The 144,179-nt window shown below is 41.9% G+C and overlaps 1 protein-coding gene across 1 annotated transcript; it reads right to left on the reverse strand.

Annotated features, from left to right (window-relative positions):
- Positions 1–19,813: 19,813 nt before the first annotated feature.
- LOC126483904 (aspartate aminotransferase, mitochondrial) lies at positions 19,814–114,483 on the reverse strand. Its single transcript, XM_050107172.1, has 10 exons — positions 114,303–114,483; positions 62,474–62,630; positions 62,183–62,311; positions 56,105–56,326; positions 55,736–55,892; positions 46,727–46,825; positions 45,910–46,075; positions 32,782–32,932; positions 20,572–20,727; positions 19,814–20,455 (listed from the first exon to the last, which is right to left on the reverse strand). Exons 1-9 carry the CDS (start codon positions 114,389–114,391, stop codon positions 20,605–20,607), a joined length of 1,293 nt encoding a protein of 430 aa, XP_049963129.1. The 5' UTR covers positions 114,392–114,483; the 3' UTR covers positions 19,814–20,455; positions 20,572–20,604.
- Positions 114,484–144,179: the final 29,696 nt, after the last annotated feature.

The following is a 144,179-nucleotide window of genomic DNA, read 5'->3' on the forward strand; positions in this document are numbered from 1 at the left end:
AAAGAACCTGAAGCAGAAGTACACTAATCAGCCAGAACATTATGACCACTGACCTACTATCAATATAAAACTTGTGCAGCCGACATCATCATCACCTGGCGAGGAATGGCAGTCAGACACATGCACAATGAAATTAGTATCAGTGAGCATGCTCTCTGCGTGTAGAATGGGGAAGGTGCACAACCTGTCTGAGTTTGACTGAGTACAGATTGTGATGGTCTGTGATGGCCTCGGCACAAGCACTTTGGAAACTACGCAATGTATTGGGTGATCAAGGAGTCCTGTGGTGCATGTCTTCAACATGTGGTGAAACCATGTCTAGATGTCATGGGTTGGGCACCCACCCTTCATTACAGATGTCCAATGTCGTAGGCTCAACAGACTGGTAAAACAGGGCAGAGCTAACATCAGACTTTAATGCTGAACAGAGTACAAGAATGTGTGAACACACAGTGCACCAGACACTCCTAGCGATGGGCCTCCGCAGCAGATGACCCAGGCACATGCCAATGTTAACATCAAGACTTTGGCAACTACAGCTGAAATGGGCCTGTGACTATCAGCACTGGTTATTGGTGCAGTAGCAGAGCATTGCATCACCTGGTGAATCCCAATACCTTCTTCTTCATGGCATTAGGAGGGTGCAAATCCGTCGTCATCCAGGGGAGCAGCTCCTTGACAGCTATACTGCGGGATGGAGACAAACTCTGGGGAATATTCACATGTGCATCCACGCATCCATGCATCCAGTGGAGCTTGTGCAAGGCACCATGATGGCCAAGAACAACAATTGTTACAGATCACCTACACCCTTTCATGAGAATCATGTTTCCCAATGCTACGGCAATTTTCAAGAAAAGTGAGGTGGAGTGGTTCAAGGAACACAGTGGCGAGTTCCAATTGAAGAGCTGGCCCCCGAACTCACCAGATCTGAAACCAAATGAACATATCTAGGATGTGACAGTATGTGGCATCAGACATTGACACCCCCCCTCCTCTGTGTGTGTGTGTGGGGGGGGGGCAGAGGGGGCGGGGGGGGGGGGATGATGGCTCACATGTTGATGTGGTGAAAACTACCTCCAGTGACGTACCAAGGCTTCACTGCTTCCATGCCATGACACGTCACTGCTGTTACCTGTGCCAAAGGTGGACAAACCAGCTATCAGGTAGGTGGTGGTCATGTTCTAGCTGATCTGTGTAGAAGTCATGGCCACAGGATGAAGTCAGTAATATTTTTGATGGGCCTCAGTGCAAGGATAAATCATCAAGGGCCTTATACTCGTTGATCTCCTTTTCTTTCATATAAGCTGGACAGTCTTGGGAGTGTGGAGCGCAATTGTCGTGACAACTAACCCACATGGGTGATGGAACACAGGGGCTCCCCTCATGGAGTGAGTGTCCACATTCAACATATAGTGTCTCCTCCATACATCAGGAAGGTGTGCCCAAATGCAAACACTGAAAGCACTTCATGGGTAGCAGGACATATGGCTTCATGTCATACCATTAATGCATAACCTTGACCTTCTCCAGGAGGTTATCTCCCTTAAAAGCCAAATAAAGGAGTCAGTATCATTGCAATTGTCCTTATGACCTGTCTGCACACACTAAAGAAAATGAATGTCTCATCATTCCAGGTTGGCTGGGAGTTTCTAGTTTCTTGTAAGTTTGAAGGATGAGGTCCCTAAGGAAAATGACTCACTGAACTATATTCAAAGGCTGGTGAGGTGTAACGGACACTGTGACATGACCAAGATGAGCACAAGTCTGAAGGGCTGCAGACTGGATGGTAGAAGTAGTTTTGATCAACAAGGAACCCAACTGCACCTTACTGAGAGATGTCACTTTGCCAAATTTGTCTTTGATATGTCCACAAAAAAATAACGGCTTTGTGGCAGTGAATGTGTCCCCATCTGTCCTGTAGATCAGGTATTGAGGAAAGTGTTTCAGCACAAGCCAGCAAACCTGGCCTTCCTCCCACAGTGTAGCCAGGGAAGGAAAGGCCATATAGTCATAAGAAGCAGCATTCAATTATCCATTACCAACCAAAGAGATGGCCGTAGAAGAACAGCCAGATTTTTGCAGCTTGATACATTTCATACACAAAGCATCCGCCCTCATACCACCCGATCTGATCAAGGGTTCTCCCCATGGGCACCATCCGTCCATAGCTAGGGCTGTCTGGCACGGTCACCTTTCCTGGTAGTTCCGATGCTCCACAGTGACAAGCAACCACTCCTAGGCATACATGGGGAGGCAACAGCTCAGTTATTGGAAGAGTGATCCCTTTGTCGTCAGGGAGCTCAGCTAGATGGGTACACAACAGCCCCACCACATTGACTGGCTACACATGCTCGTGACCTAGTGGAGTGGAGGAGGGCTAAGGTGGGGAAGTAAAAGGGGAGGAAAGGGGGAGGGGAATCCATGCCATAGATGCTAGGGTGGGAATTCTTTCACAAATGGCACACACTAGAGAGAGAAGGTTTAGATGTGGAGGTCAAATCCCTAAGGGGAACCAAAAATACCAAAAAGTAGGATGGAAAAGGCAAGGCAAGGCAAGGCAAGGCAAGGCAAGGCAAGGCAAGGCAAGGCAAGGCAAGGCGAACAAAACTGCAAGGAATACAGGAAAACATGTGGATAGCAAGGTCGGCTCAAGTATGAACAATTAGACAGGGGAAAGAGATGACAGTGAAGAAGGAACAAGGACAGGGATAAAATCTACACCAGTTGAAAATGTTAAAATTTTTACATGCATTACTTCAAGATCTAACAAAATTGGTAATTTTTTTTATATACAAGGCTGTGAATTGCTGTGTTATAAAGGTCAAGTCCAGAAGAGTGTGGGCACCAGGTTGAGAAAGTTGAAACAAAGTTTGAGAGACAAGAAACTTTCTGATGGTAAAACCATAAGAGGCAGGCTGACAGACAAAATGATTGATGACCTACAGCAGTATTATTGGAAGGCCATTAGAAATAATACTGAGGATTTGTTGAAACTGAAGCAGGCAATATGGGCTACCTTCTTCCACAGACAAAACCAGTACACCACCTTTGTCCTCCTGGACCTGATTCACGCTGCAATTACTGCAAAGCTGAGTACTCAAACAGTTCATATAGACATAAACATTCCATCCCAGCAGCAGTCATGGATATCAGAAAACTTATTTACAGAGACCTGGCAAATCGTGAATTACTGAAGAAGTGTCTGCATGGTCAGGTTCAAAATCCCAGTGAGTCATTCAATAATCATATACGGACTCGCTTACCAAAAAATGGGGTTTTGTTGGAATGAAGACACTAAAGTGAGTGTCAGTGCGCTATTATTGCTTTTGAATGATGGCAATATTGGTAGGGTGAAAGTGCTACAGCATATGGGAATTAATCCTGGAGCAAACTGCATCAGAGAACTTGAACAGATGGACAAGGTTCGCATTGACAAAGCAGAATATGCAGCACAGTTGGCCACTAAGGAATCCAGAAAGAAGAAAATAAGAAAAAACTTGGAAAAAGATCAAGAGGATGACATACAATATGGTGCAGAGTGCTTCTGAGTGACTAAGAATAAAAAATTAAGCATATATTAAATGAGTTAGAGCCTTTCTGAAACTTTAGAAGCCATTCCTGAAAATTTTCATTTTCTGTTGCATTTTTCCCTAAATCTCAGAAACACTTTGAGTAGAGTATTCAGATTTTCAGGGAGTAATATCAGACGTAACCTAAGTCTACTGAACTAAAAGAACAACATAATGTTATGTATAATTAAAAAATTGTATTTCCACAAGCAGTGGCTGAAATGCAATTATTGTAGTTCAGTAGACTCAGAACATACATTTTAATGTCCTGTAAAAGTTTCATGTCAATGGCTGCAGTGGTTCCTGAAATACAGGGAAGCCAAGTACCTAAATTTAACAGTCAGGATAGGGCATTCCAAATCCCCTTAAGGACACCATTATGTGGCATGTCATATGAAATCACAGTTGTCATGGCTACCGGTTCCATATACCCTAAGTCTTCATATTCCCACATAAATTCTGTGTAGCTTTCCTTAAGAGTTTGTTGTCTCGCTTGTTTCTGTTCTGAAAGAAGCATTTTGCTGCAGTGCAGTTAGAACTGCCTACTGACTCAGCTCTTTGCGAAATGGAAGACAGACAACAAATCTGCCTGTGGAATCTTTAGTCTTGTGTTCTACAGTGTACTTTTCATTTTTCATTGCTTATCTTCTTTCGTCATTACAGCATGGTTTCATTTTTCTGTATCCCAGAATTTCTTCAAGAATGTTTGAACATCAGTGTCAATTTTTATAAAGCATGAAACAATCGGCTGCCTTGATGACATGTTCTGCTCTACCGTTTGATTCTGCCTTGACATGACCCAACCTAGTAATGCACAGGGTGGTCAGTTCCTATAGAGATAGTCCTTGTTTTCTGAATGTATGGAAAAACTTCTACTCCCAGCATCATGTCGACCTTACCCGGTAACCAAAATTCTGGATCAGTGAGTTGTACACTCAGCAAGTCCCACACACTGGAATCAATTGTTTGTTTGTGCAAGATGTCAGTTATCTTTGGCAAAGCTAAACATTCAGCAGATAACATGAAGTTGTTTATATTGGAGCTGACTCAAACAGAGACACTGTGTTCAATTTCTCTGAGAGGGTTATGAGTATTCTTGGAATCGGCACTCTGCTGTGCCATAGTTGAAGTCTGAGGCATTGAGTGCATGCTTCCAATATAAAGCAAGACTGTGACCCGGACTCTAAGACAGCACAACAAGTCTGCGATTTGCCACTGCTATCTTGCAGTCTTATTCTCGCTGTTGCAAGCAGCACTCACTTGCCAGGGCTGACTTTCAATGCGCAATAACTACGTGTACATGATAGGTGTATTTCATTGTTCTTGTTTTGCTTGTCACTTGGACAATCCTTCCTTTCTCCATCTTGTGTGTGGTGTATTTCTGCGGGTAGCAACAGATTTGCAATTAGAAGGCCTATGACCACCCTTCAGACAACTGTAACACAAACTGTTGAGCATCACAATAGCTTTGTATTTGCTACATGTGGCATGACTGAATTTGCTGCACTTGTGTAATGTGTGAGGCAGGTTGCACATTACAAAGCAGCACTAGTGGCAATGTAGATTTGCCTTGAATGGCCATACTGCTTGGCATTGGAGTCATTCTGCTGCTTGTTCCCAAATGTGCTGTGCCAGGGTGGTACTGTTGCCTTGAGGATTTCCAACGATTTGTATTCACTTTTGAGAAAAGCACACGTATCTTTGAATGTCAGAAAGCTATTGCACTCAGATTGACTTCAAATTCTGTTCTTGTAGACTGGTCAACCTTTTCTGTAAGGAGCTGTGACTTTATGCCTTGCAGGGATATGTCTAGTTGTAATGCCATATGCACATGCACATTACTTGCACCCTTGTTAAGTAGTGCACAAAGTTCGTTTGCACATGTCCTTGTCATTGATGCAGCATTAAGATTTTTTGCAGGTGCGCTGACGCAGTCAAGGGTTATTGCATATGATGCAAACCATATCAAAAGCTACCATAAAATTATTGATAGTTACCGGACGATGATCAATTATATTTTGAGCTTCACCTGTTAATGAACTAAGCAAATGGTGATAATTAGTAATGTCCTCTAGTTCCTCATTATGTACTATGAGAAACTCAAATGTGTCACAAGAATGCTTGAATTGTGTTACATCACCGGTGGGCAACTTGATGCTACGTTTTGATGCACTCGAGGCAGGCCCACATCTGAATACACCTTGTCAGCTGCGTTGGCATGATTTACATGCACTGCTCTCAGTTTTCTCAAAACCTCAAACACCACATTTTTAAAGGTTTCCCTGTCATCAGCATGTATGTCTACATCTTCAAACAATCCAAGCTGTGACTGTGCCTCTGCATACTTCTCCAAGATCTTTGGTGACTGTTCTAGCCTGACAGCAATATCGACAGTGTCCAATTTCCCTGTTATGTCAAATTTGTTTGCAAACTTTAACAGCCATGTGAGGCATGCTTTCAGCACTGAGCATGTGGTAACAAGTTTCTTTCTTAACACTTCATCCATCATGTAAGATGAAAGATTAGCACTAGCATGCAAGTGCAGAAGTGGCAGTTCGGATGAGTGGGTATTTACAGGAAGCAGGATAACCAGACCAAACTAACAGATGTGCTGTGTTGATAACACTGGTTGCATCCCCCTGCTTCTCAATTGAAGCTTGCTGCTGGTGCTGCTGCTGCACACTACCTCATCGAATCCATCACATTCCAGCCCAGAGGACCAAAATGTGAACATTCACAGATGGGAATTTGAATTGTCAATTTTATTGGAAGACCAGGAATTCAAATTACTGTAGAATAGTTCGGATACATTCGGATTGCGAAGATTGACAACATATGTAGAGAAGCACTTATTATTGAAAACAACCACATACAAAAAACATACATATTCGTCCCTTAGCATATGAGGTGTGCCACCTGACCGTGTGTCCATTTACAATTGCTCTCCCTTTCATCGTGGCATGCTCCGTTGGCCACCCTTGGAAGGATTGCGTCCTGGACATTGCTCCTCAGGTACAAATAACCCGAGAGAGGGCAGCACTCTCCAGTGACTCATGCAAGTGTAAAGAACGAACACTTGCTCTACTCTGCCTCCACTGCTGTCACTGCTCTATTGAGCTCAAACACAGGAATATGTTGGAAATGTTCCAATTTCTCCACCTGTAACTGCATTTTCTAGTGTCCACAGCTTCACTCACTATCCCCAAAAGACAAAATGATAAGATGTAAACTCAAATAGCAACAGTGAACTACAAATAAAACATGACCATCAATTAACAAACCCATAGCAACCAGAATATAAACATTCAAAACAATAACGCCCATTCCATTTCTTTACAAAATTAGACTTCATAGAGGAGACAAACTTACGGACAAATCAGCTTTCAAATGTGGCTGCTGTTTCTTACAAGCACAAAAAGAAGACAGCAGCGTCTCTTAAAACATAAATCATACGGAACACTTACATGAAACTGAGGAATAAAGGCAAGTAGAATTTCAAACACAGGTATTTGTCGTAATGCACTGTTGAGCAAGGAAACTGAATTGCCTGTTTCATACAGTATTCACAGCATTGTAACACAACTGTCAGGTCAACAATGTTGTCTGTACTATTTCCACCAGCAAGTTGCACTACTTCAAGGGTGGGGAGGAAAAAAAAAGTTGACTAAGCATGGACACCTTACAGTATAATCATCTGCCAATCCCCCCCACCCACTTAGTTCTGCTTTTATTGCACAACTGATGATTTTGAATATCATAGCTGATTTCTCACAAACCTTTCCCATCTACTTGTTAGGATTGCAAATATTTCCTTGTACACAGTCACTTGCAGGTTTTTCATTTTGTCTTTATCTGTCCATTTGTGTTTCTTCTTCAATCCTAATCACCACTTTTCAAGTTCTACAGTTTCCTCCGCTTTAAATTTTTGAAGTTTACACTCCACTGTTACACAAAACTATACATTAGACCACGCAAGGGCTACCTTTGGTGACCTGCAGGCCTGATTCACAGATTAAGCTTGCAGGCTATCTCGTCATGTGGTGTGACATGACAGCAGCATTCATAGCACATCAACTCAGTACTATAGCATCCATGACAAATGTTTTTGTGGTGACAACAATTTGAATGGCTCTTCTTTCCCAACACAGCACACCACCAAATTATGCCTCAAAACGCAAATTTTTGATACTACATTCATTTGATGTTCCTCTGATCTTCAGATGTTTACATTTATTGATTTATCAAGAACACTGTTTCTATACTTACCTACAATTGTTTACAGCAGCTCTCTTAGAAACTTCCTTTGCAAACTTCTGCAATGTCTTAAATGAAGAAACAATTTTTCACGAGACAAACAAATGTAAATAGCTGAGGACGGGATGCCAGGCATCGTGAAATGTCTTCATGGAAAAATAAAAACCTATAAAAGCAATTGATTGCAGCAAATTCATTATAAATTACCTTCAATTTCATCTATTGCAGTGTTCTAATGTGTGCATTAGACAGTCCCACAAACTACTTCTCCAGTCTACAGCCAGAACCTCTCTTACTGATGAAAGATTTGTTCATGTGCAGTTTATTTCTGAAGTTCTCCTCACATTAAATACCTTATGTGATCTTGCTCAATTTTTTCTCCTGTTATCTTCTGCATATTTTTTGTATTGGGTATTGATATTTCGATTAGTTGTGTTAATTTCTTCTTCTTATTGGTGAGTATGATGTCAGGTTTGTTACGTGGTGGTGTTTTATCTGAAGTGGATATAGGCCTAAAGGCAGAAACAACAAGGCAACATATGTTTACTAGGCCAAAAAGGGTTGGTCGTGTGAAACTCAGTGACTGTAGAATTACTGTGGTAACAAAAAACCGTTTTCATGCACTAGATTCAGATATAAATGTGGAATCCACGGAAAACTGTGACGACAACAACACGCCGAATCTATATAGTGACAAGCACATGAGCAGAAACTTCCGCAATAAACGTGAAGACAAACTCAAAGTGAAAATATTCTCTGATAGCCATGGACGTGAGATCGCAAAAATACTACATTACAGTCATTGTATACAAGCAACTAGTATTGTCAAACCAGGTGCACCCATCCAAGAACTCGTTAGAAACATAGAAACTGAAAATGATCGTCATATTGTCGTCATAGCAGGAGCCAATAATGTATATAAAAACGACCTCCACAGTGCAACACGAAACCTGAAAGCAATACTAAATTCAACAGGAAAGAAATCAGTTTTTGTAGTCGGAATTCCACATAGGCATGACCTTTCGGAATGGTCATGTGTGAACGTGGAAATCATATAAGCAAACAGGCAATACTCAAAGATTTGCAGGGCCTACCAAAATGCATATTTTATAAGTATGGACTCCTTGCAAAGAGACTGTTACACGAGACATGGCATGCACCTTAATAACAGAGGCAAGAAGATTCTGTGCTAAAACATCAGCATGATACTGAAAGCATCTGACAACCAAGAAGTAATTGCTGCTCTTCCAGTTCCTTGCTTGACGCAAGCAGAACCTGAAGAAATGGTTACTTCTATTGCAGCAGTAGAAGTAGAGGTGGAAGCAGCAATTGTACCTACACACACAACAAATGCTGCAGCAGCAATACCTACCACACTTCATCAACAGGATTCAACAGCAGCAGAAGATGAAGCAACATCCAAATCTCCACTGTCACCAGTTGCCACAACAATGCCTACAGCAGCAGCAGCAGCAGCAGCAGTACCTATCACACTTCACCAGCAAGATTCAACAGCAGCAGAAGAAGAAGCAACCACCTTATCTCCTCAGTCACCAGATGCCACAACAATGCCTCCAGACACCATAACAGCAGTTACATCAATTCCTCTAGTAGCAGCTTCATCTACAATATCATCACAAGGAGGGAAGAGTAGGTATACAACAGTAGATGTGCTACCACTCCAAGTGAACAATTTTTTAGTAAAAGGCAACAAGAGGCAGAAATCCAAAAGATAAGCCCTGAAAAACGTTTGAAAACCAATCACCATAGTGTTCAGTGTGTTAGCAATAAGAGCATGGATCTTAAAATATGTTACCTTAACGTTCAAGGACTGAAAGATAAAGAACTTATCATAAATGAGTTTGGAATTGATAACCAGTTTGATATTTTTTGTCTGAGTGAACACTGGGCTAATGAGAATGAACTTGCAGTTGCCAAATTTGACAATTTTAGTATAGTAAATAGCTACTGTAGGAAAAAGCACATTAGAGGTGGTGTGGCAATTTATTCCAACCAGTCACTCAATTGTACAATAACCAAACTAGACCTAAATTTCTTGTGTGATGAACAGCACTTTGAAGTTACGGGTATAATCATTAATAGTCATAAGCTAATAGTAGTATCCATGTACAGATCACCAAAGGGAAGCATTAACATATTTTTAGAAAAAATGGACATGCTATTGAGTGAATTAAGTAATATTAAATGGCTACATTATGATATTGCAATAGGAGGTGATTTGAATGCTGATTTTGATGTTACTAAATGTAAGGGTAGTGTTGCAGATCTGGAAAACTTGCTAAGACAATACAATTTACATCATGTTAATAACAGGCCCACAAGAAACAAAGCATGTTTAGATAACATCTTTGTAAACCTCAAGACCACTGAAAACACATGCGAAGTTGTAGTGTTACCATTCTCTGACCATGACTCCGTATCTCTAAATTATGCAAGTAAAATTCCCCTCAATAGGAGCAATGCAAACAGACCTGTCCCAACAGTTGTGATTACCAGACCCATAACTGAGGATAAAATTAACACATTTCGTAATTCCCTTGCTGACAGAGACTGGTTTGGCCATTGTAGTGTCGATGGACATTACACATCAAGTAATGATCTGCCAGCCAAAATAATATTTGATAGATTTTTTAATGCATTCTTGACCCTATTTAACCATAGTATTCCCATAAAGAAAATCAAAATAATGGACAGCAGCCACAAATCCAGATCTCAAAACAGACAAAATATATGGTACACTAAACAGCTGACAGATCTAAAGAAACAAGTTTTGTTACTGTACAACATATACAGTAGTATGAAGTCTGACTGTGCCAAATCAGCCTATGTGGAATGCAGGAATGAATACAAAAAAGCCATCCTGCAAGGCAAAAAAACCTACAATGCCAACAGCGTACATAATTCCACCAATAAATGCAAAACTGCTTGGAAAGTAATTAACAGTGCTGCCAGAGATACTAAAAAAGACAAAATTAATATCCCACCACAAACACTCAATGAGTTTTTTTATTAATTCAGTGAAAGATATAGGAGACGCAATTATCAAACCAGACATTAGTCCATCAGAGTTACTCTCCCAAAATTGGGGTAGACAGTCACTAAATACAAGCATGGTAACCTTCTCCGAAGTATCGCCTAGATATGTACAAGGGGTCATAAAACAACTGAAATCATCTGATAGCTTAGATATATATGGCATATCATCCAACCTGCTAAAAAAAGTGTGTGACTGCATTCTCTACCCCTTAACCCATTGCATAAACAAGTGCTTACGTGAGGGATATTTTCCTGATGAGTTAAAACTGTCTAGGATCGTCCCAGTATACAAAAAGGGAGATAAAGACTCTCCACCTAGCTACAGGCCTATTTCAATAGTACCCATATTCTCCAAGGTAATAGAATGCATCATGTACCAACAATTATCATCTCACTTTGAGAATCTAAGAATAATTAATGCTACACAATACGGGTTTAGGAAGAATCTGTCGACCATTGATGCAATCAACACGGTAGTCAGTTACATCCTCAAAGTTTTTGAGAACAAAGGCTTTGCTCAGGTCTCATTCTGTGACCTAAGCAAGGCCTTCGACTGTGTTGAGCACATGCCACTACTAGAGAAACTAGAATTCTACGGCATCAAAGAAAACAGTCTCAGACTATTAAAAGCTTATCTCAACAACCGTAAACAGGTAGTTTGTGTTGGTAAGGAAATGTCAAACATAGAAAATGTTAAAGTAGGTGTGCCTCAGGGATCTGTACTGGGGCCCTTCCTGTTTCTGATAATGATCAATGACCTCCCCTTGTTTATCAGATCCACCACTGTATTGTATGCAGATGATACGACTTTTCTCCATAGCAGTAACAGTCTTAATGATCTTAAAACCTGTGCTGAAAATACACTCACTCATGCAGCATATTGGTTCAGAGCAAATAGTTTCCTGCTAAATGAAAATAAAACTCAGCAGATAATCTTCACTCTAAGAGACAAGCCACTATCTGATGACCCTAGTTCTGTTAAATTCCTGGGAGTTTATTTAGACGAAAAGTTATCCTGGGGCCAACATGTAAACTATATTAGTAGTAAACTATCTAGAGTAATTTATTTATTAAGACAACTCAGAAATTGTGTACCTGAAACATACATCAGATCATCTTATTTTGCATTTTTCCAGAGTATAATATCCTATGGCATTATCTTGTGGGGTAACTGTAGTCATATACATGACATCCTATTATTGCAGAAGAAAGCCATTAGGATAATTACAAATTCTTCACATAAGGCTCACTGCAAACCCTTATTTACTAAACAAAAAATTATGACTGTAATAAACCTCTATATATACAATGTCTTAATCTTTACGAAGATGAACCTACAAGATGTGAAACGTAGAGAAAATGTACATTGTTACAACACAAGAAGCATCAAACACATATACACGCCTTACCACAGACTATCAAAATCAATAAATAGCTATGAAGTCACAGGGCACAAGCTATTTAATAAGCTGCCACATGCCATACAGGATCTTCCTGAACATACATTCAAAGAAAGACTGCATGAATGGTTTATTGCCCACCCGTTCTATGATATCAATGAATTCTTCAACTGTAAAATGTAGTAATCCAACAGATGACCCACTGTACATTTATTGTAATATAAGCTAAAATATTTCAGTAGTCAATACCTTATCACACTGTATTATAAATTGTAACTTCATTTGACGTTGTCAATTGCTGTAATGGCCTAAAGACAATAAAATCTTTATTATTATTATTATTATTATTATTATTATTATAATGGTTCTGTTCCAGTATAATTTGTATTCATCATTCTCCAGTACATTTTGTGGTGCATACTTGTATGTGGGAACATATTGTTTTATTAGTTTATGTTGTATGGCAAGTTGTTAATGTATTATTTTTGCTACATTGTCATGTCTTCTGGTGTATTCTGTATTTGCTAGTATTGTACATCCACTTGTGATGTGATCTACTGTTTCTATTTGTTGTTTGCAAAGTCTGCATTTATCTGTTGTGGTATTGGGATCTTCAATAATATGCTTGCTGTGATATCTGGTGTTTATTGTTTGATCCTGTATTGCAATCATGAATCCTTCCGTCTCACTGTATATATTGCCTTTTCTTAACCATGTGTTGGATGTGTCTTGATCAATATGTGGCTGTGTTAGATGATACAGGTGCTTGCCATGTAGTGTTTTCTTTTTCCAATTTACTTTCTTCGTATCTGTTGATGTTATGTGATCTAAAGGGTTGTAGAAGTGGTTATGAAATTGCAGTGGTGTAGCCAATGAATTTATATGAGTGATTGCTTTGTGTATTTTGCTAGTTTCTGCTCGTTCTAGAAAGAATTTTCTATAATTGTCTACCTGTCCATAATGTAGGTTTTTTATGTCGATAAATCCCCTCCCTCCTTCCTTTCTGCTTAATGTGAATCTTTCTGTTGCTGAATGTATGTGACGTATTCTATATTTGTGGCATTGTGGTTGTGTAAGTGTATTGAGTGCTTCTAGGTCTGTGTTACTCCATTTCACTACTCCAAATGAATAGGTCAATATTGGTATAGCGTAAGTATTTATAGCTTTTGTCTTTTTTCTTGCTGTCAATTCTGTTTTCAGTATTTTTGTTAGTCTTTGTCTATATATTTTTTGTAGTTCTTTAATATTTGTATTATCTAATCCTATTTTTTGTCTGTATCCTAGATATTTATAGGAATCTGTTTTTCCATCACTTCTATGCAGTCGCTGTGGTTATCCAATATGTAATAATTTTGTTTAGTGTGTTTTCCCTGGACTATGCTATTTTTCTTACATTTGTCTGTTCCAAAAACCATATTTATATCATTGCTGAATACTTCTGTTATCTTTAGTAATTTGTTGAGTTGTTGATTGGTTGCTGCCAGTAGTTTTTGATCATCCATGTATAGCAAATGTGTTATTTTGTGTTGGTATGTTCCAGTAATATTGTATTTATAATTTGTATTATGTAGCATGTTGGATAGTGGGTTCAGAGCAAGGCAGAACCAGAAAGGACTTAATGAGTCTCCTTGGTATATTCCTCACATAATCTGTATTGGCTGTGATGCGATATTATTTGAATATGCTTGGATATTAAGTGTGGTTTTACAATTTTTCATTACTATGTTTAGGAACTGTATCCATTTAGGCTCTACTTTGTATATTTCCAATATTTGTAGTAACCATGAGTGGGGTACACAATCAAAAGCTTTTCGGTAATCAATGTATGCATAGTGTAGTGACCTTTGTTTAGTTTTAGCTTGATATGTCACCTCTGCATCTATTATCAGTTGCTCTTTACATCCTCATGCTCCTTTGTAACAGCCCTTTTGTTCTGTGTTGTATGCGTCATTAATTTCTGTTTTGTATATTGTTGGTAGGCATGTTATGGGGCGATATTTAACTGGGTTTGCTGTGTCTGATTGATCTTTAGGTTTCAGATAAGTTATTCCATGTGTAAGTGTATCAGGGAATGTGTATGGGTCTGCAATGTAACTGTTAAATAATTTAGTTACATGTGAATGTGTTGAGGTGAACTTCTTTAGCCAGACATTTGCTATTTTATTTTTTCCAGAGGCTTTCCAATTGTGAGTAGAATTAATTGCTTGGGTGACTTCATGTGGCAAAATTATCACTTCAGGCATTTGTGGTATCATCTTGTATGTATCTGTTTCTGCTTGTATCCACCATGCATACCTGTTATGTTGTACCGGGTTTGACCATATGTTGCTCCAGAAGTGTTCCATGTCTTATGTTTGGTGGATTGTCTATTTTAATGTGTGTGTTATCTATTGTCTGGTAAAACTTATTTTGGTTTGTGTTGAATGTTTGGTTTTGTTTCCTTCTATTTTTCACTTTTTTTGTACCTTCTAAGTCGTTTGGCCAATGCTTGTAATTTATGCTTCTTTTCATCTAATTGCTCTATTGCTTCTTGTTGTGAGATTTTACCTAACCTTTTCGTTTTTTGTCTGACATTTCATTTCTTATAAATTGTGTTAGCTGTCTGATGTCCTTTCTCAGTTTTTCTATTCTGATCTGTAGCCTGCGTTGCCATGCTGGTTTTGTGGGTTTCTTCTGTGTGTTGGTTGGTTCTGATCTCTGCCTAGTGTGTATATTTAATGTAGTGATGCTCCTATATAAACCAGTAGTTGTAGCTCTTCCAAAGTTGTGTTTTCATTTATTTTGTTGGGTATGATTGTGTTGATAGTTTTTATTGTTGTTTCGACTTGTGGGTTATTTGGCGGTCTATGCAAGACTAGTCTAATGTCTGTATTTGTGTCTTTGTATTCTATATATGTCAGCTGAAATTTCTCTTCTATATCTAACATGTGTGTCACTTCATGTTCTATTTGTGATTGTTCTGGTGGCTGTCTTAAGATTTCGTTTTCCTCTAATTGTTTAATTGATGCGTGTTGGTTTTTGTTTGTTTGCTCTGGGATGTTTGAGTCCATTACTGTATTTTCTTCTTCTGATTGCACATTATTTTGTTCCAGTATTTGTTGTACCTGTTTGATGTTTTCTAATTCTGACAGGAGTATCCTGTTATTTTTTATTATTACACGGATCTGATCAGCTAGCCGTCGTTCTGTTAAAAATTTTAATTCTGGGTATCTGATAATAAATGTTGTGTATACTTGTGATATGTATCCAGTTGTGTTGGTTCCTAGGTTTGTTGCTTGATAATAACAGAACATGAGGTGTCGATTAACTTCATCTGACCATCTCATCCTCTGTCTGTTTTCCTTCTAGGGTGGTTGCAGGAAGCATATCCTGCAAAACACCTCTATTCGGATTTAAATCATTTTCCAGTTGGCTAGCAGTGTCGTTACCATTGTGGGCAGGCATAGGGTTCAAACGTCGTCCCCGACCATGACAGCGCTTGTCCGAGGCTTCTTTAGTTCTGTCCTGAACCAAGTAATCACACTAAAAGGGGGGTTAGCCCTATTAGTGGTTTGTTCTTTTCGTCGCCTTTTACGACTAGCAGAACATGCCGGAGGCCTATTCTTTTCCCGGGCCTCCACGGGGGTTATTATTATTATTATTATTATTATTATTATTATTATTATTATTATTAGTGTATTAATTTTCAGTTGTTCCACTGCAGTTTTCTTCATCCTCAACATCTATGCTGGGTTAAAACATGTTATCAGCTCCATCCAACCACCCCCCTCTGACTTCACAGTTTCTTGTCTTAAGAATCAAGTTGTGTGTGCCTTATTATTGGTTTCTCATCTCCTCCTCACTTTTCTATTTTCGTTTGCTATTTCATTTTTTGTTTTGATATACAGATTAAACAACAGTGGTGGTAAAAAATAACACTAACATGTTTTCACTTATTACTAGGTTTATGTACATATTTTGAATTAATAATCTCTAATTTGCCCCATTCTTTTAGGACTCCGTATACCAAGTCCATGTTATGCAGTCTTTGTCTTTATCAAACTTGTCAAATTCTCTTGTTTGTATTATCTTCCCTCAAACAGACACGACTTCTGCTCCTACTGTGTAAAGTTTTCTTTCCATTCTTCTTCATGTTACCCCAGTCAACAGATTCAGCATGCTAGATATCAAGCTGATTGTGCAATAAATCACATATTTATCCATTTCTTTTGCGGTAGTATGCCAATTTGATTACAATTGGAGACGTGTTGGACCTATAATTGTTGCTATATATCTACGACCTCATTAATTCATCTTGATATTAAGTATCACTCAGCCTAGCCTGCTCCGTCAGATGGAAAACCTACTGACACTACCATTCTAGTCATCTGCTCTTTACACTGAGTCCCAAGCCTGAGAACAGCTCATACAGTTGGCGCTCTGCAAGCTTTCCGTACCCTGGTTTGAGCAGACTCCCTGCATTCCCATTGTTTTAATTGTGCTCAAGGTTCCCTTTAGGTTGGACATGCTGGGGGCTGACCTCCACATGGTGTTGCCGTAGTGTGGATGTTTCTGGTGTTATTTCAGCATTTCAAGGATAACCCTCACTCGTCCAAAACCACTGCATTTATGCATGGTACTGTAGTTTTCATGGGTTTCTTGTACTAGGAACCCATTATCCAATAAATAGGTCAGACTTTTTGATGAATATTGAAATCATGAAGCATTTAAATGAGCCATTTAAAGTTTGTTCCAAAGTGGATTTTCTTGAAAGTCTATAAATTGTTTTGCTTCTGAATTAAACGCAGAAACAATGACAATCCACTATTACTGTTCCATAGTTCTACATTATTTTGCTTGTGAAATCTGCTAAGTTACATTTCCATTTTGTTCTCAGATGAATTTTCACCTCCAACAGTGCACATTACACTTCCTGACAATGAAGGTGGTACTTCACATGTAGTGCTGCCTTCAGAGCTCCATGAAAGAGATGATGTATTTGTGTTGAAAAACCTTCAGATGCAGAATTTGGATGAATTACATTAGATGAGCAGCTATAACTGTCTGAATTCAAAGAAGGAAGTGAATGTGTGGCAGAAGTGGATGACAGCGGCAGTCCTGATTTTTCCCAAGCCCCCCCCCCCCCAAAAAAAAAAAATCAACAATACAGTAGTACATCAAGGCAGAAACTAAAAAGTATGAAAAATCCACTGGAGATAAAATGAGACTAACAAATAACATGGATCCCACAAGCATATGGAGTACATGAAATGGGGCAAAAGACATGAAATGTATTTGCTCTTCACTGTTACAACCCATATGTATCCAGTACAGAAAAACAGACTGCTTGATTACTGATCTACAAATAACATTGCTTCCACACTGTTTCCAAGCTCAGTTCTGACTAGAAATGGGTTCTTTGCTAGTCTTTCTGCATGTGAATGACAATACATTAAAAAAAAAAATAGCCTGGTCATGATCCTATGCATTAAAATAAAAATTAGACCTTTCCTAACTTACCTGCTTTCACAGTTTCCAGCATTGTTTTCATCTGATGAAAACTGTACCTTTGATGAAGGTGCATGTCGATTCGGTTGAAGAGTTATCTTTTATGTCCACAAAAAAACTAAAAAAATAAAAAATTAAAAACCTGACAAAGTGGTATCAAACTGTTTACCTAATGTGATTCAAAGACGGAGCATGTTTCACACACTTAAGTTTCAACAGAAAGCGTACAAGGACAATTCAGTTGCTGCCATTTTTCATAGACTTTATTTAGCTACCTCAACGAGTGACAAGCCATTTAATAGACAGATCTTACAGTTCACAGCTGTTTTCCATTTTCTATAGGAGAGCAAGAACAAGGATGTCGGAACATGTGTATTTGATCTTCGCAAACTTCCTAAACAAAAGTGTAAAGAAACGTGATGCTATTTATGAGGAAGAAACATTTGTTGTGTCTGAAGTGGAAAGACACTAAGGATGTTCTGTGTGTGTCAAGTCTTCATAAGACGACAGAAACAGAAGTAGATGTTTGTAGGAAAACTGGGATCATAAAGAATATAAAACCTGAAGACATTCTGGACCACAATCTCAACAAGAGAGGTGCCAACAGGAATGATCAACTCATCTTACTACCATTTCAAGAGACAGCATACGGAATGGTGGAGGAAACTATTTCTTTCTTCTGGAATTAGGTGAGGAATTTGTTAAGAAAGGGGCTATACTTCGTAGTACTGATACTCCCAAAACGTGTAGGAACATTCTTCTAGGAAGGCATTTTGCCAATTGAATTTCTTCCATGAAAAAGATGCATCCTACAAGAGTGTGTGGAGTTTGCACAGAAAAATCAAAACTGTCCAGTGGAAAGTCTTCAAGAAAGGATGGTACCCAAATGGAAAGTTAAACTGTACATGCCAGAGTGTTTCAAATTATACCATATAAGGGTAAATTATTGTTAATTGCAGTAATAAAATACACACAGAACTTTTTTACACTAAACATGTATTGAAATTTTAAAAGATCATGAGCTGAATTTGTAGTAAATATGCCATAGTTTGTAACTAGATTAAACTGAACCTTTCTACCCAAAAAAATATTCATATTTGTACATAAGATCATATGTACAAAATGGTAGGCACTTGAAGAGATGCCAAAAATGCCCAGGATTCTATGACATGCATGCTGCAAAGGGCCTGGGACTGAAAGCGTTAACAGATGTTTCACATCATCTCTCTAGATAAATTATCTTCAACTTCCTTTATGCAGTGTCACCTTTTTCTTTCTGGTGATCTCTTATCCATTCCAATTATGCTTCACCACACTTCCTGCTTCATGCCCAGGCACACCTATGCTGCAGGATTCACAGTTCACTGTTTTGCACAATTTTATTTTCTTCATTCTTGATTATTCAAATTAGGTGCTGTAACTCTGGTTTCACTATGCTTGTAGTCCATCTTTATTAGTGTATTACAATCTTCCCCTCAAACAATCTACCCTCTTGTGCATGCTAATGGGTCTACTCTGTAGTCTTTTCAAGTCCTTCATTTTGTCATGGCACGATGTCCAATAGATACTTTCCTATGCCTTTGTCTTCATTAAGTATCCCTTCTATCGTGGTTAATGAATGTGTGTGCACTATAATAAGTTGAAACCCGTCCTGGAACTCTAGGAGCTTTTCTCCCCTTATTTCTTTGAAGCATTAATATTCCCCAGTAATTCTTCATTCTTTCAACTCCTCCCTATTATTCCCCCATTCACTAGGACAAGAAGACTGATGGCTATTGGTAGAATGAAGGTGACTGCCAGAAGTGTTCAGCTACCAAAACTTGTTATTTTTCATAATTTGTCAGTGACTGGGATTTGGCCTTGTACTTTTAGGTCAATAATGAAATAAATCACAAAATACATTAAATGTGCAAATGAAAAATATCAGGAGAGCAAAACTTTGGAGGAAGTACTTAAAGTTAAAGGCATTTATGCAGCTGCATGTATCACTCAGAATTTGGGAGACAGAATTTGATACCGCAACAGGAAGCAATAAAACACTGCTTTAATTTGTAACTTAAAAATTTCTATTTCATATAACAACAATAATTACATCTCTGAGCTTCTGATCACATTTTTTGAGGGACTTACATTTATATACATTATACATGTGCAAGATCTGCCAGCGTAACTAATAAACTAATACAAATATAATAAAATGCTCTAATAAATGCAAAAGCTTACTAATGTTAATGCAACATAGTTAATGCAACATAGTTCACTGACTGTTTGGAAAAAATAATCATTTTTCTTCTTAAAAAATCAATGCCTGAAGACACACCTGTAACTGTGGCACTTAATTATTTGAAGCACGTTAACACTAGAAAAAGTCCATAAATAATCAATGCCTAAAGACACGTCTATAACTGTGGCACTTGAAACAATTATTTGAAGCATGTTAACACTAGAACAAGTTCATAAAATGCGGTGTAGCAGTCTTGCACATATCTCCTATAATTGCAAATGACTTCTGCTGTAAAAAGTTACTCAAGACAATTATAATATCAAACCCACAAGGAAACACTTTCACAACAAAGTACTAACAAAAATTGCTTGACACCTCCAGTTTGTCATTGAAGAGGTTAAAGATAACACGAATACACATCACAATCTCACTGGTTGTCTAAAATATCGGTCTGCACGGACCTGTAATTATAAAGACAGCTCATATTATATCTGACGACAAAAACGCAAAGCAAAAAATACATCATTAACAAACATTGTAATGATACTAACTGATATGTGAATTGAAGCACTGTTACCTGAATTCATCAGCATGTGCAGCATACACCATTTTATTTTGTTACTTGATGTATTCCATGGGCAAGATATTCAACATTTTTCGTTGTCACACCAGCCATTGAAATTCTGCCATCTTTCGTGAGGTAGATACTGAATTCCTTTGTCAGACGTTCTGACTGAAAGATATAAAAAATTGTGAATTATTTGTTTAACAGGCAACCTTCTATAAATTACTGAAGGTGAAACTCTAAATTGTAGCTGCCTCAAGCCAACTCTTCAATAATTCCTTTAGTACCTCATTAAAAGGTACAGTGTACTATAATTTATCAAACAGCTGTCAGTGTAAAAAATTATTCCTCCAAGTCCATTTAAATGAAGTAAAATATTTACTTCGGCTGCAAATAAACCAACAGCATTTATGGCAATTAATGTTTTTCGAATTCTATATTTATTGCAACAGCAGAACTTCATGTTATGTCCTCAGAACTACTTCAAAATCCGGGAATCTGCAAATTTTGGCCATCCACCAGTCTTTTCTCTGATTTCCACAGTTCATTGTTCATATCTGCACTCTTACTGTAACCAACTGTATGTGTAAATGATTTTCTTTCACTGTATTTCACCTTATTTTATTTGTTCTTTTCCAGTTTGTATTGTTTTGACAGGAAATGTTTCTTGTCGAGTCCAAAGTACACAAGCCACGACTGACTTAAATCAGTTCTTTGGAACAATTGAGGCATGAGGGGCAGCATCAGGTGTACAATTTTTCAAGCAAACTAAGATTTTTCTGCAGTTGCACTGTCGTTTTTTACATTTTAGAACATCTATGTCAGGAGATTTTGAAAGGAGCTGTATTAGGCCACTGTCTTACGCGGATTTTTTGTTTGTGTGTTTCAGAGTATCTGTCAAGTTTAACCATGGCCTTATCAGTATGAAGAAGTAAAATTTCCACACAAGGTCTAATGAGCATGAGATAATAAAGTAGAAATAAGAAGTCAAGTAGACAATGAAATATCCCACATTAATCATTTCGCCACTTTTCTGGCATTCTGCACAAAGTCCCTAGGCAAAACATACCCCACTTACAATACCAGTGACATTTAAATTGGCACAAAACCTGAAATTCAAGGGCTGATGCTGTTCTGCACAGTTATGTCAATCACAAAAGTGAAAACTAGACCGGGTAGCATCTACTAGGCCTTTAGAATGACTCCGTTCACAAAATCCACAGGAAGGGGCTCTTATGAAATTTATAAAGTATCTGAAAATAGGAGTGTTCCAAAAGAATCCACACTGGATATTACTGAAATGTTTCAGGGTTTTTACGGAAACTAAAGCACCAGAAATAAATGAAGCAGAGGAATGAAGAAAATTAAGGTGGTAAGGCAAGGGAATACATGAGTGAGAAAAAGAAGACAAAGTTATAACTGATAACTGCAAATCCTGGAAGTCCAAGAATTATGCAGGATGGTAGAACACAAAAAAAAACAGGAAGAATTAGAGGTCTATGGGAAAACAGAAGCTGAGCATAGATTAGAGACCAAAGAAACACTAGATATAACACTGTTTAACATGTAGAGGAAATCCATTATCAAGTCAAGAGGATGACTGAAATCAACTGGAAAAGCACAGAAAATTGGAAAAACATGTTGAAGGCATCGAGAATAAAAGACAAGAAACTAAAGTTAATCAGTAGCAACTGTTCTACTTTGCAGCAGGTCAAAGCACGGTACATCATTTCTCCGTCTTCTGGTTTTCTCTGTAGTTCCATATTGTTATCGCTTTCCTCCCTGATAACATCCATTACATGTTGTATTTTCCCCTCCTCTGTTTCCCTTTATCATCTTCAATTCCTTGTTGGAGTAAGCACAGTTCTCTGAAGATATGGCCTAGCCAATTCTTCTAATTTTTTATTATTAATGCGTCTAACATGTTCCTGTTCTTTCCAACTCCTCTTAACTCCACGTCATTTCTCACCCAGTCTTCCCAAGCTACACCCTGCAGTTTCCTCCACACATCCAGTTCCAGTGCTTCCAACCTTCTTTAATTATCTTTTCAGAACGTCCATGTCTTCGCTCTGTTTAAAGCTATGTTGCATATACTGTATTTGGCCTCTCTCTCCCTCTGATTTTTATTCAGTGGCCCACATAACTTTCTTTTCGTTTTTCTTTTTTTTTTGTTTTGGTTTTAAGGCGCAAAACTGCTATGGTCATTAGCGCCCGGTCTGTGACTTAGGAAACAGTAATCAACTGAAAATGGAAACCAGCAGCAATGGGAACGAAACTCAAAAAATTGGAGAAACTAAAAGCAGAAGGAAGGCTTAAAAATCCACTACAGAAAGGGGTTGGTTGTCCCCAAAAAAAGCTTCAAATGACTGACGTCATTTCACTGGCACTAATAAGCTCTAGAACGCGATCGGCCGAGCATGTGTCATCTGCTAAAATTGACGATATATCAGGCGACAGCTGTAGACGGGCGTTTAACGGAGTAAAATAGGGGCACTCAATTAAAAGGTGTCTTACTGTCCACAGCTGAGAGCAGTGGGGACAGAGTGGGGGAGGATCACCGCTTAAAAAGATGTCGATGGCTAAAAAGACAGTGCCCTATCCGGAGTCTAGTTAAAATTACCTCCTCCTGACAACGCGTTCGGGAGGAAGAGGTCCAAGCACAAGGAAGAGCTTTCACGTCCCGCAATTTATTATGGGGAAGTGTCGACCGATGTGCGTGCCAGAAGAGAACAACACAACGACATAAAACGCTCCGTAGATCGACGAAGGGAATCGATTGAATAGCTGGCCGAAGAAGAGAGACTGCAGCCTTGGCCGCTATATCGGCCGCCTCATTTACACAGATACCAACGTGTCCCGGGAGCCAGAGGAATGCCACCGAGACGCCCCCCAGGTGGAGCAAGCGCGGACAGTCCTGAATCTGGTGGACCGGAGGGTGGACAGGGTAAAGAGCTTGGAGACTGAGGAGAGAGCTGAGAGAATCTGAACAGATAACATACTGTATCCGCTGATGGCAGCGGATGTAGTGGACAGCCTGGAGAACAGCGTAAAGCTATGCAGTATAAACCGAACACTGGTCGGGAAGCCGAAATTGATTTGGGGTGTCGCCAACAATCTAGGCACTCCCTACACCAAATGATGTTTTTGAGCCATCAGTGTAAATAAATGTGGCTTCCTTCATTTGTGCACATAGAGCAGAAAATGCCCAACGATAAACAAGTGAAGGGGTACCATCCTTGGGAAACTGACGAAGGTCACGGAGCAGGCAGATCCGGGGACGGAGCCAAGGCGGTGCTGTACCCCAAGTTCTCAAGAAGGTTTTAGGAAAGTGGAAGGAAAGAGAATGGAGCAGTTGACGGAAGCGGACTCCCGGTGGTAGTAGGGAGGAGGGGCGGCCTGCATACCCTACATCAAAGGAGGTGTCGAAAAAAATGTCATGGGCTGGATTAGCAGGCATGGAAGACAGATGGCTTGCATAACGACTCAGAAGGACTGCTCGCCGATTGTACAGCGGAGGTTCAGCAGTCTCAGCATAAAGGCTTTCCACAAGGCTGGTGTAAAAAGCTCCAGACACTAAACGTAATCCACGGTGGTGGATAGAGTCGAGACGCCGAAGAATAGACGCCCGAGCAGAGGAGTAGACTATGCTTCCATAGTCCAATTTCGAGCGCACTAAGGCGCGATAGAGGCGGAGAAGGACCACTCGGTCTGCTCCCCAGGAGGTACCATTCAAGACACGGAGGGTGTTGAGGGATAGGAAGATAGGAAACGTGGGAGGACCAGCACAGTTTTCTGTCAAACATAAGACCCAAGAACTTAGCGACGTCCGAAAATGGAAGGTTGACAGGTCCTAGATGTAAGAAGGATGGAAGAAACTCCTTACGTCACCAAAAATTAACACAAACGGTCTTATTGGGAGAAAAACGGAAGCCGGTTTCGATGCTCCAAGAGTGGAGGCGATCGAGACATCCTTGAAAACATCGTTCAAGAAGGCTGATCCGTTGAGAGCTGCAGTAGAGCGCAAAATCGTCCGCAAAGAGTGAGCTCGAGACATCAGGAAGGAGACAATCCATAACTGGATTTATGGCAAGGGCAAACAGTACAACACTCAGCATGGAGCCCTGGGGTACCCCGTTTTCTTGGGAGAAAGTACGGGAGAGAGTAGTGTTCACCCGCACTCTAAATCTGCGCTCTGCCATAAATTCGCGAAGAAAAAGGGGCAGCTGACCTCGAAAGCCCCAAGAGAACAGTGTGCGGAGGATGCATGTCCTCCAACAGGTATCGTATGCTCTCTCCAGATCAAAAAATATTGCTACTGTTTGGTGTTTCCGGAGAAAATTGTTCATGATATAAGTGGAGAGAGCAACAAGATGGTCAACTGCAGAACAATGCTTTCGGAATCCTCATTGGGCAGGTGTTAAAAGACTGCGGGACTCCAGCCACCAAGCTAAACAGCAATTCACCATACGCTCCAAAACCTTACATACACTACTCGTGAGAGAAATGGGTCAATAGCTAGAGGGGAGATGTATGTCCTTTCCAGGTTTAGGAACAGGAACGACGATAGCTTCCCGCCATCGTCTGGGAAAAGTACTGTAGGTCCAAATTCGATTATAAAGTCGAAGGAGGTAACGCAGACTATGGGTTGATAAATGCAGCAACATTTGGACGTGGATACCATCCGGTCCTAGGGCGGAGGAGCGAGAAGAAGAGAGTGCATGTTGGAGTTCCCACATGGAGAAAACAGTATTGTAGCTTTCGCGATTTTGAGAGGAGAAAGCAAGAGGTCGCACTTCCGCTGCACGTTTCTTCGGGAGAAACGCTGGCGGGTAATTTGAAGAGCTCAAAATCTCAGCAAAGTGCTGACCCAATGAGTTAGAAATTGCAATTGGGGTCCACTAATGTATCATGCATGACAGTGAGCCCAGAGATCAGGGAGAAACTATGCGCACCTGAGAACCGTCGAAGCCGACTCCAAACTTCCGAAGAGGGAGTGAAGGTGTTAAATGAGCTAATAAAGAATGTCCAGCTTGCCTTCTTGCTATCGCGGATGACGCGACGGCATCGCGCACGGAACTGCTTATAGCGGATACAGTTGGCCAAAGTAGGATGGTGTCGGAAAACGTGAAGAGCACGTTGCCGCTCACGTATTGCGTCACGGCACGCCTCGTTCCACCAAGGAACTGGGGGGCGCCGGGGCAATTCGGAGGTGCGTGGTATTGAACATTCCGCAGCTGTAAGAATAACGTTGGTAATATGTGTGACCTCATCATCAACGCTGGGAAAGTGACGGTCATCAAATGTCGCTAGAGACGAAAAAAAGTGTCCAATCGGCTTGGGCAAACTTCCAGCGTCGCGGGCGCATATATGGCAGTTGAGGCTGCAGTCTAAGGACACATGGAAACTGGTCACTCGAGTGTGTATCATCAAGGGCGAACCATTCGAAGTGCCGAGCTAGCGGAACAGTACTGACCGAAAGGTCCAAATGAGATAAATTTGTCGTGGAGGCAGACAAAAATGTAGGGACCCCAGTGTTGAGGCAAACTAGATCCGCTTGGTGGAGGACGTCTAGCAATAGTGAGCCATGTGGACAAGGATGTGGAGATCCCCGAAGCGGGTGGTGGGCATTGAAGTCCCCAACCAGCAAATAGGGGGGTGGAAGCTGACCAAGAAGATGAAGGAGATCAGCTCGTGCCATTGGTGTGGACGATGGAATGTATACAGTACAAAGAGAAAAGGTATATCCAGAAAGGGAAAGACTGAGAGCGACAGCTTGGAAAAAAGTGTTTAAGTGGATTGGGTGATAACGTAGAGTATCATGGAGAAGAATCATGAGTCCTCCATGGGCTACAGTGCCTTCAACAGAGGGGAGATCAAATCGGACGGACTGAAAATGGGGGAGAACAAAGCGGTCATGGGGACGCAGCTTTGTTTCCTGAAGATAGAAGATGACTGGCGAGTAGGATTGTAAGAGGATCGACAATTCATCCCGATTGGCTCGAATGCCGCGGATATTACAGTGGATAATGGACATAGGATGAACAGAAAATGGAGGAATGTGACCAAGGTTGCCGTCAACTCAACGACTGCTCAGAGCTTGCGACCGACAGCATGGAATGGCATTCAGCCGAAGGCAGAAGATCCTGATCCATACGTTGTTCAGGAGCAGCTCCTGCCACCAGCGATTGGCCGGTTGATCAGCCGCCAGCAGTGCGCCTCGGCGACACAGAAGACGGCCGAGGGCGATTTCCGACAGGTGGTGCTGTAGATGGGACACGCCTTGGCGGAGAAGGAGATGAACTGGGTTTCTTAGTAGCCTTCTTGGAAATATGATGTTTAGATGGAGGAGGAACCGAAGGTTGTGAAGTTGGGGTACGTAAAAAATCTTCACGAGTATTCTCTTTTTTCGAAGTCTTTGTGTCTGATTTTTGGGCTCAAGATTTAGCAGAACCCGATGAAGGGTGAGCCATAGAGTGGGCACGCGAAAGTGGTGAGGTTGAAGGGGCGATCTTTGCACTGGCCGATCTGACGACTGTGGCACTAAAGGTGAGGTCGCAAGTCTGCGTGGCCGCCTCCTTTGTTGGTCGAGGAGAAGCAAGGACAGTGCTGTATTTTCCTGTCTGAGGCACGGTGGGCTGTCAACTGGCGAATAATTTTCGAGCAGCAAAGGTCGACACCTTTTCCTTCACTCTGATTTCTTGGATGAGCTTTTCGTCTTTAAAAACGGGGCAATCTTGAGAGGAAGCAGCGTGGTCACCCATACAGTTGATGCAGCGAGGGGATGGAGGTGGACAAGCACCCTCATGGGCATCCTTGCCGCATGTAACACATTTGGCCGGATTGGAACAGGACTGGCTGGTGTGACAGAACCGCTGTCACCGATAGCAACGCGTAGGGTTTGGGATGTAAGGGCGAACGCAAATTATCTCATAGCCTGCATGTTCGTGTCAACCCTTTTCATAACTCTATGAACAGCCGTTACGCTCTGGTCAGACAGGTAGTGCTGAATTTCTTCGTCAGACAATCCATCGAGGGAGCGTGTATAAACGACTCCACGCGAGGAATTTAAAGTGCGGTGCGCTTCAACCCAGACAGGGAAGGTGTGGAGCAGTGAAGTACGTAGCAATTTTTGTGCCTGGAGGGCACTGACTGTTTCTAACAACAAGGTGCCATTCCGTAATCTGGAACAAGACTTTACAGACCTGCAATTGCGTCGACACCTTTCTGAATAATGAAAGGGTTGACCGTGGAGAAGTCGTGACCTTCGTCAGACCGAGAAACAACAAGGAACTGTGGCAACGACGGAAGAACTGTCTGTGGCTGAGACTCAGTGACTTACGCTTGTGAGCAGACATAGTGGAAGGTGAGGAAACCATTGCGGAAGAATCCCCATGATTACCGGCGTCTCAGATGGCGCGCTCCTCCCTTGTGGGTGCCCTCTCCGAGGGCACTCCCGCCTTAGGTGATTGTTCACGCCTCAGGTCACACCTCCCGACAAACGGACGGAGGGACCAATCGGCACTTTTGGAAGGTATCAGCTCGGGTAATCACCCCTCCCTGGGCCTGACCGTTACCAGGGGTATGTACGTGTCCTACCTGTCTACCCGGGGTGGGGAATTACGCGTTACCCCGTCACCGGCTACGCACAAAAATGCGTGGGTCGGCCTTCAGACACGCACAGGAAGGAGGAAGCAGAAAGGGAAAAAGAAAGAAAGGGAAAGGAAAGAAGAGAGGTCTCAAACGCCACAGCGGAGAAAAGGGTAAAGAGAAGAGGTAAGGAAAAGAGAAGGGCAAAGGAAGGATGAAGACATACAAGCAGAGAAGGCGAAGAATGTGCGACATTTACGAGCATCCTTCTCCGGACGTAGGCACAAACCATACTCCCAGAGGGGGAGAAAGGGAAAGAAAGAGCCAGAGGTGAGGGGAGTGGGGGCGAAGATGGGGGGGGATAGGGAAGGATGCGGAAAAGGAAGGTAAGCAGCCCGGAAAGGAAGGAGGGCCACATTTGCTCGGGGTCCCGTGCTCGCTACACACGTATCCACAAAAGAGTTGTGGACCCCCTGGGGGGAACTTTCTTTTCATTGACAGCCTCTAATGCTTCCTTATTAGTCTCTGCCTTATGTTTGCATCACATGTTAGGTCTTCTACGAGGGCGAATCAAATATGAATGGGATTTTATTTTTTATTTAAATTCATTTATTGAAAAAACTCAAGGCAATTACAAATTATTTTTCCACAGTCTCCAGCTCTGGAAATGCACTCATCCCAGGACATGGGCAGCTTTTTGATGCCCTCTCATAAAAAAAACTAGGTCATGTCACCAGACAGTTGTGCACAAAGTCTTCCACATTCTCGTCATCTTCAATCATCGCCCTCCTAGAGCTTCTTTAAGCGGTCCGAATACATTGAAATCGCAGGGCGATAACTCCAGGCTGTAAGGAGGATGATCAAGTGTAGTCCAGTGCATTTCCTGTAGCTTGGAGACAGAGCTGCAGTATGGGGTCGCACATTGTTGTGGAGGAGGATGACCTGTCGAATCGATTGATAACGTCCTTTGCAGCAATATGCAACTTTCACCTTGTTCCCAGTAGTCAGCAGCAATGATTGTGCATCGCTCATGCAGAAAATCAACCAGCAAAATGCCTCGCTGATTTAAAAAAAAAAAATGGTTGAAAGAACCTTGCCAGCTGACAGTAGAGTCTTGGATTTCACTGGTGCTGCCTGGCCTTTCCTCCGCCACTCCTTACTGGCTTGTTTGGATTTTGGAGTGTAGTGGTGAACCCACGTTTCATCACAGGTGATGATCCAACTCAAAAATGCATCACCTTCTTCTGCAAACCTAGCTGTAAGCCTCTGACAGACCTCCAAACATCTCAACTTCTGATTTTTGGTCGAAAGTTTAGGGACCCCACCTGGAGCTGTAGGTCATTTGTGACTGCTCGACAGCTCCTGTGACTGATTCCGACTTTGTGTAATTTCTGATACTATCGCCTGTCAATCGTTGTCAATAATGTTTTTAAGCGCACAATTTTTTTTCTCTGTAATATTGGTCCGAGGACAGCGATCGCGTTGCTGATTTTCCACACATTCTTGTCCTTCCTTGAACTTTTTATGCCAGGCAAACTTGCGCATCCTTGATAATGTTTTATTACCAAACTGTACAGTCAATCTTTGGCAAATTTCCACTGCTGTAACTCCTTCACAAGCAAGAAATTTGATAATTATGCATTGCACAATAGAGGGGGTGCACCTGTTGCTCATAAATCTTGAGCGTTACTGATGAAATGGTGGGAAATATCTAAAAGCACGCTCTCCTCACTTCTAACAGTCCCGCCCAAACATAGCAGAAGAGCGGGGCCAGTTCTACCAATTACTGATGTTCAGAAACAAAAATCCCTTTCATATTTGATCCCCCTCATACCATACTTCCCTTGTATTTGGATTTTGCAACCAGCTCTAGTAATTATCCATTTATCATGATGTTGGCATTCTCTCCTTTTCCTTGCAGTATAATGCTTTAGGTCAACATAAGTTGAAACACAAAATATCAAAATATGAGGACTAGCATAGCCAGATTCGAAAGGGGCGGGGGGGGGGGGGGGGGGAGGAGCAGGGAGAGGGGGAGAGAGAGAGAGAGAGAGAGAGAGAGAGAGAGAGAGAGAGAGAGAGAGTCATAACCAGTCCAAAAGTGGGAGCAGCCTTGCCTCAAACATGCATAAGAATCATTTTAACAAAAAGGTACCTGCATCCCATTGATTCATAAGGGCTTGCAAAGGTGTACTAACTAGAAAGAGCAGGAAAAAATTCATTTTGTGTAACTATTCAGATGGTGAAACCATAAGCTGGAGTACTGACATTTCTGTGGAAATGAATAGTTATCAGCTATTCAAGCACAAGTTACTACAGTGCAGTGCTGCTCAAAACAAAAATTTAAATACAAATATCATTACTCAGTGTACCTAGCTACTAGAAGACTAATGGATGATTAAATCAATCTGTAGGGAAGCAAAATTCCACAATCATATTTAGAATCCCTGATCAATATTTTAGTTCAAACACCTGTACAGGAGAAATTTTTAAGCTGAACAATCAATAACTAAAAACGTTTTCAACAGGTTTGAATCAGATAGGGGGAAATAATGGACAGCGATGGGTGAGGTGATCAAGAGGGGTGGCAGAAGCAGGGCCAGTTTAAGGATCTAGTGATGCAAATGGCTGCTTAAAGTGCCAGAGGAATCTGCACTCAAAAATTTGTTGACAAGATGTACCATATTTGTTGTGAAAACCACCTATTCCCACACTAATTACATATAAATTTATTTTTAAATATATTGCCAAAACCCAAGGAAAAGCATGTAATGTTTTAGGGAGGGGGGAAATGGGGAGGGCATGAAAAGATGTATTGCTTAGGTGGAAGTGACTGTAAACTGCAGAAGAGATAATCTGGAAGGAAATCTCAGATCTGAAAGAGGACACTTCGACTACAGAAGAGAATGGCCTGGATTTCAAGGTGAGTGATTAGGCACATTTATCCGGAAAATGGACAGCAGAACAACAGATGATATAAAAGTAAAGAACTATGGGAACCAAAAGAACCATGCTGTTGGAATGAAGGAAATAAGGTTGGAAGGGACAACAAGGTCATTAGAGACAGTACAAATTTAGGATTAGGGAAGACTGGGTAAGGAAATCAGTCATGCTCTTTCAAAGGAACCAACCAAGCATTTGTCTTAAGCGAATTAGGAAAATTCATGTTACATCTAAATCTGGTTGGTCAGATGGGGATTTAAACCATCTTGCTCCTGAATGCAAGACCAGTGTGTTGTTACATCAGAACGAAGAAGTGCTTCCATGCAGAAGATAGAACGAAGAGAAGGAATCAGAGAACTAGAAAAAACCGTAGATTCAGCCTGCTCTGGAATAGTAGTAACAAATATTAATAATCAGGAAGGAAGAACTAAGCCTATAACAACATGAACTAGTGGCCAAACTAACCGCAATGAAAAAAGAACACAGAGTACTAGTCAGATTAACAATAAATAGATTGAAAATTTGAATGCTGCTAATTGTTTACAATAATCAAGTGTACATTTCAATGAAGCTATATGATAACCACCTTGAGGCAAGAGATTAGCAACCCAGTTTTACAACTTGGCCTATTCTCATGGGTTTTCTATTATTTAGTCACAGATTTTTGTATCAAGCTCTGATGCACGAGCTATCCAAGTCAGCTGTTCAAGATCGGCCCAGGAACTTTCATGCCCTAAAATTTGTGGCATGAACAGGTGAATGAATTTTTGAATTGCAGCTACACGTTTGCTTTCCAGTTCAAATTTCTGCACAGGGAGTGGCAACTGACCCTTGACATAGACAAATGTAATGTGTTGCGAATACATAGAAAGAAGGATCCTTTATTGTATGATAGCGGAACAAACACTGGTAGCAGTTACTTCTGTAAAATATCTGGGAGTACGCATGTGGAACAATTTGAAGTGGAATGATCATATAAAATTAATTGTTGGTAAAGCGGGTGCCAGGTTGAGATTCATTGGGAGAGTCCTTAGAAGAGCGGCGCATTTCGTTACAGGGTGATTTGGTAAGCGTGATAGCGTTATGGAGATGTTTAGCAAACTCAAGTGGCTGACTCTGCAAGAGGGGCGCTCTGTATCGCAGTGTAGCTAGCTGTCCAGGTTTCGAGAGGGTGCGTTTCTGGATGAGGTACCTAATATATTGCTTCCCCCTACTTATACCTCCCGAGGAGATCACAAATGCAAAATTAGAGAGATTCGAGCGCGCACAGAGGCTTTCTGGCAGTCGTTCTTCCCACGAACCACACGCGACTGGAACAGGTAAGGGAGGTAATGACAGTGGCACGAAAGTGCCTTCCGCCACACACCGTTGGGTGGCTTGTGGAGTATAAATGTAGATGTAGATGTAATTATAGAAACATTTTCTTTGGCCATTTGCAACAAACTTCTAAGGAATATTGCGTAGAGATTTAACTTGTCCGCCTAAAGGTACTTTCATTCAGCTGCTACAAGTATTTACTTACGTGCTGATACTATGTAACATTTCTTCAGCAGAAACCACAACCCTTCAAAACCCCCATAGTTCAACCAAAGAATGTATAGATTCTAAAGAAAAAGTTATGTACACAGTAAATGTAAAATAGTTAGCATCATCTTAAATTTTGCATGTCTGGAAATGCTAAAATCTTCTCACCTGTTGTGGGTTCATGCCTGTGAAGCAAAACATGCCAATCTGGTCAGTTATGTGTGACCAGTCCCTGGTGGAGCCTTCCTTCTTCAAGTTGTCCCGCAACTGTGCGCGCACAGAAATGATTCTGTCTGCCATTCCTTTCACGTCCTTCAGCCTTTAAAAATGCCAAAATATTATTGTAAAATGATACACATTTGGTTCTGTATGAAAAAATAATTACATTGAAATGGTACACAAGTCTCTCTTTTCTCTGTTCTGTATTGTTCATCTGTGGGTGGAACAAGATGCTTACGGTTCATAAACTTATTTCAGTATGGTGCAACAGCTTCACAGCAGCCTACATAAACTGCTAAATTACTTAACATTTATTTTGTTTATACAACTCAAACATTCATTACAGGAGGCCAATTATAATAAATATACAAAAAATCAACACAGGACAATGTTGTTAAAATCAACAACAACAAAGAACAAGAAGTGGAAGAGCTAGGGATATCTCATCTTACATGAAACATAAAACTGCAGAAGACACATGAGGAGCACATTTCCCAGCCACAATCTATGAAGGAAACAAGAGAGAGAGAGAGAGAGAGAGAGAGAGAGAGAGAGAGAGAGAGAGAAGGGGAGAAAGGGAGTGGCATATGATATTTTGCTTTTTTGATACCAGGACTCTATACTAGCAATTTCTTTCACCCTTCTACTTTGGCTGCTGTTCACTCACATACAAGCTTACCGTAAAACCAAGCCTTCAAATTTCACACAAACAGAAACTATTGAGCCTGCATATGTGTCATCTCTGTGCAATTTTAATCACTTTTGTGGAGCATCATTCTACACATCTGTAAAGTTTGGATTATCTCAGCAGTTTAAGCAGAGTGTTGGAACTTTTAGAACTAATAATGTAAATTCACAAATATTAAAGTGTTTAACAACAGCACTGACACAAACCGGGAGGCAACTGCTTCATCGCAAGATCTCAGATTTCCAGGTTGAAACTCCAAATTTTATTCAATCCTTTTTTTCCTTGCAATGTTTGCAGGAAAGCTTCTGTAAAGTTTGGAAAGTAGGAGACAAGGTACTGGCAGAAGTGAAGCTGTGAGGACGGGGTGTGAGTCATGCTTGGGTAGCTCAGTTGGTAGAGCACTTGCCCGTGAAAGGCAAAGGTCCCGAGTTCAAGTCTCGGTCCGGCACACAGTTTTAATCTGCCAGGAAGTTTTGTTTCCTAAGCCATTCGCTCCCACTGCGACAGTGTCAGTTGGTCGCCAGATGTTCCATCTTCCATCTGCACCCGCTTCTGCTGTTTTCCCCAGTGGCAGCTGTTTCATAGCGTACCCTAGTAAGTCCTCGCCCGCCAGGTACGCTCCTAGCACCATCGACAGACTGCGTTTGCTGTTAGTGACCATTCTGACTTTCTCCGGCACCCCTGTCATTCTCCTGGTCTTGTGTTTTCTACCGTTGTTTTTGTAATAGGTCCAAAGCCGGCTTCCACACCGTGCTGAGTTGGTATCCAGCTCGCCGGTTTATCAAGTTCTCTCATCTTGATTTCAATAGATTCAGTTATGACGCTATCCCAAAATTTGGGGGTCTGAGATAAGACCCTGGTTTTATCATAATTCATGGTGTGCTCAAGTTCCAAGCAATGTTCTGCTATTGCTGATTTAGTGGCTTGTCGTAGCCTGATACGCCTTTGATGCTCTTTACATCTTTTGTCAATGGTCCTGATGGTCTGGCGAAAGTAAGACATACCACATTCACGTGGTATATGGTAAGTACTAGGTTTTCTCAATACCAGATCATCCTTAAGTATTCCAAGAAGCGCCCTGATCTTGTTTGGTGGGCAGAACACACAAGATATTTTGCTTTTTCAGTATTCTGCTAATCTTAGCAGATATTGGTGCTGCATACAGTAGAAAGGCTATCCTCCTGGTCTCCTCTTCTGGTTCTTCTCCCTCAGTATCAGGTCGTCTGGAGGGATGTAACGCCTCTCAGATGTCCCTTGTTGAGTATCTGTTGTCTGCAAACATTTGCTGTAGGTGTTCTAACTCTGCTGCCAAGCTGTCTTAGTCTGACAGTGTATTGGCCTGGTGACCAAGTGTTCCAGCACCCCATTCTTCTGTGCTGGATGACGGCAGCTGTCCGCCTGTAGGTATAAGTCAGTGTGTGAAGGTATTCTATACACACTATGACCTAATGTGCAGTCAGTCTTCCTTTTCACCAGGATATCCAGGAAAGGAAGTTGACCATTATTTTCTAGTTCCATTGTGAACTTAATGCTGGGGTATCTCAAGTTCAGATGGTCAAGAAACTCTGCAGTTTTCCCGACCCTGTGGCCACATGACAAACGTCATCAAGGTACCTAAAGAAATAGGTCGGCTTGTAGGCATCGGTCGTAAGTGCCTCATCCTCAAATCAAAGGTTGGGAAAAACTGCACAGAGTTTGTTGACCATCTGAACTCGAGATACCCCAGCATTAAGTTCACAATTGAACTAGAAAATAATGGTCAACTTCCTTTCCTGGATGTCCTGGTGGAACGAAAGACAGACTGCACATAGAATACCTTCACAAACCGACTTATACCTACAGGCTGACAGCTGCCATCATCCGGCACAGAAGACTGGGGTGCTGAAAACACTTTTTCACCAAGCCAAAACATTGTCAGACTAAGACAGCTTGACAGTAGAGTTAGAACAACTACAGCAAGTGTTCGCAGACAACGGATACTCAACAAGGGATATCTGCAAGATGCTACATCTCTCCAGGCAACCTGATACTGAGGAAGAAGAACAAGATGAAGAGACCAGGAGGTAGCCTTTCTACTGTATGCAGGACCAATACCTCCCAAGATCAGCAGAATACTCAAAAAGCACAATATCAAGAGTGCATTCTGCCCACCAAACATGATCAGGGCGCTTCTTGGAATGGTTAAGGATGATCTGGTATCGAGAAAACCTAGTACCTACCATATACCATGTGAATGTGGTATGTCTTACATTCGCCAGACCATCAGGGCCATTGACAAAAGATGTAAAGAGCATCAAAGGCGTATCAGGCTACGACAAGCCACTAAATCAGCAATAGCAGAACATTGCTTGGAACTTGAGCACACCATGAATTATGATAAAACCAGGGTCTTATCTCAGACCCCCAAATTTTGGGATAACGTCATAACTGAATCTATCAAAATCAAGATGAGAGAACTTGATAAACCGGGAAGCTGGATACCAACTCAGCACAGTGTGGAACCCGGCTTTGGACCTATTACAAACACAACTGAAGAAAACACAAGACCAGGAGAATGACAGAGGCACTGGAGAAAGTCTGAACGGTCACCAACAGCAAACACAGTCTGTCGACAGTGTTAGGAATGCATCTTGTCGGCGCAGACCTAGTAAGGTACCCCATGAAACAGCCACTACCTTTAAAAACAGCAGAAGTGGGTGTAGACGGAAGATGGAACATCTTGCAACCAACCGACACGGTCACAACAGGAACAGACAGCTTAGGGAACGTCAGACATCTTTCAGACAAAAATACGGGTCATGGTCAGTCCGTCGTTCAGTCACAGGAAGCACCTGACGAAGACGCCAAGGTACGATCTCGAAATATTGTGTTAGAAAAATGCAGACCACCAGCCGTACACTTGATTCAACGAGATGTCATTTATATTATGTCTAAATGGTCATGATCATTGGCTTTTGAGCCAAGGGTGAAAGCATTTCCAAAACACATAAGTCTGTAAAATTTGTGTGTCACCATGATTAAAGTGTACCATGCATGGCAAAATGGCACTATCCTAAACTAGTGCCAAAGCAACTGTGGTGCACCATGAGCAATAGATGATGTGTGAACCACAGCCGCAGAGATGTTTATGGGCGAATAGACATACAACTGTTGAGGAGCTGACTACCCAGACTAAAGCAAAGGACTAACAAATGTCTCCCCTCACTGACCATTCAGCAAAAGTTGTTGGATATGGGTCTTTGCAGCAGGCACCTAGTTCATGCACCCAAGCCAACTGCTGTTCATCGGCGATGAAGGCTGGAATTTGCATGCTTTACTGCAACAAGACATCAACTGAGTGGCGACAGATGGCCTTTTCAGATGAACCACATTTCATGTTCCATCAGAAAGATGGGCATTTGTGTATACAGTGTGAAACATCTGAAAGCAAAGGGTCCAGGCCAGAGGAGGAAGTGTTATGGTTTGGGTAATGTTTTCACAGCATTTCAGAGTGATATTTTGGAATGCACAATGGATCAGCACAAGTATGCATCTGTCCTTGGGGACCATGTCCACACCTACATGAAGTTTGTTTTTTCCTCAAAATGATGGCATCTACCACACAGCTCACAGTGTATGTATGGTCCAAAGAGCACCAAAATGTGTTTACTATACTTCTCTGGTCACTAAGCTGCCCGTATTTAAACCTAATCAAGAACCTGTGGGACCACCTCATTCAGCCTGTTCACGCCATGGATCCTCAAACGAGAAACATGGTGCAGTTGCTCAAAGGCACTGGAGTTGGCATGGCTACACATCCCTGCCAGTACTTCCCAGAATGTCACAGACTCGCAGTAGTTCATGCAGAAAAATGTGGTGTTTCACACTTCTTACAGGGGCTCACAATTTGACTGCAGAAAATGTCACCACTTGTGTCTCTATGCTGTTCATTTTTGGAACACAACCTACGACCAGCTTTGAGACAGAAGTGATTACACTTTCTGCAGAACCTGACCATTTTGCAGGACAATACTCAAGCACGTACAATGTTGTTGTTGTTGTTGTGGTCTTCAGTCCTGAGACTGGTTTGATGCAGCTCTCCATGCTACTCTATCCTGTGCAAGCTTTTTCATCTCCCAGTACCTACTGCAACCTACATCCTTCTGAATCTGCTTAGTGTATTCATCTCTTGGTCTCCCTCTACGATTTTTACCCTCCACGCTGCCCTCCAATACTAAATTGGTGATCCCTTGATGCCTCAGAACATGTCCTACCAACCGATCCCTACTTCTGGTCAAGTTGTGCCACAAACTTCTCTTCTCCCCAATCCTATTCAATACTTCCTCATTAGTTATGTGATCTACCCATCTAATCTTCAGCATTCTTCTGTAGCACCACATTTCGAAAGCTTCTATTCTTTTCTTGTCCAAACTATTTATCGTCCATGTTTCACTTCCATACATGGCTACACTCCATACGAATACTTTCAGAAATGACTTCCTGACACTTAAATCAATACTGGATGTTAACAAATTTCTCTTCTTCAGAAACGCTTTCCTTGCCATTGCCAGCCTACATTTTATATCCTCTCTACTTCGACCATCATCAGTTATTTTGCTCCCCAAATAGCAAAACTCCTTTACTACTTTAAGTGCCTCATTTCCTAATCTAATTCCCTCAGCATCACCCGACTTAATTTGACTACATTCCATTATCCTTGTTTTGCTTTTGTTGATGTTCATCTTATATCCTCCTTTCAAGACACTGTCCATTCCATTCAACTGCTCTTCCAAGTCCTTTGCTGTCTCTGATAGAATTACAATGTCATCGGCGAACCTCAAAGTTTTTATTTCTTCTCCATGAATTTTAATACCTACCCCGAATTTTTCTTTTGTTTCCTTTACTGCTTGCTCAATATACAGATTGAACAACATCGGGGAGAGGCTACAACCCTGTCTTACTCCCTTCCCAACCACTGCTTCCCTTTCATGTCCCTCGACTCTTATAACTGCCATCTGGTTTCTGTACAAATTGTAAATAGCCTTTCGCTCCCTGTATTTTACCCCTGCCACCTTTAGAATTTGAAAGAGAGTATTCCAGTCAACATTGTCAAAAGCTTTCTCTAAGTCTACAAATGCTAGAAACGTAGGTTTGCCATTCCTTAATCTTTCTTCTAAGATAAGTCGTAAGGTCAGTATTGCCTCACGTGTTCCAGTGTTTCTACGGAATCCAAACTGATCTTCCCCGAGGTCGGCTTCTACTAGTTTTTCCATTCATCTGTAAAGAATTCGTGTTAGTATTTTGCAGCTGTGACTTATTAAGCTGATAGTTCGGTAATTTTCACATCTGTCAACACCTGCTTTCTTCGGGATTGGAATTATTATATTCTTCTTGAAGTCTGAGGGTATTTCGCCTGTTTCATACATCTTGCTCACCAGATGGTAGAGTTTTGTCAGGACTGGCTCTCCCACGGCCGTCAGTAGTTCCAATGGAATATTGTCTACTCCGGGGGTCTTGTTTCGACTCAGGTCTTTCAGTGCTCTGTCAAACTCTTCACGCAGTATCTTATCTCCCATTTCATCTTCATCTACATCCTCTTCCATTTCCATAATATTGTCCTCAAGTACATCGCCCTTGTATAGACCCTCTATATACTCCTTCCACCTTTCTGCTTTCCCTTCTTTGCTTAGAACTGGGTTTCCATCTGAGCTCTTGATATTCATACAAGTCGTTCTCTGATCTCCAAAGGTCTCTTTAATTTTCCTGTAGGCGGTATCTATTTTACCCCTAGTGAGATAGGCCTCTACATCCTTACATTTGTCCTCTAGCCATCCCTGCTTAGCCATTTTGCACTTCCTGGCGATTTCATTTTTGAGACGTTTGTATTCCTTTTTGCCTGTTTCACTTACTGCATTTTTATATTTTCTCCTTTCATCAATTAAATTCAATATTTCTTCTGTTACCCAAGGATTTCTACTAGCCCTCGTCTTTTTACCTACTTGATCCTCTGCTGCCTTCACTACTTCATCCCTCAAAGCTACCCATTCTTCTTCTACTGTATTTATTTCCCCCATTCCTGTCAATTGCTCCCTTATGCTCTCCCTGAATCTCTGTACAACCTCTGGTTCTTTCAGTTTATCCAGGTCCCATCTCCTTAAATTCCCACCTTTTTGCAGTTTCTTCAGTTTTAATCTACAGGTCATAACCAATAGATTGTGGTCAGAGTCCACATCTGCCCCTGGAAATGTCTTACAATTTAAAACCTGGTTCCTAAATGTCTGTCTTACCATTATATAATCTATCTGATACCTTTTAGTATCTCCAGGGTTCTTCCATGTATACAACCTTCTTTCATGATTCTTAAACCAAGTGTTAGTTATGATTAAGTTATGCGCTGTGCAAAATTCTACCAGGCGGCTTCCTCTTTCATTTCTGTCCCCCAATCCATATTCACCTACTATGTTTCCTTCTCTCCCTTTTCCTACACTCGAATTCCAGTCACCCATGACTATTAAATTTTCGTCTCCCTTCACAATCTGAATAATTTCTTTTATTTCGTCATACATTCCTTCAATTTCTTCGTCATCTGCAGAGCTAGTTGGCATATAAACTTGTACTACTGTAGTAGGTGTGGGCTTCGTATCTGTCTTGGCCACAATAATGCGTTCACTATGCTGTTTGTAGTAGCTTACCCGCATTCCTATTTTCCCATTCATTATTAAACCTACTCCTGCATTACCCCTATTTGATTTTGTGTTTATAACCCTGTAGTCACCTGACCAGAAGTCTTGTTCCTCCTGCCACCGAACTTCACTAATTCCCACTATATCTAACTTCAACCTATCCATTTCCCTTTTTAAATTTTCTAACCTACCTGCCCGATTAAGGGATCTGACATTCCACGCTCCGATCCGTAGAACGCCAGTTTTCTTTCTCCTGATAACGACATCCTCTTGAGTAGTCCCCGCCCGGAGATCCGAATGGGGGACTATTTTACCTCCGGAATATTTTACCCAAGAGGACGCCATCATCATGTAATCATACAGTAAAGCTGCATGCCCTCGGGAAAAATTACGGCTGTAGTTTCCCCTTGCTTTCAGCCGTTCGCAGTACCAGCACAGCAAGGCCGTTTTGGTTATTGTTACAAGGCCAGATCAGTCAATCATCCAGACTGTTGCCCTTGCAACTACTGAAAAGGCTGCTGCCCCTCTTCAGGAACCACACGTTTGTCTGGCCTCTCAACAGATACCCCTCCAATGTGGTTGCACCTACGGTACGGCTATCTGTATCGCTGAGGCACGCAAGCCTCCCCACCAACGGCAAGGTCCATGGTTCATGGGGGGCACGTACAATACAAGCTGTTATTGATTTGTTTGACTGATGGGGCTGCTAAGTGCTCTAACACCTGCTGCACTCCCCTGACCTAACACCTTGCGAGTTCAACTTTATTTCTAAACTGAAAGAAACACTTCACAGCATTTGCTTCAGAACTGCTACAAATTCGTCGGGCAATAGCCGCGCCACTCAAACTATCAACACAACTGGCACTGCCAAAAATATCCTACGACTTCGACATTGCTGGCAGCGGGTTATACACAATGCTGGTGACTACTTTGAAGGTCAGTAAAACTGAAACACGTATGTATTTTGCACAAGCTGTAAATAAATAGTTGCCACTATTAAAGTTCCAACCCTCGTATCTTTAATACAACTGAAAAGCCACCTTTGGTTTTGAGTGAATAATTCACAAACTGAATGAATTGTCACCATATGGCACAGTTTACACTGATTTGAAACATCCCGGCACATTAAAACTGTGTCGGACCGGGACCCTAATTGGGGACCTTTGCCTTTCATGGGCAAGTGCTCTACCGACAGAGCTATCTTAAGCAACACTCACAATCTGCCCTCGCAGCTTTACTTCCACCAGTACTTTATGTACCTTCCAAACTTCACTAGTTTTCCCACGTACTTTGCTGGACTAGCACTGCTGGAAGAAAGGATACTGTGGAACCATGGCTTAGCCGCAGCCTCGGTAATTATGCCCAGATGACAATGAATTCAAAGCTACAGGACAAAATTTCGTGTGAATATTAAGTGTGCCCTTGTAAACTGTGCAAAGGGAAATAGGGAGCCAAAATAAAGATTCCCAAGCTTGGCAAACATGCAGGAGGTAGATGCAACTGAGCAACCAACAGTAAACCAGTTCAATGTCTTTCGACATCTTTCCTTACACAAGTTCATAACTGTGTTTCCAAGGGCAGAATTTCAGAGTGATTTGTAACAAAATATCTCTGATCATTTCTTTTCTTCAATGGCTAGTTCAATTGTCTCTCAAGTCTATCAGAGTTCCACAAACTTGAGAAGTAAATTCAATTTCCTTGAGAACTCTTAATTCTACAAGTTTTTCAGACAAATTGTTACACTAAAATGTATATAAAATTGAAATAATGGCCTTTACAAATGTCTGCTTGTGTCTGTGTATGTACGGATGGATATATATATAGTTATATATTTCCTACGTGGAATGTTTCCCTCTATTATATCTAAAAACAAAGATGATTTGACTTACCAAATGAAAGTGCTGGCAGGTCGACAGACACACAAACATACACACAAAATTCAAGCTTTCGCAACAAACTGTTGCCTCATCAGGAAAGAGGGAAGGAGAGGGAAAGACGAAAGGATGTGGGTTTTAAGGGAGAGGGTAAGGAGTCATTCCAATCCCGGGAGCGGAAAGACTTACCTTAGGGGGAAAAAAAGGACGGGTATACACTCGCACACACACATATCCATCCACACATATACAGACACAAGCAGACATATTTAAATATGTCTGCTTGTGTCTGTATATGTGTGGATGGATATGTGTGTGTGCGAGTGTATACCCGTCCTTTTTTTCCCCCTAAGGTAAGTCTTTCCGCTCCCGGGATTAAATATTAATTATATTAATTATATTTATTATATATTATATTATTATATAATAATATATATAATAATATATACTACTACTAGTAGTAGTAGTAATATAATAATATATATAATAATATATAATATATATTATATTATTAATTATATTTATATTAATTATATTTAAATATGTCTGCTTGTGTCTGTATATGTGTGGATGGATATGTGTGTGTGTGTGTGTGTGTGTGTGTGTGTGTGTGTGTGTGTGTGCGCGCGCGCGAGTGTATACCCGTCCTTTTTTCCCCCTAAGGTAAGTCCTTCCGCTCCCAGGACTGGAATGACTCCTTACCCTCTCCCTTAAAACACACATCCTTTCGTCTTTCCCTCTCCTTCCCTCTTTCCTGATGAAGCAAGAAGCAACCGTTAGTTGCGAAAGCTTGAATTTTGTGTGTATGTTTGTGTGTCTATCAACCTGCCAGCACTTTCGTTTGGTAAGTCACATCATCTTTGTTTTTTGAAATAATACTTATCAATACATAGTGAAAAATTATGAAGCAGTACAATTATTTTAACTTTTTTCCATTCTCCATGAGTTTTTATGAATGGATCCTTTCAAATATGATGTGGGAATTCCCCCATGCTTGAAATAGTAGTAGTAGTAGTAGTAGTAGTAGTAGTAGTAGTAATGTATGGCTCTATGCTACTGGTGCCTAACTCACATAAACAGATTTCTGTATCATCTAACAAACCCATATTATTTCTGAAAGGAACTATACCTGGGCCGCTGAAACATTCCACTTGATGTATGCGTATGAAGTTGGCAGCGTAACAGAGTAACAAGTGAAGAACGATAGGCACTAGGCGTTCAGCGTGGGGCGCCAGCCAATCACAGCGCAGTGAGCACTGCTGTTACTCACGTGCTGTGACGTCAAAGTTCCTGCGTCGCCGGCTTTGTTTAGTGAATGTGTATACAACGTGAATTGTATGTTGTTTACCGCATGTTTTCGTTGTACTGTGTGCTATATCGTTGTGACTTTTGTTACGTTGTGAGTGTACATACTTGGAAAATGCCACTGAAAAGACTTCATTCACCTAGTGACAATCCTTTGTGTCGAGGGGTGCCGCTAAACAGCCAGGCACTGGAGTTACTACGCAGAACTCTTGAGTTTTACGAGCAGGAGAAAAACTACGTAAGCATTCATGGACAGCCATCAATTCCTGCCGACAAAGTGGTGGAACGTACCTCGAAAACTCTTCGTATTAGTGCAAGAACCGTAGTAAGTAAGGGAGTATTACGACAAAACTTGGAAGATACTGAAGTGAGCCGTAATGATTCCGAGCTGTCTGGATCAAATAATACATTTTTATCAACCCCGGGAAAAAAGATAAAGTGGCCTAGTCCTATCACAGATTCAGATTCTTTCCAGACTGATGCAATTCGTAGGCATGTTTATGCTTACTACAGCATAAAAGAGTATCCGACTGTAGCTAAGTTATTAATCTCTTTAAAAGAAAGTGAACTCTTCAGGGGTGGTAAAACATCACTAAGAATTGTGCTAAAAAACATGGGTTTCCATTACAGAACACTAGACGGACGCAAAGTACTGTTAGAGAGGGCACATATTGTTACCGCTCGAAGCATTTTCTTGCACAAAATTGTGGGCAGAGACATTCATTCCATAATTTGGCTAGACGAAACGTGGGTTAATGCCGGGGAAGCTGTCAGTAAATGTTGGATGGATAACACACCCAGCAGTAGCGGCCATCAGCCAACGGGAAGAGGAGCTAGATTAATTGTGGTCCATGCAGGCTCCTCCAGTGGTTTTCTCCCTGACGCACTTTTAGTTTTTAGATCAAAAAAGACTGGTGATTACCATGAAGATATGGATCAAACACAATTTGTTGAATGGTTCAGGAACCTTCTAAAACAATTTCCTGTCCCTAAGACAATTGTAATGGACAATGCTCCATATCATTCGGTGATACAGAACAAAGTCCCAACCACAAATGATGGGAAATAAGTTATGGTGCAGTGGTTACAGGCTCGAAATATTGCAGCGGATATGAGTATGACGAAGGTTCTGTTATATTCTCTTGTTAAAGAAAATAAGCTTACGACACCTACATATGTAGTAGACGAAATTGCCAAGGAGCATGGTCATACTATAATAAGGCTGCCACCATATCACTGCCATTTCAACCCTATTGAGTTAATATGGAGTGATGTAAAAATGTATGTAAGGAACAACAACAAGTCCTTTACAATAACAGAGGTGGAAAAGCTGTTGCGTGAAGCTCTTGTGACTGTGGATGCAGCCTCATGGAGAAAAAAAGTAGAGCACATTGAGAAGCTTATACGAGCAGCACAGACAATAGAAGGCATTATCAGTGGGCATGAACAATTAATGATTTGTCTTGCTGATGACGACGATGAAGATGGTTTAGGCGATGAATCGGACAACAGTGACGATGGCGAGCTGGATGGAATTGCGCCATTACCGCTGTAAATTGGTGAGTGAAAAATTACTAATATTGGTTATTTATTGCAATCTCGGTTATTATTTATTTCGTAAACTATGTACATTATTGATTTTAAAGTACCAGTCGTCAGATGCTTGTTTTTTGTATTTCTTTGCTCCGTTACCGAAAGGGTGCGCATTGTTATGCTTTTACATGCATTATTATACGGTTGTTTACGTCCTGTCATTGTAGTACAACTAAAAACGAGTTTTTATATACACTGTAATTGCTCAATCGTTTGCATTTACGAGACGGGACGGAAAACTGTATCGTCTGCTGTGTGTATAGAGGCTGCTGTTGCAACATCGCTATTACAGTATAGCCAACCTAACTGGACAAAAAGCGAACTGTCAAGTGCAATGTTTCGCCGGCAGGGGTATAGGGGCACCAACACCTAATAGTATAAAAGCAATGTGAGATGCTATATTTCTGTAGCACTAACTTTGGAGATAATGTCTCCTTTCTACATAAGAATGAATTACTTCAAAATAGCTTAAAATCATGCAACTTTCAATCTAGGATAACTACCATCCTCTGAAGATTTCATTGAATTGGACCAGCAGCCACTTAAAAGTTAACAGCCATGGCATGTACAATATTCTTATAAGCTGCAGAAGGGTATAGTTTGAATTTTAAGATTTAATTCTAGGGAATAGTAACATTTGTTTAGCTACACAATCAAGATCTAAATTAAAATTCAATGTTCAATTACAATTTAACATTAATTTAATAGATGTATCTAGCTAATGGGTTACAAGCTATCTGAAATCTGTTACATTTTATTATGTTTTGGAGATGGAAATACTTCACCATAACCTTCACAAATTTTATACTTTTAAGTGGTGTTTCTCACATTCAGGGTAAATAAGACAGAATTTAACAGAATGAAACCAATTGATGTTACAGTAATTTATTTCCCTCCAAAAGCATTACAAAGTGGAACTGTCATTCCAATCTTAAATCCATCAAAGTGATCTTACCACTTAGCTTTGAGAGTTGGGTCGGACAGAATTTCTGTAACTATGCGAGCACCATTAATGGGTGGATTGGAGTACATTGGCCTTACTAAGATCTTCAGCTGAGACATCGTTGTATCGGCCTCTTGCTTGCTCCCAGCAATAAGTGAAAACGCACCAGCTCTTTCACCTATCAAAACAAAAGTGAATTTTTAATAAAAGGAACCTTGACAATGTTTTCTTTTGTATTATTGCAGTGTCAACTACTAAGAGGCAAAGGTACCTCTAACATAATCATATTGTAGGTTCCATGCAGCAAAGGGAGACCAATCATCGAAATAATATAGGACTATGACTCAAAACTGAGGATTCCAACTGCTTCTACATTATGAGGACATAATTCTCATTTTTGTGAAGTATTTTTAAATACACCTCATTCTTCATTAAAGTGTGTCTGGCTGCAGTGTTCCTTTATATATGCACAACTGATATATTTGGCTCATTAATAAAAAAGCTGGAAAAATTATTTACTTCAGGAAGGTACATTAACAAACAACATATTGTTATTTGTTGGACAGTAGCCATGTGTAAGTGGGGTGAGCTTTGTTTGCTTTTTGTGTGCGTGTGCGCGCGTGGGGGGGGGGAGAGGGGTTCCTATTTTGGAGGGGACTTTTTATGCTAAAGTTTAAATGTTTAATAATCTTTCTCATTGTGCCTGTCTCTACACCAATTTAATTGTTCGTTATTGGATATCTGTTGACAGTAGGAATATTATTACAAAAAGTCAAATGAGATCTTTGAAGTGCAGATGTTACATGCTTTTATTATGCATTATATTTACCATATAATCCCATGTTCTTGGCATATGACTGGGTCAAAATTATTTGATGACCTTCTTGGACAAAGTACCTTACTGCAAAAGCATCACGAGTTACATCACCTGCCAAAAGTAAGTTAGAAATTAGTGAGAATTTGCAGTTGCAACTAAATATTACTTATGTGTAGTTGAAAAACTGCTGTATTTACATCATCTGCTCCACCTGTGGTCAAATTTTAAGGCTAGTAAATATATCTCATTCATAACTTTCAATAGACAACATACATCAATAACATTCACAGATTTAAAAAAATGACAAACTGAGAAACCACCAATATGTACAAAGTGCAAACAGAGAGAGCTTTCCTTGAACACTAATAACTGAATAAAAAGCTGTGCAGGGGACACAAGATAGTTGATAAACAACACGTGGTTTCACAAGCTGCTCTGCCTTTGATACTGTAAGACTTATTAGTGAAGGGGCTTCTTCTTTTATCTTAATTCTCCCCCCAACATATTCTCATTCTCTCTCTCTCTCTCTCTCTCTCTCTCTCTCTCTCTCTCTCTCTCTCTCTCGCACGGGAGGGGGGGGAAGGGGAAATATTTCAACTGGCCTGAGAATGTCCAGCAACTCTGAGGTAAACCTACTCCTTGCCATGAAAGTCAATAGGACAGAGTGAGTTGCAACAGATTGCTGCAAGAGAGATGGCTTTTTGATCAGTGCACGCGATGAAGATTTGAAACCAGAGGAAACAGTCTAAAATTGAGCATAGGGATGAGCCATTTCTCACATGTCAAGGCCCATATCTGAAGACCTGGTACAGACTGACCATGTAGTGGCAACTGAGAACACACAGATGACATGCCAGCATATGCAAGGACAGAAAATGGCAGTTATGATGCAGGCAAACGTATCTTTTGATGTGGAAGAAATGCCTTATCCAAAGCAGCAAAGAACTTTAAATGCACTACAGTCCATATATTTTTTCAAGCTTCAATAAATACAGATCAGTCATTTTTTAAAGATATACAAACTTTAAAAATGATAAAAATATCAAACAGACAAACAAAGATAACTGTACATTTCTTTACAAAAGTATCACTGTACATAATTTTCCTGTGGCTACCCTGTTGCCAAGCACACTACAAAACAGCAGCAGTGACCAAGTAATGTTTTATGCACTTTTTCTCTTCATTTTTTTTTAACTCTACTCTCACCATTTCTCATTCTCCTCTGTTCATCCCTTACTAACTGCCCACATCTCTCTCTCATTGCTTTTTTCCTTTTTCTTTTCTTTACTCTATTGGCGAGGCAGCCAACATGCACATCAAACACACTCCATTACTCATGACCTTGGCTGTTGCTCTTGAGTGTGGCAGTGAGTATGTCGTGACTCAAGCACATGCAATCACTAGCAAGGTGATTGTCAAAATCTTAGTGGAGGAGATATCAACTAAATGTGATAAATAGCCTGCAAGGAAAATTGCATGCATGACAAGTAAATGTTTAATGAATACATTATTTCATCATTATAATATTTCCATTTTTGTATGTTTCCTTCTCTCTTGCTCAGAAACATCATAGTATCAGAAAATTAGTTACACAATTCACTTGTTCCACATGTGCCTAAAAGAGGAACTTGTGTCTGCTATAATCATATTCAAGTTATGAAGTCATTTCATGAGAGTTCAATGAAGAAACAATACTCTCTATGACATGTAAATGGAAAGATAAAAGTGGCAAGATAAATGAGACATAAAATAGAATCAGTTATGTTAACACAGTAGAAGTTAAAGAAACCCCAATAGTACATGACAGCTGTGTGTCTAGAACAGAAAAAAAAGATTACTTTGAACAATAATTTCAGGATATCAAACTGTATACTACACGAATATTACACAAGTAGACACTATTTACACAGATTCTTTGTGGTTCATTTCTTAAGATACTATTGTCTTCATAAAATAATATACTTGTCCTCCTTATTCTTGGGAATTACCTTTCATTGACATGATCTGGACCAATACCACAGCACTTCTTTGATATAACTAAGCCTGCTCTGCTAAAGTTCTTTCACTTGCAGTGTTATGAGTGGAAATGCATAGGGCTTCCTTTGCCACTTTGGGAGTTTTGGGAAGCCACAAACATTAGCTTTCAACCGAGACAAAACAATCTTCAAGTCATCACCTGCAACATTTAGGTTCGAATATCTCTCTACTTCATCTTTACATCTTTAAGTTGATGAATGCTTGTTCTACCACTTCTTTACAGGAGAGAAGATGGGACACACTCCTTCTTCCACAACTATGCTAACCTTTGATGAACAGTATGATTTTTGTCCCCTCCTTTTCTTTACTAAGGACCACCAGTCCTTTGAAACAAACGAAACAATGAAGCCATCTAATGAGAATCAGGTAGCTCATTAATAACCTCCTCTTTATGCAGGTTGTATTGCAATGTCAACTTCATTTGAGCATGAATCTAGTAAACAATGCCCATAGCACAACAAAAGGAGGGTTGGTGCAGCATCATCCTCTAGGTCATTTGTGGCTTTCTTAAAAGATGGAATTTAATTATGTCATCCAAAGATATCATTTCCTCCTTGTTTTTCTCCAACAGCAAATTCTCAAAGTAATTTCATTGCAGATGAAATTAATTCACCATCACACAGATGTCACTCCATCTACCTTCAACATCACCATGCCTCTGAACCTGAACATTTATTTCCTACAGTTCTACACACTATCTGGACAGATTTTTAAATGAAAGGCAATTCTTCACTAACGAACTTTCGATCCAATGTGTGCCTTAATGCTGCGTTTATGTAGTACACTGGCAGACATATGTGGTGTTTAAGAATGTTCTTTATCTATCTTTATCTCAGACATTTTATCATATAACTCTGTAGGTATATTTTCACTTTTTTAAATATCTGGAAACATCATTGCAAGAAACAAATTTTCTTTGTTCACACCTGTCCTCAGAGTCCACAATAACACTGTATGTTGCATTATCATAATATAATCTGTAATAATTGTCAGACCATAGATTGTACATCGTAGCACTACTGTCCTTGTGAATGGCTTCCTATACTTCGTGCAACATCTCACTTCATTGGCTATATCTTGTGCTTGACAGACAATGTTCTTGGAGTATTCATACAAATCTTGTAAAGTGTTCTAAAAAGTTATATTAACACAGAAATAACAATAACTCATGCTTCACATGAAGCTCAAATCGTCTCCTTGCTCTCGGCTGAGTTGACAATATTTATTCCATAGTTGGGCAAGAAATGGTATGGTATGCTGGCGAATGTGAAACAGAGATGATCTTATACACCTGATGCACCATGAAGAACTATCACTGCATCAAAGAGACTGATTACAAGTCCTGTCCACTCCCAAGACTTGACTAAGGCACTTTGAGATACTGAGTGCTTTCAGGATCCTTGTCTTCAGGGCATTTAGGTGTGGCAACCAGGATAGTTCTAAATCAAATATGAGACCACAAACATCACTACTAAGTGTTTAAATTTTAAAATGATGGCCTTCATTTATAATAGCAGTAAATTAAAATTATGGTGAGGACAATCACAAAAAAACAACACACACACACACACACACACACACACACACACACACACACACAAAAACTAAGAAGAAGAAAGATTAAAACCTGTCTTTGCAAGCCACTCTTCCATACTCTTAACTCCAAGTTGTGACCAGTAAGATGCTGTTTAAAACCAATTGAATGCTGCCATTCCACCTTATGCCTCTTAGCACTTTTGTGCCTTGCCATTAAACCGATGTTTCAGAGTCCAGTGGCATTACTCTAATAATGTACTCAACCACCATGAAATCTTTCCTCCTAGTTTTATATAAAATTTGCATGTCCACTTAAGACAAGCTGCTGTTTGTTGCAAATGGATGTTCTTGTTGTTGTTGTCTTCAGACCTGAGACTGGTTTGATGCAGCTCTCCATGCTACTCTATCCTGTGCAAGCTGCTTCATCTCCCATTACCTACTGCAACCTACATCCTTCTGAATCTGTTTAGAGTATTCATCTCTTGGTCTCCCTCTACGGTTTTTACCCTCCACGCTGCCCTCCAATACTAAATTGGTGATCCCTTCATGCCTCAGAACATGTCCTACCAACCGATCCCTTCTTCTAGTTAAGTCGTGCCACAAACTTCTCTTCTCCCCAATGCTATTCAATACTGCCTCATTAGTTATATGATCTACCCATCTAATCTTCAGCATTCTTCTGTAGTACCACATTTCGAAAGCTTCTATTCTTTTATTGTCCAAACTAGTTATCATCCATGTTTCACTTCCATACATGGTTACGCTCCATACAAATACTTTCAGAAACGACTTCCTGATACTTAAATCTATACTCAATGTTAACAAATTTCTCTTCTTCAGAAACGCTTTCCTTGCCATTGCCAGTCTACATTTTATATCCTCTCTACTTCGACCATCATCAGTTATTTTGCTCCCTAAATAGCAAAACTCCTTTACTACTTTAAGTGTCTCATTTCTTAATCTAATTCCTTCAGCATCACCCGACTTGATTCGACTACATTCCATTATCCTCATTTTGCTTTTGTTGATGTTCATCTTATACCCTCCTTTCAAGACACTGTCCATTCCGTTCAACTGCTCTTCCAAGTCCTTTGTTGTCTCTGACACGATTACAATGTCATCGGCGAACCTCAAAGTTTTTATTTCTTCTCGATGGATTTTAATACCTACTCCGAACTTTTCTTTTGTTTCGTTTATTGCTTGCTCAATACACAGATTGAATAACATCGGGGATAGGCTACAACCCTGTCCCACCTCCTTCCCAACCACTGCTTCCCTTTCCTGTCCCTCGACTCTTATAACTGCCATTTGCTTTCTGTACAAATTGTAAATAGCCTTTTGCTCCTTGTACTTTACCCCTGCCACCTTCAGAATTTGAAAGAGAGTATTCCAATCAACATTGTCAAAACCTTTCTCTAAGTCTACAAATGCTAGAAACGTAGGTTTGCCTTTCCTTAATCTTTCTTCTAAGATACGTCGTAGGGTCAGTATTGCCTCACGTGTTCCAACATTTCTACGGAATCCAAACTGATCTTCCCCGAGGTCGGCTTCTATCAGTTTTTCCATTCATCTGTAAAGAATTCGCGTCAGAATTTTGCAGCTTTGGCTTATTAAACTGATAGTTCGGTAATTTTCACATCTGTCAATACCCGCTTTCTTTGGGATTGGAATTATTATATTCTTCTTGAAGTCTGAGGGTATTTCGCCTGTCTCATATATATTGCTCATCAGATGGTAGAGTTTTGTCAGGACAGGCTCTCCCAAGGCTGTCAGTAGTTCTGATAGAATGTTGTCTACTCCGGGGGCCTTGTTTCGACTCAGGTCTTTCAGTGCTCTGTCAAACTTTTCACGCAGTATCACATCTCCCATTTCATCTTCATCTACGTCGTCTTCCACTTCCATAATATTGTCCTCAAGTACGTCGCCCTTGTATAGACCCTCTGTATACTCCTTCCACCTTTCTGCTTTCCCTTCTTTGCTTAGAACTGGGTTTCCACCAAAGCTCTTGATATTCATGCAAGTGGTTCTCCTTTCTCCAAAGGTCTCTTTAATTTTCCTGTAACCAGTATCTATCTTACCCCTAGTGAGATAAGCCTCTACATCCTTACATTGGTCCTCTAGCATCCCTGCTTACCCATTGTGCACTTCCTGATGATCTCATTTTTGAGACATTTGTATTCCTTTTTGCCTGCTTCATTTACTGCATTTTTATATTTTCTCCTTTCATCAATTAAATTCAGTATTTCTTCTGTTGCTCAAGGATTTCTACTAGCCCTCATCTAGGTCCTCTGCTGCCTTCACTACTTCATTCTCCTTCTACTGTATTTCTTTCCCCCATTCCTGTCAATTGTTCCCTTATGCTCTCCCTGAAACTCTGTATAACCTCTGGTTCTTTCAGTTTATCCAGGTCCCATCTCCTTAAATTCCCAACTTTTTGCAATTTCTTCAGTTTTAATCTACAGTTCATAACCAACATATTGTGGTCAAAGTCCACATCTGCCCCTGGAAATGTCCTACAATTTAAAACCTGGTTCCTAAATCTCTGTCTTACCATTATGTAATCTATCTGATACCTTCTAATACCTCCAAGATTTTTCCATGTATACAACCTTCTTTTATGATTCTTGAACGAAGTGTTAGCTATGATTAAGTTATGCCCTGTGCAAAATTCTATCAGGAGGCTTCCTCTTTCATTTCTTAGCCCCAATCCATATTCACCTACTACATTTCCTTCTCTCCCTTTTCTTACTACCTAATTCCAGTCACCCATGACTATTAAATTTTCGTCTCCCTTCACTATCTGAATAATTTCTTTTATTTCATCATACATTTCTTCAATTTCTTCGTCATCTGCAGAGCTAGTTGGCATATAAACTTTTACTACTGTAGTAGGCGTGGACTTCATGTCTATCTTGGCCACAATAATGCGTTCACTATGCTGTTTGTAGCAGCTTACCCACACTCCAATTTTTTTATTCATTATTAAACCTACTCCTGCATTACCCTATTTGATTTTGTATTTATAACCCTGTATTCACCTGACCAAAAGTCTTGTTCCTCCTTCCACTGAACTTCACTAATTCCCACTACATCTAACTTTAACCTATCCATTTCCCTTTTTAAATTTTCTAACCTACCTTCCCGATTAAAGGATCTGACATTCCACGCTCCGATCCGTAGAACACCAGTTTTCTTTCTCCTGATAACGACGTCCTCTTGAGTAGTCCCCGCCCAGAGATCCGAATGGGGGACTATTTTACCTCCGGAATGTTTTACCCAAGAGGACGCCATCATCATTTAATCCTACAGTAAAGCTGCATGCCCTCGGGAAAAATTAGGGCTGTAGTTTCCCCTTGCTTTCAGCCGTTCGCAGTACCAGCACAGCAAGGCTGTTTTGGTTAGTGTTACAAGGCCAGGTCAGTCACTCATCCAGACTGTTGCCCCTGCAACTACTGAAAAGGCTGCCGCCCCTCTTCAGGAACCACACGTTTGTCTGGCCTCTCAACAGATACCCCTCCTTTGTGGTTGCACCTACAGTACGGCTATCTGTATCGCTGAGGCACGCAAGCCTCCCCACCAACGGCAAGGTCCATGGTTCTTGGGCGGGGGGCAAATGGATACTTTACCTAAATCTTTGTGAATTTAACTGCACTTATTGAATGATCTTTTTTCATACACCACAGAATCCTCAGTAAACCATCTAAGATAGCTGCATCTACCCAGACACTCCACAGACCACCGTAGAGTGCGTGGCGCACGGTACCCTGTACCACTGCTTTCATTTCCTTTCCTATTCCACTCACAAACACAGCGATGGAAATATGACTGTCCATATGCCTCTGTGTAAGCCCTAATGTCCTGTATCTTATCTTCATGGTCCTTATGTGCAATGTATGTTGGCGGCAGAAGGATCATTCGGCAGTCAGATTCAAATGCTAGTTATCTAAGTTTTCTCAATGGCATTTCTCAAAAAGAATGTTGTCTTCAATCCAGGGATTCTTGTTTCAGTTCCTAAAGCATCTCTGCAACAAATGATGTTAGAACTTACTGGTAACAAATCGAGCAGCCCACCTCTGACTTGCTTCTATGTCTTCCTTCAATCCGACCTGGTACAGATGCCAAACAACCTAGCAGTACTTAAGAATAGGTTGCACCGGTGTCCTATACGTGGTGCCCTTTACATGTGAACCACTGTTTTCTAAAATTCTCCCAATAAATGGAAGTCTACCATTCACCTTCCCTATCACAGTTTTCACTTACTCATTCCTGATCTTCATATTGCTTTTCAGCGTTACGCGTAGATATTTAAACGACTTGACTGTCTCGAGCAGGACACTAGCAACAGTGTATTCGAACATTTCAGATCTGATCTTCCTACCCATCCACATTAACTTACATTTTTCCACATTCAGGGCTAGCTGCCATTTGTCAAGCCAATTGGAAAGTTTGTTTAAGTCATCTTGTATTTTCTTACAATCACTCAGCTTCGACACCTTACCATACACCATGGCATCATCAGCGAACAACCACAGATTTCTGCCCACCCTGTCGGCCAAATCATTTATAAGTGTGGAGAACAACAGTGGCCCTATCACACTTCCCTGGGACACTCTTGATGATGTCCTTGTCTGTGATGATTACTCGCCATGAAGGCAGCATACTGGGTTCTATTATTTAAGAAGTCTTTGAGCCATTCACATATCTGTGAACTTATTCCATATGCTTGTACTTTCATTAACAGCCTGCAATGGGGCACCATGTGGAAGGCTTTCCAGAAATCTAGAAATATGGAATCTTTCCACTGCCCTCCATTCATAGTTCGCAGTGTATCATGTGAAAAAAGGGCAAGCTGAGTTCAGCACGAGCGATGCTTTCTAAAACCATGCTGATTCATGGACATAAGCTTCTCAGTCGCAAGAAAGTTGTTGATATTCAAACTGAGAATATGTTCAAGGATTCTGCAGAAAAAAGAAGTTACAGATATTGGTCTGCAATTTTATGGGTCCATTCTTTTACCCTTCTTATATACTGGAGTCAACCGCGCCTTTTTTCCAGTCTCTTAGGATTTTGTGCTACTTACACTGACTACTGTATGCTTATATATGCTAAGAGCAACAGAGATCCTTTCACATTTCCTTTATCATCTCAATTTTGGCATCATTTTTTATGAATACTCTACATCCAAGACAACAAGCTGGTTTCTTCCAGTCAAGAATCAGTCCGAGCAATCGCACATATTGGAACATATAACAAATCAGGACAGGCATTCTAGCAACATGAAATAACAACACACTTTGCACAACATGTAATCTTGGAACTATTTATAACATCTTCCGTGAGGAGAGGAAGTCAGCTCACACAGGGTGATGCAAAAGGGAGGTGAGGGGGGGATGGGGGTGGAGGGGGTGCATGAGCATTCTGAATAATATTACATAGAACTTCACATACCTGAAGCAAATCCTTGATAAGCCATATCAAAAAATGGAAATAGCTTCTTCTGTTTCACAACATTCGCTATTTCTTTCCACTGTTCAGGTTTTGGGTCTACACCAGTGGGATTGTGAGCACACGCATGGAACAGAATTATCGATTTTTCTGGAATTTTCTAGAAATGAAATATGGCATAACATAACTCAATTATGGACATAATGTGACACATTTAGAGCAATCCTACGCTCTTAAATATCTTCCTCTAATATAGCAAACATTAAGTAACACATTTTAAGAAAATTATGTCACATGAATAGGATATTTTGCTCATGTCCAATTAAAATAAATTACGAAAATGATGTTAAATGAAGAGAAAATTTTACTCACTGCTATGTCCTGCAAAGCACCTTGGAAATCAAATCCACAAGTTTTTGGATCATAATAACGGTACTGCTTTACATTAAGGCCAGCATGCTTAAAAATTGGGGTATGGTTACCCCATGATGGGGTTGGCAGATACACTTCTTTGTTGCCTGGGAAGAACTTTTCAAGAAATGCTGCACCAATACGTAAGGATCCAGTTCCAGAAATTCCCTGCAAGGTAGCATTCTGGAAGGAAGAAAAAAAATGTATTTATGGATGATACACATTTATCTTACTTTCATTACAGCTAAATGTTCCACAAAACACTATGAAAGTTCTAGAAACAGTTACCTTTTGCTAGTGTGTGACAAACTTACAGCAAACAAGCCGGAATGTATAACAAGTGCTATTACAAATTACACATGACAAATTTACATCAAAATTTGCTGATACAGTCAAGAGGTGACATCTCATGCATAACTGCATAACATGAACATTGCGAAGTATTTTCACATTAAAAAAAATGAAGTCAGTCTCATGATTGACATTGTCAGTCTGGGGGTGATCTGCAATGTATGATTAATTGAAGAAAACTTCACAAGCCAGTATCACTAAAAAAGCATTTTACTGAATGACCGGTTTGGCAGAACTATGCTGTCATAATTGGATCTTATACACACTAAATTTTTTTAGAACATATTGTCCATCAGCATTCCATGTTGCTTCACATTACATATGTACTTCCCACTACCATGTAGAAAACCACCCACTGGCACGCTTATATTTGACATGCCAACGTGCAATGATCTTCATGGATGTGGGAAGTGCATATGCAATGTGAAGCGGCTTTGAACACTGGTGGACAATATGTTGTAAAAATTTTAATGCATAAGATCCAACAATGGAAGCTAGTTCCATAAGAAATGGCCATCCAGTAAAATGCTTTTCTAGTGATCTTGGTTTGTGAATATTTCTTCAGTTAACACACACATACTATACACAGTTAGGCATAAAAAAGAAATACACTAGCATCTGCACTGTGTGTACATGTTCCACTGTGTGATATCTTACAGAAAATTTGCAAAATTGATACAAACATTTAAAATTTGTCAAAATTGTGCAGGTTGATACATACAAATTTTAGAGACAGCTTAATTTCAAAGCTATTAGCCAAGAAACAGTTGTCTCCAACAGAAACATATCCCAAGTGAAAGACAAATTACTACAATGTTTTTTTAATTTAATTTTTATTCTGCTGTCATCAGTTTTTTGGCTGGTTTAATGCAGCGTGCCATGACTTCCTCTCCTGTGGTAACTTCATTCCAGACTAGCTCATGCACCCAGTGTCCTAAATGATTCATTGGATTTCTTCCAATATCTGCCTTCCCTTGTTTTACCCTCTAAGGCTCTGATCTAGTACTATTGGAAGTTATTCCTCATGTCTTAACAAGTCTTACCATCCCTCCCCCTTTTCTAGTCAGTGTTTTTGGTACTTTTTTTTCTCCTTGCAGATTCAGTAGGAACATTTTGTAATTCATCAGTGCACCTAATTTTCAACATCCTTCTACAGCAATACCTATCAAATGCTGATTTTCTTCTTCGTCAATTTTCCCCACAGTCCACAATTCACTTCCACAACATATAGTGCCCCAAATGTACATTCCCAGAAAGTTCTTCCTCAAAATTTAAGCTGATTTTTTAAACTTGCATGATTCTTCTGGCCTGGTATACCTTATTCATCTGTGGTGGTCTGCATTTTATGTTCTTCTTGCTTCACATGTCTTATGCTAGTTCCGTAACTTCCTCGTCACCAATTTAGACATTATATTTATTGCTGATCTCATTTCTGTTAATGCTCATTACTTTCATCTTTCTTCAGTTCACACTCAATCCAAATTCTGTACTCATTACACTTTTCATTCCACTCAACAAGTTACGCAATTCTTCCTTACTTTAACTGATGATAGCAATGTCGTCAGCAGAATTTTAACGTTGACATGCTTTCACCCTGAATTTTAATCTCATTCCTGAAGCTTCCTTTATTTCCATCACTACTTCGGTAACATACAGATTGAACAGCAGGGGTAGAAGCCAATATCTGATTAACAACCTTTTTAAGTCAAGAACTTTGTTGTTCTTCATTTTCTTGTTTGCATATTATCTTTTTATTTTTTCTCACAATATGAATGTTTTATTTTCCTCATTAGTAATAAGAAACTGGTACATTGCTTCAGAAGACAGCAAAGATAGGAATTTAAAATAATCTTTGTAACAAAAGAAATTTCAAGAGAATATTCCATTTTTTTTACGACGTTTGTTTCAATCTTGCTTGAGAGTACTTACGTTTTAGATCTCACACAAGGACATGTAATTTTTACTGCTGTGTCAACAATGAGTATTTTAAATACTATGTGTGATAAAAATGCAAAAGGAAAAAATTACATATTACGAGTTATAATAGACGCAAGAATATTTTTTTATTTCTATGCATGACTTTTGCCTAGAGTGAGTGTGTAAAATAATCAGAACAATTGAGCACATGTTGCTGCAAAACATGGTTTGCGTGACTTCAGTATTGGTAAGTTGCATTGTATTTTTCTTGCGTTGTGAGGAAGACCGTTCCTGGTGCCAAATTTAGTATCAACAAGAATTCATGCATCAATTCCAGTACTGCAAGTAGTATTTCTCATTACATAAATTTCATGCTGATTCATACTCTGAGTTAGCTGATGGGCTGCCTCCTAGCATGGTTATTCCAAAATCTACCAAGAGCTAACATGTTCTCTTTTTTTTATGCATATCATATTAAGCACCTTTCTCTAGAACTTACACCTATTTTCAACATCTTACACAAACACTTTTTCTAGTTCCACAATTCATATTAATATATCTTTATTTTTCCCCAAGTCTTACATCATCCGCTATGAAACCAACATCAGAAATGCCTCTATGGTGCCTTTACCTTTCCAGATGTCAATTGCTACCTTTGGGATGGTGTGGATGGTATTTTCCCAAAACAAGGATGGTTTGTCTTCAGTCTCATGGATTATACACACCAACTTTAACAGTTGTTTGGTTGCCAATGAAGATTTGCATAATAACTACATGGTAAAGTACTCTTCTCTTTGTCTGCTATAATTTTCCAAAATCTCATTTTGACACCACACACTATTTTGGAAATATGAGGAATTTGTCGATATGGATATTTCACTCTGGCTTTATTGCTGGCACAGTGCGATTGCAAATCAATGTGTTACATCAGATCAGTGTTCTTCAGATTGGAGATAGGTACCTCCATCCAGGTCTAAAGAAAAATTCAATATGTTAGCTAAATTTGATAACAGCAACCTATTATGTAATACGCACCAATCACAAAATAATAGCGACCACCACCGTATTTACTCGAATCTAAGCCGCACTCGTATCTAAGCCGCATCTGAAAAATGAGACTCGAAATAAAAGAAAAAAAAAATATCCGGAATCTAAGCTGCACATGAAATTTGAGACTCTAAATTCAGGGGGAGAGAAAAGTTTTAGGCCGCACCTCCAAATCGAGACAAAGTTGGTCCATTGTAATTAAGACACAATTTAGGTCGAATGAATAATGATACAGCTACAGTAGTTTGGTTCGAGTCGTAAGCTTAGCAGTTAAGCTTCACCAGGTAGCCATTGCTATGCGTCAGGCGCTCCGTCCGTATTTATACGGGTACCCTTCCTTTTTCACTTGCTTCGTCTGGTTTGAATCGATTGCTTATTTTGCTTTGATCTGATAAGTGCCATTTTCTTTGTTATAGATGTTTACGTCACTGTAAGCTGAAAATGCGTTACTGTCATGCATGTCACGTATTGTTTGTCGCATTCTGATAGTGTATGTTTACGGCCTGTCGCCGATCGCGGCATGGCTTGCTTTTGTGATCGCTACTGCCGCTTTTTTAAAAAAAAAAAGGAGAGAGAGAGAGAGAGAGAGAGAGAGAGAGAGAGAGAGAGAGAGGAATCGTCTCATTAGCGAAACAATGGCAAAAGATTGCTATTTGTTGTTACTTACACTGCTGTTTTTTTGATAATGTTTAACAAGAACCAAATAATAGGCTGCATATGATAGAACATGTTCTGAATGAGAGTTAGGCGAAAATTTTTCTCCGTTTGAAAATCTTTGCGGCCGCTTCTTTAGTACATCAAATTCTGCACAGAAATTAGTCATCTTGCCATGCTTCATTTCTGACTGTATCACTATTAGGTATAAGAATAATACAAATATGAACATGACAGGATATGTACATTCTTCCGCGTTTGCTGTTGTCTCACTCTAGTTTCGTAGTTCATTAGGCAGACAGGAATTAAATGAGATAGCAGCAAACACGAAGGAATACATGGCAAAATGTTTATATCCACATTCTTTCTTATGGTGAAGAGTATACTGCATGTGATTCGCATTTCATCAGGTTCCTATTAGCAACCATCTCTTCTCACAGGTAGGAAAAAATTTAGAACGTAGAGTTGGCCATATTGACTAACATCCCAACAGTCTTGCCAGTCGGATTTTCGTAGCACATTGAAATTCTGCTACATTCGAAGATGAACAATACGGAATTTGTACTTACTTCATTGGATAATGTATGAAAATGCAGTGGTCGAAACTCAGGGCGGAGAAAAAAAGCTCGTCTTCCACCCTTTTTTTTAAAAAAAATTATTTACTGACGCAGAGGTTTTGGCGCCAGTATTTATCTTTGTGCCAACAAAGCATGCCTGTATAGCGCTACATATATTCGATGGGAGAAGTTAGTTGTGGCAGCACCTACCAACATTTTTCAGAACTTCCGCTTGCTTTGCACTCGATTCTAAGCCGCAGGCGGTTTTTTGGATTACAAAAACCAGAAAAAAAGTGTGGTTTAGATTCGAGTAAATACAGTATATTTCATTGCAAACTTTTTTGAATTTTGCACAGTGTCTTACTTCCATGTAAATATCCCAACAACTATGATCATTAACAAAATGGTGGTCACATCATGAACCTGACACAGCTGTAACTACTGCAAAAAATGATATTTTTTACTGAGTATTTTTTATAAAATCATCTGAGAAAGATTGCAGGGAGTGCACCTCGATTGTGTCATTGCCAACCAGCCAAAAGGTGTCTGCCTCCCCTTCCAAACAAACATATTAACTCTCCCAGCATTTTGGATGAGAACTGATCACTACACATCGGTCATCGTATCCTGTTCAGACGTATCTTATGTCCTAACCAGGCATGGCTGACACTTCTGCCAGCATCTCTCCCTGTTTCTCAGTTGCCCAGAAACTCACCTGTAAGGAACACAAGAGAGCTTTGTGAACTTTGAAAAGTAGGAAAGGGGTACTGGCAGAAGTGAAGCTGTGAGGGCAGGTCATAAGTTGTGTCCAGATACTTCAGTCTGTCAGAGCACTGAACACAAAAAAGACGAGGTTCTGGGTTCGAGTCCCATTCGGGAACACAATTAGAATCTGAAATAAAATTTCAAGATCAGACGAACTGATATCTCAACAGTGAATCATATGTCTCAATCTTTCATGTATTCTAGAAAAATAATGAATTTGTGATACCTCAAATGCATATTTATCTACAAAACTGCAAAGTAACTCCTTAAATAACTAAATGCCAACAGCTTAAATTGTATCTTTTGTTACTGTTTTCCCTTCAGCAGATTTGTTCTTATTCTAACCAGCTCACAAGCATGACACTTCTACCAAACTCACAACCCATGAGACAAACAACATATTAAATCTCTTCTAAATGTGCTTTGCATTAATTGCAAATCAGACAATCTATTGTACTAGATGACTTAGTTCCTCTGGTTCATAAGTAGCATTTTTTATGCAAGTAAAAATGCAACAAGGAACTAAAATCATTCTAAAATGTGTGTTGTCCGTATGACCATCAGACAATTCTGAAGCAGTCACACATTGTTGACAAAAAATTAATTTATTACTGCAAAAATAAAGAATGTCATGTTTCAAAGTACATTGTTTCCTAAATCAAAGATATGCACTGTTAATATAATCATTTGCAAATAAAAATTAATGCTACACTAACATAAAAGCATGGAGAATTAATTAATTACTTACCAAACCATTTTTCACAATTTCACTATCATCTCCCAGTGCCAAGAGTATGGATAGCTTACAATATTCTGGATTTCCAGCAATTGGTGCATATTCTTTGTCCATATTCTTTGCTCTTATTTTGTCTTCTGCCTGTCAAAAAGATATCAGCCTCCATCAACTTTATGAATTACACTGCATCACACACAACAATATATCCATAAATTTTATTTCTGTTCATGAAATGCAAATGCTGCCACTAGTCAAGTTATGTAACTATCTTTCTTTTTGATTACATATAACCAAGGCAATTACCTCTCTAACACTGGGTAGAACAAATGGTTTCCCATTATCATCTCTGTAAGCACCAACACCTAGGTTAATTTTCTTTGGGTTGGTATCTCTCTTATAAGCCTCTGTTACTCCTAGAATAGCATCTGGTGGTCCCATCTCAACATGAGACCACCATGAACTGAAATTTAAAATTAACAATCATAATAAAGAAGTGAACATCTAGAGCACTAAACAAATGTAGCATGAAAAATATTCAAAGGCAATATTAAGAAAAACTGAAATAGAAGACAACAGAAAGATGTACTCACTAGTCTGTATGCACATACACTACAGTTAAAACTGAGCACAGTACCATGACTTAAACATACTTATAGAGATGGTGCAAATGATCTTAATGTCTCAGCAGCTTACACTAAAAAAATGGGATAGAACAAATCATCTGAAACTTCCTTTGAATGGATTAATATTCACAGCCACAAAACTCTGAATTCTAGATAACAAGATATAGGAACAGGTGTATCAAGGCAGTCTGGTGACATTGCCACTCTCACGACTTAATATGACAAGCAACGCTTTTCAGACTTACGGAAGCAGATCTTTATAACAAATATTATTTATTATTATTATTATTTCTATTTTTCTCAGACCTTAGGTCTGGTTAAAAATGGAAAGTGACGCGGACCTTCATGAAGCGTGACTTCCTTTTAACTGTATGGTATATGTTACATTGTATTTAGGAACTTTCGGGTTATTGAACACGTATCAATAATTACGGATTTCTGTAGTTGTATATATACATTTGGATGTAGCTGTATTGCATTGATGTACTGGTGGATATTGTGTGGTATGACTCCTGTAGTTGATAGTATAATCGGTATAACGTCAACTTTATCCTGATGCCACATGTCCTCGACTTCCTCAGCCAGTTGGATGTATTTTTCAATTTTTTCCTCCTGTTTTCTTCTGTATATTTGTTGTATTGGGTATGGATATTTCGATTAGTTGTGTTAATTTCTTCTTTTTATTGGTGAGTATGATGTCAGGTTTGTTATGTGGTGTTTTTTTATCTGTTATAATGGTTCTGTTCCAGTATAATTTGTATTCATCATTCTCCAGTACATTTTGTGGTGCATACTTGTATGTGGGAACGTGTTGTTTTATTGGTTTATGTTTTATAGCAAGTTGTTGATGTATTATTTTTGCTACATTGTCATGTCTTCTGGGGTATTCTGTATTTGCTAGTATTGTACATCCACTTGTGATGTGATCTACTGTTTCTATTTGTTGTTTGCAAAGTCTGCATTTATCTGTTGTGGTATTGGGATCTTTAATAATATGCTTTCTGTAATATCTGGTGTTTATTGTTTGATCCTGTATTGCAATCGTGAATCCTACCGTCTCACTGTATATATTGCCTTTTCTTGGCCATGTGTTGGATGCGTCTTGATCAATGTGTGGCTGTGTTAGATGATATGGGTGCTTGCCATGTAGTGTTTTCTTTTTCCAATTTACTTTCTTCGTATCTGTTGATGTTATGTGATCTAAAGGGTTATAGAAGTGGTTATGAAATTGCAGTACTGTAGCCGATGTATTTATATGAGTGATTGCTTTGTGTATTTTGCTAGTTTCTGCTCGTTCTAGAAAGAATTTTCTTACATTGTCTACCTGTCCATAATGTAGGTTTTTTATGTCGATGAATCCTCCTTCCTTTCTGCTTAATGTGAATCTTTCTGTTGCTGAATGTATGTGATGTATTCTATATTTGTGGCATTGTGAGCGTGTAAGTGTATTGAGTGCTTCTAGGTCTGTGTTACTCCATTTCACTACTCCAAATGAGTAGGTCAATATTGGTATAGCATAAGTATTTATAGCTTTTGTCTTGTTTCTTGCTGTCAATTCTGTTTTCAGTATTTTTGTTAGTCTTTGTCTATATCTTTCTTTTAGTTCTTCTTTAATATTTGTATTATCTATTCCTATTTTTTGTCTGTATCCTAGATATTTATAGGCATCTGTTTTTTCCATCGCTTCTATGGAGTCACTGTGGTTATTCAATATGTAATCTTCTTGTTTAGTATGTTTTCCTTTGACCATGCTATTTTTCTTACATTTGTCTGTTCCAAAAGCCATATTTATATCATTGCTGAATACTTCTGTTATCTTTAGTAATTGGTTGAGTTGTTGATTGGTTGCTGCCAGTAGTTTTAGTTCATCCATGTATAGCAAATGTGTGATTTTGTGTGGGTATGTTCCAGTAATATTATATCCATAATTTGTATTATTTAGCATGTTGGATAGTGGGTTCAGAGCAAGACAGAACCAGAAAGGACTTAATGAGTCTCCTTGGTATATTCCACGCTTAATCTGTATTGGCTGTGTGTGATATTATCTGAATTTGTTTGGATATTAAGTGTGGTTTTCCAGTTTTTCATTACTATGTTTAGGAACTGTATCAATTTAGGATCTACTTTGTATATTTCCAATATCTGTAGTAACCATGAGTGGGGTACACTATCAAAAGCTTTTGGTAATCAATGTATGCGTAGTGTAGCGACCTTTGTTTAGTTTTAGCTTGATATGTCACCTCTGCATCTATTATCAGTTGCTCTTTACATCCTCGTGCTCCTTTGCAGCAGCCTTTTTGTTCTTCATTTATAATTTTGTTCTGTGTTGTATGTGTCATTAATTTCTGTGTAATGACTGAAGTTAATATTTTGTAGATTGTTGGTAGGCATGTTATGGGGCGATATTTAGCTGGGTTTGCTGTGTCTGCTTGATCTTTAGGTTTCAGATAAGTTATTCCATGTGTAAGTGTATCAGGGGATGTGTATGGGTCTGCAATGTAACTGTTAAATAATTTAGTTAGATGTGAATGTGTTGAGGTGAACTTCTTTAGCCAGACATTTGCTATTTTATCATTTCCAGGGGCTTTCCAATTGTGCGTAGAATTAATTGCTCGGGTGACTTCATGTTGCAAAATTATCACTTCAGGCATTTGTGGTATCTTGTATGAGTCTGTTTCTGCTTGTATCCACCGTGCATGCCTGTTATGTTGTACCGGGTTTGACCATATGTTGCTCCAGAAGTGTTCCATGTCTTATGTTTGGTGGATTGTCTATTTTAATGTGTGTGTTATCTATTGTTTGGTAAAATTTCTTTTGGTTTGTGTTGAATGTTTGGTTTTGTTTCCTTCTATTTTTCACTTTTTTTGTACCTTCTAAGTCGTTTGGCCAATGCTTGTAATTTCTGCTTCTTTTCATCTAATTGCTCTATTGCTTCTTGTTGTGAGATTTTACCTAACCTTTTCGTTTTTTGTCTGATATTTCCTTTCTTATAAATTGTGTTAGCTGTCCGATGTCTTTTCTCAGTTTTTCTATTCTGATCTGTAGCCTGTGTTGCCATGCTGGTTTTGTGGGTTGGTTCTGATCTCTGCCTAGTATGTATGTTTAGTGTAGTGAGTGCTCCTACATAAACCAGTAGTTGTAACTCTTCCATCGTTGTATTTTCATTTATTTTGTTGTGTATGATTGTGTTGATAGTTGTTGTTGTTGTTGTTGTTGTTGTTGTTGTTGTTGTTTCGACTTGTGGGTTATTTGGTGGTCTATGCAAGATTGGTCTAATGTCTGTATTTGTGTCTTTGTATTCTGTATATGTCAGCTGAAATTTCTCTTTTATATCTAATGTGTGTGTCACTTAGTGTTCTATTTGTGTTTGTTCTGGTGGCTGTCTTAAGATTTCGTTTTCCTCTGATTGTGTAATTGACGCATTTTGTTCTTTGTTTGTTTTCTCTGGGATGTTTGAGTCCATTACTGCATTTTCTTCTTCTTCTTCTTCGTCTTCTGGTTGCACATAATTTTGTTCCAGTATTTGTTGTTCTTGTTGTTTGATGTTTTCTAATTCTGACAGGGGTATCCTGTTATTTTTTATTATTACATGGATCTGATCAGCTAGTCGTTGTTCTGTTAAATATTTTAATTCCAGGTATCTGGTAATAAATGTTGTGTATACTTGTGATCTGTATCCAGTTGTGTTGGTTCCTAGGTTTGTTGCTTGATAATAACAGAACATGAGGTGTCGATTAACTTCATCTGACCATCTCATCCTCTGTCTTTGTTTTCCTTCTAGGGTGGTTGGAGGAAGCATATCCTGCAAAACACCTCTATTTGGATTTAAATCATTTTCCAGTTGGCTAGCAGTGTCGTTACCATTGTGGGCGGGCATAGGGTTCAAGCGTCGTCCCCGACCATGACAGCGCTTGTCCGAGGCTTCTTTAATTCTGTCCTGAACCAAGTAATCACACTAAAAGGGGGGTTAGCCCTATTAGTGATTTGTTCTTTTCGTCGCCTTTTACGACTGGCAGAACATACCGGAGGCCTATTCTTTATTATTGTTCTGGAAGAATGGAGGGATTAAATCCCACTCTTATCACATAATTATTTCTGTCAGCTGCATTACGTCTAAAGTTCCTAACCTAGAAATAAAATGCAATCAATTAAACTTTTTCAGAAGTCCAGGATATCCCTCAAAGAGACATAGAACTGAGTGACTGATGTCATTTTACACATACCCTTTAAATTTTCCTCATTTTCCCCTCATCATGGGGGGCTTAATCATGCTCAAAACACAAAAACAATAAGCACTGATTGTTGGACTAATAGGGTTGAGGGACAAAGCAGAGATAATCAGTCCCTCAATCCTTCGTGTATCAAGACATATCCTGATGAACCCAATTGTAGCAGAGAATCAAAAAGAAAGAGACACAGAAGCAAACAGAAGTGAGAGGGCTAAAAGGGTGAAAGTGGTAGAGTTGCCCTGCACAGAAAGCAGCTGTACGTCCCCGGGATACAACATGAAATGGGAGACATTCTCTGCATCTGACCGGTGCTTCCACACTATTACTGCAAGAAACTAGCAATATGAACAAGTCGTTAAAATATCAGGACAAAACAACAATGACAGTTGTGAAAGAAAAGAGAATTTAGACAGTGGGAAGGGCAGGAGCCAGGTCAGACCATCAAGCAAGGGCAGCCATGGGCCCACTGGGTCGGCACAGGTGATGACACACCCCTCCAATCCCTCAAGCAGCCAGTGAGGCTAATGTGCCCTGCTTTACAGAGAGCAGAAACCACTTTCATGAGTAAAACATAAAAACCAGATCAATCACTTTGGCATCATCCGCTATCACCAGAAGTAGCATGCCAGCAAGTTTAACATTTCGTTGTAAGGTGGGCAAATTGGGCTAGTCCAGTAGGATGTGGGCCACCGTCAGACAGTGAGGTGAATCTTGCACTGGAGAATGTTGGCATGGGTCAGCAAAGTGCAGCCAATGTGAAGCCAACAGAACAATATACTTCCTGACAGAAGAATGAAGAGAATACTGCCAAAATAGTCATGGACCTTTTTATGATTCGCAGTTTATTTGGAAAAACCAGGGCACACCAACCCATGGGGCCTTGTCTCCAATAACTGACAGTACAGTCAACTGAAGGTCCTGTTCCATTACCCACATTTCAAAGGTCGGCATCCTAGTAGGCAACTTTGCCAACCGGTCAGCATGTTCATTCCCTAGGATCCCAATGCAACCTGAGGTCCATACGATGATGACTGAACATCCAGCTTGATAGAGATCACAAAGGTGACCCTGGATAGTCACAACCAAATGGGGTTGAGGGTAGCAGTGGTCAACAGCCTTACGACTATTCACTGCTGATTAAAACTGTCTCACCATTGTAGAAATGAATGTGGCAATTGTTGCCAATTCTGCAGCCATTCAGCAATGATCATAATTCACTGAACACAACATGAGTGTAGGCAAAACCAGTTTGTCCTCAACTATTGACCCGCCAGTGTATACCATTTCTAAGCCCAGAAACACGTCAAGGACAGCTAGGATCAGGCGGTAAACAACCATGATATCAACAGCCTTTCTGTACAAAGCATACATCAAGACAGACTGAGGATGGGGTACACACCATTAGGGCAAATGTGATTGTTTCCTACAAAGAGGCAAAGTGCAGGTAGTTTGAGTTCAGAGGAGAGACACCGTATGTGAAATGCAATCCAGAATCCAGCCTTGGGCCTCTGTTGAGGTGGGTGGATCTTCCTACCAGGAAAAAGGACATGGTAGTGCACATGCTCAAGGGAGCAGTGAATGTGCATTGCATATTAGTTGATGCCTGATCTGTAGATGAGGGACTGAGGCTGTCACAAATAGGCTATTCACAGGGCTGGTCTGAAAGGCACCTGTCACAAGTCTGACCCCACAGTGGTGCATGAGAAACAGCATCCACAATGCTAAAGGCAATGCCAAGCCATATGCCAGACTCCCATAATGAAGACAGGACATGATCAGAGCTTTGTAGAACTGCAAGAGTTTAGAGCGGTATGTACCACAGATTGTGCTACTGAGGCAGTGAAGAGTATTAACCCTAGCATTACCAAAGTAATTTTTGTTATAAGTAATACCAGTGGGGGCCCATAAAGAAAGTGGCAATTTAATTTGTCATAGTGTGCACATTTATTTACCTCTGGTATCACTGAGAAAACTTAGAACTGCATAGACATTATTTCTGTATACTGGATAATAAAAAATTAAGTTATAATAGGAACAGAATCAAATCATAAAATTCACTTTGTATAATTTTTCCAGTAACGTTCATAATTGTGTTCTCTTACAAAAAACAACTAATTTCAGTCCACTTCATGAAGCTAACAGAATTTACTGTCTTGTTCCGAAACACATTTTTCACACAACACTGTCTTCTTGCTTTGTTTTCCACAGACAAGTTTGAGGCACTAAGAGTGGTAACAGTTGATTTTCCCAATTTTTTGTAGTTGATCTTTATAGATGCAGCTTCTTGGTAGCATAGGTGGCACAATCTGTGTGTTCATGGCTCTGCTGTTGGTGGTGAAGGTTCCATAATGCAGCTAAGCTTCCATTGTGCGATGCTTTCCACTACCATTATTACTGGCTTCTGAAGCCTGTACAAAATTCAGGTCCGTCTATCTACACAAGGGCTTATTAGTACAACTGTCTAAGTTATTGTAAAAAACTCTTATGCAATTTAACTGATTCTTTTTGCATTTTGGAAAGGTGAGACGGAAGACTGAATATGTGTTTATTGCTGCTATATCAATGAAGGTGCAGACATCACCTTGTTTCTCTCTTCATGCTGTAATGACCTGCCACCTAGAGTCTATGGTATCTGCATCTCCCTTTGCAGAATTATAAAAAAGATTTACATTAGTCTTTTTTTGAGTCTTTACTAATCATCCTCTTCTTAGTGATAATTGAAAAGCATCAACAGCAGTCACTTTGATTTCTCACAGACTAGAGTTGATGCAAGAGTAACTGTGTCTGAGTGTCAGTATATGCAAAGGTGGATGACCATACACTGTGGCCAGTTGTCTTCAGCTCTTCAGGTATCATGGACAACAGGGTGCCAACAAGTGTTAGGTGAAAGTCATTCCACAGAGTCTCAGCAAGCTCCACTGAAGTGTAGCACCGATCCGTGGTAACACTGTGGCCTGATTCTCAATGAGTTTTATTAGTGTCTTTACAATATCCATCGGAATTAGAAGGAAGATCAGCGTTGGCCGCAATGTTGGTTTATTGATAGCAAAATCTATTTTCAATCACATAGTTATCATCTTCAGTGCTGTTGCGTACAAATTAAACTCTTAGGCACTGGGATCAAGTTGTTATCAGTAACCAAAGCTTTTTCTTCTTTTTCACCCTTAAAAGGCACTGAAGTTGGTGATGGTGATTTTTTTTTGTGGTTTTAGGGCGCACAACTTCAACGGTCATTAGTGCCCAGACTACGTTAGGAATGCACCGTGAGTCACAAGTTTAAAATAGCAACGAAACGGAAAACACGATAAAAGACAGACTGACAGGCATAGGATTTAAAAAAAAAAAAAAAAACAGCATAATCAAATGTCCTTAGAGAGGGTTGTCAAGTTGATAAAATGAAGAACGCGAGCAGCTGCTCGTGGGTCATCCACTAAAATGGCATCTAGAGTACATGGCAGGCCAAGATCAAGACGCAGTGTGTTAAAATCCGGACAGGATGTTAAAATGTGGTGGACCGTCAGCAATTGCCCACATGGGCAGAACGGCGCCGGCGCAGCCGTCAGCAGATGGCGATGGCTGAACCGGCAGTGTCCAATTCGTAACCGGACCAAAACTACCTCCTCCCGCCGAGAAGGGCGTGAGGAGGACGTCCAAGCCACGGGAAGAGGTTTCAAGGCCCGAAGCTTGTTGTCTGTAAGTGCAGCCCAATCGGCATGCCACAGCGATAAAATGCGCCGACAAATGACCCTGCTACAATCTGACGAAGGGCCACAACAAGAAGCTGTCCGAGGCTGGAGGACCGCAGCCTTGGCCGCGGCATCTGCAGCTTCGTTCCCAGGGATACCGACATGGCCAGGAACCCACATAAAGCTAACCGGAGAACTGACGTCCACCAGCTGCTGAAGAGAGCGTTGGATCCGGTGCACCAAAGGGTGAACCGGGTACGGATCACTGAGGCTCTGCATGGCACTCAGGGAAACGGAGCTGATGACATATGCAGAATGTCTGTGGCGGCAGATGTAAAGAACAGCCTGGTAGAGGGCAAAGAGCTCAGCTGTGAAGACCGAACAATGGCCATGGAGCCGGTATTTGAAACTTTGTGCCCCGACAATAAAAGAACACCCGACCCCGTCACTGGTCTTAGAGCCATTTGTATAAATGAAGGTCATATTAATGAACTTCGAACGAAGTTTGACAAAACGGGAGTGGTAGACTGAACCGGGGGTAACCTCCTTTGGGAGCAAGCTGAGGTCAAAGTAAACGCGAACCTGAGCCTGGAGCCAAGGTGGCGTGTGGCTCTCGCCCACTCGAAAGGTTGCAGGGAGTGAAAAATTAAGGTGTTGAAGGAGGCAACGAAAGTGAACTCCGGGGGGTAGCAGGGCAGAGACATACAACCCGTATTGACGGTCGAGAGAGTCGTCAAAAAAGGAACGATAAGACGGGTGGTCGGGCATTGCCAGTAGCCGACAGGCATACCGACAAAGCAGTATATCGCGCCGGTAGGTGAGTGGCAATTCACCAGCGTCAGAATGAAGACTCTTGATGGGACTAGTATAAAACGCTCCGATCGCAAGTCGTAAGCCCCGATGTTGTATGGAGTTGAGGCGGCGTAAGATGGATGGCCGTGCAGAGGAGTATACGAAGCTCCCATAATCCAGCTTGGAGCGGACGATCGACCGATATAGGCGAAGTAGGACGGTTTGATCCGCTCCCCATGACATACCACTGAGAACACGGAGGACATTTAGAGAACGCGTACAACGGGCAGCCACATATGACACATGTGGAGACCAGCTAAGTTTCCTGTCAAATTTAAGACCTAAAAATTTTGTTGTCTCCACGAATGGGAGAGCAACAGGACCGAGTCGTAAGGATGGTGGGAGAAACTCTTTGTAGCGCCAGAAGTTAATACAGACCGTCTTCTTGGCAGAAAAACGGAAGCCATTGGCGACACTCCAGGAGTAAAGACGGTCAAGAAAACGCTGAAGACAGCGCTCCAGGAAACACGTACGCTGCGCGCTGCAATAGATGATAAAATCGTCCACGAAAAGGAAGCCTGATACATCAGCTGGGAGGCAATCCATTATTGGATTGATCGCTATGGTGAAGAGAGCGATGCTCAAAACTGAGCCCTGTGGCACCTCATTCTCCTGGCAAAAGGTGTCTGACAGGACAGAACCCACACGTACCTTGAACTGTCGATCCATTAAAAAGGAACGAATAAAAAGAGGGAGGCGACCGCGAAGGCCCCACGTATGCATGGTGCGGAGAATGGCCGCCCTCCAACAGGTGTCGTAAGCCTTCTCCAAATCAAAGAACACAGCCGCAGTTGGGCGCTTCCGCAAGAAGTTATTCATAATGAAGGTTGACAAAGTAACCAGATGGTCAACAGCAGAGCGGCGCCTACGAAATCCACATTGTACATTGGTAAGTAGGCGTCGAGATTCGAGCAGCCAAACCAAACGGGAGTTAACCATTCGCTCCACCACTTTACAGACACAGCTGGTAAGCGAAATGGGTCGATAACTGGAAGGCAAGTGCTTGTCCTTCCCCAGCTTAGGGATCGGGACAACAATAGACTCGCGCCAGCATGCGGGAACATGTCCCTCAATCCAGATGCGATTGTAAGTACGAAGAAGAAAACCTTTACCCGCAGGAGAAAGGTTCTTCAGCATTTGAATATGATTAGAATCAGGCCCTGGAGCGGAGGACCGTGATCGGCCAAGTATGTTTTCGGGTTCCCTCATGGTGAATGGGGCATTATAACTTTCACGATTCGAGGAGCGGAAGTTAGGTGGCCTAGCCTCCTCTGCCTGTTTGCAGGGGAGGAAGGCAGGGTGGTAATGAGCGGAGCTCGAAACCTCTGCGAAAAAGCGGCCGAAGGCATTGGAGACAGCCTCAGGGGCCACAAGGACGTCATTCACGACCGTCAAGCCAGAAACTGGTGAGTGGACCTTAGTGCCAGATAGCCGGCACAGGCTACCCCAGACAACAGAAGAAGGAGTAAAACTGTTGAAGGTGCTTGTGAAAGCAGCCCAGCTTGCTTTCTTGCTTTCTTTAATAATCCGACGACACTGTGCACGTAATCGTTTGTAATTGATACAATTCGCCAATGTAGGGTGGCGTTTAAAGGTGCGTAAAGCACGTCGACGAGCACGTAAAGCGTCTCTACATGCTGCGGTCCACCAGGGGACCGGTACGCGACGTGGAGAAGAAGTGGGGTGAGGGATGGAATATTCAGCAGCAGTGAGAATGACTTCCGTGAGGTGTGCGGCCTGACGATCGCAGCTTGTGAAGGTTTGATCCTGAAAGGTCGCCCTGGAAGAGAAGAGCCCCCAGTCTGCTTTGGAGACAGTCCGACTAGATGAGCACGGAGAGGGGGTATGCTGCAGGAGATGGATAACACACGGGAAGTGGTCGCTCAAATATGTATCAGAAAGTGCATACCACTCAAACCGGCGTGCAAGCTGGGGAGTACATATAGAGAGGTCTAAATGGGAATAGGTGTGAGATGTGTCCGAAAGGAAAGTAGGGTCGCCAGTATTGAGGCAGACAAGATTGAGCTGGTTGAAAAGGTCTGCTAACAGGGAGCCCCTCGGGCAGGATGCTGGAGAGCCCCAAAGGGGATGGTGGGCATTGAAGTCTCCAGTTAACAAAAATGGTGCAGGTAGCTGAGCAATAAGTTGCATCATGTTTGCCCTGGTAACGGCAGAAGAAGATGGAGTGTAAACGGTACAAATGGAAAACGTAAAAGTGGGGAGAGTAATTCGGATGGCAACTGCCTGCAGGCCGGTGTGCAACGTGATGGGATCGTAGTAAATATCATCCCGGACCAGCAACATAACCCCTCCATGAGCCGGGATACCTACCACAGGGGGTAGGTCAAAACGCACAGAGGTGTAGTGTGCCAAGGCAATTTGATCGCATGGGCGTAGCTTCGTTTCCTGGAGGGCTACGACGAGCGGACGGTGCAAGCGGAGCAGCAACTGTAAGTCCTCACGGTTGGAGCAAATGCTGCGAATATTCCAGTGAATAAGTGCCATCGTAAGAAGAAAAGGAAGATTAAAAAAGGGGGTCACCTCGAAGGCCGCTGAGGGCCTGGCTTCGAGCGAGCACTGCCGCCGCTATCAGTAGGCGGACAGTCATCGTCCATTGGTTCTATAGGTTCATCGGCCATCTTGGTAAGATGGCTGGGAGGGGGAGCTTCCTCCGCCGGTGAACGGCCAGATGTTCGGCTACCAGCGGTGCGGCCAGGCGAAACGGATGACGGCCTGGGGCGGCAACCGCTGGGTGGCGCAGGAGAAGAAATGCGCCGTGGCGGAGAAGGAGAACTGTGCTTCCTATGAGCCTTCTTGGAAGGTCATTTGGTGGAAGTACCGGTCGATGGCGGGGAGGTCGAGGTACGTAGGAAGTCTGCACGGGACGGTTCCTTCTTGAAGGCCCATGCATCTGACTTCTGGGTCTTCGTCTTAGCAGAAGCTGGGGTGATGGGAGGAAGAGGAGACGTCGACTGCGCGATCTTAGCACTGGCCGAATGGACGACCGTGGTGCTGAAGGTCAGATCGCATGTCTGGGTTGCCACCTCCCTGGTAGTCCGAGGAGAGGCGAGGACAGTACTGTATTTCCCTGCTGGGAGCAGCGTGGGCTTCCTACTAGCCAATAGCTTGTGAGCAGCCGAGGTGGACACTTTCTCTTTGACCCGAATTTCTTGGATACAGCGTTCTTCCTTATAGACGGGACAGTCGCGGGAGGATGCTGCATGGTCACCCTGACAGTTCACACAACGAGGAGACGGAGGTGGACAGTCACCCTCATGGGCATCCCTGCCACAAGTGACACATTTAGCCGCATTGGAACACGACTGTCGAGTGTGATTGAAACGCTGACACTGGTAGCAGCGCGTAGGTGTCGGGACATAGGGGCGAACAGAAATAACCTCGTAGCCCGCCTTGATGCGCGATGGCAGCTTAACACTATCAAAGGTCGAGGAAAGTGTCCGGGTCGGTACAAGGTCATTGTTGACCTTTTTCATGACCCTATGGACAGCCGTCACGCCCTGCTCAGCGAGGAAAGATTGAATCTCCTTGTCAGTCAATCCGTCGAGGGATCTAGTATAGACCACACCACGAGACGAATTAAAAGTTCGGTGAGCCTCCACCCGGACAGGGAACGTGTACAGGAGTGTGGCTCGAAGCAGTTGCTGTGCCTGAAAGGCGCTCTCAGTTTCTAGTAACAAGGTACCATTACGCAACCCCGTACAAGACTTAACAGTACCGGCTATGGCATCCACGCCCTTCTGGATAACGAAAGGGTTGACAGAGGAAAAATCCTTTCCGTCCTCAGATCAAGAAATGACGAGGAACTGTGGAGTAGACGGTAATACTTTTGTCACTGGGGGCTGGTCATGTTTCCGTTTATGGGCAGAAGTCGAGAGAGAAGAAGAGAAATCCATTGCGGAGGAATCCCCCATGATTGCCAGCGTCTCCGATGGCGCGCTCCTTCCTTATGGGGACCCTCTCAGAGGGCACTCCCGCCTTAGGTGAATGTTTACACCTCAGGTCACACCTCCCGAGAAACAGACGGAGGGACCAATCAGAATGGTCAGAAGGTATCAGCTCAGGCAATCACCCCTCCCTGGGCCTGGCCTTTACCAGGGGGTACGTGCGTGCCTTACTTGTCTACCCAGGGCGGGGAATTACGCGTTATCCCGTCACCGGCTACGCGTGCGAACACGTGGGTCGGCCTTCAGGCGCGCACAGGGAGGAAAGAAGAAGAAGAAGAAGAAAAAGGAGAGAGAGAGGGAGAGAGAGGACAGACTGTCTCAAACGCCGAGGCGGAGACCAGAGAAGGCAAGGGAGAGAAGGCAAGGGAGAGAAGGCAAGGGAGAGAAGGCAAGGGAGAGAAGGCAAGGGAGAGAAGGCAAGGGAGAGAAGGCAAGGGAGAGAAGGCAAGGGAGAGAAGGCAAGGGAGAGAAGGCAAGGGAGAGAAGGCAAGGGAGAGAAGGCAAGGGAGAGAAGGCAAGGGAGAGAAGGCAAGGGAGAGAAGGCAAGGGAGAGAAGGCAAGGGAGAGAAGGCAAGGGAGAGAAGGCAAGGGAGAGAAGGCAAGGGAGAGAAGGCAAGGGAGAGAAGGCAAGGGAGAGAAGGCAAGGGAGAGAAGGCAAGGGAGAGAAGGCAAGGGAGAGAAGGCAAGGGAGAGAAGGCAAGGGAGAGAAGGCAAGGGAGAGAAGGCAAGGGAGAGAAGGCAAGGGAGAGAAGGCAAGGGAGAGAAGGCAAGGGAGAGAAGGCAAGGGAGAGAAGGCAAGGGAGAGAAGGCAAGGGAGAGAAGGCAAGGGAGAGAAGGCAAGGGAGAGAAGGCAAGGGAGAGAAGGCAAGGGAGAGAAGGCAAGGGAGAGAAGGCAAGGGAGAGAAGGCAAGGGAGAGAAGGCAAGGGAGAGAAGGCAAGGGAGAGAAGGCAAGGGAGAGAAGGCAAGGGAGAGAAGGCAAGGGAGAGAAGGCAAGGGAGAGAAGGCAAGGGAGAGAAGGCAAGGGAGAGAAGGCAAGGGAGAGAAGGCAAGGGAGAGAAGGCAAGGGAGAGAAGGCAAGGGAGAGAAGGCAAGGGAGAGAAGGCAAGGGAGAGAAGGCAAGGGAGAGAAGGCAAGGGAGAGAAGGCAAGGGAGAGAAGGCAAGGGAGAGAAGGCAAGGGAGAGAAGGCAAGGGAGAGAAGGCAAGGGAGAGAAGGCAAGGGAGAGAAGGCAAGGGAGAGAAGGCAAGGGAGAGAAGGCAAGGGAGAGAAGGCAAGGGAGAGAAGGCAAGGGAGAGAAGGCAAGGGAGAGAAGGCAAGGGAGAGAAGGCAAGGGAGAGAAGGCAAGGGAGAGAAGGCAAGGGAGAGAAGGCAAGGGAGAGAAGGCAAGGGAGAGAAGGCAAGGGAGAGAAGGCAAGGGAGAGAAGGCAAGGGAGAGAAGGCAAGGGAGAGAAGGCAAGGGAGAGAAGGCAAGGGAGAGAAGGCAAGGGAGAGAAGGCAAGGGAGAGAAGGCAAGGGAGAGAAGGCAAGGGAGAGAAGGCAAGGGAGAGAAGGCAAGGGAGAGAAGGCAAGGGAGAGAAGGCAAGGGAGAGAAGGCAAGGGAGAGAAGGCAAGGGAGAGAAGGCAAGGGAGAGAAGGCAAGGGAGAGAAGGCAAGGGAGAGAAGGCAAGGGAGAGAAGGCAAGGGAGAGAAGGCAAGGGAGAGAAGGCAAGGGAGAGAAGGCAAGGGAGAGAAGGCAAGGGAGAGAAGGCAAGGGAAAGAAGGCAAGGGAAAGAAGGCAAGGGAAAGAAGGCAAGGGAAAGAAGGCAAGGGAAAGAAGGCAAGGGAAAGAAGGCAAGGGAAAGAAGGCAAGGGAAAGAAGGCAAGGGAAAGAAGGCAAGGGAAAGAGTAAGGAAGACAGTGAGATGGAGAAGAACAAAGAAAGGAACCAACCAAAGAAGGAAGAAACGAGAAGTGAAAAACCAAAAAGACCACAAATATAGGTCGTGGGACCGTCCGTCTCCAGACGCAGGCGCTAACTACCCCCCTTGAGGGGGATGGACTCCTTTTAGTCGCCTCTTACGACAGGCAGGAAGACCTCGGGCCTATTCTAACCCCCGGACCCGCAGGGGGGGGGGGGGGGGGGGGGTGATGGTGAGGAGGGTGGTTGGAGAGTGCAGGTACTATTAAATATCCAACTGCTCTAGTGGGCAATGGTTTAAGAAACATTGGGAACCACTGATTTAGATGCTGTGCATTTCCAGACTTTCCTGTATAGACATCCATGCTGATCACACATGTGGTCTCAGAATCAGACAGCATTCTAATTAGAATGTCATAGTTTCCAGGTTTTTCTTTACGAAATACCCTGAATGGGTAGTGAACATGGAAGAAAGACAACAACTCATCCAATGTTGTGTGTAGACCAGGTATGAAATACAATGGAAATTAAGAATTCCCACTTTTGGAAACTTCCCTCACTGGAGCAAACTTGTCAGTCTGGCGATGAATCTCTCTTGTATTCTGATCATAATACCTCAATATTTTAGTCAGTTCAAAAAATTGGGTCCAACTCATTGATCCATAGGATACTTGTCAGCCCTGAAGCATACACCATAAATCTTGGACAAGTATCTTATTGTCATGATTTGAACCCATGATTAGCAAGAGCCGTGCATGACAAAGTAACTCACCACCAGTGAGATGAATATCTGGTCAACAAGCCTCTCCATTTGGATGTAGTTTCATTGGTTTCATAACATAAGGTGTAAAGCAGAGCCTTTTTCGAAGGCTTAGGTTTTCCTTGTTATCTTATTCTTTTTTTGCTGACTATATTTTGTACAGTACAGAATGTCAATACTGGCCAGATGTCTCTGTAACATACTCATGCCCACTTCTGGTAATGAATTTATCATAGTTTGTATCATTAGCACCTGGTGGGTTGAGCTGAACCTCATCCTCATTCTCAGATGATGAATTGGTTCCAATTTCTTTCACATCATCCACTTCACTCTCATAAATCTGATAAAATTATTTAATTGTATAAATAAAAAGATTTACTCACCAAGTGGTGGCAAGCTTTCAGACCCAGTGGTTCCTCCTCCAGGCAGAAGGGTTGAAGGGGAAGGGATCCGCAGTTCTACCCCCTTTCCTAGACCTCTCCAATCGTTTTCCTTCACCCTTCTTCCTTCCCCTTCAACCTTTCTGCCTGAAGAAGGAGTCACTGGCTCCGAAAGCTTTCCAATCACAACAGTCTTATGTGTGTGTTCTGCCACCGCTTGGTGAGTACATTTTTTATCCATCCAATTAAATAATTTCATCTAAATCTGATTCGTTCAAGACTTCAAGCACTCAATAGAACTATCACATAAATGTTTTATATTCATGTTTCTTGTTCAACACCAGCAGGAATAATGAAAATAAAAATCGTCGATTTCATGAAAATCTGCTTGAAGGATACAATGCAAAAGTCTGTTTTGTTTTAAATATTTAAAACCAAAGTCTCGACCACTGAAAACTTTCCTCGGTAATACCGAGGGCGGGGGAGGGGGGCCTTGCCTGCTATGGCCCATGGAGAATAAAATTAAATAAGTAAGTTTTAATTAACTAATTCTATTATCACTTAATTGTAAATAACGAGTTAACACACCTACATTGAATCAGTGGTCCTACGAAGCTCGTTTCATTCTGAGCTCACAGTGAGAATGTAAAGATTGCTAGAAATTAGCATCTCCCACCAAGTATGAGGGCCGGCGAAAGATTTTGCCCGAAGCTATACAATCCACATAACTGTCATGTGGTTCATTCTACATGACAATTCTCAGCCACACTTTGCAGGGGCAATGATGATGCTCCTGCAGCGTTTTCGGTGGGAAGTGTTTGATCATCCACAATACAGCCCCTAATTGGCTACCCCTGAAGTTCATCTCTGCTCAAATGAACCACTGGCTACGAAGACAATATTTTCACACATACAACGAGCTGCAGTCCAGAGTAGAAAATTATCGAAATGCATTGGCGGCTGTCTTCTACAATGAGGTAATTGAAAAGTTGGTACAACGCTACAACAGATGTCTAAGTGAGTGGCGACTGTAGCTGGCAGGTGTAGCCAACCCTTGCAAATAAAACAATGTGGTTTACATTTCGCGGCCTATCATTCCTTACTTTCCGAATAGCCCTCTTAGTAGTCTCAAGGGAGGGTCAAGACAATTGGAAAATGATCACCACCACAAAGGTAAAAGGACTCTCATATGGAAGGAGGGGAGAAGACCTGAACTGCAAATGGAAAGATTAATGGCCAAATAAGATTCATATGCTACACTGAAGTGTGTGGAAACAAAGTATTCAAGAGGCAAAGATCAAGCTCAGCAAGCCAGTTTTCAATAGCTGTATCATTGCCACTGGTCGAAGTTTTACCCCATGGAGTGTTGCAATCATTGAAGCCACACAATATTAGGAACGGTTGCGAGCTGACAAAGCAGTGCAAAGCATCCCGGCACACTTCAACATCAGGAGGGAGATACACATTACTGACAGTGAATTCCAGAAATGTCCTAAACCAACAGCCACAGCCTCTAAAGTCGTATCGAGCAGCGCATGTTATCCGTAGACAAAGTCCACAACCTAAGTGCAAACACTGCCTGACACAAGGTCAGTACAATTCTAAAAACAGCCCTGATAGCAGCAGAAGGTATGGATCTGCACTGCTGCGAACCAAGTTTTCTGGAGGGTAATGCCAAATCAGGGGAAACATAGAAGAGACATTGTGGCTCAGCCAGGTGACAAAACCACTACAGTTCCACTGGAGAATCGCACTATCAGTACAACGCGGGGGCATGGAGGGACCAAGAGGGAAGGTCACACCTCGGGGCCAATACATATTGGTTCTGAACCCAGGTTTGTGCATATGGGGGATGGGGGTTACAGGACCACAGTAGCCACCAGGGATGCCATCTATGACAAAGGCAAGGCAAAACAGGCCGAGCTTGGTGGCACAGGGCCCACCAGGCTCATTACCTCCTCCTCAGACGATACCACTGTCAGAGAGGACTTCTTTGCCCCAGATTCTGGGACAGGAGAAGGAAAGCTAAGGCCTGCAGCCCGCAGCCTGTGGCCATTTATTCCACTGGCTGGTACCTGGCTGCAGATCAGTAGATTCCTGGGAAGGGAGCATCCCATGGGACCCATTCCTCCCATTCCTGGCAACAAGCCAGAGGGGGCATTGTGTCTGGTGGGGCTTGGGACCTGATGTCCTGAAAGGAGTTGTGGGGAAAGCAATAGGAGGGCAGTGGGTGTAGTTCAGTGTCCGTATGTAGAACACACAAAGGACAACAGTACAGTCAGTACAGAGAATTTAATCATACACATAGCATACATCATCATGCAACTAAGATGTAGATGAACGGATCTTTGCCTCTTGATACATGGTTTGGGGAAGAGCCTTGTATTCTTTGATTTTCTTTTCACTTTGGCAGAAAGTGCAGTCCAGTGAACAGGGAGTGCTTCTCCCCAAAGATGATACAGACAGGAAGGGTGCAGGGGGGGGGGGGGGGGCACAAATTGAGTTAATGTGCATCTGAAGTCAGTAGTCCCTACAGATGGGACTGGCATTTCAACATGATATGTATGCAAAACTCATGCATTTGGAGCACCTCATTAGAGGGTGAACATAAGGCTTACATCGCATCAATACACCATCATCTTGAGCTTCTCAGGCAACATGTCATCTTCAAAGACCAAGATGAAGATTCTAGCATTAACCCTATTGTCCTTTGGCATCCACTGATGTATCAGACAAAAATGCACACCCCCCTCAATACAAACTGGCACACAAGTCAGTCTGTAAAAGGAGATTATTGTTAAAAACAACACCATGTACCCGACAGCCTGTTATTGGAAATTATAGTAACAGGAATGTAAACCTCACTTGTCACAGGCGAGCAGTGCCAGTGGCTGGGCATGGGAGACCATTTTAATCAGAACAGGGCTGCTTTTCATTTTTTAAATTGTTGCAGCATCTCCAAATCTGTCCTTGAGGTATTCAACGAATAAAAGTGGCTTTGTAATCAATAAGAAAACCCCGACAGTCTTAGAACAAACTACGTATTGGAGGGAGTACTTCTCTCCTTGTCTCTGGGCCCTATATTCCTCCCACAGGGCAGCCAGAGAAGAAAACATTTTGGGGTCATATCTCTCCATTTTGTAATACATCTTACCTTGAGGAGTGACTGCTGAGGCCATGCAGCCAACAGCAGAAGAAAGTTTAATTCACTTCATATGTACGTCTCCCACCATGGTGTGAACCACTATGAACAAGGGCTCTTTCCACGGGCAGCACCCAGCCCAGCAAGCGTGCCCACGACCCAGTCACAGTGGGCACATACTCCACTGCACATGTGGGGAATTTCCAGCTCAGGCACTGGCAGTGCTATCTCTGCGTGGTCAGAGGACTTCCACCACACATGTACTGACAACCCTGGCCACAACAGAATGGCTACCATGCTGGATTTTGGGCATAGTACCTTCCCATGAAAGTAAAGGAGCAAAGAGAAAAAGGAACAAAAGGTGGAATATATGGTGCATTGGAGGTGTCCTTGTCAGCATTATACATACTCCAGTAAAATTTGGAAAAAAGTATTAGGTCAAACCAACAATGGGGATCATATGGTGAAGAGTGAAAATTTGTTGAATACCAGAAAGGAAGAAAATGAGTGTCCAAAATCACAAATAAAACCCAAGCACAATCGGCACCAAGAAGACTGCCCAATGGAAAGGCAGAGAGGAAAATAGAATAGTAGCAGGACAGACTTGCAGCACACAAAGGGTAGTAGTACTGCAAGCACCATGGAGTCCAAGCATGTACTCACAAGACATGTGAGCCTCTAAGAAGATATCATGCTTGCATACACATCTCATTACGCAATGTGTCCTATGTGACAGGTGTAGTAGAGTGAGTGTGTGCGCGCACACTTTTTCATAACTTACAGATTCTCTGAAGGAGGACTATTTCAAAGTTACATTTAGTGATGTGCCCTTCTGCTGTTTAACATACTTCCATTCTGTGAGTAATGATCTGTCCCATACACATGTAACGGGAAAGTTCCAGGAACTAAAATGACCATCCCTGCAGGGGGGGGGGGGGGGGGGGGGGGGGGGGGGGGGGAAAGACATTCTTTTCCCGAAAAACTATTGAAAATTTTTAGAGAACCCACATTTGGAACCAACTGCAGAATGATTCAACTGCCTTGAAGTTACATCTTGTGTCACAATCGTAAAGACAAGATAAACAAAATCAGGACTCATACAGACGCACGTAGGCAATCGCTTTCCTTCACTCCACTTATGCATCTGACACGAAAGAGCATGACTAGGCCATGGTACAATGTAGCCTCCGCCATGCACTGTATGGTGGCTTGCAGAATATGTGAGTAGATGTAGAACTAGAGGGCACTATATGCAGCAAACAGGAAGCCCAAACAGTCATGAAGGCAAAGCAAGTGAAAAGCATTTGAGAGTTACAGAAGAAGTGTAAATCTCTTCTCTATGAGCCTCGCAACCTCTGTCTCCTCCTCTTAAAAACATCTCAAGAACTTAGAAGCAGGTTGGATACTTCTGACAGAATCTCAAAATTCTTACAACATTCATTGTGTCATTTGATCAAATACACTCCTGGAAATTGAAATAAGAACACCGTGAATTCATTGTCCCAGGAAGGGGAAACTTTATTAACACATTCCTGGGGTCAGATACATCACATGATCACACTGACAGAACCACAGGCACATAGACACAGGCAACAGAGCATGCACAATGTCGGCACTAGTACAGTGTATATCCACCTTTCGCAGCAATGCAGGCTGCTATTCTCCCATGGAGACGATCGTAGAGATGCTGGATGTAGTCCTGTGGAACGGCTTGCCATGCCATTTCCACCTGGCGCCTCAGTTGGACCAGCGTTCGTGCTGGACGTGCAGACCGCATGAGACGACGCTTCATCCAGTCCCAAACATGCTCAATGGGGGACAGATCCGGAGATCTTGCTGGCACGGGATACATGCGGAAGTGCATTGTCCTGTTGGAACAGCAAGTTCCCTTGCCGGTCTAGGAATGGTAGAACGATGGGTTCGATGACGGTTTGGATGTACCGTGCACTATTCAGTGTCCCCTCGACGATCACCAGTGGTGTACGGCCAGTGTAGGAGATCGCTCCCCACACCATGATGCCGGGTGTTGGCCCTGCGTGCCTCGGTCGTATGCAGTCCTGATTGTGGCGCTCACCTGCACGGCGCCAAACACGCATACGACCATCATTGGCACCAACGCAGAAGCGACTCTCATCGCTGAAGATGACACGTCTCCATTCGTCCCTCCATTCACGCCTGTCGCGACACCACTGGAGGCGGGCTGCACGATGTTGGGGCGTGAGCGGAAGACGGCCTAACGGTGTGCGGGACCGTAGCCCAGCTTCATGGAGACGGTTGCGAATGGTCCTCGCCGATACCCCAGGAGCAACAGTGTCCCTAATTTGCTGGGAAGTGGCAGTGCGGTCCCCTACGGCACTGCGTAGGATCCTACGGTCTTGGCGTGCATCCGTGCGTCGCTGTGGTCCGGTCCCAGGTCGACGGGCACGTGCACCTTCCGCCGACCACTGGCGACAACATCGATGTACTGTGGAGACCTCACGCCCCACGTGTTGAGCAATTCGGCGGTATGTCCACCCGGCCTCCCGCATGCCCACTATATGCCCTCGCTCAAAGTCCGTCAACTGCACATACGGTTCACATCCATGCTGTCGCGGCATGCTACCAGTGTTAAAGACTGCGATGGAGCTCCGTATGCCACGGCAAACTGGCTGACACTGACGGCGGCGGTGCACAAATGCTGCGCAGCTAGCGCCATTCGACGGCAACACCGCGGTTCCTGGTGTGTCCGCTGTGCCGTGCGTGTGATCATTGCTTGTACAGCCCTCTCGCAGTGTCCGGAGCAAGTACGGTGGGTCTGACACACCGGTGTCAATGTGTTCTTTTCTCCATTTCCAGGAGTGTAGGTAACACACGGACAGCTAAACTAGTCTGTCCTCTTATCAGGATAAGAAACACAACCAATTATAATGCTCTGTACTGAAAACTGTCGAACGGCCAAAATTGATTGGGGAACTTTAAGCAGAGTCCTGAGCTGCAATAAGGCCACTGCCACCCAGCAGGTGTTGGTCACTGAACTGCATGATCAGCACTGTATGGTCTGACTATGAGTACCAGAACCAGGCCACCAGTCCAAAGTCGTGTTATCTATGCATCTTGGCCGACCTACTGTCAGTTAAGCCACACTTTCTGGTCATCAACATGCTACAGACACTTTGACACAACCCAGAAACATTACTGTTCCTATGGAATCAGCAGAGGGAATCTATTTAACCACATCTGAACCAGGTTGCCACTGTTCAGCCAGATGGGCAGTAAGTGACACCCAGTCAATGTCTGCCTGCACCACTGTCTTAACTCTGCCACCATCAAGTCATTAAGGAGGGTCCTCTGCCTGTCTGCACAGACGGCTAAGAATGCTCCATCAGACTGCTCCTGCTATTCAGCTTCATCCAGACTTCGACTCTGGGCTGCGCCATCACTGTGCCACTGCGACAACGCAATCTTCCACAGTAAAGAAAACTTGGGGCTGCTCATGACTGCATTGCAGCTGTCTCCTGCTCACCTTCCATACCAGAGATGCCAGCATAGCACTGTCTCCCAGGCAGAGATCTCCAGGTCAAGCCAGAGAATAAAGCACACACAGAATAATGCCTGAACTTTATGAATTAGTAAAGAAGTAATAAAGAGGAGTTTTATCTTCACCAGGATCTGCCTCTGCTGCTTTCCTAACCACAGACATGTGGGAGATGAATTGTTCACTTCACCACTAACTGCTGTATATTGTCTGTCATCCCCAGCCACTCATCTTCCCATTGACATGATTGTGCTCTTCCAGTGAGGAGAGTGTAAGGAGAGAAATATTACACAACAGAATTTTCAGTACATGCTTCCTGGCCAACACATTCTCTTGATTTCCATGTTTCTTGGCACATAGCAGACTTAACTCCTCCACACCCCATCCTTTCATGTGGAACAGATTATCAGGGATGTTCTGGACTGTTATCAGTTGGACACAAGACTTTGTAGATTGAAGGGCACTAAGGAGCTCGAGCAAATAACAGATCCCTCCTCACATATAAGGTATAAGTTTCATCTGCACCAGAACCCTCAAGATCATACATCATCGAACTTGGAAAATTCTGTTTTGAAAAAAGATTTTTGTGACACTTTGGTACCAACAGAGAGCTGCCAGGGCACTATTCTGCTCGCACCCATTTGTGAAAACTGCCACATGGTAAAGCACTCATAAAAATTTTAAAGGACTTTGATTTAAAAATAAATTTATGAGTGAAGTCCCTCCAGTACTTCAGCAAAACAGTTTTGGGCATCTGCATGAACTGCTCCAATCCCGGATTGCATTTTGTATTCATTCCACACAATATGCAACCGAAGATTAAAGAGTCACATATCATGATAATGAATGGTTAACAAATGATTATTATTTAATATTCTGAAAGATTTGTATAATATATGAGACTGACTTAGTTCACTAAAGCTCAAGTCATAACACCCACATTACACAAAATGAGTGCTCATGATTCCTATATATGTACCATACTGGCACTAGATGATGTCCAAAGTTTAAACAGATTGTAAATCACACTCTGGAGAAGAATGCGATGAGTAAGCTTATTAAGGGTAAAAAATACTGTGGTTTACTAACAAATTTTAGAAAATTCTGAGGAAGTAGAAACTGTTGCACCTTTGGTTAAAAAAAAAAAAAAAAAAAAAAAAAAAAAAAGCTGAAATGTTGACAGGAAAAATATAGTACATGGTGAGGCAGAAAGGACAGACAAAAATTTTGAACAGATAGTATTCAGGCTCAGTTAATAGAAGTGGGGAGGAATGATGTGATCACATTATTGGTAGGCTCCTGCCATTTTGTTTAGTCAAGGTCATGAAGCCGTTCGTCACCATTTCAATCTTGCAAGACATGATAGTGTTCTCACTCCTAACACCATTTCATGTTGCGCTGAATCATTCCATTTATGAGAAACAGCGACGAATAGAAAACTGCCAGGGGCTCCTCGCTCAGTAAGCAATGCAGAAAATGTTGGAAAGAGTTCAGCCAACCATACTCCATAGGCCTAGACAATCTGCTAGGAGACATTCTGCTTAACTAGTCTCAATAATCATTCAGTAAGGTGTACTTGCATATTGATCTAGGATTTCATCCCTACAAAATAGCCATGGTGCAACAATTGAACTCTACAGATTATGTACAGCGGCTAAATTTTACTTGAGAAATGGAGACCATACTTGAGCAAAATGACAACGTTATTTTGTTTATAAATGATGCTCATTTTCATTTGAAAGGCATGGTAAATCAACAGAACTGTCCTTATTGGGCCAGTGAAAATCCGAAACTAATGCACGAGAGACCATTACATAGTCCCAAGGTGACTGGTGTGCTGCATCTGGTACAGATGTTATTGCTTCATCCTTTTTCCAAGACAATAATGGGAAAACTGTAACTGTATCCTTGGAATGTTATAGACAGATGATCACTGAATTCTTCCTAACTGAACTAAGAAGAAAACTTATTCCCAACCAGCGAGTTTGGTTTTTCAGTAGGATGGGGCCTCAGCTCACACAGCAAGAATATCAATGGAAGCTATTCTGACTGGTTTTCATGGTCATGTCATTTCCTGGTTTGGTGGCAGTTGGCCTCTTCATTCCCAGACTTGTCCATATGCAACTACTTCTTGTGGAGTTACCTCAAGTCACATGTATACGAGCATAAACCATGTACACTTGAAGAAATGAAGGACACAATTCACGTGGAAGTCTTCAAATTGACAGAGCGATGTTGGAGAGAGTGGAAGCCAACTTCCAAGAGCGGCTTGAGAAGTAGATTGGTGAAAACGGCTGTCACCTGGAAGATGTTGCTTTCCAGCATTAATTCTGTAAAATTATAACATTATTTGAGTATTATTCTGTAACTAAATAATTTTCTGAAGCACAGGTAACTACTTTTTAATTCTGTCCTTTATGCCTCACGCTGTAGAACTTTGTCCGACTATAGAAAGGTTAACGAATGAGACATAACTTCCAGTCATATGTTAGCAACAGAACTTGCTGAGAACGAGAAAATTCTGGTCCTACATACAAATCATTACACTTGTTGACCAGTCTTGTGTCAGAAGGTAGCAGAGAGAAGGCTGAAGTTTTAAATTTCACATGTGGAAAAAACATTCAAACAGGAGGACCCTACAGACATACAATAATTTGACCATTGCACACACTCCTATATGGAGGACATATAAATAGGCATTCCTGGCACTGAGAAGCAAATAAAAATGTTGAAAACAATTACATCAAGTCTAGATGGAACCCAAAATCGGTTTCACACTCTTTGGCATTAGTTCCTTGCTTAGTTGAAATTTATCGCAAATTGCTTTCCCAGAGCCAAGTTCCAAATGACTGAATAAAAGTGCAAGTGTCTCCTGTACTTAAGATGGGTAAAAGAAAGGACCCGCAAAATTGCCAACTAACATCCTTAATATCGGTTTGCTGCCGAATTCTTTAACACATTCAAAATTCAAACAGGATAAATTTCCTTGGGGTAGGAAAGCTTCCATCTACAAATCAGGAAGGATTTAGAAAGCATCGCTCACACAAAATTCAGCTTGTCCTTTTATCACACAATATCCGGCGAAATGCGGATGGAGGACAGCAGGCAGATCGCATATTCCTCGATTTACAGAACGCATTTTACATGGTGCCTTATTGCAGACTGTTAAAGGTCCAATAATACAGATTAGATTCCAAGGTATATGAGTGGATCGAAGACTTCTCAAGTAACAGAACTCTGAACACTGTCCTCATTCAGAGACAGGCGTATCATTAGGACTGTCTGACAGAAGTGTGGTAAAACAACTCTTGTTCTCTATATACATAAATGATCTGACATAGTGTAAGCAGCAATCTGCGACTGTTTGCTGATGATGCTGTAGTGTACAGAAAGTGTCACCGTTGTCTGACTAGGAGAACACAGAGTGATTGACATGCTTTCTATTTGGTGTGATGAATGACACTTGATTTAAACAAAGAAAGATTTAAATTAATGCTGATGAGTAGGAAAAATATCCAAATACAATATTGGTAGTGTGTTGCTTGACACAGCCAGGAAAATTAATTATCTACGTGTAATGTTGTAAAGCAGTATGACATGGAATGAGCACATGTCAGCCATAGGGAAGACAAATGGTAGACTTTTGTTTATTTAGAGAATTTCTGAGTGCTGCTTGAGTGTTTGGTATTTCCATCAGGTAGGATTAAATGAAGACATCGAAGCAATTCAGAGGCGTGAAGCTAGTTTTACAACCAGCAGGTTCGATCAACATATGAATATTACAAAGATACTTAGTGAACTCAAATGGGAATCTCTGGAGTTCCACAAACTTCTTTCTACAAAACACTAATGACAAAATTTAGGGAATCAGCATTTGCAGCTGACTGCAGAACTATTCTACCAACATACATTTCCCTTAAGACCTGCGAAGATCAGATACATTAGGGCTCATACAGGGGCATGCAGACAGTCTTTTTCCCCTTGCTCAATTTCTGAGTAGAACAAGAAAGGGAATGACAAAGTACCCTTCACCTTGTTGAGTATGTACGTAGATGTAGAAATAGACCAGTAGTGCACATGGCTTGATATTTTGTAACAGTACTGATCCATGAACCTCACCGAGTGTTTTATGGAGACAACTATTTTGAGTGGAACAGGTGGTACCATCAGAATTTATACTTCTTACAAACAGCAATGGTTATAGAAACTAAGTAAATCTGCAATGAATTAAAGAATCTGTAGGACCACCTGAACTTAAAATTTTAGTAGTATTTCTCACTCAAGGAAACAACTCTGTCAAATTCATAATGGCCTAGTTTTACAAAAATTAACTATGACGGGACAGGAAATAAAGTGACAGACCTGCACAAACATTGAGAACATTTGCGGGTTAGTTTCACCATGTTTACAGTTGGCACATTCCAGACATGTGTGTCACGGCTTGTTGGCACAATAAATCGATTATGAAAGTGTTTCTACTAGTAGAGATTACAATAGATCTTGTGCAAATCGCTCAGACTAATCACAGAAAAATGTGAAAGTTCCATAAGCAATTTTAAGTGTGTGAGATGATAAACAGAGGTAAGTCATGACAAACAGCTTTGGGCTGAGACCCTTTGGATTTAAATTATATAAGACTCTTTCCAATTAAGTGGCACAGAAGGAGGATGGGAATATTAAGATATCATTTATCAGCTGTGCATGTACAAACTAGTAAGAGATGCATAATTAAAGCAACATGCAGTAGTTGGATGACTATCAACTACTGCAGCCAGGAATTTCTGGCATCAGTTGTGACTAAAGCCAAAAAAATATGTCCGTATCACTTTCTCCTATATTCCTACAGAAAATAATAGAGCCAGTAAATGGCAAAAGTTCACCGAAATGAAGGACCAGATAATATGAAAAACTGGCCTGCTACTTCATTGAAAATGATAATTTTCCTCTCGGTTTCAGAACAAGGATTGCTTAGTGCGTGGGTTTTTTGTATACGATAAGAAGCTATCTTAAAGATAAGAGAGAAAACTCAAGTAAGCATTATGTAATAACAAGATACACAGGTGCAAGGACATAAGTGATCCAAGTTCAATTATTAACAGAAGTAAAATTTCCTGCAATAAACACCCTCTTAGAACTGACAACAACAGAAACTGAGTCCACCTTGACGCAAAACACCTTGTTTGTTTACTTGTTTTATTTTCCCAAACTAGTTTCGGCGACAAATACCACCACCATCAGTGGATTTTTTAAATCTAAAACATGCAGAAAATAGCATAGTTATACAAACACAGTGACACAGTATTACATTTTTACTATTTGTTTTTGAAATATAATTTTCTATGGATACTTTAATGTTACCTTATTTATTGTATGTTATAGCATGTTTTTGAGAATTATTGTCACTGCTTCTGACATTTTTCTGTGCTTTTTTTTCTGTTGCAGTTTTTTCTCAGCAAACATCTGCAACTATGTGAGTGGCTGTTAGTAAACAAAATACTAGAGGGTGAACTTCGTAAGTTACTGTCTTAGAACTGAAACACCAAAAATTTCAACACAAAGAAGTGTTTTGCTGGTTCACATGTATTAAGTGTCCTAGGTGAAACTGAGCTATCCAACAGGCCTAATAAACCCACTTCAACATTTTATCTTATAATGAAAATACAAAAAGCTTTTAGTTTGAGCTAAGTTCTCGCTTCCCAACGATATACAGTTGACACAACTGAACAGTTTCTTCAATAGGTGGCCTATGTCCTCTAAAATGTCACTAAAATTAAAATGGCAGGTATTTGTGAGATCATATGAACTAGGTAACGAAAAATAAAAGGATGTAGCAGTTAGGTAGAAGCAATAGCCTGCTAATAGTCTTCTGCCTTGGGGGTACGATGTGCTATTAGTGGAAAAATCAACAGCATAGGATGGAGAAGGTAATGGAAATTAAGGACAAAAATGTGTGATCACAGGATAAACCATTTAATAGCAGACTGGAAGAAAAAGCGTAAAAGTAAATGAAATACTGACAGGTCAGGAATGTATGGAATATGTTGGAAATTGGAAATTTTGTGAGGCAGGGACCACTGAGCAATATAAAAGAACCACAGTATGGAATACAACAAAGGAAATAAGGCTCGGCATGAGAGAGAGAGAGAGAGAGAGAGAGAGAGAGAGAGAGAGAGAGAGAGAGAGAGAGAATAGCCATCAATAATAAGGAATGAATTGAAGTCACTGGTAAATGTCACAAGGGGACCTTATGGCCCGACCCTCTGATTTTCTCCAAAGTTATAAGATTTGCAGATTGGTGCCCACACATCAATTACCTAATGCAGTACAGTGTATTTATCAAAAACACTTTTAAAAATTACCTTTGAAGATCAGATCCAAGTGCAATATACTCAATAGTAGGTAAGAGTGTTATGTAACAGGAATTTAACTATAATGTAGTTAGTGGTGTTAATTTTTCTACTTTTATTTAAAGTCCATGTTTATTAACACACATAATTCTTACTTAACAAACACTGAATTCTATTTTTTAATATATTTTATTTGTATTAGTAGTTGCATGAAAATGAAAGTAGCCTATTGAGAGGAAATTAAAATTTGTTATGAAAACGTGAAACATCAAACAAAAATAAAGTATAATTTTATTTCTGAAGACTGAAAAGGATTATTGAGAACATAATTTTTATTCATTTAACAAAAATGTAATTAACATGACTTATCAAATATTAATTTATTTTAATATGATCAATAATAAATAGTGAAATGTTTTAACTTAAAATTATGATACGATATTTGTTAATTAACATTTCCATTTGTTCATAAATGATGTTGTTGTTGTTGTGGTCTTCAGTCCTGAGACCGGTTTGATGCAGCTCTCCATGCTACTCTATCCTGTGCAAGCTGCTTCATCTCCCAGTACCTACTGCAACCTACATCCTTCTGAATCTGTTTAGTGTATTCATCTCTTTGTCTCCCTCTACGATTTTTACCCTCCACGCTGCCCTCCAATACTAAATTGGTGATCCCTTCATGCCTCAGAACATGTCCTACCAACCGATCCCTTCTTCTAGTTAAGTCGTGCCACAAACTTCTCCCCAATCCTATTCAATACCGCCTCATTAGTTATGTGATCTACCCATCTAATCTTCAGCATTCTTCTGGAGCACCACATTTCGAAAGCTTCTATTCTCTTCTTGTCAAAACTATTTATCGTCCATGTTTCGCCTCCATACAAATACTTTCAGAAACGACTTCCTGATACTTAAATCTATACTCAATGTTAACAAATTTCTCTTCTTCAGAAACGCTTTCCTTGCCATTGCCAGTCTACATTTTATATCCTCTCTACTTCGACCATCATCAGTTATCTTGCTCCCCAAATAGCAAAACTCCTTTACTACTTTAAGTGTCTCATTTCCTAATCTAATTCCCTCAGCATCACCCGACTTAATTCGACTACATTCCATTATCCTCATTTTGCTTTTGTTGATGTTCATCATATATCCTCCTTTCAAGACACTGTCCATTCCGTTCAACTGCTCTTCCAAGTCCTTTGCTGTCTCTGACAGAATTACAATGTCATCGGCGAACCTCAAAGTTTTTATTTCTTCTCCATGGCTTTTAATACCTACTCCGAATTTTTCCTTTGTTTCCTTTATTGCTTGCTCAATATACAGATTGAATAACATCGGGAATACGCTACAACCCTGTCTCACTCCCTTCCCAACCACTGCTTCCCTTTCATGCCCCTCGACTCTTATAACTGCCATCTGGTTTCTGTACAAATTGTAAATAGCCTTTCGCTCCCTGTATTTTACCCCTGCCACCTTCAGAATTTGAAAGAGAGTATTCCAGTCAACACTATCAAAAGCTTTCTCTAAGCCAACAAATGCTAGAAACATAGGTTTGCCTTTCCTTAATCTATTTTCTAAGATAAGTCGTACGGTCAGTATTGCCTCACATGTTCCAATATTTCTACGGAATCCAAACTGATCTTCCCCAAGGTCGGCTTCTACTAGTTTTTCCATTCGTCTGTAAAGAATTCGTGTTAGTATTTTGCAGCTGTGGCTTATTAAACTGATTGTTCGGTAATTTTCACATCTGTCAATACCTGCTTTCTTCCGGATTGGAATTATTATATTCTTCTTGAAGTCTGAGGGTATTTCGCCTGTCTCATACATCTTGCTCACCAGATGGTAGAGATTTGTCAGGAGTGGCTCTCCCAAGGCCGTCAGTAGTTCTAATGGAATGTTGTCTACTCCCGGGGCCTTGTTTCGACTCAGGTCTTTCAGTGCTCTGTCAAACTCTTCACACAGTATTGTATCTCCCATTTCGTCTTCATCTACATTCTCTTCGATTTCCATAATATTGCCCTCAAGTACATCGCCATTGTATAGACACTCTATATACTCCTTCCACCTTTCTGCTTTCCCTTTTTTGCTTAGAACTGGGTTTCCTTCTGAGCTCTTGATATTCATACAAGTGGCTCTCTTTTCTCCAAAGGTCTCTCTAATTTTCCTGTAGGCAGTATATATTTTACCCCTAGTGAGATAAGCCTCTACATCCTTACATTTGTCCTCTAGCCATCCCTGCTTAACCATTTTGCACTTCCTGTCAATCTCATTTTTGAGACATTTGTATTCCTTTTTGCCTGCTTCATTTACTGCATTTTTATATTTTCTCCTTTCATCAATTAAATTCAATGTTTCTTCTGTTATCCAAGGATTTCTACTAGCCCTCCTGTTTTTGACTACTTGATCCTCTGCTGCCTTTACTACTTCATCTCTCAAAGCTACCCATTCTTCTTCTACTGTACTTTGTTCCCCCATTCATGTCAATTGTCCCCTTATGCTCTCCCTGAAACACTGTTAGTCAGTTTATCCAGGTCCCATAATTCCCACCTTTTTGCAGTTTCTTCAGTTTTAATCTACAGTTCATAACCAACATATTGTGGTCAGAGTCCACATCTGCCCCTGGAAATATCTTACAATTTAAAACATGGTTCCTAAATCTCTATCTTACCATTATATAATCTATCTGAAACCTGTCAATATCTCCAGGCTTCTGCCATGTATACAACCTTCTTTCATGATTCTTGAACCAAGTGTTAGCTATGATTAAGTTGTGCTCTGTGCAAAAATCTATCAGGCGGCTTCCTCTTTCATTTCTTATCCCCAATTCATATTCACCTACTACGTTTCCTTCTTTCCCTTTTCCTACTACCGAATTCCTGTCACCCAAGAGTATTAAATTTTTGTCTCCCTTCACTATCTGAATAATTTCTTTTATTTCATCATCATACATTTCAATTTCTTCGTCATCTGCAGAGCTAGTTAGCATATAAACTTGTACTATTGTTGTTGGTGTGGGCTTCGTATCTATCTTGGCCACAATAATGTGTTCACTATGCTGTTTGTAGCAGCTTACCCACACTCCAATTTTTTTTATTCATTATTAAACCGACTCCTGCATTACCCCTATTTGATTTTGTATTTAAAACCCTGTATTCACCTGACCAAAAATCTTGTTCCTCCAGCCAGCAAACTTCACTAATTCCTACTATATCTAACTTTAGCCTATTCATTTCCCTTTTTAAATTTTCTAACCTACCTGCTTGATTAAGGGATCTGACATTCCAAGCTCCAATCTGTAGAACGCCAGTTTTCTTTCTCCTGGTAACGGCATCCTCCTGAGTACTCCCCGCCCAGAGATCTGAATGGGGGACTATTTTATCTCCGGAATATTTTAACCAATCATGCCCATAATAAGGATGAACCAGAACTCAGCAAGTTGGGTTTATTGTAACTTATGGGTACAGTGAGATCATCTGGCAACAACACTCATCAAATGTGGGAAAATTCCAAAGGCAATAGCCTATAATCATGTTACTTAGCAGTGAGAAAACAAATATTCCACTGTCTCTTATGATGCTTATGTTTTGATGATGTGTGAGAGAAACATGAGAACCAAAACTGGTAAGTTAGCTTCCATATAAACAGCATTTGATATGATAGGACATAATTTCCAGAAATAGTTCTCATGAAGTGATTATGTTACTGTGGTCAACAACTGTTAGCATTTAGGGGTACAATAACAGTCCTTTTCAGCAGCTCATACTTATCAAACCTAAGTACAACCTGAAAGTATTTGCAGCTCATGCTAAAACAGTATATACAAAAATTTAGAAAATTATACTGGTTTGCTGTCTGATGGACCTTATAAACAAAGCAATACCCCATATGATTTAATAACAAGAATATTGGAGAAAATTGTGGGAGCTAACAGAAATGGTTTTCAGCATATTCCCTTACAGAAAGCCTCAAATCAATTATCTAATTGATGTGGGAGCACTTAAAGAAAAAACAGGAAACACCTTTAGAGTTTCTTCCAAAAGGACAAGACCCTTATTTCATACTGTCTCAAGGAGACTAAAGCTGTCAATTTCTGCACTCCACCATGATGATTATGTAGACAGTCATACAGGGGATGCAAAAATATCTGAGATTATAATATTTTACAGCATGATAAAGGCTGCCCAGCTGTCACAAAAAAATGTCAAGACTAAATGCAGCAAGTCCCTGGCCGATGGTAGTGTTCTACGATCCACTAAATTTAGTTGTAATAAATGCACTTTGTATTTATAAAACAAATAAAAACTAAGATAAAGCAGTGAAGAGAAATAAATTCCTAACAAATCTCATATGGGAACTTATAAATCCCCTAACAGAAAGGAGATGCAAGCACTGCATGTTCCTTAGGAGATCAGGATGTGTGGTCTTTCATTGCTTAGAATGGAACAGACTAAACTAGCCACAAGAGGGGGGAGAGGGTGAAAGAGGAACATGTTAAGAGTGTTGTAGATCAAGGGGCAAATCAGCTGGGAAGTGGTGTATCAGACGCAATAAATGTACCCACACTGGTCATTTGAAGGAAGTTTGTATCAATTGTTTGGACAGTCAGACTGAATTAACACTTCTGTCAAACACTAATTTTGAAAATACTGATTTAATTGCTGTATTAGTGAGGTTAGTATTCATTTTTACTGTAATACAGGCCCACTTCTTTTTTGTCCATTACAATAGGTTTTGCATGGATATTAGTATAAATACGGTGGATTCAAGCTGAGTTGAGTAAAGTAATTAACTGAATCCTCTGAAGTACTATGTATGTGGTATTTTGTTTCGTCATTCACAATGAATACAATTCTGGGTGGCATCTGTCACAAACAAAACCAATAATGTAACAGAGCTTCACGTGACTATGGCAGGGTTAAAGAAACCTACAGAGAAATGAGAAGCAGCTGCATGAATATCAATAGCTCACCACAGTCACTCAAAGCCGCTATGGCATTTAAATCTTATGATGAGTTTAGCTCGCAAATGTGCAGTTCACTGTATGAATACATGGAGTTCAATTTCTAGCTACAAGATTGCTCCAAAATTTATTTATGCTGAAATCAGCACACCCACCTGTGTCACGTGGTAGATTACATTAATAAACAACCAATACAGAAATGAGAGTAGTTCATTGTGATGAGGATTGTTTACAGACTCTCACTGATAGTGTTTCAACAGTGATGGGGAAGTAAGTGATTCGTAAAAATAAACACAGTATTTAGCTACACTTGGTTGTAGCTAAATACTGTGTGTGTGTGTGTGTGTGTGTGTGTAAGCAATCTGATGTGGATACCACAAGGCAGTGCCCTCACCAGCAATGCATCTAGCTACACTTGGTCCACAACATAATGTTCTTGTAACACCATCTGATGATGAGCCTGCAGTGGCTCTAAAACATGTTTATGGTTGAATAAATCATAAAAAAGTGACTGGTTGCATATTTATTACCAGATAAATGCCAGTTTAAATCACAGTTGCAGTTCATCATCCACAATGGATATACTGAAATAAGTGATCTGTATTTCAGTGATTCAGATTCTGAAGAACCACAAGCAGTAGTTAAATGTGCCCATCAATATCAGAAGGGAGTGGATGGTGTACATTTTTCAAGACCAGATAATAGCTCCCTTTCCTAACATGAAACACCCTGTGAAGGAGTACAGCAAGATAGTTTATCTTACTGATCTACATATTTTCCAATTTATTCATTGTTTATCACACGCTCAGTGGAAATAAAAAACAGCTACATCGACTTCAGAATCAATACTACACAGCAAATGCTAGAGTGCAGAACTACCTGAGTATTCTGACTGCAGACAAGTATCAGCAAGAACTATTCTATGAGGTTTCATAAAACCTAAGTTGACTTCCCTCCGACATAGAAGAAAAAATTTCACAAAAAGTTGTATTTTATGCTATGCAAGACAAAAAATAAGTGAAACTGTATATGGATTAGCAAAAAGTGTGTGGTGTTATACATTTAGAAGGCCGTTTTCAGGTCTACCCAACTCACCACCACAATAGACATGTAAATCAAGCATACTAGCAGATACCTGTTAAATTTGATTTCATGACAAAAGTAGGGTATTTAAATATAATGCCATGGGCAAAAAAAAGCTGAGAGCTGGGAGGAATATATACAAGGGCTATACAAAGGAAATTAACTTTAGAGATTACTGTGGCGAGGGAAGAGGAATTAAAGAGGAGATTTGATACTGCAAGAAAAATTTGTAAAACCTTGGAAAAACCAAAGCAAAGACACCAGGAGTAGACAAAATTCAGTCAGAATTATGTAAATCCTTGAGAGAACCAATCTTAACAAAAATGCAATATATATTAGACAAGTGAAAAACATCAACTTCAAGAAGAATGTTAATTCCAATTTCAAAGAAAACCGGCACTGATATGTAAATATTTTTAAGTTGTCAGTTTATTAACTAATGGTTGCAAAATAGATACATAAATTACTGATATTTATAAGAAGAGGACTGCTTGAAGTCTAGCTCACAGATAATTTGGGTTTCAGAAAAAAATTTTCAAGTAACACACACAGTAATATTGACCTCACTACTTATCATAGAAGACAGCCTGATGAAAGGGAAACCTATTTCCAGCATTCATAGATTCACGTGAGGCATTTGCTCTTTGAAATTATTAATGTAGTAGAACTAAAATAAAGGAAGTGAAATGCCTAACTCTTACAGAAAGGTGAATGCTGATACAAGGGTGGAAGTGCATGAAAGGGAAACTAGTTAACGACAATAGTAGCCTGTCCTATTTCCTCGTCTATACAGATCAAGAAGTAAAGGAAACCTAAGAGCAATTTGGAAAAAAAAAAAAAATTTTAATGTCAGAAAAAATTGCAGTCTGTCAATGGCACTGCAAGTCCGTCGCAGATGCCAACAGTCTTTGAAGACTGATTATATGGAATGGATCATGTCTTGAAAAAACATAACAATATGAATGTCAACAAAAGCAAACAAGGGTTTATAGTCCAATTTTATCAGGTGATATTGAGGGGATTGTATTATAAAATAAGATACTGAAACTAGATGAGTTTTGATATTTTACAGTACTGGTCAAAGTAGAGAGGATATAAAATGCAGACTATAGGAAGTAGAGGTTTTCTGGAAAAGACAAATATGAAAATATCAAATATAAAATTAAATGTTTGGATATCTTTTCTAAAATCATTTGTTTGGAGTGTAGCTTTGCACAGAAGTGAAATGTGGACAAATATTAGTGCAGACAAGAAAAGAACAGAAGCTTTTCAAATGTGGAGCTGAAGAAGAATGCTAGAAATTAGCTGGGGAGATTAGGTAAGAAATAGAGAGATACAGAACTGAATGGGAGGAGGGAGGGATGGATGGAATAAATTTATGGAAGAAGTTGACTAGCAGAACATTCTGTGGTTCAAGAAATCTTCAATTTTGTAATTGAGGGAAGTGTGTGGATGAAAACTGTACAGGGAGATCAAAAGCTGAACTATAATAAGCACGTTCAGATGGATGTAGGTTGCAGTAGTTATGGAGATATGAAGAGGCTTGTACAAGCTAAAACAGTATTTAGAGCAGCATCAAACCAGCCTGTCCATACAAAAAATATAATAAACACACACACACACACACACACACACACACACACACACACACACACACTGAAGAAATTACTGATAAATGCCTTAAATTTGTAGAGAAAGATTTGAGAACAACAGATGCGAATTCTTGTTTGTTTATGTTTATGACCACGTACCAGTCAAGTACTGCCACTAGCACAATATATCTTTGTGAAACATGAATTTTTTGGCACAGTAGTGAATTGTTTTTACCCAAACAGTTATTTTTTTGTGACACACGAGGTAGAAGCAGTTACAGTGTTGCTGCCGGTAAAAATCTTTAATAATTAAAACAAACAGAAAGTAGTGTTAACTGCCCCACAGACACAAGAGGTGCACTTTTCACTTTATGAACTTGTAAAGGCACAACTGCAACCAGCACTGTGCCATTATACAAATCATAAACTGAATTGAAGTGAAATTTATTTACATAAAATTTAACTATTTTGTTAGTAGCAAGTGCATTTCTGTAAGAACCCTATCACATTACTTTCACAACACTATTTCCTGCTGAAATGAGACCGGCAAAAGTAGCAGTCGGCAGGTGTCAGTGAAGTATTGAGAGAAGTGGAATGACTACCACCAGTCATTCAAGCCTTTCTTCCTTATCCACTGACCAATCATAAAATAGTAAAAGTCTGATAGTGTATCACATACATCATAGTTTACATTCAACATATGCACATTAATATGCATCAGAATACTCAGATTTGTCTGTTACCTTATCCAATGAAGCAGGTTTCAATACAGTGCTGACAAACATTCAGCTACACTGCATCTACATCCATGCTCCACAAGGCATCTTATAGTGCAGGTCGGAGGATAATTTGTGTATCACTGGCACTTCCTCCTTTCCTGTTCCAGTCACGAATAGTTCAAAGGAAGAACAAGCCACTGTGTCAGCTCTAACCTCTAATTTTATCGTCAAGCCTTTTTTGCAAGATATGTTTCGGGGGAGGCAATATATTGGTTGCCCTTCCTAGAAACATTGGCTCTCAGAGTTTTAAAAGTAATCACTTTGATACAAAATGCCTCTATCGTAGCACCCATCACTGGAGTTCGCTGATGCATCTCCATTACGGTTTTGCACTTACTAAACAAACATGTACTGAAACACACTGCTCTTCGTTGGATCTTTTCTATTTCCACTGGTACAGAATTTCACCTAATACAAACCCCAGATGATGAGCAACAGTCAAGTACTGGCCAAATGAGGGTTCTGTAAGCTACCTTCTTTGGAGATGTACTATTTCTTGGGGGGTGAATCACAGTCTGGCATCTGCCTTACCTTTGACAAGTTTTATGTGGCCCTTCCACTTTAAATCACACCAAAAGCATAATCCTACATATTTTATGCATTTTACTGAGTTGTAGTGACTGCTCTGCAATTGTGTAATCATGCAATAATGGGTCTTTCTGTCTGTTTATGTACAATGCATGAAATTTGTCCATGTTGAGTGTGAAATGCCAATTCCTGCACCAAGTGTCAATCCTCTGCAAGTCTTCCTACATATCACTACAATTTCCTACCACTGTGATTACTCGGTTTACAACAGCATTACCCGCAAAAAGCCTCATGGAACAGGCAACATTATCCACTGGGTCATTTTTTTTATATATATATATATATATAAAAAACAAAGATGAGGTGACTTACCGAACAAAAGCGCTGGCAGGTCGATAGACACAAGCATACACACAAAATTCAAGCTTTCGCAACAAACTGTTGCCTCATCAGGAAAGAGGGAAGGAGAGGGGAAGACGAAAGGAAGTGGGTTTTAAAGGAGAGGGTAAGGAGTCATTCCAATCCCGGGAGCGGAAAGACTTACCTTAGGGGGAAAAAAGGACAGGTATACACTCGCACACATGCACATATCCATCCATCCATATGTGCATGTGTGCGAGTGTATACCTGTCCTTTTTTCCCCCTAAGGTAAGTCTTTCCGCTCCCGGGATTGGAATGACTCCTTACCCTCTCCTTTAAAACCCACTTCCTTTCGTCTTCCCCTCTCCTTCCCTCTTTCCTGATGAGGCAACAGTTTGTTGCGAAAGCTTGAATTTTGTGTGTATGTTTGTGTTTGTGTGTCTATCGACCTGCCAGCGCTTTTGTTCGGTAAGTCACCTCATCTTTGTTTTTATATATAATTTTTCCCACGTGGAATGTTTCCTTCCATATATATATATATATATATATATATATATATATATAGACACACACACACACACACACACACACACACACACACACACACACACACACAGGGTGTTTCAAAAATGACCGGTATATTTGAAACGGCAATAAAAACTAAACAAGCAGAGATAGAAATACACCGTTTGTTTTTTTTTTTTTTTTTTTTTTTTTTTTAGGGCGCAAAACTTCTATGGTCATTAGCGCCCAGCCCGTGACGTAGAAAACAGGAAAAAAACGAAATTTAAAATCAGCAGCAATGGGAACAAAGTCATAAAATTTGAGAAACTAAAGGCAGAAGGAATGCTTAAAAATCCACTATAGAAAGGGGTTGGTTGTCCCCAAAAAAAGCTTCAAATGACTGACGTCATTTCACTGTCACTAATAAACTGAAGAACGCGGTCAGCTGAGCGCGTGTCATCTGCTAAAATCGACGATAGATCAGGCGATAGCTGTAGACGGGAGCGTAACGGATTAAAATAGGGGCACTCAATTAAAAGGTGTCTGACCGTCCACAGCTGAGAGCAGTGGGGACAGAGTGGGGGAGGATCACCGCTTAAAAGATGTCGATGACTGAAAAGACAGTGCCCTATCCGGAGTCTAGCTAAAATTACCTCCTCCCGACGACGCGTTCGAGAGGAAGAGGTCCAAGCGCAAGGAAGGGCTTTCACTTCCCGCAATTTATTATGGGGAAGTGTTGACCAATGCGCATGCCATAAATGAGCAACTTGGCGACATAAACCGCTCCGTAGATCGGTAAACGGAAGAGACTGAATAGCTGGCCGAGGAAGAGAGACTGCAGCCTTGGCCGCTATATCGGCTGCCTCATTCCCACAGATACCAGCATGTCCCGGGAGCCAGAGGAACGCCACTGAGACGCCCCCCAGGTGGAGCAAGTGCAGACAGTCCTGAATCCGGTGGACCAGAGGGTGCACAGGGTAAAGAGCTTGGAGACTTAGGAGAGAGCTGAGAGAATCTGAGCAGATTACGTACTGTATCCGCTGATGGCGGCGGATGTAGTGGACAGCCTGGAGAACAGCGTAAAGTTCCGCAGTATAAACCGAACACTGGTCGGGAAGCCGAAAGTGATTTGGGGTGTCGCCAACAATATAGGCACTCCCCACACCTAACGATGTTTTCAAGCCGTCGGTGTAAATAAATGTGGCTTCCGTCATGTGTGCACATAGAGCAGCAAATGTCCGACGGTAAACAAGTGTAGGGGTACCATCCTTGGGAAATTGACATAGGTCTCTGAGCAAGTCGATCCGGGGACGGAGCCAAGGCGGTGCTGTACCCCAAGTTGTCAAGAAGGTTTTAGGAAAGCGGAAGGAAAGAGAATGGAGCAGTTGACGGAAGCGGACTCCCGGGGGTAGTAGGGAGGAGGAGCGGCCTGCATACCCGACATCAAAGGAGGCGTCGAAAAAAAGGTCATGGGCTGGATTAGCAGGCATGGAAGACAGATGGCTAGCATAACGACTCAGAAGGACTGCCCGCCGATTGGACAGCGGAGGTTCAGCAGTCTCAGCATAAAGGCTTTCCACAGGGCTGGTGTAAAAAGCTCCAGACACTAAACGTAATCCACGGTGGTGGATAGAGTCGAGACGCCGAAGAATAGACGGCCAAGCAGAGGAGTAGACTATGCTTCCATAATCCAATTTCGAGCGCACTAAGGCGCGATAGAGGCGGAGAAGGACCACTCGGTCCGCTCCCCAGGAGGTACCATTCAGGACACGGAGGGTGTTAAGGGAACGCAGACAGCGAGCCGAAAGATAGGAAACGTGGGAGGACCAGCACAGTTTTCTGTCAAACATAAGACCCAAGAATTTAGCGACGTCGGAAAACGGAAGGTTGACAGGACCTAGATGTAAGGAGGGCGGAAGAAACTCCTTACGTCGCCAAAAATTAACACAAACGGTCTAACTGGGTGAGAAACGGAAGCCGGTTTCGATGCTCCACGAGTGCAGGCGATCGAGACATCCTTGAAGACGTCTTTCAAGAAGGCTGGTCCATTGAGAGCTGTAGTAGATCGCAAAATCGTCCACAAAGAGGGAGCCCGAGACATCAGGAAGGAGACAATCCATAATTGGATTAATGGCGATGGCAAACAGTACAACACTCAGCACGGAGCCCTGGGGTACCCCGTTTTCTTGGGAGAAAGTACCGGAGAGAGTAGTGTTCACCCGCACCCTAAATGTGCGCTCTGCCATAAATTCGCGAAGAAAAAGGGGCAGCCGGCCTCGAAAGCCCCAAGAGAACAGTGTGCGGAGGATGCCTGTCCTCCAACAGGTATCGTATGCTCTCTCCAGACCAAAAATATTGCTACCGTTTGGCGTTTCCGGAGAAAATTGTTCATGATATAAGTGGAGAGAGCAACAAGATGGTCAACGGCAGAACGATGCTCTCGGAATCCGCATTGGGCTGGTGTTAAAAGACTGTGGGATTCCAGCCACCAAGCTAAACGGTAATTCACCATACGCTCCAAAACCTTACATACACTACTCGTGAGAGAAATGGGGCGATAGCTAGAGGGGAGATGTTTGTCCTTTCCAGGTTTCGGAACGGGAACGACAATAGCTTCCCGCCATCGCCTGGGAAAGGTACTGTCGGTCCAAATTCGATTATAAAGGCGAAGGAGGTAACGCAGGCTATGGGTTGATAAATGCAGCAACATTTGGACATGGATACCATCCGGTCCTAGGGCAGAGGAGAGAGAAGAAGAGAGGGCATGTCGGAGTTCCCGCATGGAGAAAACAGTATTGTAGCTTTCGTGATTTTGAGAGGAGAAAGCAAGATGTCGCACTTCCGCTGCACGTTTCTTCGGGAGAAACGCTGGCGGGTAATTTGAAGAGCTCGAAATCTCAGCAAAGTGCTGACCCAATGAGTTAGAAATTGCGACGGGGTCCACTAAGGTATCATGCGCGACAGTGAGCCCAGAGACCGGGGAGAAACTAGGCGCGCCTGAGAACCGTCGAAGCCGACTCCAAACTTCCGAGGAGGGAGTGAAGGTGTTAAATGAGCTAATAAAGAATTTCCAGCTTGCCTTCTTGCTATCACGGATGACGCGACAGCATCGCGCACGGAGCTGCTTATATCGGATACAGTTGGCCAAAGTTGGATGGTAACGGAAAATGCGAAGAGCACGTCGCCGCTCACGTATTGCGTCACGGCATGCCTCGTTCCACCAAGGAACTGGGGGGCGCCGGGGCAATTCGGAGGTGCATGGTATTGAATGTTCCGCAGCTGTGAGAATAACGTCGGTAACATGTGTGACCTCATCGTCGACGCTGGGAAAGCGACGGTCATCGAATGTCGCTAGAGACGAAAAAAGTGTCCAATCGGCTTGGGCAAACTGCCAGCGTCGCGAGCGCATATATGGCAGTTGAGGCTGCAGTCTAAGAACACATGGAAAGTGGTCACTCGAGTGTGTATCATCAAGGGCGAACCATTCGAAGCGCCGAGCTAGCGGAACAGTACGGACCGCAAGGTCCAAATGAGATAAATTTGCCGTGGAGGCAGACAAAAATGTGGGGACCCCAGTGTTGAGGCAGACTAGATCCGCTTGGTGGAAGACATCTAGCAATAGTGAGCCACGTGGACAAGGATGTGGAGATCCCCAAAGCGGGTGGTGGGCATTGAAGTCCCCAACCAGCAAATAGGGGGGTGGAACCTGATCAAGAAGATGAAGGAGATCAGCTCGTGCCATTGGTGTAGACGATGGAATGTATACCGTACAAAGAGAGAACGTGTATCCAGAAAGGGAAAGACGGACGGCGACAGCTTGGAAGGAACTGTTTAAGGGGATTGAGTGATAATGGAGAGTATCATGGAGCAGAATCGTGAGTCCTCCATGGGCTGGAGTGCCTTCAACAGAGGGGAGGTCATATCGGACGGACTGAAAATGAGGGAGAACAAAGCGGTCATGGGGACGCAGCTTTGTTTCCTGAAGACAGAAAATGACCGGCGAGTAGGATCGTAAGAGGATCGACAATTCATCCCGATTGGTGCGAATGCCGCAGATATTCCAGTGGATAATGGACATAGGGTGAACAGAAAATGGAGGAACGTGACCAAGGGTGCTGTCAACTCAACGACTGCTCAGAGCTTGCGACCGACAGCATGGAATGGCATTCAGTCGAAGGCAGAAGATCCTGATCCATAGGTTGGTCAGGAGCAGCTCCTCCCACCAACGATCGGCCAGTTGACCGGCCACCAGCAGTGCGCCTCGGCGACACAGAAGATGGCCGAGGGCGATTTCCGCCAGGTGGTGCTGTAGATGGGACACGCCTTGGCGGAGAAGGAGAGGAACTGTGTTTCTTCGTAGCCTTCTTGGAAGTATGATGTTTAGATGAAGGAGGAACCGATGGTTGTGAAGTTGCAGTACGTAAAAACTCTTCATGAGAATGCTCTTTTTTCGAAGACTTGGCGTCTGACTTTTGGGCTCGAGATTTAGCAGAACCCGACGAAGGGTGAGCCATAGAGTGGGCAGGCGAAAGTGGTGAGGTTGAACGGGCGATCTTTGCGCTGGCCAATCTGACGACCGTGGTACTAAATGTGAGGTCGCAAGTCTGCGTGGCCGCCTCCTTTGTTGGCCGAGGAGAAGCAAGGACAGTGCTGTATTTTCCTTTCTGAGGCACGGTGGGCTGTCGACTGGCGAGTAACTTTCGAGCAGCAAAGGTCGACACCTTTTCCTTCACTCTTATTTCCTGGATTAGCTTTTCGTCCTTAAAAACGGGGCAATCTCGAGAGGAAGCAGCATGGTCACCTATACAGTTGATGCAGCGAGGGGATGGAAGTGGACAAGCACCCTCATGGGCATCCTTGCCACACGTAACACATTTGGCCGGATTGGAACAGGACTGGCTGGTGTGATTGAACCGCTGACATCGATAGCAACGCGTAGGGTTTGGGACATAAGGGCGAACGGAAATTATCTCATAGCCTGCTTTGATTTTTGATGGGAGTTGAACTTTGTCAAATGTCAAGAAGACAGTGCGGGTTGGAATGATGTTCGAGTCAACCCTTTTCATAACCCGATGAACAGCCGTGACGCCCTGGTCAGACAGGTAGTGCTGAATTTCTTCGTCAGACAATCCATCGAGGGAGCGTGTATAAACGACTCCACGCGAGGAATTTAAGGTACGGTGCGGTTCCACCCGGACAGGGAAGGTGTGGAGCAGAGAAGTACGCAGCAATTTTTGAGCCTGGAGGGCACTGTGTGTTTCTAACAACAGGATGCCATTCCATAATCTGGAACAAGACTTTACAGGACCCGCAATTGCGTCGACACCTTTCTGAATAATGAAAGGGTTGACCGTGGAAAAGTCGTGACCTTCGTCAGACCGAGAAACAACAAGGAACTGTGGCAACGATGGAAGAACTGACTGTGGCTGAGACTCAGTGAACTTACGTTTGTGAGCAGACATAGTGGAAGGTGAGGAAACCATTGCGGAAGAATCCCCCATGATTACCGGCGTCTCCGATGGCGCGCTCCTCCCTTGTGGGGGCCCTCACCGAGGGCACACCCGCCTTAGGTGATTGTTCACACCTCAGGTCACACATCCCGACAAACGGACGGAGGGACCAATCGGCACTTTTGGAAGGTATCAGCTCGGGTAATCACCCCTCCCTGGGCCTGGCCGTTACCAGGGGGTACGTACGTGTCCTACCTGTCTACCCGGGGCGGGGAATTACGCATTACCCCGTCACCGGCTACGCATGGAAGTGCGTGGGTCGGCCTTCAGACACACACAGGGAGGAAAAAAGAGAAAGGGAAAGGAAAGAAGAGGGGGTCTCAAACGCCGCAGCGGAGAAAAGGGCAAGGAGAAGAGGGAAGGAAAAGAGAAGGACAGAGGAAGGACGAGGACTTTCAAGTCTAGAAAGCAAGGAATTTGGAACAGTTTCGAGCGTCCGTCTCCGGACGTAGGCACAAACCATACTCCCATAGGGGGAGAAAGGGAAGGAAAGAGCCAGAGGTGAGGGGGGGGGGGGGGGGGCGGAAATGGGGGACGGGGAGGGATGCGGAAAGAGAAGGGAAGGTATGCAGCCCGGAAAGGAAGGAGGGCCACATTAGCTTGGGGTCCCGTGCTCGCTACGAACGTGTCCACAAAAGAGTTGTGGACCCCCTGGGGGGACACCGTTTGTTGCAATACGCTTGGGACAACAGTACATTTTCAGGCGGACAAACTTTCGAAATTACAGTAGTTACAATTTTCAACAACAGATGGCGCTGCAAGTGATGTGAAAGATATAGAAGACAACGCAGTCTGTGGGTGCGCCATTCTGTACATCGTCTTTCTGCTGTAAGCGTGTGCTGTTCACAACGTGCAAGTGTGCTGTAGATAACATGGTTTATTCCTTAGAACAGAGGATTTTTCTGGTGTTGGAATTCCACCGCCTAGAACACAGTGTTGTTGCAACAAGACGAAGTTTTCAACGGAGGTTTAATGTAACCAAAGGACCGAAAAGCGATACAATAAAGGATCTGTTTGAAAAATTTCAACGGACTGGGAACGTGACGGATGAACGTGCTGGAAAGGTAGGGCGACCGCGTACGGCAACCACAGAGGGCAACGCGCAGCTAGTGCAGCAGGTGATCCAACAGCGGCCTCGGGTTTCCGTTCGCCGTGTTGCAGCTGCGGTCCAAATGACGCCAACGTCCACGTATCGTCTCATGCGCCAGAGTTTACACCTCTATCCATACAAAATTAAAACGCGGCAACCCCTCAACGCCGCTACCATTGCTGCACGAGAGCCATTCGCTAACGATATAGTGCACAGGATTGATGATGGCGGTATGCATGTGGGCAGCATTTGGTTTACTGACGAAGCTTATTTTTACCTGGATGGCTTCGTCAATAAACAGAACTGGCGCATATGGGGAACCGAAAAGCCCCATGTTGCAGTCCCATCGTCCCGGCATCCTCAAAAAGTACTGGTCTGGGCCGCCATTTCTTCCAAAGGAATCATTGGCCCATTTTTCAGATCCGAAACGATTACTGCATCACGCTATCTGGACATTCTTCGTGAATTTGTGGCGGTACAAACTGCCTTAGACGACACTGCGAACACCTCGTGGTTTATGCAAGATGGTGCCCGGCCACATCGCACGGCCGACGTCTTTAATTTCCTGAATGAATATTTCGATGATCGTGTGATTGCTTTGGGCTATCCGAAACATACAGGAGGCGGCGTGGATTGGCCTCCCTATTCGCCAGACATGAACCCCTGTGACTTCTTTCTGCGGGGACACTTTAAAGACCAGGCGTACCGCCAGAATCCAGAAACAATTGAACAGCTGAAGCAGTACATCTCATCTGCATGAGAAGCCATTCCGCCAGACACGTTGTCGAAGGTTTCGGGTAATTTCATTCAGAGACTACGCCATATTATTGCTACGCATGGTGGATATGTGGAAAATATCGTACTATAGAGTTTCCCAGACCGTAGCGCCATCTGTTGTTGAAAATTGTAACTACTGTAATTTCGAAAGTTTGTCTGCCTGAAAATGTACTGTTGTCCCAAGTATATTGCAACAAACGGTGTATTTCTATCACTGCTCGTTTAGTTTTTATTGCCGTTTCAAATATACCGGTCATTTTTGAAACACCCTGTGTGTCTATATATGGTCGACAGACACACAAACATACACACAAAATTCAAGCTTTCGCAACAAACTGTTGCCTCATCAGGAAAGAGGGAAGGAGAGGGAAAGACGAAAGGATGTGGGTTTTAAGGGAGAGGGTAAGGAGTCATTCCAATCCCGGGAGCGGAAAGACTTACCTTAGGGGGAAAAAAGGACGGGTATACACTCGCGCGCGCGCGCGCACACACACACACACACACACACACACACACACACACACACACACATATCCATCCACACATATACAGACACAAGCAGACATATTTAAAGACAAAGAGTTTAGGGCAGAGATGTCAGTCGAGGCAGAAGTGCAGAGGCAAAGATGTTGTTGAATGACAGGAGAGGTATGAGTGGCGGCAACTTGAAATTAGTGGAGATTGAGGCCTGGTGGATAACGGGAAGAGAGGATATATTGAAGAGCAAGTTCCCATCTCCGGAGTTTGGATAGGTTGGTGTTAGTGGGAAGTATCCAGATAACCCGGACGGTGTAACACTGTGCCAAGAAGTGCTGGACGTGCACCAAGGCATGTTTAGCCACAGGGTGATCCTCATTACCAACAATGTCTGCCTGTGTCCATTCATGCGAATGGACAGTTTCTTGCTGGTCATTCCCACATAGAATGCGTCACAGTGTAGGCAGGTCAGTTGGTAGATCACGTGGGTGCTTTCACACGTGGCTCTGCCTTTGATCGTGTACACCTTCCGGGTTACAGGACTGGAGTAGGTGGTGGTGGGAGGGTGCATGGGACAGGTTTTACACCGGGGGCGGTTACAAGGGTAGGAGCCAGAGGGTAAGGAGGGTGGTTTGGGGATTTCATAGGGATGGACTAAGAGGTTACGAAGGTTAGGTGGACGGCGGAAAGACACTCTTGGTGGAGTGGGGAGGATTTCATGAAGGATGGATCTCATTTCAGGGCAGGATTTGAGGAAGTCGTATCCCTGCTGGAGAGCCACATTCAGAATCTGATCCAGTCCCGGAAAGTATCCTGTCACAAGTGGGGCACTTTTGTGGTTCTTCTGTGGGAGGTTCTGGGTTTGAGAGGATGAGGAAGTGGCTCTGGTTATTTGCTTCTGTACCAGGTCGGGAGGGTAGTTGCGGGATGTGAAAGCTGTTGTCAGGTTGTTGGTGTAATGCTTCAGGGATTCCGGACTGGAGCAGATTCGTTTGCCACGAAGACCTAGGCTGTAGGGAAGGGACCATTTGATGTGGAATGGGTGGCAGCTGTCGTAATGGAGGTACTGTTGCTTGTTGGTGGGTTTGATGTGGACGGACGTGTGAAGCTGGCCATTGGACAGGTGGAGGTCAACATCAAGGAAAGTGGCATGGGATTTGGAGTAGGACCAGGTGAATCTGATGGAACCAAAGGAGTTGAGGTTGGAGAGGAAATTCTGGAGTTCTTCACTGTGAGTCCAGATCATGAAGATGTCATCAATAAATCTGTACCAAACTTTGGGTTGGCAGGCCTGGGTAACCAAGAAGGCTTCCTCTAAGCGACCCATGAATAGCTTGGCGTACGAAGGGACCATCCTGGTACCCATGGCCTTTCCCTTTAATTGTTGGTATGTCTGGCCTTCAAAAGTGAAGAAGTTGTGGGTCAGGATGAAGCTGGCTAAGGTAATGAGGAAAGAGGTTTTAGGTAGGGTGGCAGGTGATCGGCGTGAAAGGAAGTGCTCCATCGCAGCGAGGCCCTGGGAGTGCGGGATACTTGTGTATAAGGAAGTGGCATCAATGGTTACAAAGATGGTTTCTGGGGGTAACGGATTGGGTAAGGATTCCAGGCGTTCGAGAAAGTGGTTGGTGTCTTTGATGAAGGATGGGAGACTGCACGTAATGGGTTGAAGGTGTTGATCTACGTAGGCAGAGATACCCTCCCGACCTGGTACAGAAGCAAATAACCAGAGCCACTTCCTCATCCTCTCAAACCCAGAACCTCCCACAGAAGAACCACAAAAGTGCCCCACTTGTGACAGGATACTTTCCGGGACTGGATCAGATTCTGAATGTGGCTCTCCAGCAGGGATACGACTTCCTCAAATCCTGCCCTGAAATGAGATCCATCCTTCATGAAATCCTCCCCACTCCACCAAGAGTGTCTTTCCGCCGTCCACCTAACCTTCGTAACCTTTTAGTTCATCCCTATGAAATCCCCAAACCACCCTCTCTACCCTCTGGCTCCTACCCTTGTAACCGCCCCCGGTGTAAAACCTGTCCCATGCACCCTCCCACCACCACCTACTCCAGTCCTGTAACCCGGAAGGTGTACACGATCAAAGGCAGAGCCACGTGTGAAAGCACCCACGTGATCTACCAACTGACCTGCCTACACTGTGACGCATTCTATGTGGGAATGACCAGCAAGAAACTGTCCATTCGCATGAATGGACACAGGCAGACAGTGTTTGTTGGTAATGAGGATCACCCTGTGGCTAAACATGCCTTGGTGCACGGCCAGCACATCTTGGCACAGTGTTACACCATCCGGGTTATCTGGATACTTCCCACTAACACCAACCTATCCGAACTCCGGAGATGGGAACTTGCTCTTCAATATATCCTCTCTTCCCGTTATCCACCAGGCCTCAATCTCCGCTAATTTCAAGTTGCCGCCACTCATACCTCACCTGTCATTCAACAACATCTTTGCCTCTGCACTTCTGCCTCGACTGACATCTCTGCCCAAACTCTTTGTCTTTAAATATGTCTGCTTGTGTCTGTATATGTGTGGATGGATATATGTGTGTGTGCGCGCGCGAGTGTATACCCGTCCTTTTTTCCCCCTAAGGTAAGTTTTTCCGCTCCCGGGATTGGAATGACTCCTTACCCTCTCCCTTAAAACCCACATCCTTTCGTCTTTCCCTCTTTCCTGATGAGGCAACAGTTTGTTGCGAAAGCTTGAATTTTGTGTGTATGTTTGTGTGTCTGTCGACCTGCCAGCACTTTCATTTGGTAGGTCACATCATCTTTGTTTTTTTTATATGTATATTGTGTAAAGCAATGGTACTATAACACTCCCTTGGAGGACACCCAAAGTTACTTTTACATCTGAAGACTTTTCTCCATTGGGAATAACACACTGTGTTCTGTTTGCTTGAAACTCTTCAATCACACAACTGGGCTGTAGTACTTACACCTGTATCTTGTTCATTAGGCAGCAGTCCTGAACTGCACCTAGTGCATTTCACAAGGTGTGGGACACACCATCTAATTGAGCACCGATATCTACAGATTTCTGGGTCTCGTGGACAAAGAGAACGAGCTGTGCGTGAGTTACATGGTCTTAGTTTTTGGAATCCTTGTTAACTTCGAAAAAGGATATTCCCGGTCTCCAGAAATGGCACAATATGCAAGCATACAACATGTTCCTAAATTCTATAACAGTGTGACGACATTTCTTGAAAATGGGAATCACCTACATAACACCCCCACCCACTCAACTGCAAATGCTTTGCTCCTTGAGAGACCAAAGGTACACTGCTGGTTGAAAAGGAGCAAGTTCTTTCACATACACTATGTACAATCATGCTGGTATTTCATCAGGTTCAGTTCAATTTCCTCTGCTCAGTGATTCCACTTGGTTTTCTATCCCACTATCACTTATTTCAAAATCTGTCATTCTGACATTTGTCTGATGATTTAAAGAAGGAACTAAAATGTGATATTCCTCAGTGAAACTGAGAAGAGTCAGTGTTTCAGCCTTGTGTGCAGGCCTCCAATTTGATGCCATTATGATCACAATGTGTCTGTGCTGATGGCTTTGGCCTGCTAACAGTTTAATATGACACCTGAAATTAAGATTTTCTGTCAAGCCAGTGTACGTAATTTTACTATTGAGTTATTGTGCATTAACATTCATTGGTTCTACTGAAGAGCACTGTCACCACAGCCAAGATTTCACGGTGGTGGTTATTATCGCACCCTAACTAAGAGCAGTAACACCTATAGAGCAATGTTATATAGTCAGGAGGTTACCCTGTAGGAAAAACAGTTGCACTAAACTTTAACATTACAGAAAATTTTTTGTGGCTCATTACAAATAAAAACTTATCAGTTTCGAACCACATTCAAAACAGTCTGCAAAGCATAAAGACTTAACTGTTTATTTCAGAAGGGATCATTCTTTCCATTTGTAACTGAAATTGTCCCCACAGACTCTTCTTTGTCACTAAACACGTTTTGTTTAAACAAAACAGGCACCATACTACTACCACTTCAATACTTCTAATCCCCCTTCGATGCCATCTGTGGGAGAGAATAGCTACAAGCCTCTTTGACAATCATTCTGGTTAGTTCATCCCACCTGGTTCAAAACGGCTAATTTTCCTTCTACAGACTGCTGGTTTTAATAATATTAAATGGAAAGTATGTTCCAGACTCCATTTCAACATCTTGGTTCATGGTGAAACCCTGAACTGACAGCATGTCAATACCTTCAGTAAGCATCAGGTTTTAATGGTCCAGATTACTAATTCGTTTCTGTGCTTGCGTTGCATACATTTAATATCTGATACACGGACATTAAAAGCCTCCCAATTGTTTCTCAAATGACACGAATTTTATGTTGATATAAAGGTAATTTGGAAAGTCTTAATTCGCGAAAATTGTACATTATGGTAACAGTTTCCTTGTGCACACATGTCTGCTAATGTTGGGAAACCTTTAAACTGTTTTAAGGTGGCTATAAAAATGTAACTGGAGATACAGGCATAGTCAATCCGCAGAATATATTTTAATTATTAAGAACATGGAAGCTACATACGAACTGACCTCTACTGAAATAGTACGGAAAGAACCGAATTCTTTCTATTCCTGTTTCGTTTAGAGATAACCTACTGGTGGCCTCTAAAAAACTTTCTCCATCCCAACTGCCAGCTTATACACACACGAATGCATTTCGTAACATACAGAGCTAACTACCGGCTGTACACAATTACTGACTCGAAATCGGATGCAGTACACCGGCCAACGTTCGCTGGCGAAGTCTCAAATCTTCCGCCGCATTACTAGAGGTACTTCAGCCGTGACCTCTAAAGGTCACATGGGATAAAAACTGTAAATTTCTGTATACATAACACTGGTAGTGTATAAATTAAAATACGAGACTGTCATTCGGTATTTCAGTATCTGCGCAGAGTAACTATGACTACTAGGTCACAGGTCCTTAACAGGAAACTGTCCGCAGGTGTTTGGCTAGTGCACCAAGATAATGTTATAGTTATCTACACGGGCGAAAAACACTATATACTTGCCTGGCTCTCGTAGCAACTGCTGAAATAACATTCTGATTACTTTTCAATAACGAACTCGACGCCAATGCCACTCTTGCTGTAGGTGCCATATCCAAGATGTAAAACGAATTACTCTTCCACAGTTGTCACACACCCCCTACCGGCAAGTACCCAGAGCTCCAGCTGTTTTTAGCTATTGGGTTGGCACGCAATGGAACCAGAGATGTTACGTTGAAAGTGTCGATAATTCTCTTTAGATCGAGATACGAAGTCGATTTATACGGCACGTAAACAGAGTGGCACTGTCAAGTGGAAATGTGCTAACACAAACAGAGCGTCAACACAATGTCATTCCACTTAGTACAACACTAGAAATGAAAGTAATGTTATGGGGTGTGCAACCAGGCAGCATTTGATCAACGTCCGACATGGGACGAATTAGTAACGAGTACTTTACATGTGTCATATCTTTGAACATAGTTCAGTGCTTCATACCTACTTGTGTTGCGACGTTTGCTGTATATGTGCTGCTCTTCAGTGTGTTGAATTTCTCTCGAGGTCCTTAACTACAATCCGACGTAATGAACCTGACACCTACCCCAGTCATGACAGAGCAGCAAGGACTACCAGGAACAGGTTCTTCTCTACACATGCCTACTGTACCTGAGCCATCTCCTGCCTCTCCTGGCGAAACGCTATCAAGACAGGGTAACGTAAGTCTACCGTATTTTGCGTCTACGAAGCCTCAATTATGGTTTGCACTGACTATAAGGACTCAGTTATGGATTGCAGAAATGGACGCCATTTTTAATTGCGCAACATTGCTTCAGATGTGGACTAATCCACCATCGTCGTTTCACAGCTGGGCTTGAATATCATCGAGCAAAAGAAGGTCATTCTGCCTCATCGCTCTTTTGCCGTGTTTATGGAGATTATCTTGCGGAAATTTCTTGTCCCTCCAGAATCTCTCTTGAAAAAGATTATGGATAGTATTTTGGTATAAGAATACCTCCATCTCAGTTACTATGATCGCTCCATGTTTTGGCAGCTTTGGAACTCCTTTCAGACCAGTCCAAGAAATTATTTTGGTCGTGGTGGCTCCCATAGGAATTTCATCTACATTTCCTGAACTGTCTGAGGACGAACTGGCGTTGAAAGCAGATGCTGTGACACTTATGTGTGGCGCAAATGTTAGTTTGTGTTCACCAATAAATGAAGACATGGGTCCCGACCCTGAAGCATGCATATCTTTCCCATTAAGTTATGTTTCACACACTGAGCATTCAGCTGAGCACTGGCAGAGCCATCTATGGAGTGAATCCTCACTGAACTGGCAAGATTCTACATCAGGGTGGTAACCACAGTAGCATATGGCGCGTTGGTGATTGACCTCCATGGCATCTCAAGTCGTGCTGGTTTCATAGACACTTAGAGCCTGATGCTAGATAATGTTCACAACCTTGCGAGTTCCCAAACAACAACAGATGCATATAGGTATGCAAGTCTGTTCCAAATCTGTCAAGCACCTTCCTCAATTACATAATACTACAGTTGCTGCCAGACGCCAGATTCACGATTACTTGTCTTGGATGAAAGATCTGGAATGGAATGTCTGGTCGGGACCAAATCAGAAATAAGCATCATTCGATGGGACATGAAGGATAAGCCTCTCTGTTATGGTATTCCTATATTAATGGAACTCAATCTACAATTAAGTCTATGGATGGAGATATATGACTTTGACTCTGCAGGATGGTTTTTTTCTCCCTCATGGCGTTCCTTAATGGCCGACATTACTGGCTCCATACTAGATGCTGGCTTTCTTAAATTCTTCTCCTTACCTACAGACATCCATAATCATCTTCTTGTACAGTCTCCTCTGTAGCAACACTACCATCCGCCTTGGACACCAGATTCCTTTCCATCAGCATGGAAGATATGAAGATTTCCGTGTCTTCCACATCACAGCAACTTCTCTCCATCCCATGCTTGTCCCACTGCAGAACACAGTCACATGGGTCATGCAAGAAGACGGTGTTATATGATTCACCCAAGTACAGGAAGCTGGCTTCACTTTGGCAGCATTGTGCTACATTATAGCAAGAGATTGAACATTTTACTGAGCTTGTCTGAATAGGAGTTTGTAAGAGTCTTGACTGACAGCAATGATTGTCTGAATTAGCGGATCGCTGATATAGAGAAGGCTCTTCACAATGCCCGGGCAGAAGTACTAAGTTTAACAACAACTTCCAATGGGCCTCCAGATGGTGCCCAAAGCTTTCCTTAATCTTTCTCTTCTTCTCGCCATCGGGCCAACGATGTTGCACAGCTGTTGCTTCAAGAATTTCCTGCCAATATGGATCTGGTATCGGCGCAGTACCAGTGGAAACGTTCTGCCATGCATCACATTTAAACAATGCCTGGACAATCATCACATACCATCCATAGCGACTACCACTGGAAAAGTTAACAGCAGCAAAAGCCACTTTCGTAGAAATGCTGGCAGATGGAACAGTGTCTTGCTTTGACAGTGACCTGGGAAACCCTGTTACAAACAGTTCGTAAAAAAGGTGACACTTGTCGTTTGTTTGGCGATTATAAAGGACTAAACTCCCGCACCTTGCCAGACTGTTCGGAGAGTGACTCTGTATTCAGCGTTATTGACTGTACTAAAGCTTTTGTGCAAATCCCAATGGCAGAAGTAGATATCTATAAGACTGCCTTCATAATGCCTTTCACGTTATTACAACATAATGTCATGCCTTTTGGTCTCCGCAATGCTGTTCAGAACTAGCAGCGTTTCATGGACGACATTCTGCAAGACTTAAATCACTTTTTTTGGCAGGTGGACAATGTGTTGGATTTTTCTGACAACATTATTTGTGACGTGTCTCACTTGCATGCTGTTTTCTCCCGCCTGAACGCGTACAGCGTCAAAATAAAAAAAGACAAATATGTATTTGCTCAAGGCAGAGTCCATTTCTTAGGTTACCTTGTATCCAAAGACAGTATTTCTCATAACCCACAGAGAATGGAAGCCATTTTGCATATACCCCTTCCCACCAAATACAAAAACTTACACTGGTGCACTGTGAAATTGTTAGTGGCAACACCTGCCAAGACTTGCAGGAACTATAGAATCTATCAACAACATGATGAAAGGCAAACACACTTCTAGTGTCAGGGAGGTTCTGTGGCTGAGTGCTGTCAGGGAGGCCATTGAAACATTGAAGCTGACCATAGTAAATGCTGTATAATTGGTTCATCCCATCCCTTACACACAGGGCAGTTTTTGTCAATGCTATCCTGTTTACTGTAGGCACAGCACTTACAGCAGTGGGCATCATGACCTTGGCGGCCACTAAACTTCTCTTCAAAAGATCTGTCTCCACAGCAAAAGACTTGAATTGCGTTTGACAGAGAGCTGCTTGCTATATACCTCTCTGCCAAACATTTTTGTAGCGCTTGGAAGGCGTGGAGTTCAAAAGCTACACAGATCACAAACCCTTAACTTCGCTTTTCAGTGGGTTCCTGATTTAAATTCCCCACATCAGGCACATTATGTAGAATTTATTGCCCAGTATTTTACTGATATCAACCATATGTCAGAGTTTGACAATGATGTTGTGGAGGTTTGATGTGTGTCGATTGAGCAGCTATAGCAACAGACCAAGAATCTGATGCTTTTTTGGCAACCATGCTGCTTCGATCCTGCAACTAACAGTTTGAAACTTCAAAACATGTGCAATTGCAGGGTTCTCAATGCCATTTATGGTGTGACACATCTCACAATATGCTGCTACCTCCAATTCGCGGGCGAAAGGCCATCTTTGATGTTTTACACATCTTGTCATATCTTTGCATTAATGTTTCGTCCAAGTTAGTAGCCTCTAACGTGATATGGCTTGGAGTATGAAAGGACTGTCAGCGAATTCCATATTAAAAAAAAATAAAAAATAAAGTAGGTTGTCATACGACTTCTTCTATGGGCTTTTTCCTACCACCTACAGGTCTCTTTGCTCACATTCTTAGGGACATTGTAGGACCTGTCCCATGTCTGGAGGGATTCCGTTACGTGGTCCCCCTAATTGACAGATTTATGAGGTGGTCGAAGACTTGCCGAGTATTTGACATTTCTGCTTGTTTCGTTGCTAGTTCTGACATATCCATACGGTTCTCCCAGTTCGGTATTCCAAAGATGATTGCTTCTGATAGAGGCCATCAGTTTGATTCTCAATTATTTCATGAATTAGAGTGTCCGACAGGTTGTAAGCATCTAAAAATTACGAGCTACAATCCCTGTAGTAATGGGATGGCAGAAAGTATGGACTGTACCCTTAAGTGCACTAGCCTGTCAGGGCAGAGCATGGATGGCGGCCAGACTGATGGTTTTGTTGCGACTATACAGTAGGTTAAAAGAGGATATTAGATACACGATGGCACAGTTAGTCTATAGTGAAGTCTTAAAGATCCTGGGTGAATTTTTTGCCTCATCCCCTGTGCGTGATTGGGGAATGGGTGAATATGGCCAGTTTCTGCAAAAATTGCAAACTTCCAAGAGCTTGCTGCCGCCTCCTCCCCTACTGCAGCATGGATCTCGACCATTCATTTACCTCAAGGACCTTTTCACCTCTACTAAGATTTGGATCTGCGATGATGCTTTTGGGCCTCCACTGGCTCCTCTTTATTCTGGGCCATTCACTGCAATCTTCCACAACCACAAGACCTTCGCCTTTGATAAAAACGGAAAAAAAGTCACAGTCTCTGTCCACCACCTGAAGCTACCACTTACCAAGATGCAGCAGCTGCCTCGCCTCTTGGAATCTCCAGCTAACCCACCCCAGCCACCCTTGCCAGTTCCCCCTCCACCCTCTGCACCCCATACACATTCCGGTAAGAATGTCAAGTGCGTTTTCGCCGAGGTCAGGGCTGCTCCAGACTTCCATCATGACAACGTAACTTAAAGGTGTGTTCAAGCATGATTCTCCCAAATGGAGGAAGGGGGTGCCTAATGTGGTGTGTATGAGTGCAAAATCAACAACCAAGATAGGTCTAATTAGTAACGAGTACATTATATGTCTTCCCCCCCATTGAACCATGGACCTTGCCGTTGGTGGGGAGGCTTGTCTCTCTCAGCGATACAGATGGCCGTACCATAGGTGCAACCACAACAGAGGGGTATCTGTTGAGAGACCAGACAAACGTATCGTTCCTGAAGAGGGACAGCAGCCTTTTCAGTAGTTGCAAGGGCAACAGTCTGGATGATTGACTGATCTGCCCTTGTAACCCTAACCAAAACAGCCTTGCTGTGCTGGTACTGCGAACGGCTGAAAGCAAGGGGAAACTACAGCCGTAATTTTTCCCGAGGGTATGAAGCTTTACCGTATGATTAAATGATGATGGCGTTCTCTTGGGTAAAATACTCCGGAGGTAAAATAGTCCCCCATTTGGATCTCCGGGCGGGGACTACTCAAGAATACGTCGTTATCAGGAGAAAGAAAACTGGCATACTACGGATCGGAGCATGGAATGTCAGATCCCTTAATCGGGCAGGTAGGTTAGAAAACTTAAAAAGGGAAATGGATAGGTTAAAGTTAGATATAGTGGGAATTAGTGAAGTTTGGTGGCAGGAGGAACAAGACTTTTGGTCAGGTGAATACAGGGTTATAAATACAAAATCAAATGGGGGTAATGTAGGAGTAGGTTTAATCATGAATAAAAAAAAACGGGAGTGTGGGTAAACTGCTACAAACAGCATAGTGAACGCATTATTGTGGCCAAGATAGATACGAAGCCCACACCTACTATTATAGTACAAGTTTATATGCCAACTAGCTCTGCAGATGATGAAGAAATTGATGAAATGTATGATGAGATAAAAGAAATTATTCAGGTAGTAAAGGGAGACGAAATTTTAATAGTCATGGGAGACTGGAACTCGAGAGTAGGAAAAGGGAGAGAAGGAAACACAGTAGGTGAATATGAATTGGGGGAAAGAAATGAAAGAGGAAGCCATCCGGTAGAATTTTGCACAGAGCACAACTTAATCATAGCTAACACTTGGTTCAAGAATCATAAAAGAAGGTTGTACACATGGAAGAATCCTGGAAATACTAGAAGGTATCAGATAGATTATATAATGGTAAGACAGAGATTTAGGAACCAGGTATTAAATTGTAGGACATTTCCAGGGGCAGATGTGAATTCTGACCACAATCTATTGGTTATGAGCTGTAGATTAAAACTGAAGAAACTGCAAAAAGGTGGGAATTTAAGGAGATGGGACCTGGATAAACTGAAAGAACCAGAGGTTGTACAGAGTCTCAGGGAGAGCATAAGAGAACAATTGACAAAAATGGGGGAAAGAAATACAGTAGAAGAAGAATGGGTAGCTTTGAGGAATGAAGTAGTGAAGGCAGCAGAGGATCAAGTAGGTAAAAAGACGAGGACTAGTAGAAATCCTTGGGTAACAGAAGAAATATTGAATTTAATTGATGAAAGGAGAAAATATAAAAATGCAGTAAATGAAGCAGGCAAAAAGGAATACAAACGTCTCAAAAATGAGATTGACAGGAAGTGCAAAATGGCTAAGCAGGGATGGCTAGAGGACAAATGTAAGGATGTAGAGGCTTATCTCACTAGGGGTAAGATAGATACTGCCTTCAGAAAATTAAAGAGACCTTTGGAGAAAAGAGAACCACTTGTATGAATATCAAGAGCTCAGATGGAAACCCAGTTCTCAGCAAAGAAGGGAAAGCAGAAAGGTGGAAGGAGTATATAGAGGATCTATACAAGGGCGATGTACTTGAGGACAATATTATGGAAATCGAAGAGAATGTAGATGAAGACGAAATGGGAGATACAATACTGTGTGAAGAGTTTGACAGAGCACTGAAAGACCTGAGTCGAAACAAGGCCCCGGGAGTAGACAACATTCCATTAGAACTACTGACGGCCTTGGGAGAGCCACTCCTGACAAATCTCTACCATCTGGTGAGCAAGATGTATGAGACAGGCGAAATACCCTCAGACTTCAAGAAGAATATAATAATTCCAATCCGGAAGAAAGCAGGTATTGACAGATGTGAAAATTACCGAACAATCAGTTTAATAAGCCACAGCTGCAAAATACTAACACGAATTCTTTACAGACGAATGGAAAAACTAGTAGAAGCCAACCTTGGGGAAGATCAGTTTGGATTCCGTAGAAATGTTGGAACACGTGAGGCAATACTGACCCTACGACGTATCTTAGAAGAAAGATTAAGGAAAGGCAAACCTACGTTTCTAGCATTTGTAGACTTAGAGAAAGGTTTTGACAATGTTGATTGGAATACTCTCTTTCAAATTCTGAAGGTGGCAGGGGTAAAGTACAAGGAGCAAAAGGCTATTTACAATTTGTACAGAAAGCAAATGGCAGTTACAAGAGTCGAGGGACAGGAAAGGGAAGCAGTGGTTGGGAAGGGAGTGGGACAGGGTTGTAGCCTATCCCCGATGTTATTCAATCTGTATATTGAGCAAGCAATAAACGAAACAAAAGAAAAGTTCGGAGTAGGTATTAAAATCCATCGGGAAGAAATAAAAACTTTGAGGTTCGCCGATGACATTGTAATCCTGTCAGAGACAACAAAGGACTTGGAAGAGCAGTTGACGGAATGGACAGTGTCTTGAAAGGAGGATATAAGATGAACATCAACAAAAGCAAAACGAGGATAATAGAATGTAGTCGAATTAAGTCAGGTGATTAGGAAATGAGACACTTAAAGTAGTAAAGGAGTTTTGCTATTTGGGGAGCAAAATAACTGATGATGGTCGAAGTAGAGATGATATAAAATGTAGACTGGCAATGGCAAGGAAAGCGTTTCTGAAGAAGATAAATTTGTTAACATTGAGTATAGATTTAAGTATCAGAAGTCGTTTCTGAAAGTATTTGTATCGAGCGTAGCCATGTATAGAAGTGAAACATGGATGATAATTAGTTTGGACAATAAAATTGTCCAAACAAATTGGTTCAGAAACTTTTCTTTTACAATAGTCGCTTTAGCTGGGCATGCTGCAAATTATTGATGTGCCCTGATTAGCAATTTGGAAATTTATTTTTGTATTACTTCTCATGTATTTAGTTCCTTGGGTTATTTTACTATTTTTATTGTGTCTCTGTTATAGGTTTCTTTTACTCTGGCCAAATATGCTAAATAAAAACTTACATTGGAACAAAGTCTGCAAGTAAACGATTATTAGGATTCCTCACATGTAAAGTCTCAACAAATGGAACATGTGAGTGTTGAAATTATTACCCTCTAGAATTTATGATTCACTTTTGTCGAAGGTACAAGGTAGTAGTGGTAGTAGCTTTATTCATCCGTACATCTCTTTTTACAATGATATAGTACATGTCAAAGTATTTAAAATAAATAAAAGCTAATTCGTATACACATATATTTACAGATTTCTAGTTAGACATAATCATTAGATGTACTTCTGGTATACAATACTTTTTTTACAAATAACTTATTAAATAATGTAATGCCACACCTTCACTCGTATCTCACTATCAGTCACTGCACACACTATACACACATTGTTTCATAACACTTCACTCAATACACACACACACACACACACACACACACCACACACACACACACACACACACACACACACACACTGGTGATCTCTGGGCCATTTTCTGTACCACAACTTCCCATCTGCTATCCTGAAAAACTGAGTCAGCATCCCTCCATAATGAGTGAGATGTTGCACTCAGAAAGAGGAAGAGATGTTAGTATTGTGCTATCCATAGATTGGGCGTAAGTATTTCTAGGAAGGAAAAAAACATAAAGTGAAGGTGTTGTGTGTAATGTTGGATGTTTTATAGTTATTATTATTATTATCTATTTGTACAACATTTTTATCAAACTTCTACTCTGTTTTATCTAAATAATCCTTCAGTGTATAAAATGTATTACATAACAGGTACTTCTTAACTCCCTTTTTAAATAAGTGTATTTTTGCAATTTCTTTAATTTCTTTTGGTAATTTATTGTACAGTGTTATTCCTTGGTAGGAAACCCTGTTTTGAGTTTTATGTTTATTGTTTCTTGGTAAATGTAGGTTGAGCCTATCTCTTGTTGCATGGTCATGGACAGAACTGTTTGTGTAGTAATTACCGATGTCATTTTTGATGTGTATAACTGACTGGAAAATGTATTCACATGGAGCAGTTAAAATCCCCAGTGTTTTGAACAGATCTTTACAATGAGATCAACTAGTATTTTTGGTTATTATTCTCATGGCTCTTTCCTGGAGTTTGAAAATTGTGTTCATATTTTGTGCGTTTGTTCCCCAAGAAAGAATGCCATAGCTAAGAATTGAGTGTACATGTGAATAATATGTAACTAAAAGACACTGCATATTACACACTGAAGATAGGATTCTCAGGGCATAACATGCTGATAACATTCTGTTTGCAAGTACCTTTGTGTGTTCAAACCACTTCAACTGAGAATCAATACTGATTCTTAGAAATTTTGCATTTCTTACACAGTCTATAGAGATGCTGTCTAAATTTAATTTAACATTGTCGTTTTTCCTCTTCAAACTGAAATTCATGGCATTAGTTTCTTTATGTTCAGTGTCCCTTTATTGCTTATTGACCAATCATAAACTTCCTTGAGAGTTTCATTTGCTTTCTCAGCAAGGAGCACTCATGTTTTCTCAGTGACTATAATATTTCTGTTATCAGCAAAGAGAATTTTTTCACCATGAGTAACACTAGTGGAAAAGTCTTTGATGTATATCAGGAATTGTATTGGTTCTAATATGCTACCTTGCGGATCCCCTAAATTAATGTATTTTGGTTCTGATAAGTGTTTTCCTAAATGTTTAGATCTATTTGAAGTATGTGTTATCTCTACTCTTTGTACCCTATCTACTAGGTTTGATCAAACCCAGTCATCAGCTACACCTCTTATTCCTAATGCTTCTAATTTATTTAATAGAATCTTGTGGTCGACTTTACCAAACGGCTTAGAAACATCCAAAAATATGCCTGTGACACACTCACCTTTGTCAAGAGCATCAAGTACAACTTTTGTGAATTTTACTGTAGCTGACTCCGTATTTTTGCCACTTCAGAAACCAAACTGTGATTCGCTTAAAAGATTGTATTTCCACGGATAATTCATTAATCTGTCTTTCAGAATTGCTTCTATTATTTTTGATAATGTTGACAGCAGGGAAATGGGCCGGTCAGTTTCTATGTCAACTGGATTACTTTCTTAAGCAAAGGTACAACTTTTACCTGTTTTAACTGCTCTGGAAATGTCCCTGATCTGAAGGATTCATTTATTATATTTGTTAAGGGGCCTTGCATAATCCCTATGCATTGTTTCAGTACACATATTGGTACTTCATCTAAGCCTATTGACTTTTTATTTTTTAGTTTTTGAACAGTTTTATTGACTTCAATCTCTGTGGTTGGAAGTAACATCATTGTATTTAGAGCAGCATTATTTACAGGTATTATATTTGTTTTGGGGAATTTTTGCTGTAACTTCTCTGCTATACTTGTAAAATGCTGTTTACATAGTTTGCTAACTGTTGTGGATCATTTATTACCTTATCCCCCACCCTTGGCAGTATGTTATTCTGTGATTGTTTTCCTCTTCCTGTTTCCTTTTTTATAACATCCCAGACTGGTTTGCTTTTATTCCCTGCATTATATATTATTTTGTCATTAAATGATTTTTTTTTGCAGCACCTTCCTATAGATCTTTTTGTATCTATGATAGAAATTTAAGAATTCTGGATCACTGCGAACTTTTTCATGGAACTGAGGTGTTTAAGTGTTTGGGAGGGCTTCTTAATACCTGCTGGTATCCATCTGTTTTTGTGAGATGTTGATACAGACTTGCAGACTTTTGGAAATGCCTTTTCAAAGTTCAATTTAAACGATGTGGAGAATTTAGAGAATTTCATATTCACATTGGTTTCCTTATACACTTCAACCCAGATATGTTTGTCTAGTTATTTTGAAAAATCTTTTATTTTGATTTGTGATAGATGTCGTTTGTAGGCTTGTAGCTTAGGGAATGATTCAATGCCTGATTTTACTGTTGTTATTTGACAGAGATGGTCTGATAGTCCGAGATCTTTTATAGCTACATCACTTTTTTCCCTGTCCATATTTGTGGCCACATGGTCAATTAATGATGCAGTCATTGTAGTAACCCTTGTTACACTATTGACCAATAGGGACATGCCAAAACTTTGAAGAATGTTTATGAAGGTGCTGCTGAATGTCTCCACACAGAATTATGTTGACCTTTGTACTTGAGACTTTATCTAGAACTTCTGTTAATTTACTGAAAAAAGTTTCCACACAACCACTGGTAGATCTATACACACACAAAATGATTAATTTCTTGGTGATATCAAGCTCTGTTAATTCAACAGCTGATATTTCAACGTATTTGTCTTTTCTTACTGTACTGATGTCATGTCTTCATTTAAAATGTGTTCCTTTTCTGATATAAATGCATGATCCTCCACCCCTTGAAGTAGTTCTGCAGTAAGAGTTTGCCCTTTCATACAATGATAATACTACATGATGGATTTCTGTGTCTCTGCACCATTGTTCAGTAATGCAAACTACTCTGCAGGTCAAAGATTGGAGCTCAACTTCTAATAGTTGCACTTTATTTTTCAATGATTGCATGTTTTGATGGAGGATTGTTAAGTCTGTGAAGTGCCCCATGTTACTCTTTCCAATGGTTTGTTTCTCTTTGTGACATATGGTATGTGTGATATCTGAAATGTTAAAATCTGTCTTGCGAGTGATTGTTTCAGTATTTTTTAAACTGCTGGAGATACTCTTTTGGCAAGGGAACCTGTTGTCTGGATTTATTCTTCAAAAACCTACTTTTCCTACCTATGACAACAGGTATTTGACCGTGTGTGGCCCGAGATCCACCCATTTGACCGTGTGTGGCCCGAGATCCACCCCGTATACTTTCATTAATCAGCTGTACCAATCTTCCCTTCCTAGTCCTGTTTAGGTGTAGACCTTGCCTAGTGAAACCCCATCTGTTGATAGTCCTGAAGTGCACCAGAGAAACATGAGCAAAGTTGGCTGTCCTCAGAGCCATTCCTAACCTCGCATTGATTCACCTCACAGCTCCATCAAGGTGTGGTTGATCATGACGTCAGAACACCTCAACAAAGTGTACGCTGGTGTCATGAGTCAGGGAAGCTATCTTGTCCAGGTCACCACATACGTAATATGCCCCATCCCTGTCCAAACTGTTTCCCTCTCCACCCACTTTCACTACATGGTCTTCTTTTGTAAAGTCATTACATAAAGATCCTAGGTCTTCTATCACATGTCTTAGCTGTGCATTTGGCTTGCAGATACTGGTGTCCTGGTGTGCTTACCCCTAAATTTTCCTGTAACTGAGGGCCTACACCTCGCCAATGGCTACTGCCTAGCAGCAGTACTTTCTTCTTCCTAACACTTCGTACATTCCTAGGCTTTTTAGCCTCGGTTGAAGTGTGCTGCATATTTCCTGCTCCTCGTTCTACCTGAGGCTCTTCTCTACTTAACTCTGGCAATGGTAAATACCTGTTTTTGGTGTTGATGATAAAACTGTCAGATTGTGTCCTCTTTCTTCCTATCCTCCTACCAGCTGCCAGTTCCCAACCACCCTCCTCTCCCTATTTCCCTTGATCCTTATCAGTTCCTTCCTTGCTTCCTCCTACTGTGCCTGAAGGGCACAGGTTTTCCTTTCCTGTTCCACAATCAAAATGACGATGAAAGCCAGAGATCCAAACTCATCTGAAGATGACTGTATACCTACTTGCTCTCAAAGATACCGATTTGGAACTGAAAATCAGCCTTCAACAAGCTGTGGCTTAATCACAGAATCTCGATTGCAAACATCATTACAAACATTAGAATTCATGTTAAATATGAATTAAGGAGCGGTCCTAGGCGCTTCAGTCTGGAACCGCACGACCGCTATGGTCGCAGGTTCGAATCCTGCCTCGGGCATGGATGTTTATGATGTCCTTAGGTTAGTTAGGTTTAAGTAGTTCTAAGTTCTAGGGGACTGATGACGTCAGATGTTAAGTCCCATAGTGCTCGGAGCCATTTGAACCGTTTTTGAAATATGAATGAAGACCAGCAAGATCTGACTACAACTAATGAACATGTCAATCTGTTTTTGATGCTACAATAAAACCTACCGGCTCAAAAATAAAAAAAGACTTTCTCTATAAGATGATCTGTTAATGTGGGGGAAATAAAATGGACACAAGTAACACTTTATATTGCCACTAGCTCGCCAGTATTTATCAGCTTCTCCCAGTAGTGTAGCCAGTGAACAATTATTCAGTGGAGCTGGCCTCATATATGAAGGACATCGAAATATACTGAAGGGTGAAAAGGTGGCAAAATTACTTTTTGTTAAATATAATCTGCCATTGATAAATTTTGAGTATTAATACAATAAAAATATGGTGTTTAACAAAGAATCGTTACTTTTTTCTTAGTAAATATACTTCCACTTCCATTTCTGCTTATGCTAAAATTTGCTTTAGACATCTGTTTCCATTTCTGTTTCTGTTATCACACTTTCGTCACATCACTAATTATATGTGTGTCATATCTTTGAACTGATATTTCAGCGCTTTGTACCTATTTGTTTTGTGATGCATGCTATATATGTGCCCCTCTTCTGTGTAATTACATTGAACATTGTTAAATAACGAAGGTGTGTCAAAGTGCTCGTTGTGTGTCTCGTCACCACACAACATTATGTCTTACCATCTGTGACACAAATGGAATGTCAAAACATCATTTCACTTGGCACATTACTAGATGGAGATAGTGGAGTTATGACAAAAGTTAGAATATGGGGTAAGAATTAGGAACTAGAAATATTAGTAGAGTTCATCAAATGCCAAAGCATAATTCATAACAGACGTTCTTGAAGCAGGTGGTAAGCTAAATTTCCCACCTTGCAGAGCACCAGAGGGAAGTGGCAGCAAAGGATACAAAGTTTTGCCTTGTGCACTCTGTGTGTTCCAGCAGCCATTGTGAAAAATAGGCACAACCAACTGCAAATTGCATCGTGTGCTGAAACGATCAGTGCCTGTCATCTGAGGTCCAAGATCACACTTTATTACTTTATTTATTCCAGTGACTGGCAGGGAGGGTTGAGAAGACCAGCCTTGCTCACCGAGTTTCAATGAAACTCACAATCTGCAGAATTTTCTACAGAACTATTGGGGCTCTGAAGCATAGTCCCAGTACTACATCGAAAACACCATCTCACTATATTGTTGTGATGAAATAGACAATCGCTTATTCGATAGTGTATGGTCTATTAGCTTATTACAGCAGGGTCTAAACGCATTCTAGTTACTAAAAACAAACAGATATTTCCTTTATTTTTTGAAGACCTGCCGACACTGTGATGAATATCTTTTTTGAGCATATGGTGCAATCTTCTGGAAACATGCAGAGACGGAAAACAAGTAATGCAGTGAAAGCGCATAGCGTAAAGTTATGTTACAATTGGGCACAGCAAGGGTGGCTTATTCCCTGGGCTAGAAAAAAAATTAAATTTTGATGTAGCATGCATGTTATAAAGATGTGCAGCTTCGTACAGCCATTCAACATGATGAATCCTCACACCATGACGCCATCACCAGCAGACCTGACATTTTCTCGATGTTCCTGGGGTTGTATCAGCTACCAGGTTCTCTCCAGCGTAATGTGCGACGAGATTCAATGTGAAAACTGAAGCGAGATTCATCTGTGAAGAGCGTATTCGAAGTTTGATGTTGCATGGTCGAAGTTTGATGATGTTGCCAACTCCACAAAACATGGGCCCATTCACTGTGTTGGAGTGAGTGGGATGCACATATCCAGATGTATGGCAAACAGTCCTGCTGTTCTGAGCCTCCGATACACAGTTTGCCAGGAAACAGCAACACCTGAGACAGCTGCAAGCTCTGCAGCCAATTGTCTTGCAGATGTACTCCAATCTTGTCAGGCAGTTACAACCAGATATCAATCCTGCTCTGGTGTGGTTATTCTTGGTCGTCTTTGTATTGACCTACAATGGACATCTTCTGCGTATCAAATCCATCGCCATGGCCTTAATATGACACTTCGTGCCACATCCAAATATACAATGACTTAGGTTTGTATCTGGACTGCTTAAAGGCAGCCGAATATTCTACCCTACAAAAGAGAGGGTCCAAATGGCGCCTTTGTGCCATTACACTGTCAGTTTCATCTTGAAATTGCACTCTGCTGAGTATTAATGGACAAACAAAACTGAGATATGAGTGGATTGGTGCACTGTTTATTCACAGCGTGGAGTACTGCTTTCCCACACAGAGTTAAAAGACAATAGCGCTTTTTAGGTACATATTTATGATGGTATTGGGTGATTTCTCACTTTTTCTCTTTGCATTTTCGTGTGTACATGATTATGTTCAACTTTTGGACTCTAGAGTATATATGCTCCCCATTCAAACTATCATAATAGTAGAACATTTTAATCATTCAAAAATGTATTAGAATAATTACAGTTTTGCAAGTGGTGAGCGTGACAAGACATCCTATGAAACATTACTAACTGCCTTCTCTCAAAACTGCCTAGAAAAAATATTTCAGAAACCTGTTCACGAAGAAAATATATTAGACATAACCGCAACAATTAGACCTGACTTCCCTCTGGATGACCATATTGATACTGGTAGGTGACAGTTATGGCAAAATTATTATTATAGTGCAAATGGCAGTTAAGACAAGTAGGAAGATTTATATGTTCGGTAAGCTATATAAAAAGGAAATCGTGTCATACCTCACAGAAGAACTCAAATCATTTGCCTATAGGCAGAAACATGTAAAGGAGCTGTGACTCAAGGCTAAGCAAATAGTTGACCATACACTGGATAGATATTGTCATGTCGTCTGTAGAAGCAGGTCCAAATCCGAAACCCAAATCGTCAGTGAAGTACAGCACTTACCAACTGAAAGCATGTTAATTATGAACACCAGCGTACCAACAGAAAGAAACAGAACTGAACTCTTGGACAGAGAATACTACTATTTATACAAACATCAAATGTTTTAGAGCGTACAAACATTTCAAATATAAGAAATTTCGAGAAATTTCCAGAAATGTTAAATGTTAAATAAAAAGTAATTGCTGGTTGTTGGGTTTGAACTGGCAACCCACAGCATGACAGCCAGCGATATTAACAGCTAAGTAACACTGCATGCACAAGGCGTCACATCACTGTTTTCTGTCCTGGAAAAACAGCAAAATGCTGTTTCAGAAATTATCAAAGAGCTGAACACAGAAACCTGGATCTAGATTTGTCAGTGATCCTCTGTATGGCGGCACTGGTTGACCCTGATGTTCTGGTCATGTTATTATAAGAAGGGGGGCCAGACTGGTGGAGCGCATTTTGGTAATATAGGTTGCCTACAACAGGGGCAGGTATGCACTCAGGGGCAAACCTACTGTTCTCCTTTGGTTAACAGTACTTAACCTATTGTTTTGTTAAGTGGTTTCCATGTCACCACATTTAATCTATTGTCCCCCCACCCCTCCCATTCCCCTCCTCCCTCAAGAAACCTCCCATCGCTGTTACAGGTATACATTCATGTCTGAGTTACTGGAATATCACCTGTCACTACTATCAGTTTGACTACTTAATTACATTGATCAATTAATTAACCTCTCCCCCACTGGTAAATCCCCTCCCCTCCCACCCTCTCCTCCCTCCCGGAAAATGGCGGGAAAAAGACTCAGTTGATCGGTCATTTGGAGGAAAATCGATTGCTCTGTATGGAATCTTGTTTAAACAATTTAGACAATGTATGGAATAAATGGAAAGGGTATATTGTTTGTTTATAAAAAAATTCAGTTTATGGGGGTTGGATTTCTCTTGCTCATCATTCTCTGCTGCTTGGAAACATCTAGGTCTTACAAGAAGCAATTACATGGCGCAAACATGGTGGATAACCTAGTGTTCGGCACTGTACTCTGGGTGTCTTAACCTAATATTTGGGCCTTTGTCGGCACTTCACCTATTGTGCTGTTAAGTGGTTTTCCATATCATCCCCATTTCCTTAAACTATTGAACCGCCTTTGATAGCAAATTAAGTAATTAGTTATCTCCTCCCACCATTTTCTGGTACACTTTTCGAATTTCACATGCTTTTGAACGCCATTTCTCGCGCATTCTTCTCTGTCATCCAACCCACCCTTTATTCAAATTAACTTAGTGTTCTGCACTTAACCTGCTGCTCTCCTCTATGTCACCTACTCACGCACACTCTCCCCTTAATTATTGTACCGCTAACACCACATCGATCTAAAAAAATTATGCAAATTAAATAAATCGATATTTTTCACATGTATGGGGTAATTTTGTTTTGTTCACTTCATCCTATTGGTCAGTGAAATCGATGGAATAAACAAAAGATGACTAATAAAAAACACATCCCGCCAATAGACGCCCACGTGCCGCCGCCCCCGCCCAGCCGCCGCCACCGCCGCTGCCCCCGGCACCGACCCCACCCCAGCGGTGGGGCTGCAGCAACCAGGCTGCTCGCAGCGGCCCGATTCCGTAGCGTCTCCTCCTCTGCCATCATGTCCTCACCGATCACGTCAGGTACAGCACGCACCCCTGTCCACCTCATCACAGAACTCCAAGGCGCGCTCACACTGACCCCATATGCGAAACGCCTCTAGGCAGCACGTGTGTTTACCTTTGCTGACGCTATACCTATGAATACTGACGTCGCAGATCGCGCTATAGAAATCTGTTACAGAATAGCACAGATTGCTTTCTCCCTAGCGATCCTAACAGAACATACAAGCTGCGTCCAGCTGTGCTTATCTGCCCCAGCGTGAGTGACACCTCAAAGGGAAACGTCCACGTGGCGACTCACCATCTAAAAGGTTCTCAATGTTATTCTGACGTCACATTGCTATGTAAAATAAGAGCCAAGTCGACCTTTCGGAAATTGTATAGTGTCCCAGAAATAATTAACAGTCGCTTTTGTAGGAGCTTTTATGGTGCCTCAGCTTGTCCGCATGGAAATTCGTGTCCCAACAGAACCTGTTTACGAAAATAGCGTGGAATAACGCCGAATGCATTCCTCCTGATAGTCCTAACGTGGCATCCCGTCCATCACATCTTACCCTTCCTGCTTTCAACATACACAAACGTTCTCACCGCTATATAGAGACGCCTATATGCCAGCACAATGGATGTCTTGTGAAATGAATGGAGCAGTATGATTAGCTCTTATCGAATCTACCCTCTGAATGACTGATGTTGCTGGTGTGGAAGCACCGACCACCCTTTTTTTTCTGAAGACCAGACTTTCAGTGGTTCTTTTACACAGATCGCCATATTGCACTGGCAATTAAACCTTACAAACTACCTTACATACCGTCAAATACGGAAAGACACTTACTCAATTGCACTGCTCTCCCACCGAGGACAAGAGCTCGAATATTAAAACGTGAAACCAATCTCTGACCCATTAATATATCACCACATACTGTATCGATCTAGTAAACACGCAATTCGTATCCTGCGCCATACAAAGTCATCCCTTTTACATAATTTGTACATATACCGCAAAGACAGACAGCACAGTACGTATACTCGCAGCCCTAGATATTTACTGCGAGGTCGGGCAGGCATCCACCCCCAACGCGTGACCAGACCGCCCTCAGTGGATGGAAGTCACTCTCTTTCAGAACTGTTCTACAAATTCGGCCTGTTTCCTCCCTCAACACAAACGCGTTACTGTTTCTGGTCCGGACCTGCTTGCTTGCATCCTCGCTTTTCTACACCCATCTCCAGACTCTGGGATTACAAGAACATAGGTAATTTCGCGTGGCTTGCTAGAATATCATACCATTTTCGCGGTAATTCTCGATATCAAACACATATCAATATCGCTTGTATAGCAGTACCGCTCGTGCGGTATGATTCCAAAGATATAGACTAGAAATTATTTCTCTAGAAACCCGAAACGCTAGCTAGGTTGGGCGTGCAGTAAACCACTGACTAATTAGACACTTGTCACATCTGAGAAGACATTTACTCGGAAACACAAAAAAAAGTAGAGAAAACTGATATTTCCACTCGTCAATACCGATGTCGGTGATGTAGCAGATTCCAAATCATCCCTATAATTTACAAGGTCAACGAAGGTGTTTCTCATGTCTAGAGAACCAGCAAACTTGTCTTCCACATGCTAGATTCACACACCACAATCGATCTTCTCTCAACTGAAAAAAGGAGCGAAATGTTCAGAAGCAGTCAGCTGAACAATTTACATTGGAGGGAATAATGGTCCAGTGCAAATGCACCTCCATATTCAATCTTCTCAAATTTCCACGCGATCACGAAAGCTATCCAACACATACTAAGTGTCATTTCACTATTCGGTCGTCTAGGGGACAACCAGGTCAATTTATCTACATTCCTACAATTCAACAGGCCTTTCCATTCTGACAGCTCCTACCATTAACGGGAAACGTGAATCACCCCTGCACAGGTCACAGGCGCTTCAGGCCGAGCACGCACAGGTAGAATCATCGTCCTAAGAAATAGGTCACAAATACATTTTATTCCTGTACTTACAACTAAATATTATGATCGCAGTCTCAGTTGAATGACATTGGACGATGAGCAAAGTATCGGCAATACATCCTGTTGTGTTTGATACCGAGAAGCACAGCGAAAATGGTATGATATTCTAGCAAGCCACGCGAAATTACTTATGTTCTTGTAACCCCAGAGTCTGGAGATGGATGTAGAAAAGCGAGCAAGCAAGCAAGCAAGCAGGTCTGGACCAGAAACAGTAACGCGTTTGTGTTGAGGGAGGAAACAGGCCGAATTTGTAGAACAGTTCTGAAAGAGAGTGACTTCCATCCACTGAGGGCGGTCTGGTCATGCGTTGGGGGTGGATGCCTGCCCGACCTCGCAGTAAATATCTAGGGCTGCGAGTATACGTACTGTGCTGTCTGTCTTTGCGGTATATGTACAAATTATGTAAAAGGGATGACTTTGTATGGCGCAGGATACGAATTGCGTGTTTACTAGATCGATACAGTATGTGGTGATATATTAATGGGTCAGAGATTGGTTTCACGTTTTAATATTCGAGCTCTTGTCCTTGGTGGGAGAGCAGTGTAATTGAGTAAGTGTCTTTCCGTATTTGGCGATATGTAAGGTAGTTTGTACGGTTTAATTGCCAGTGCAATATGGCGATCTGTGTAAAAGAACCACTGAAAGTCTGGTCTTCAGAAAAAAAAGGGTGGACGGTGCTTCCACACCAGCAGCATCAGTAATTCAGAGGGTAGATTCGATAAGAGCTAATCATACTGCTCCATTCATTTCACAAGACATCCATTGTGCTGGCATATAGGCGCCTCTATATAGCGGTGAGAACGTTTGTGTATGTTGAAAGCAGGAAGGGTAAGATGTGATGGACGGGGTACCACGTTAGGACTATCAGGAGGAATGCATTCGGCGTTATTCCACGCTATTTTCGTAAACAGGTTCTGTTGGAACAAGAATTTCCATGCGGACAAGCTGAGGCACCATTAAAACTCCTACAAAAGCGACTGTTAACTATTTCTGGGACACTATACAATTTCCGAAAGGTCGACTTGGCTCTTATTTTACATAGCAATGTGACGTCAGAATAACATTGAGAACCTTTTAGATGGTGAGTCGCCACGTGGACGTTTCCCTTTGAGGTGTCACTCACGCTGGGGCAGATAAGCACAGCTGGCCGCAGCTTGTATGTCCTGTAAGGGTCGCTAAGGAGAAAGCAGTCTGTGCTATTCTGTAACAGACTTCTATAACGTGATCAGTGACGTCAGTATTCATAGGTATAGCGTCAGCAAAGGTAAACACACGTGATGCCCAGAGGCGTTTCACATATGGGATCAGTGTGAGCGCACCTTGGAGTTCTGTGGTGAGGTGGACAGGGGTGCGTGCTGTACCTGACGTGATCGTTGAGGACATGATGGCAGAGGAGGAGACGCTGCGGAATGAGGCCGCTGCGAGCAGCCTGGTTGCTGCAGCCCTAACCCACTAGCCTGAGGGAGGGCGGCCCATGGACGCCAGAGCAATGCTGTGGCTGCCACCACTGATGTGGGGTCGGTGCCGGGGGCAGCGGCGGTGGCGGTGGCTGCGGCGGGGAAGGCGGCGGCGTCGGCCGTCGAGTGGCGGAATGTGTTTTTTGTTAGCGCTCTTTTGTTTAAACTGTATTCCATCGATTTCACCGACCAATAGGATGATGCGAATTAAAAAGACTTCCCCATACATGTGAAAAATATCGATTTACTTAATTTGCATGAATTTTTTACGTCAATGTGGTATTAACGGTACAGTAGTTAAGGGGAGAGTTTTCATGAGTGTGTGACATGGAGGAAAGCAGCAGGTTAAGTGCAGAACACTAAGTTAACTTGAATAAAGGGTGGGTTGAATGACAGAAGAATGCGCGAGAAATGGCGTTCAAAAGCATATGAAATTCGAAGAGTGCACCAGAAAGTGGTGGGAAAAGATAACTAATTACTTAATTTGCTATCAAAGGCGGTTCAATAGTTTAAGGAAATGGGGATGACACGGAAAACCACTTAACAGAACAATAGGTGAAGTACAGACAAAGGCCCATACATTAGGTTAAGACACCCACACTACAGTGCCGAACATTAGGTTATGCAACATGTGTGCTCCATGTAACTGCTTGTTGTAAGACCTAGATGTTTCCAAACAGCAGAGAATGAACTGAATTTTTTATAAATCTACAATATACACTTCCATATATTCTATACATTGTCTAAATTGTTTAAATAATATTCCATACAGAGCAATTGATTTCCCTCCAAATGACCGATCAACTGAGTCTTTTTCCCACCATTTTCCGGTAGGGAGGAGAGGATGGGAGGTGAGGGGGTTTACCAGATGGGGAGAGTTTAATTAATTGGTCAACTTAATTAAGTAGTCAATCAAACTGATAGTTGTGGTAGGGGATATTCCAATAACTCAGACATGAATGTGTACCTGTAGCAGTGAGGGGAGGTTTGTGGGAGGGAGTGGGGGGACAATAGGTTAAGTGTGGTGACATGGAAAACCACTTAACAGAACAATAGGTTAAGAACCTGTCATCAAAGGAGAACAATGGGTCATGTACCTGTCAATCAAAGGAGAACAACAGGTTTGCGCCTGAGTGCAATCCTGTCTTGATGTAGGCAAGTGACACTAACAAAATGCTCTTGCATTGACCTAGCCCCCCTACTATTACACCCTCTTTCTTGTGTCACTCATTGGCCGACTACTGCCTACCATCCACAGGTGAATAACCTGACAGAATACTTGAATAATACGTTGGCAGATATGCTCTCGATGCACATTGATGTCAAACAGAAGGACTGGAATACAATTATGTTTGACATGCCATCTGCATACAACGTGGTGAAATAAGACAGTACTGGTTTCACACTGCTTTTTGCCCCACAGCTACTAGAACAAAACGACGATAGATGCACTGTTCAAGTGGACCATACTCAGAATGATACGTGAAATACCTCATTAACAGGATCAAAGAAGCAATGCAGCTGGTTCGCATATGAACCCTGGATGCCTGGGAGAAAGACCAAGAGCGCTATAACGCCAGACACCAGTCACTGAGATACAGCTCGGGGGACTTGGTACATCTTCTTACGCTTATGACTATGAGACAAGTTACAAACCGCTGCTTTGGGGTATATTGTATCCATTGTTGTCCACCACATGTTCGAAAGTTGCTGGAGCGTTACACAATCCAAGCAGCATAACTTGGAACTCATAGAGACCATCGGGAATTATGAAAGCAGTTTTCTCTGATCATCCTCATCAACCTCGATGTGCCAGTAGCCAGTCTTCTTGTCCATAAGTGAAAACACTTTGGTCCTCTCAGGCAATGTGTATATGTGCCCTTTTGTGATTTTGATCAGTCATTGGTGGTCGATGCAGAAACTCTATGTGCCATCCTTTTTCTTCACATGGATCACAGGAGAAGACCAAGGACTCTCTGAAGGTTCAATGATGTCATCTTGCAGCATCTTCTCTACTTCCTCCCAGTTTTTCCACCATTTAGTTGTCAAAACACTTCATGAGTGCTGCCCAATTGGTGGACGATCCCCAGTTTACTTATGGTGTTTTAACATGGGCCACTTGGTCTGTCGTTTCTCACTCCAGATTTGAAAGCATCTGAATACTGATGCAGACTGACACTAGCCAATGTTGTTCCTCAGTCAGGCCAAATCTTATTCGCAGTTCAGTAATAGCTTCCTCCACTGCATTTTGTGTAGTAGTAGCGGAGTACGATTGTTTATCGATGGCATTAAGTTGCCCTTCCTGGTCTGGTTCAGCTGTGCACATATCTTTAGGGATGTGTTGTAGCTGCTTGTCCCAATTGGTGACCCCCTACAATGCTTTTGATCGTATTTGTCATGGAGATTTTTTGGTGACCCTGCATACCTTTCTGCAATAGAAAAAAGGTTCACAGTTTAACTGAGCATCTCGCCTGGCGACTGGACTTCGTCTTGTTGATTCTGATAGGATAACGACTTCTTCAATGGAAAACAGTCACCAAGAGAAATTTTTGATACATGTGCTTGTTAAAAGAGCTTCGTCAATCTGGAGGTCTGCTCTTCCATAGTCTATGGCTGCTTGTGATGTCTGTAAGAAGTCACATCTGAAACGAGCGTTATGATCACATTATGATAAAACGACGAATTCGAAAGGCTGTGTTCCATCATTGTTAGTTGTTCTTGCAATACAAGTTCCTGAAGCTGGACATATTTCCCATTTCCAATCTTCAGCACAGTCGATTTCGTATCACAGAACATAGTCTTCCTAAGCTCACAACGATAAGTATTCCACATCACGTAAATGGAAGTGCCTGAGTCACGTAGCATACGGACATTTTAGCCATCGATGATGACATTAATGAGATTTACCGACATCTTGTTGACTGTTGATTTTCATCTGTGGCAGCCTCATTTCCATAGATGGACGCCTCGCTTAGTTTTTCTGAATTCGACATCTAGGCTAGAGGCTAGTACCTCTGTACAGCGACAGGGAAAAGCTATAGCATGCCGTCCAGGGTATGACAACGGGTTTCGTCCAACAAGTCAACTACAATCGTTTGCTGTAGCCTGGTGTGAATAGAACTATTGCGGTGGGCAACGTCAGGTGGTGTAGAAGACGTCGAAAACTCGTCGTCTTTCTGTGCAGCAGCGTACAGAGTGTCCAGGGCCTCCATAGTGGAAACATAATAGTGCATCTGCTGTCCACTAAATGTCTGTTCTTCTGCTGGGCATCATACTTGATGGAGGACTTGGTTGTACCATTGTAGGTCGGATGCTGGGCTGTAGTTTTAAAAATGCTCCAGGTTGATCGAGACAATTATATTATGTCGCCTTCGACTGGTGGCGGAGTTTGCTGCTAAAGATTGATATAACTGTTCTTCAACATTTTCTATTACGTCATCACATATGGCGTCGACATTCGTGGCTGCTTCTTGCTTACTCGGCCTGACAGTTTTGGCTGCCATAAAGTGCTGTATCTCTTTTGGTTACAGCTTTGTGTATGAGAGAAGCGAGGTCATGACGGTCTTCCATAACCGCCATGGGGACCACATTCGGGAAAGGTCATACTTCTTTCATTTGATACATTTCCTCGATACGATAGCACCACTAGATGGACTTCTTTGTTGTTGTGACATTCTTTACTTGAAGAGCTTGTAACATGTCTTCTGGAACTCCTTTCACGAAGTGTGAGATTTTGTAAGCTTCTTTCATATTCAGATTTACAATAGGGCCAAAATATTCTGTGTATGAGACTGTGTCGTTTCCCCCTTACGCTGGGTCTTGTTCTTGAATTAGTATTCCGCTAAACAGACTTGATCTTGATTGTTCACAAACGTTTTCTTCAGTTCGGCCTGGAATTTATCCTGGCTATTGAGATTCTCCCCCTCCCCTCCTCCATTAACCATTGATCTTGGCGTTGGTGGCAAGGCTTGTGTATCAGTGATACAGGTAGCTGTACCATAGGAGCAACCACAATAAGGAGATCTGTTGAGAGACCAGATAAATGTATGGTTCCCGAAGAGGGGCAGCAATCTTTTCAGTAGCTGCAGGGCAACAGTCTGGATGTTTGACTGATCCGGCCTTGTAACATTAACCAAAACGGCCTTGCTGTGCTGGTACTGCAAATGGCTGAAAGCAAGAGGAAACAACGGCCATAGTTTTTTCCCTAGGGCAGGCAGCGCTACTGTATGGTTAAAAGATGACGGCAGCCTCTTGAGTAAAATATTCTAGGGGTAAAACAGTCCCCCATTCAGATATCCAGCAAGGGACCACTCATGAAGATGATGTCATTAGGAGAAACAAAACTGACACTCTACAGACTGGAATGTGGAATGTTAGATCCTTTACTTGAGCAGGTAGGTTAAAAAATTTAAAATAGGAAACGGATGGGTTAAAGATAGATATAGGGGGAATTGGTGAAGTTTGGTGGCAGGAGGAACTAGACTTCTGGCCAGGTGAATACAGGGCTATAAATACAAAATCAGGTAGGGGTAACGAAGGGTAGGTTTAATAATAAATGAGAAAACACGAGTGCGGATAAGCTACACTCCTGGAAATTGAAATAAGAACACCGTGAATTCATTGTCCCAGGAAGGGGAAACTTTATTGACACATTCCTGGGGTCAGATACATCACATGATCACACTGACAGAACCACAGGCACATAGACACAGGCAACAGAGCATGCACAATGTCGGCACTAGTACAGTGTATATCCACCTTTCGCAGCAATGCAGGCTGCTATTCTCCCATGGAGACGATCGTAGAGATGCTGGATGTAGTCCTGTGGAACGGCTTGCCATGCCATTTCCACCTGGCGCCTCAGTTGGACCAGCGTTCGTGCTGGACGTGCAGACCGCGTGAGACGACGCTTCATCCAGTCCCAAACATGCTCAATGGGGGACAGATCCGGAGATCTTGCTGGCCAGGGTAGTTGACTTACACCTTCTAGAGCACGTTGGGTGGCACGGGATACATGCGGACGTGCATTGTCCTGTTGGAACAGCAAGTTCCCTTGCCGGTCTAGGAATGGTAGAACGATGGGTTCAATGACGGTTTGGATGTACCGTGCACTATTCAGTAACCCCTCGACGATCACCAGTGGTGTACGGCCAGTGTAGGAGATCGCTCCCCACACCATGATGCCGGGTGTTGGCCCTGTGTGCCTCGGTCGTATGCAGTCCTGATTGTGGCGCTCACCTGCACGGCGCCAAACATGCATACGACCATAATTGGCACCAAGGCAGAAGCGACTCTCATCGCTGAAGACGACACGTCTCCATTCGTCCCTCCATTCACGCCTGTCGCGACACCACTGGACGCAGGCTGCACGATGTTGGGGCGTGAGCGGAAGACGGCCTAACGGTGTGCGGGACCGTAGCCCAGCTTCATGGAGACGGTTGCGAATGGTCCTCGCCGATACCCCAGGAGCAACAGTGTCCCTAATTTGCTGGGAAGTGGCGGTGCGGTCCTACGGTCTTGGCGTGCATCCGTGCGTCGCTGCGGTCCGGTCCCAGGTCGACGGGCACATGCACCTTCCGCCGACCACTGGCGACAACATCGATGTACTGTGGAGACCTCACGCCCCACGTGTTGAGCAATTCGGCGGTACGTCCACCCGGCCTCCCGCATGCCCACTATACGCCCTCGCTCAAAGTCCGTCAACTGCACATACGGTTCACGTCCACGCTGTCGCGGCATGCTACCAGTGTTAAAGACTGCGATGGAGCTCCGTATGGCACGGCAAACTGGCTGACACTGACGGCGGTGGTGCACAAATGCTGCGCAGCTAGCGCCATTCGACGGCCAACACCGCAGTTCCTGGTGTGTCCGCTGTGCCGTGCGTGTGATCATTGCTTGTACAGCCCTCTCGCAGTGTCCGGAGCAAGTATGGTGGGTCTGACACACCGGTGTCAATGTGTTCTTTTTTCCATTTCCAGGAGTGTATTATGAACAGCATAGTGAACACATTACTGTAGCCAAGACAGAAATAAAATCTGCACCCACCAACGTAGTACAAATTTATATACCAATTATCTCCACAAATGATGAAGAGATTGAAGAAATGTATAATGGGATAAAAGATAGTATTCAGATAGTTAAGAGGGACGAAAATTTAATAGCGACAGGTAACTAGAATTCAATAGAAGAAAAAGGAAAAAAAATGAAATACTGTAGGTGAACATGGACTGGAGGAAAGGAATGAAAGAGGAAGCTGCCTGGTAGAATTTTCCACAGAGCACAACTTAATCGTCACTAACACGTGTTTTAAGACTCATGAAAGGAGGTTGTACATGTGGAAGAGACCTGAAGACACCGGAAGTTTTCAGAATGATTATATAATTTAAGACAGAGATTTCGGAATCAGATTTTAAACTGCAAGACATTTCCATGGGCAGCTGTGGACTGTGACCACAATTTATTGGTTATGAACTGTAGATTAACACTGAAAAAATTTCTAAAAGATATGGAACTAAGGAGATGGGGCCTGTATAAGTTGAAAGAACAAGAGGTTGTTGAGAATTTCAGAGGGAGCGTTAGGAAACGAATGACAAGAACATGGGAAAGGAATACAGTAGAAGAATGGGTAGCTGTGAGAGATGAAGTACTGAAGGCACCAGAGAATCACGTAGTTAAAAAGATGAGTGCTAGTAGAAACCCATAGGTAACACATGAGATATTGAATGTAGTTGATGAAAGGAGAAAAATATAAAAATTCAGTAAATCAAGCAGGAGAAAGGGGATAAAAACGTATAAGAAGTGAGACTGACAGGAGTGCAAAATGGCTAAACTTGAATGGCTAGAAGACGAATGTAGAATCATATACCACTTATTTAATCGTATGGCTAGGGCCCCCATCGGACAGACCGTTCGCTGGCTGACAGTCTTTCAATTTGACGCCACTTCGGTGACCTGCAGTCGATGAGGATGATAGGATGATGATGATGTTGAGGACAGCACAACACCTAGTCCCTGGGTGGAGAAAATTCCCCGACCCAGCCGGGAATCGAACATGGTCCCAGAGGATTGACAATCCGTCACGCTGACCATTCAGCTACCGGAGTCGGACCATATACTACTAGGGTAAGGACAGATGCTGCATACAGGAAAATTAAAGAGACCTTCAGGGAAAAGAGAACCATCTGTATGAATATCAAGAGCTCAGATGGGAAACCAGTCCTAAGCAAAGAAGGGGAAGCAGAAAGGTAGAAGGTATATATAGAGGGTATATATAAGGGAGATGAACTTGCAGGCAATATTATAGAAACAGAAGAGGACTTAGGTAAATATGAAATGGGAGATATGATAGTGAGAGAAGAATTTGACAGAGCACTGAAATATCTGAGGCGAACCATAGCCCTTGGTGTAGACGACATTCTGTCAGATCTACTATAGCCTTGGGGAAACCAACTGTAACAAAACTCTTTCATCAGATGTGCGAGATGTATGAAACATGCGAATTACCCTCCGACTTGAAGAAGAATATAATAATTCCAATTCCAAAGAAACGAGATGGTGACAGGTGTGAATATTAGTGAACTATCAGTTTAATAAGCCGTGGTTGCAAAATACTAACAAGTATTCTACACAGAAGAATGTAAAAACTGGTAGAAGCCGACCTTGGGGAAGATCAGTTTGGATTATGTAGAAATGTTGGGACACGCAAGGCAGTACTGACCCTATGACTTCTATTAGATGATTGGTTAAGGAAATTCAAATCTACTTTTATAGAAAAAGCTTTCGACAATGTTTGTGGAATAATCTGTCTGAAATTCTGAAGGTAGCAGAGGTAAAATACAGGGAGCGAAAGGCTATTTACAACTTGTACAGAAACCAGACGCAGATCTGTCAAGTGGTATGTAAGGGAAGCAGGGATTGTGAAGGGGGTGAGAAAGGATTATAATCTGCCTCCGATGTTATTCAGTCTTTGCACTGAGCAAACAGCAAAGGAAACCAAAGAAGAGTTTGGAGTAGGAATTAAAAGTCCAGGGAGAAGAAATGAACAAAATTGAGATTTGCCAATGACATTGTAATTCTGTCAAAGACAGCAAAGGACGAGCACTTGAATGGAATGGACAGAGTCATGAGAGGAGGTTGATCATCAATAAAAACAAAATAAGGATAATGGAATGTTGTCGAATTATCCAGATGGTGCTGAGGGAATTAGATTACGAAATGAGAAACTAAAAGTAGTGGATGAGTTTTGCTATTTGGGCAGCAAAGTAATTGATGATTTTTTATTTTACTTTACATTCCCAGTTCTATATGATCAAGTTGCGGAGCAAATCTACACAGGCATATGACACGTCAGTACATTATATTACAATGAAAAAGTATTAATAGATAAAATAAAATGTTTATGAATCCTAAAAAGAAGACAAGCTACGGGTTTATGTAAACTTAATCATCAATATAACACAGGCATCAGCTTATTGCTGAAGTAGAGAAGATATAAAATGTGCACTGTCAATGACAAGGAGAGCATTTCTGAAGAAGAGAAATTTGTTAACATTGAGTACAGATTTAAGTGTTAGGAATCTTTTCTGAAGGTATTTGTCTTGAGTGTAGCCAGGTATGGAAGTGAAACGTGGATAAACGGTTTAGACAAGAAGAGCATAGTGGATTTTGAAATGTGCTGCTACAGAAGAATGCTGAAGATTAGATATGTAGGTTGCATAACAGGTGAGGAGATACTGAACAG

Source organism: Schistocerca serialis, chromosome 6, assembly GCF_023864345.2.
Source record: "Schistocerca serialis cubense isolate TAMUIC-IGC-003099 chromosome 6, iqSchSeri2.2, whole genome shotgun sequence".
NCBI classification, from domain to species: domain Eukaryota; kingdom Metazoa; phylum Arthropoda; class Insecta; order Orthoptera; family Acrididae; genus Schistocerca; species Schistocerca serialis.

What these genes read in the sequence shown, in the direction of transcription:
- LOC126483904 (XM_050107172.1), bottom strand. Translation starts at nt 114,391, where the DNA reads ATGGCACCTACAGCAAGAGTGGCATTGGCGTCGAGTTCGTTATTGAAA. An exon ending in AAATTGTGAAAAATGGTTTG is followed by an intron (nt 56,327 to 62,182) that starts GTAAGTAATTAA and finishes TCTTCCTTCCAG; the next exon opens with AATGCTACCTTGCAGGGAAT. An exon ending in GTGCTTTGCAGGACATAGCA is followed by an intron (nt 55,893 to 56,104) that starts GTGAGTAAAATT and finishes TTTCATTTCTAG; the next exon opens with AAAATTCCAGAAAAATCGAT.